At 44.9% G+C, this 141,722-nt stretch overlaps 1 protein-coding gene across 2 annotated transcripts; it reads left to right on the top strand.

Moving 5' to 3' along the window:
- The first annotated feature begins 55,108 nt into the window (after positions 1–55,108).
- On the top strand, positions 55,109–135,561 carry LOC124031675 (poly(rC)-binding protein 4-like). 2 transcript variants are annotated; one of them, XM_046343216.1, is made up of 14 exons: positions 55,109–55,443; positions 81,356–81,551; positions 81,899–81,922; positions 83,508–83,540; positions 93,702–93,818; positions 105,296–105,427; positions 106,129–106,257; positions 107,713–107,787; positions 108,863–108,934; positions 128,121–128,162; positions 128,591–128,672; positions 129,707–129,756; positions 134,057–134,226; positions 134,467–135,561. In XM_046343216.1, the coding sequence occupies exons 2-14, from the start codon at positions 81,444–81,446 to the stop codon at positions 134,822–134,824; spliced, it is 1,392 nt and encodes a 463-aa protein (XP_046199172.1). In that variant the 5' UTR covers positions 55,109–55,443; positions 81,356–81,443; the 3' UTR covers positions 134,825–135,561. The 2 variants fall into 2 exon arrangements, with proteins under 2 accessions (XP_046199172.1, XP_046199171.1); XM_046343215.1 differs by having other exon boundaries at positions 128,106–128,162.
- Positions 135,562–141,722: the final 6,161 nt, after the last annotated feature.

Here is a 141,722-nt window from a genome sequence, read left to right as displayed (position 1 = left end):
GGTCCATTCTTGGTCGGATCCTTCTGTTATGCAGGTGAATGAGGACCCAAAAGCGACTTGGCGAAAACAGAGTCTTTATTCCAGTAAAGGAAATAGGCAATACTCCTGGACAATCAGAGCAGAAAACAAAACATAAAAAACTAAATTCCACTCGTAGTGACGAGGACAGACTGGAGACTGTAGGTTGCCTCGGGAAGGCACCGACCGTAGCAGACTCAGACACCTGCTCACACGCAGCATCTGAGGGAAACAAGACATGACAGGGCGAGACAAAGACACAGCACGGCGAACAATATACAAGGATCCGACAGGACAGAAACGGAAAACAAGGGGAGAAATAGGGACTCTAATCAGAGGGCAAGATAAGGAACAGGTGTGAAAAGACTAGATGATTGAGTAGGGGAATAGGAACAGCTGGGAGCAGGAACGGAACGATAGAGAGAAGAGAGAGAGGGAGGGAGAGAGAAAAAAGGGAACGAACCTAATAAGACCAGCAGGGGGAAAACGAACAGAAGGGAAAGCAAAATGACAAGACAATATAAGACAAAACATGACAAAGCGAGCCAAGTTCATAATTTTATTTTGCATACAGAATACACATAGCCTAGCCTACAGTCTGTGGATGTTTTGTAAGATCATTCAATGATGGCATTTTAACCATAGTCTTTATCATCATATAACATAACAAATGCTGTTTTTATTTGTATGTTATATTCAAATGTGATTGGGAATGATTGCACAAGAACTTTGTACTTCCACCTAATAAGAGGTGCACTTCTACTTAAATTAAACCTGAACAGTCCTTGAGTGGAACACATTCCCTACTAAATAATTGAGGAACATGAGTCAAAAATGAAAGCTATTGTTGGACCCCTGCACTCCATTCACACTTTTCATTTAATAATGAAGATTGAAAATGTAAAGGTATCCCTTTCCATGTGCCTTTTTACCTTACATAAAAATTTAATCTCTCTGGTGAATTGCCAGAGAAAAATGAATTATCTAATGTTATATTCAAAGTTTAAGGGTATTGGTTACTTAAAAATATTAATATATATCATGAATCCATAAACAAATGCACTCAAGAAGCCATCTATTTATGGTTGGTGATTCTTTGGTTGAAATGTACTGCTTGTCATCAAACAGCCGGTCAGTCATGGTCATCCATTCCTCTGGGAAAAAAACTATAGAAAGAGAAACAAGTTGACTATTACATCTGAAGGTTTATGTCTGTCTTGCTGTTATTGGCAACTAAGATTAGGAAATATTTACAAGTGGAGTGGTACAGATTTTTCGTTTGTGCAAAATGCATAGGCTACTTCTTTTAAGTTCATTTTTGGGAAGTGCCTATGGCCAGTGTCTTGTCTTTTCATTTATTATGCAAACATTCCATTGTGGCTTCCCAATAGGTTTTTCCTATAAACCTCACCACAAAACACACTTGTTAATTGGTCTGCAGGGTCCTCATGGGGTAGTGGAAGAAAAGGTCCCAGATGTCCAGATGAAGTCATATTCATGATCATGACATTGATTTATCTGTATCTGCTCTGAGAGATGATAACAAGCGTGTAATGATATCCAAACCAACAGGCCTACACACATGATCCATTTGTACAATAACATACAAGGCAGTTATTGGCTGAGAGAACACCTAGCTGGAAGATCAGAAGGTTCAAATACAATGTGGATGTTGAAAATGTAAAGGGCCAAGGCAAACCATACATGCGGTGCACATTGACTTTCCAAGTCAACAGAAAAGTATGCTCATAGTAGTGCACTAAACACCATGGTACAACAATATCTCAATATGCTTCCTGAATATTTGAGCAATTGCACAATTGTCTGTGAAGAGACTTCTCTGATTTAACAAGCCATTCTGGAAAAAGGGAAAGGTGCCTATTCTGGCTGTGTAGTTGGTCAGGGCTTGTCAGACAGACATGGGAAACGTTGTCTTATTAGCCAGGAATAATGCTATTGCTGTGTCAAGTGGGACACCACTTGCTAGTAAGACACTCATGCATTGATCAGTGCAGCAATTCCTCGGGAGCAAGGTTCAGTTAGTCCGTTTTGTCAGATGGCAGCTGTTTTCACGCTGGTTGATTCTTGCCCTTAGTTTGCCGGTTTGGTTTTACTGTCAAATCAACATCCAGTAACACTTGTCATGTGTTAATAGTACATACTGTACAGTACCTTACTTATAAACAGGTTATGAATTACTTATATATACAATTATTGCCCATTAAATGTGACCATATCTTTATTTAATAGAATTCATTCTTAAGAACAATAACATCTTTATTTGTAAATCAGTGCTTCTGGTCAAAAGGCCAGCTATGGATCCGGAAGCAAGTTTTTGGTTTTCTCCTTATGGATACTCACTGACCCTTACTGATCCTCACCAGCCTCTCACAGATCCTGTCTGACATCACTTCTCTCATCTCCTTCATTCTTTCCTCCATCCTCCTACAACACCTGCACGACCGCTTCCTCTCCATCAGCAGGGTCTCAGGGACAGGTTGGCCCTCCTGGCCTCCAGGTCTGCTCAAGGCAGGATACACAGAAGCTGTAGCTACAATAGAGGATATGGTCCCTGAAGATGTCACAGCGGGTTAGATCCTCCAGGGGAGAGAAACATTCTGGGGCCGCTGGCGACATCCTCTCTGCTGGACAACTCAATGGGGGAGGGGTTCAGTTAGCTGTTTGGACTTCCCAACACACAACACTCTCTGTCTCCAAACACCTGGACCAAACTCTCTGAGTAGACTTTCTGACCGCGCCAAACATGTCTTCAACCAGACTGCTAAAAATGGTCGACCTCAAGACACATCCTTCAGAAACACTATAATTATATATTTGTCTGCGTCCTTTTTTATATGGGGTGGTTCCAGGTAAAGATAATTAAAGTTATTGGTTCAGAGGGGCCCTTTTGAGTTGATGTGAGTGGCTGGTTATATTATCCAACACAATATGTTGTTAAATAGGACATAGGTTCCTTTGGGATTGCCACATGAAAGAGGGAGGGAAAGTTTGGAGGCATAATGACAGCTCACAGACACATCCTCAAGCTATGACAGCAATAACCAATTTTCATCACACACTGCCTAGAAAAAAGACCTTGAAAATAGGCAAATGCCATAATGACAATATTCTAGGCTGTAAACAATAATGATCTGTTTTTCAAGAATGGCTTGTTAAAACAGAGAAGTCTCTACACAGACCATTGTGCAATTGCTCAAATATTCAGGAAGCATATTGTAATTCCAGTCGGAATCCACGCTTCAAGATCGTTTTGATCACGTGAACTGGGAAATGTTCCAGGCAGCCTCAGAGAATAACATTGATTTATACGCTGACTCTGTGAGTGAGTTTTTAAGGAAGTGCATTGGAAATGTTGTACCCACTGCGACTAGTAAAACCTACCCTAACCTGAAACCGAGGATAGATGGCGGCATTCTCGGAAAACTGAAAGAACGAACCACCGCGTTTAACCATGGAAAGTTAACTGGGACCATGGCCGAATATAAACAGTGTAGTTATTCCCTCAACAAGGCAATCAAACAAGCAACATTTCGGTAAAGGGGACAAAGTGGAGTCGCAATTCAACGGCTCAGACACGAGACATACACTACAGTTCAAAAGTTTAGAGTCACTTAGAAATGTCCTTGTTTTTGAAAGAAAAGTACACACGTCCTCAACTGGCAGCTTCATGAAATAGTACCCACAAAACACCAGTCTCAAGAGGCGACTCCGGGATACTGGCCTTCTAGGCAGAGTTGCAAAGAGAAAGCCATATCTCAGACTGCCCAATACAAGATTAAGATGGGTAAAATAACATTGGAAAGAGGAACTCTGCCTAGAAGGCCAGCATCCCGGGGTCGCCTCTTCACTGTTGACGTTGAGACTAGTGTTTTGCGGGTAGTATTTAACGAAGCCACTTGAGGACATGTGAGGCTTCTGTTTCTCAAATTAGACACTAATGTACTTGTCCTCTTGCTCAATTGTGCACCGAGGCATCCCACTCCTCTTTCTATTCTGGTTAGAGCCCGTTTGCGCTGTTATGTGAAGGGAGTAGTACACAGCGTTGTACGAGATCTTCAGTTTCTTGCTAATTTCTCTCATGGAATAGCCTTCATTTTTCAGAACAAGAATAGACTGATGAGTTTCAGAAGAAAGTTTTTTGTTTCTGGCCATTTTGAGGCCGTAATCGAACCCACAACAGCTGATGCTACAGATACCCAACTAGTCTGAAGAAGGCCAGTTTTATTGCTTCTTTAATCAGAACAACAGAATTCAGCTGTGCTAACATAATTGCAAAAGGGTTTTCTAATAATCAATTATAATTTTAAATTTATAAACTTGGGTTAGCTAACACAACACATTTCTAAGTGAATCTAAACTTTTTAATGGTAGTTTATGTGGCAGAGTCTACAGGCAATTACGGACTACAAAAAGAACCAACCACGTCAGAGACACCGATGTCTTGATTCCAGACAAACGAAACCCCTTCTTTTCCCGCTTTGAGGATAATACGGTGCCACCGACGCGGCCCGCTTCCAAGGACTGTGGCCCCCCCCCCTCCTTCTCTGTGGCAGACGTGAGTAAGAAATTTTAACGTGTTAAACCTCACAAGGCTGCTTGCCCAGATGGCATTCCTAACTGCGTCTTCAGAGCATGCGCAGACCAGCTCGCTGGTGTGTTTACGGATATATTAAATCGTTCCCTATCCCAGTCTGCTGTCCCCACATGCTTCATGATGGCCACCATTGTTCCTGTACCCAAGAAGGCAAAGGTAACTGAACTAAATGACTCATATCTGTCATCATGAAGTGCTTTGAGAGACTAGTCAAGGATCATATCACCTCAATCTTACCTGCCACCCTAGACCCACTTCAGTTTGCATTTGCCCCAACAGGTCCACAGACAACGCAATCGCCATCACACTGCACACTGCCCTATCCCATAACGGACAAACTGAAATGGTCCACCGACACAGACAGTGTGGTGAAGAAGGCACAACAGTGCCTCTTCAACCTCAGTAGTCTGAAGAAATATGGCTTGTCACCTACAACCTTGACAAACTTTTACAATTGAGAGCATACTGTCAGGCTGTATCACCGCCTGGTACGGCAACTACACCACCCTCCCCAGAGGGTCGTGCGGTCTCTGCACAACGCATCATCGCATCACCGTGGGCAAACTATCTGCCCTCCAGGACACCAACAGCACACGGTGTCACAGGAAGGCCATAAAGATCATCAAGGACAACAACCACCCGAACCAATGCCTGTTCACCCCACTACCATCCAGAAGGTGAGGTCAGTACAGGTGCATCAAAGCTGGGACCAAGAGACAGATTCTTTCTCGAGGCCATCAGACTGTTAAACAGCCATCACTAACAACAGTGAGGCTGCTGCCTACTTACAGACTCAAATCATTGGAAACTTTAATATATGGATCACTAGTCACTTTAAATAATGCCACTTTAATAATGTTTACATATCTCATATGTGTACAGTCGTGGCCAAAGGTTTTGAGAATGACACAAATATACTTTTTCACAAAGTCTGCTGCTTCAGTGTCTTTAGATATTTTTGTCAATTACATGAAGTTGATGCAAAGAGTCAGTATTTGCAGTGTTGACACTTCTTTTTCATGACCTCTGCAATCCACCCTGGCATGCTGTCAATTAACTTCTGGGCCACATCCTGACTGATGGCAGCCCATTCTTGCATAATCAATGCTTGGAGTTTGTCAGAATTTGTAGTTTTTTGTTTGTCCCCCCGCCTCTGGAAGACTGACCACAAGTTCTCAATGAGATTAAGGTCTGTGTAACAGCGTTCGTCTGTTGAAGAAAGAGAGTCGGACCGAAATGCAGCGTGTTGGTTACTCATGAATTTAATGAAAGAAATGATGGTACATGAAATAACTGAAAGACGAAAACAACAAACGGAACGTGAAACTAATTACAGCCTATCTGGTGAATACTACACAAAGACAGGAACAATCACCCACGAAATACAAAGCGAAACTCAGGCTGCCTAAATACGGTTCCCAATCAGAGACAACGATAAGCACCTGACTCTAATTGAGAATCGCCTCAGGCAGCCAAGCCTAACAACACCCCTAATCAGCCGCGATCCCAAATAATACAAACCCCAATACGAAACACAACATATAAACCCATGTCACACCCTGGCCTACCCAAACATATAACAAAAACACAAAATACAATGACCAAGGCGTGACAGTCTGGGGAGTTTCTTGGCCATGGACCCAAAATATTGATGTTTTGTTCCCCGAGTCACTTAGTTATCACTTTTTTTCCTTATGGCAAGGTGCTCCATCAAGCTGGAAAAGGCATTGTTCGTCACCAAACTGTTCCTGGATGTTTGGGAGAAGTTGCTCTGAATGTTGGTACCATTCTTTATTCATGGCTGTGTTCTTAGGCAAAATTGTGAGTGAGCCCACTCCCTTGGCTGAGAAGCAACCCCACATATGAATGGTCTCAGGATGCTTTGCTGTTGGCATGACACAGGACTGATGGTAGCGCTCACCTTGTCATCTCCAGACAAGCTTTTTTCCGGATGCTCCAGACAATCGGAAAGGGGATTCATCAGAGAAAATGACTTTACCCCAGTCCTCAGCAGTCCAATCCCTGTACCTTTTGCAGATGATCAGTTTGTCCCTGATAATTTTCCTGCAGAGAAGTGGCTTCTTTGCTGCCTTTCTTGACGCCAGGCCATCCTCCAAAAGTCTTTGCCTCACTGTGCGTGCAGATGCACTCACACCTGCCTGCTGCCATTCCTGAGCAAGCTCTGTCCTGGTGGTGCCCTGATCCCGCAGCTGAATCAACTTTAGGAGACGGTCCTGCGGCTTGCTGGACTTTCTTGGAGCCGCCTTCACAACAATTGAACCGCTCTCCGTTAAGTTATTGATAATCCGATAAATGGTTGATATAGGTGCAATCTTACTGGCAGCAATATCTTTGCCTCTGAAGCCCTTTTTGTGCAAAGCAATGATGATGGCACGTGTTTCCTTGCTGGTAAGCATGGTTGACAGAGGAAGAACAATGATTCCAAGCACCACCCTCCTTTTGAAGCTTCCTGTCTGTTATTCGAACTCAATCAGCATGACAGAGTGATCTCCAGCCATTTCCTCGTCAACACTCACACCTGTGATCCTTTTGTGGCAGGTTTGTGGCAGGGCTGAAATGCAGTGGAAATGTTTTTGAGAATTCAGTTAATTTGCATGGCAAAGAGGGACTTCATCTGATCACTCTTCATGACATTCTGGACTATATGCAAATTGGCATCATACAAACTGAGGCAGCAGACTTTGTGAAAATTAATAACGACTGTACATTGTAGCCGGTTAAAGGGTGTGGGGTTTCCACGTCACCAAGTTCAATAACAAACAGGCAATAGTAGCACAAATAGAATGCTAAGGGGAAGTTTATTAGGAATTTTTGTACATGGGGAAATTCACAAATCGCCCCACAGTCCACAAGCTGTTCTCTTTGTCTGTCCCTTTTCCCTGGGGTAATCCTCACACTCAGGTTTCAGCCAATCCAGTCCAGTACACAAGGGGGTAAACCCGACAGTTCAGGTCACAATGTGTAATCTCACAGATAGTATGTTCTCTTCTCCCACTCTTCATATCATGCTTGGTTCTCTCCTACTCTCCCCTGTTTTGCAGGCTGCTTCCCCCTTTTATCTCCAAACCCTCCCTGTTACAGTCTTGCCTCGTTGGGAAAAAGAAGTCCATATAAGGCCTGGGGGTGGAGCCAACGGACTGCCTGATATCTCCCCTCAATCACCACTCCCTGCCACAATATGTATATACTGTATCGTATACCATCTATTGCATCTTGCCTATGCCTCTCGGTCATCGCCCATCCATATATTTATATGTACATATCAGGTAGTTGTGGAATTGTTAGATTACTTGTTAGATATTGCTGCACTGTCGGAACTAGATGCACAAGTATTTCGCTACTCTCGCATTAACGTCTGCCAACCATGTGTATGTGACCATTACAATTTGATTTGATTTATGATCCCAGTACTGACAAGAATCACAGTTACCCTCAGCCTTGAAAAAGAGATATGATACAATAGAAAAAAAGGGAGAGAGAGAGAGAGCACAGTATCTGCTTAAATGGGAGCTAGAGAGTGTGTCTGTAAGAGAGAGAATATCTAACATTATAAAGCATTACATAACTATACTGTACTGTGCACAAATTATAAAACTTACATCATCCTTCTTTGAATGTGCATACAGATTGGTGGTCTGTGGGTCCTTGTCCTTAATATAACAGTACCACATATTACATAAGGTTACTATTTTTGTGTTTGATCTCATTGTGGGTTTTCTTAAACTAATCAAAGTAAGGCATGTCACTGAAATCATCTTGTCAGAAAATGTTTGTTTTCCAGCCAACCTCCCTCGATACAGTGGACCAGTAAGTCACGAGTAAATTACTTCACCTGATTGCAATAAACGGATCTCCACACACACACACACAAAACACACACACACTCATTGCGCAGATCTAACATAGCATGATTGCCCCACAGTCAAGGGACTTCCATGTGATTGCACAGATCAATCTGACGCTTAATGTGTGAGCACAGAGCGAAAAGGGGAGCAGATTAGGAATCAGCTGACACCCCATGTCCTTCCAAGAGACTTCGTGGGAGGGCAAGAGAGAGTAGACTATTTGGCTAGGGGGAGTAGAGGCGGTGCTTGACTTGGACTGAAATAGGTGCCGGTACTCTTTTCGGGTGCCTGCACTGTTCAAATTTAGGTGCAGGAACACTGCAATAATGTTTAACTAGTATTCTATAAGAGGAACAGGTGCTCAAGCAGTGGAACATTTGAAGAACCAGTACTCAGCTCCGGTGAGTTCCTGCCCAAGTCAAGCACTGAGTACGGGGTTGTTGTTGGGGTTATCTTTAACCATTCTCTCTCTCGTTACATACACCAAAGAAACTACAAATATGTATTCAATGTTCTTTTTTATTTAAGCAATACTATAATTATATATTGCATAAGATCTTTCAGGTTTGCATTTATTACACTATCTGCAAAGTTGGTTACTAGCAGTGACTATACATTGTTGTAGATACTGTGATGGAATCTGCCTCCAGTTATTCATCTTAATTTGCTTTGATGTTTACTTTTCGTATAAAGACTGGACTTGGATGAGCTGTTATTTGTTACAGGGGTGGCAGTACGGGGTAGTGGGTAGAGCGTTGGGCCAGTAACCTAAAGGTTGCTAGATTGAATCAATTAACTGACAAGGTGAAAATCTGCCATTGTTCCTAGGCCGCCATTGTAAATAAGAATTTGTTCTTAACTGACTTGCCTAGTTAAATGAAGGTAAAAAATACAGTATGTGATGCTGTAAAGGGAACAGGGGGATTTGTATTTATTATGGATCTCCTGGCTGCAGCTCCTCTTCCTGGGGTCCAGCAAAAGTAAGGCAGTTAAGACAATTCTAAAAAATTACAATACATTCACAGATTTCACAACACACTGTGTGCCCTCAGGCACCTACTCCATCTCTACCACGTATCTACAGTACTAAATCCATGCGTATGTGTGTGTGTGTGTGTGTGTGTGTGTGTGTGTGTGTGTGTGTGTGTGTGTGTGTGTGTGTGTGTGTGTGTGTGTGTGTGTGTGTGTGTGTGTGTGTGTGTGTGTGTGTGTGTGTGTGTGTGTGTGTGTGTGTGTGTGTGTGTGTGTGTGTGTGCGCGCGCGTGTCAATGTTTGTGTTGCTTCACAGTCCCCGCTGTTCCATAAGATGTTTTTTACTGCTTGCTTCAGTTACTTGATGTGGAATAGAGTTCCATGTAGTCATGGCTCTATGTAGTACTTTGTGCCTCCCATAGTCTGTTCTGGACTTGGGGACTGTGAAGAGACCTCTTGATGAATGTCTTGTGGGGTATGCATGGTGTCCGAGCTGTGTGCCAGTAGTAAATAAAAGCAGTGATGAAGTCAGATTGACATGCATATTATTAATACTGGTGCCCTGTGTACGTCCAAGGGCCAGCTGTGCTGCCCTGTTCTGAGCCAATTGCAGTCTCCATAAGTGTCAAGCCCTGAACTTAGTTATCTTTGTTTTCTTTATTATTTTTGGTTAGGTCAGGGTGTGACGAGGGTGGTATGTGTGTTTTCCTCTTGTCTGTGGTTTTTGTACATCTATGGGGTTTTGGTATGTCTAGGTAAATGTAGGTCTATGGTGGCCTGAATTGGTTCCCAATCAGAGGCAGCTGTTTATCGTTGCCTCTGATTGGGGATCCTATTTAGGTTGCCATTTCCCATTTTGGTTTTGTGGGTTATTGTCTATGTGTAGTTGCATGTCAGCACTCATGTTTATAGCTTCACGTTTAACATTTTTTGTTTGTTATTTTGTTAGTTTATTTAGTGTTCTTCGTTTAAATAAAGAAGAATGTATTTTTATCACACTGCGCATTGGTCTCCTCATTATGACGAACGTGACAATAAGTCCTCTTTTGTGGCACCTGACCCCACGACTGAACAGTAGTCAAGGTGCGACAAAACTAGAGCCTGGAGGACCTGCCTTGTTGATATTGTTGTTAAGAAGGCAGAGCATTGCTTTATTATAGACAGACTTCTCCCCATCTTAGCTACTACTGCATTAATATGTTTTGACCATGACAGTTTACAATCTAGTGTTACTCCAAGCAGTTTAGTCATCTCAACTTGCTCAATTTCCACATTATTTATTACAAGATTTCGTTGAGATTTTGGGTTTAGTGAGTGTTTTGTTCCAAATAAAATGCTTTTAGTTTTAGAAATATTTAGGGCTAATTTATTCCTTTCCACCCACTCTGAAACTAACTGCAGCACTTTGTTGAGTGTTGCATTAATTTCAGTCGCTGTAGTAGCTGACATGTATAGTGTTGAGTCATCCGCATACATAGAAACTCTGGTTTTACTCAGTCAGTGGCATGTCGTTCATAAAAATTGTAAAAAGCAAGGGGCCTAAACAGCTACCCTGTGGAATTCCTTATTGGATTGGATTATATTATTGGATTGGACTGGATTATATTTGATAGGCTTCCATTAAAGAACACACTCTGTGTTCTGGTAGATAAGTAACTCTTAATTCTTCATCCACATTTTAGCAGGCGGTGTAAAGCCATAACACATACGTTTTTCCAGCAGCAGACTATGATCAATAATGTCAAAAGCTGCACTGAAGTCTAAAAAGGATTAGGGGGATTTCCTAGTCTCAGAAGGTACAGAGAGTGCTGTGCCTGTTTGTACCTGCCCCAAGTTATTCTCTGCCTAAGTGTCTGCACGAAAATACAATTTCCCAAGAGGCGCTATCATCGGTTCTCTGTGGACTTTAAAAACCGTGTGCTATTCAAACAAACCCTGAATCTGGTAAATAGCAGCAATGACATTTCCCCCAGATCCTTGGTGTGTTTGAATAGCGTTCTAGGATACAATTTCCTTTCCTCCTATTAGCATATATTCCAGTGTAATTTAAACTCTAAGTCCAAGTGCTGCTGACACAAGTTAGTGTTGCTGATTATTCGCAAATTACCATCAGAGACCCCAGAAGGCAATTACAAGAAATTGGTCATTAACAATCCTGTGCAATGGACCAGAGGTAGAGGGGAAGGCCTCTCCATTACAGCGTAAACAACTTTCTCTCCAGGAGTCCTGTGCAATGCACATTTCCAATAACGTTAAATGGAGGTCAGTAGAAACCCCTCTAATGGGTTTTTGTGACTGAGGCAATAGTTTGTGTTATCAAAGACAAATGGACCTTATGCTTCTCGAATCAAAAGGACATCAGCAAATGTACAGATCAGCTAAGGGGATGGCCACTGGGTGTCCCCCATGATAAACAGAGAAAACGAAGCCTTGACTAAAGCGGCAACTAAATGGGAGCTCTATATAACCCCGGAATCAGCACTGTAACTCTCTCATGGTTATATGGGAAAGACCCGTAAATGCACATAACATATCTCAAGACAGAGGATGATAAAGTGGATATTAAATGTGGGTATTCAACAGAGCTGAATACAGCCAACACTTCCCACAGAATGACAACTGTACTGCACCTCTCAGCCTAGCTTCGGTGAAGACTTGATGAATGATTTATAAAGCATTTATACGTTGTGGGTCATTTTAGTTGGACCATAATGTCTACTATTTTATAATAATTTCTCTTGAGATCAACAGAAACAACAAATTAAGTAAATTACCTTTGCACCATTTCAAATGATTGCTCAGGTAGAAAACATTACATTATTATTCCCTTTAGTCTACTCTATTGTACAATCCTAGTATTAGGTTTGGATGTAAAGCTCGTCTCAATAGGCATACATACCTAAATTCTGACACCGTGTGATATACCTGTCAGGGGCAACATGAACCACTGTCCTCTCCTGTTACCTCCCAGATAGAGAGAGAAGCGGTGATCCAACCTCATCTCTCTGTCTCTCTGTCTCTCCCTCTCTCTCTGAATAGGGCAGGAGATTTATTAACCCCAGAGCCTGCGTAAGGTCTCAGGAATTTGCTCCAGTTTCAGCCATTGGAGTTGACTGTGAGTGGCACACACGCCTAACTTGGCATGCAGCCCTGTCTCATTCTGTCTGTGTGTGCTGATGTGTGTCCTACGATATGAATGTCTGTACACTGCCTGGGCTAGGGGATAGAGGATGGGAGCCCAGAGAGTGCACTGCCGGGTCCCTGGTGTGCATTTACCACTACCTATCAATTTCAGGCCGGGGTGAGAGAGGCTACAGCCAGATCAAATCATGAGTCAGAGCTTCAGGATGCATTTCTGCCAGGCTGATTGCCTGCGCATTCACATAGATCAAGGACAGAGTGAGATGGAATGAGTCACAGGCGAGCAGCACCCACCGCAACAAATTCATCCAGGTGATGTGTAGGAGGGAGGGAGTGTGGAAGAGGATCGAGAAGTTAGGGCATATCCCTCATTATCCCAGGTGACAATCATATTTATTGATAAAAGCTGAATAGAAAGACAGTAAAAACAACCTTCAAGGAGAATGATTGAGTCTGAAGTTCCTTCTTGGTCCAAGGCTGTCTGTCTGTGTTGCCTGGCTCCACTAGCTATATGCTCTCAAACTGTGGTCTACACTGTAGGAGAGCAACAAGCTCAATACATTACAGACAGAATCCATGCATTCCTGCCAAAGTCCGGGAGAGAGACCTTTGGAGACAAGTCCTCTCTTGTCGTTCTCTCACCATTCTCAACATTCCTGGAATGTATACAAACATATGCAGAAAAAGAAAGCCTTGAGGATATCTTCTCATCTTCTCTCATGGCTTTATACCTCTAACCTCAAAAAGATTTTGATTCTAGTTTACTAATATGTAATGTGGTTATTTCATTATTTATCATTTGTATTAGAAAGAGGCACAAGGGAATAGACCGTGAAAGAATAATCTTGTTTTCTTAGGGATTATTGAGTTGACTGTTTGCATCTGAGAATTTACAGGGAACGCTCAGTGTTCTTCTACAATGTACATAGCTGAAAAACTCCAGACTCCAATCACCATTAGAGTCTGGAGTTTTTCCTGAGCAAGAACAAATGGCCCTCTACTAATAGCCTGTAACAGCCCTATAATTTTCCTGGTAACAAAGTCAGGAAAAGGTCATCATATCACCTATGTGTTATGCAGGTGAATGAGGACCCAAAAGCGACTTTACAGAAACAGAATTTATTCCAAGTCAAAACAGGAATACTGAAACCCTTTAGTCAGTAGAGGGGAACAACTGAAGATGCGACCACAGACTGCAGGTCGCTTCGGGAAGGCGCAGGCCGTAGCTGATCTAGACACCTGCTCACACGCAGCATCTGAAGAAGGCAAAAGACATGACAGGACGGAACGAGGACATAGAACAGCAAACATCAAACAAGGATCCGACAAGGACAGAAGCGGAAAACAGAGGGAGAAATAGGGACTCTAATCAGAGGGCAAAATAGGGGACAGGTGTGAAAGAGTAAATGAGGTAGTTAGGAGAATGAGGAACAGCTGGGAGCAGGAACGGTACGATAGAGAGAGAGAGCGAGAGAGGGAGAGAGGGAGGGGGAGAGAGAGGGATAGAAAGAGGGAAAGAACCTAATAAGACCAGCAGAGGGAAACGAATAGAAGGGGAAGCACAGGGACAAGACATGATAATCAATGACAAAACATGACAGTACCCCCCCACTCACCGAGCGCCTCCTGGCGCACTCGAGGAGGAACCCTGGCGGCAACGGAGGAAATCATCAATCAACGAACGGTCCAGCACGTCCCGAGATGGAACCCAACTCCTCTCCTCAGGACCGTAACCCTCCCAATCCACTAAGTACTGGTGACCACGTCCCCGAGAACGCATGTCCATGATCTTCCGTACCTTGTAAATAGGTGCGCCCTCGACAAGGACGGGGGAGGGAAGACGAACGGGGCGCGAAGAAAAGGCTTGACACAGGAGACATGGAAGACAGGGTGGACGTGACGAAGATGTCGCGGAAGAAGCAGTCGCACAGCGACAGGATTGACGACCTGAGAGACACGGAACGGACCAATGAACCGCGGAGTCAACTTGCGAGAAGCTGTCGTAAGGGGAAGGTTACGAGTGGAAAGCCACACTCTCTGACCGCGACAATACCTAGGACTCTTAATCCTACGTTTATTGGCGGCTCTCACAGTCTGCGCCCTGTAACGGCAAAGTGCAGACCTGACCCTCCTCCAGGTGCGCTCACAACGTTGGACAAAAGCCTGAGCGGAGGGAACGCTGGACTCGGCGAGCTGGGACGAGAACAGAGGAGGCTGGTACCCAAGACTACTCTGAAACGGAGATAGCCCGGTAGCAGACGAAGGAAGCGAGTTGTGAGCGTATTCTGCCCAGGGGAGCTGTTCTGCCCAAGACGCAGGGTTTCGAAAAGAAAGGCTGCGTAATATGCGACCAATCGTCTGATTGGCCCTTTCTGCTTGACCGTTAGACTGGGGATGAAAACCGGAAGAGAAACTGACGGAAGCACCAATCAAACGACAGAACTCCCTCCAAAACTGTGACGTGAATTGCGGGCCTCTGTCTGAAACGGCGTCTAACGGGAGGCCATGAATTCTGAACACATTCTCAATGATGATTTGTGCCGTCTCCTTAGCGGAAGGAAGCTCAGCGAGGGGAATGAAATGTGCCGCCTTAGAGAACCTATCGACAACCGTAAGAATCACAGTCTTCCCCGCAGACGAAGGCAGACCGGTAATAAAGTCTAAGGCGATGTGAGACCATGGTCGAGAAGGAATGGGAAGCGGTCTGAGACGACCGGCAGGAGGAGAGTTACCTGACTTAGTCTGCGCGCAGTCCGAACAAGCAGCCACGAAACGGCGCGTGTCACGCTCCTGAGTAGGCCACCAAAACCGCTGGCGAATAGAAGCAAGCGTACCCCGAACGCCGGGGTGGCCAGCTAACTTGGCAGAGTGAGCCCACTGAAGAACAGCCAGACGAGTAGAGACAGGAACGAAAAGAAGGTTACTAGGACAAGCGCGCGGCGACGCAGTGTGAGTGAGTGCTTGCTTTACCTGTCTCTCAATTCCCCAGACAGTCAACCCGACAACACGCCCTTCAGGGAGAATCCCCTCGGGGTCGGTAGAAGCCACAGAAGAACTAAAGAGACGGGATAAGGCATCAGGCTTGGTGTTCTTATTTCCCGGGCGATAAGAAATCACGAACTCGAAACGAGCGAAAAACAACGCCCAACGAGCTTGACGTACATTGAGTCGTTTGGCAGAACGGATGTACTCAAGGTTCTTATGGGCAGTCCAAACGACAAAAGGGACGGTCGCCCCCTCCAACCACTGTCGCCATTCGCCTAGGGCTAAGCGGATGGCGAGCAGTTCGCGGTTACCCACATCATAGTTGCGTTCCGATGGCGACAGGCGATGAGAAAGATAAGCGCAAGGATGGACCTTATCGTCAGAATGGAAGTGCTGGGACAGAATGGCTCCCACACCCACCTCTGAAGCGTCAACCTCGACAATGAATTGTTTAGTGACGTCAGGAGTAACAAGGATAGGAGCGGATGTAAAACGCTTCTTGAGGAGATCAAAAGCTCCCTGGGCGGAACCGGACCACTTAAAGCACGTCTTGACAGAAGTAAGAGCTGTGAGAGGGACAGCCATTTGACCGAAATTACGAATGAAACGCCGATAGAAATTAGCGAAACCGAGAAAGCGCTGCAACTCGACACGTGACTTAGGAACGGGCCAATCGCTGACAGCCTGGACCTTAGCGGGATCCATCTGAATGCCTTCAGCGGAAATAACAGAACCGAGAAATGTGACAGAGGAGACATGAAAGGCGCACTTCTCGGCCTTCACGTAGAGACAATTCTCTAAAAGGCGCTGGAGTACACGTCGAACGTGCTGAACATGAATCTCGAGTGACGGTGAAAAAATCAGGATATCGTTAAGGTAAACGAAAACAAAGATGTTCAGCATGTCTCTCAGTACATCATTAACTAATGCCTGAAAGACAGCTGGAGCATTAGCGAGACCGAACGGCAGAACCCGGTATTCAAAATGCCCTAACGGAGTGTTAAACGCCGTTTTCCACTCGTCCCCCTCTCTGATGCGCACGAGATGGTAAGCGTTACGAAGGTCCAACTTAGTAAAGAACCTGGCTCCCTGCAGAATCTCGAAGGCTGACGACATAAGGGGAAGCGGATAACGATTCTTAACCGTTATGTCATTCAGCCCTCGATAATCCACGCAGGGGCGCAGGGTACCGTCCTTCTTCTTAACAAAAAAAAACCCCGCTCCGGCGGGAGAGGAAGAAGGCACCACGGTACCGGCGTCGAGAGAAACAGACAGATAATCCTCGAGAGCCTTACGTTCGGGAGCCGACAGAGAGTATAGTCTACCCCGAGGGGGAGTGGTCCCCGGAAGGAGATCAATACAACAATCATACGACCGGTGAGGAGGAAGTGAGTTGGCTCTGGACCGACTGAAGACCGTGCGCAGATCATGATATTCCTCCGGCACTCCTGTCAAATCACCAGGTTCCTCCTGAGAAGAGGGGACAGAAGAAACAGGAGGGATAGTAGACATTAAACACTTCACATGACCAGAAACGTTCCAGGATAGGATAGAATTACTAGACCAATTAATAGAAGGATTATGACATACTAGCCAGGGATGACCCAAAACAACAGGTGTAAAAGGTGAACGAAAAATCAAAAAGGAAATGGTCTCACTGTGGTTACCAGATACTGTGAGGGTTAAAGGTAGTGTCTCACATCTGATACTGGGGAGAAAACTACCATCTAAGGCGAACATGGGCGTGGGCTCCCCTAACTGTCTGAGAGGAATGTCATGTTTCCGAGCCCATGCTTTGTCCATAAAACAACCCTCAGCCCCAGAGTCTATCAAGGCACTGCAGGAAGCTGCCGAACCGGTCCAGCGTAGATGGACCGACAAGGTAGTACAGGATCTTGATGGAGAGACCTGAGTAGTAGCGCTCACCAGTAGCCCTCTGCTTACTGATGAGCTCTGGCCTTTTACTGGACATGAAATGACAAAATGTCCAGCAGAACCGCAATAGAGGCAAAGGCGGTTGGTGATTCTCCGTTCCCTCTCCTTAGTCGAGATGCGAATACCTCCCAGCTGCATGGGCTCAGTCTCTGAGCCGGTGGGAGGAGATGGTTGAGATGCGGAGAGGGGGAACACCGTTAACGCGAGCTCTCTTCCACGAGCTCGGTGACGAAGATCTACCCGTCGTTCTATGCGGATGGCGAGTGCTGGAAGGAACCTCCCGGGAGAGAATCTCATCTTTAACCTCAGCGTGGAGTCCCTCCAGAAAACGAGCGAGCAACGCCGGCCCGTTCCAGTCACTGGAGGCAGCAAGAGTGCGAAACTCTATAGAGTAATCCGTTATGGATCGATCACCTTGACATAGGGAAGCCAGGGCCCTGGAAGCCTCCTTCCCAAAAACTGAACGATCAAAAACCCGTATCATCTCCTCTTTAAAGTTCTGATAATCGTTAGTACATTCAGCCCTTGCCTCCCAGATAGCTGTGCCCCACTCGCGAGCCCGACCAGTAAGGAGTGATATGACGTAGGCGATCCGAGCTCTCTCTCTAGAGTATGTGTTGGGCTGGAGAGAGAACACAATATCACATTGGGTGAGAAAGGAGCGGCACTCAGTGGGCTGCCCAGAGTAACATGGTGGGTTATTAACCCTAGGTTCCGGAGACTCGGAAGACCAGGAAGTAGCTGGTGGCACGAGACGAAGACTCTGAAACTGTCCTGAGAGGTCGGAGACCTGAGCGGCCAGGGTCTCAACGGCATGACGAGCAGCAGACAATTCCTGCTCGTGTCTGCCGAGCATAGCTCCCTGGATCTCGACGGCAGTGTTGCGAGAATCCGTAGTCGCTGGGTCCATTCTTGGTCGGATCCTTCTGTTATGCAGGTGAATGAGGACCCAAAAGCGACTTTACAGAAACAGAATTTATTCCAAGTCAAAACAGGAATACTGAAACCCTCTAGTCAGTAGAGGGGAACAACTGAAGATGCGACCACAGACTGCAGGTCGCTTCGGGAAGGCGCAGGCCGTAGCTGATCTAGACACCTGCTCACACGCAGCATCTGAAGAAGGGAAAAGACATGACAGGACGGAACGAGGACATAGAACAGCAAACATCAAACAAGGATCCGACAAGGACAGAAGCGGAAAACAGAGGGAGAAATAGGGACTCTAATCAGAGGGCAAAATAGGGGACAGGTGTGAAAGAGTAAATGAGGTAGTTAGGAGAATGAGGAACAGCTGGGAGCAGGAACGGAACGATAGAGAGAGAGAACGAGAGATGGAGAGAGGGAGGGGGAGAGAGAGGGATAGAAAGAGGGAAAGAACCTAATAAAACCAGCAGAGGGAAACGAATAGAAGGGGAAGCATAGGGACAAGACATGATAATCAATGACAAAACATGACACTATGTCCACCATATGAAAAGCTACAATGGTCACACACTTCATTCTCTTCCATTGGATGGCTTTTGTATAGGGTTTGACCCAACCATTTCTATTTGGTACCGAATGGTTTGTCTAAGATGAGCCATTGTGAAATGACTGGTTTCAGTGAACAAGGACTTTTGAAATGTTGAAATTTGACCAATTTAGAAAATGTTATAATTACATATAATCTTCTCAAATCTCTGCAGATTCAACTCAACTTTAATCCTGCTTCCTGATTGTCTTTTATTCTCCACAAAGGCATATCTCTGTCATGAATACACAGGTTAGAACGACTGCCCCCTCTAATTGAAGCCACAGAGGTTCATGGCCAATCGTGGTACTGCAGGCATTATTCGCAGAAAACAGGATCCCCATTTATCGTGAATAGAAGAAATGGCAATCTTTGTGTAAATAAAAATGTTGCGTAGACAATCATAGTACCAATAATACATTTTAATACACCCAATGTATTTCCTTGAACCAATTATTTCTTCAGACACTGAAGAAGTTATACAGGTAATTTAGTTGCTAATGAGTACCCCTGTCGGCCTTCAACCTGAGTTACTTAATTACAGGGGGAGGACTGAGCTAGCCAGCAACGTCACTTCCTGGATGGAGGAATGAATGGTGTCACGTGATTGATGGCTTTGTTCATTCCTATATAGGCTACAGTCATTGTGAATGCACCCCCTTTCCACACTATCCCCCTTTTATCTAATCTCATTCCTGCCTGCAGGGTATATCCAACCACAACATAGCAACCCCCAGTCATAATGCTGCCCTGAATTGAATATGTGAGCGCCTGTGGATGATAAAGCGTCCGCTGGTCTGCACTAGACAGTCTGAAACACATAGCCTGCGGGAACACTTCCTCCCCCATCTGCCATGACCTCATCCTCTCTTATCAAAAACCGGATAAGCTATGAAGGCCTCTGGCGTCGGACTGTGGTTTGAACCCTGTCTCAGTGCCGTGGATTTGGGATTTCTGAAGAGGGACTCAAATGTCACTTTAACCATTTAGGGATGTATTTTGATACAAGTTGGTGTGATCTGTGTTGTTTGGGATACGATTGTTTAAGTGTCGGCCTATGTACTTTATCTAACCCTTAAACTAACCGTTAGTCTCTAAACTTAAGTCTGAATAAGACTCCAGCCCTAAGTCTGACTAAACTCCAGCTGTAGCTACATAGCCATGTAATACATCTAACCCAAGAACATGTCTTAGCTGACTTAGAAAGACCGCCTAAACAAATTCATGCCTTAGCCCAAACTTTATCTAAAATTCCAGGCCTAATCCTAGCTAAACACACAGCTGGTGCCTTTTCTTTGCTGTCTGAGTTCTCTGCCAGTGACTCACACATCCATACTTAAAAACTGTGGATTTCCTTTGAATAAAACGTGTATTATCTAAGTCTCAGAGGAGCTCAATATCATGGAATGAAAGAGAACCCCAATAAAGGGCTGCATCTCTTATAACGGTAGTAGAATATACCGTAGCATTACAGAACTGGGAAGCAGCCTCCAGACAGAGGAGAAATCTTCATTTCCATCTCACTGTTTAAATCAAGGGGTCCTTGAGTGTTATGTGGTGTTTGGTGTCATATTGTAAATAATGGACAATATGAATGTGATTTATATGCTTATGTCCCTGTACAGCAGATATCACAGACTTTCAATTTCTGCCTTCACCATTCTACACCATCTACTTCTCACAGAACATTGGAAATCACAAAGCATTGTGGTCGATGAACACTTTTGTAACCAACTTTCAAATGTTTCTCTGTCAATGTACATAATGAACAAACTTTGGGATGTTGTGTATTAAAGTAAACAGTTGCTGCTCAGGTTAGAGTTGTGAGTGTATTTAAGATAAACATGTTGTAGAAGTAAGACTCAATAGGGTCCAATATAACAACTGTTACAAATCGAAAAGGGGAGGAAATGTATCATTTAGTCAAATTATTTGAAAGGGTATTGTTGATTTTTTTTTTTATGAGTCACAGGAATTTTACTCATGTAATAAATTAATTAAACAAGATGACAAAGCAGTTCAATTTTCTCTCTATCTCTGTACTAATTAGTATAATTTAACTACAGGGTCTATATGTGATTTTTCACACACTGCCCAAGCTCTTGCAATATACAGTACAGTAAATCATGATTCATTAAAAATATGATGTGAATATGATGCTTCCCGCACCGGGGCCACCACCGAAGTAGATGCCCACTCGGGCCCTCCCCTTGAGGTTCAGGTTTGCGGCCGGGAGTCCGCACCTTTGGGGGGGGGGGGTACTGTCACACCCTGAACTTAGAGCCGTTTTATTTCTCTATTTGGTTCACCATGCTGCACCTTGGTCCGGTCATTTCCACCCTGACGACGATCGTGACACGATTAGTATTCCGTCAACAATGTATTCTGTTGTTACACTGTCTTGATCACTTCAATCATTCTCTTTCAAAAGCCAGCTTCAAAGCAGTCACATAATCCATATTTAAAATCCCTGTCCTCACTGCAATTATGCGGAGTTGTTGCATGTAAATAATGGCTACTAGTGCATAGTGCATTGTAACTATCAAGGGGACCAGAAGCAGGACGTGTGTGTGTGTGTGTGTGTGTGTGTGTGTGTGTGTGTGTGTGTGTGTGTGTGTGTGTGTGTGTGTGTGTGTGTGTGTGTGTGTGTGTGTGTGTGTGTGTGTGTGTGTGTGTGTGTGTGTGTGTGTGTGTGTGTGTGTGTGTGTGTGTGTGTGTGTGTGTACTGTGTGCTCTTGCATGCGTGTGCGGTGTAAGCTGGCAAATAAGCATATGAGCCGACTGTGGGTCACACAAAACTCCAAAGTATATATATACTGTATATATATTTTTTACTCTTTCTGATGCCACTGAAATGCTCAGTCTGACTGTGTGGGCATGGGGATACACATTTGAACATATTTACATATACAGCTCTGATTGGCTGATAGAATCGAATTTAGAGCCCATCCCCTTTAACCACTTAAATACAACAACAACGGCACATGGTATTCAACCTGTCAATTGGAGCTAGACCCTGAAAGCGATAAACTTCCACGGGTGTGGAGGCATCACGCATCTTAATTTGCAATATCGTTGTTTTACTGTTTTCAAATCAAATCAAAGTTTATTTGTCACGTGCGCCAAATACAACCGTGAAATGGTTACTTAAAGGCCCTAAATAACAGTGCAATTTTTCAGGTATTAGGTGAACAATAGATAAGTAAGGAAATTAAAGGTAAAATGTAAAAAGACAGTGAATAATAACAGTACCGAGGCTATATACAGTAAGGAGGCTATAAAAGTAGCGAGGCTATATATAGGCACCGGTTAGTCAGGCTAATTGAGGTAGTATGTACATGTAGGTATGGTTAAAGTGACAATGCATGTATGATAAACAGAGAGTAGCAGCAGCGTTAAAGAGGGGTTGGGACACACACACACACACACACAATGGAAATAGTCCGGGTAGCCATTTGATTACCTGTTCAGGAGTCTTATGGCTTGGGGGTAAAAACTGTTGAGAAGCCTTTAGGTCCTAGACTTGGCGCTCCGGTACCACTTGCCATGCAGTAGTAGAGAAAACAGTCTATGACTGGGGTGGGTGGGGTCTTTGACAATATTCAGGTCCTTCCTCTGACACCGCCTGGTGTAGAGGTCCTGGGTGGCAGGCAGCTTAGCCCCAGTGATGTACTGGGCTGTACGCATTAACATCTGTAGTGCCTTGCGGTCGGAGGCCAAGCAGTTGCCATACCAGGCAGTGATGCAACCATGCTCTTGATGTTGCAGCAGTTGAACCTTTTGAGGATCTGAGGACCCATGCCAAATCTTTTTAGTTTCCTGGGGGGAATCGGCTTTGTGTTGCCCTCTTCATGACTGTCTTGGTGTGTTTGGACCATTCTAGTTTGTAGGTGATGTGGACACAAAGGAACTTGAAGCTCTCAACCTGCTCCACTACAGCCCCGTCGATGAGAATGGGGGCATGCTCGGTGCTGCTTTCCTGTAGTCCACAATAATCTCCACAGTCTTGGTTACATTGAGGGACAGGTTGTTATTCTGGCACCACCTGGCCAGGTCTCTGTCCTCCTCCCTATAGGCTGTCTCTTCATTGTCGGTGATTCGGCCTGCCACTTTTGCATCGTCTGCAAACTTAATGATGCTGTTGGAGCCGTACCTGGCCATGCAGTCGTGGGTGAACAAGGAGTACAGGAGGGGACTGAACATGCACCCCTGAGGGATCAGCGTGGCAGATGTGTTGCTACCTACCCTCCCCACCCGAGGGCGGCCCGTCAGGAAGTCCAGGATCCAGTTGCAGAGGGAGGTGTTAAGTCTAAGGATCCTTAGCTTAGTGATGAGCTTTGAGTGCACTATGGTGTTCAACACTGAGCTGTAGTCAATGAATAGCATTTCCACATGAGTGTTCCTTTTGTCCAGGTGGGAACGGGCAGTGTGGAGTACAATAGAGATTGCATCATCTGTGGATCTGTTTTGGCGGTACGCAAATTGGAGTGAGTCTAGGGTTTCTGGGATAATGTTGTTGATGTGAGCCATTACCAGCCTTTCAAAGCACTTCATGGCTACGGACCTGAGTGCTACGGGTGTGTAGTCATTTAGACAGGTTGCCTGTGTGTTCTTGGGCACAGGGACTATGGTGGTCTGCTTGAAACATGTTGGTATTACAGACTCAAGCAGGGTCATGTTGAAAATGTCAGTGAAGACTCCTGCCAGTTGGTCAGCACATGCCTGGAGCTCACATCCTGGTAATCTGTCTGGCCCTGCAGCCTTGTGTATGTTGACCTGTTTAAAGGTCTTACTCACGTTGGCTATGGAGAGTGTGATCACACAGTTGTCCGGAATAGTTGATGCTCTCATGCATGCCTCAGTGTTGCTTGCTTCGAAGCGAGCATAGAAGTGATTTAGCTCATCTGGTAGGCTTGTGTCACTGACCAGCTCATGTCTGTGCTTCCCTTTGTAGTCTGTAATAGTTTGCAAGCCCTGCCACGTAAGACGAGTGTCGGAGCCGGTGTAGTATGATTCAATCTTAGCCATGTATTGGCGCTTTGCCTGTTTGATGGTTTGTCGGACAGCATAGCAGGATTTCTTAAAGGCTTCCTGCACCTTGAAAGCGGCAGCTCTATCCTTTAGCTCAGTGCAAATGTTGCCTGTAATCCATGGCTTCTGGTTGGGGTATGTACGTACAGTCACTGTGGAGACGAAGTCCTCGCTGCACTTATTGATAAAGCCAGTGACTAATGTGGTGTACTCATCAATGCAATCGGAAGAATCCCGGAACATATTCCCGTCTGTGATAGCAAAACAGTCGTGCAGATTAGCATCTGCTTCATCAGACCACTTTTTTATAGACCAAGTCACTGGTGCTTCCTGCTTTAATTTTTGCTTGTAAGCAGGAATCAGGAGGATAGAATTGTCGCCAGATTTACCAAATTGAGGGCGAAGGAAAGTTTTCTACCAGTCTCTGTGTGTGGAGTACAGGTGATCTAGAATGTTTTTCCCTCTGGTAGCGTTTTCCACTCTGGTAGTTAAATACATGTTGATAGAAATTAGGTAAAACTGATTTAAGCTTTCCTGCATTAAAGTCTCCGGACAGTTGGAGCGCCGCCTCTAGGTGAGCGATTTCCTGTTTTCTTATTTCCTTATACAGCAGACTGAGTGCGGTCTTTGTGCCAGCGTTCGTCTGTGGTGGTAAATAAACAGCCACAAAAAATATAGATGTATCTCTTGGCAAATAGTGTGGTCTGCAGTTTATCATTAGATACTCTACTTCAGGCGAGCAAAATTTAGTGACGTCCTTATATTTCGTGCACCAGCTGTTTACACAGACTGCCTCCCCTCATCTTACCGGAGTGTGCTGTTCTATCTAGCCGGTGCAGCGTATATCCTGCTAGCTGAATATCCATGTCTTCATTCAGCCACGATTCTGTAAAACATAGGATGTTACAGTTTTTGATGTCCCGTTGGCAGGATATTCGTGATCGTACCTCGTCTAATTTATTGTCCAATGATTGTACATTGGCAAGAATTATTGACCGTAACGGCAACTTTCCCACTCGCCTTCTCCGAATTCTTACGAGGCACCCTGTTCTGTGCCCTTTGTACTTGTATCTCTTTCTCTTGCCAATAACCAGGATGTCTGCCTTGTTGGGCATTTGCAGTATATCCTGTGCTTCCTGCTTGTTGAAGAAAAAATATTTGTCTAATCTGAGGTGAGTGATCGCTGTTGTGATATCCAGAAGCTCTTTTTTGCCTTAAGATACGGTGGCAGTAACATTATGTACAAAATATGTTACAAATAACGCAAAAGAAAACACATAATAGCACAGGACGATGGTCACCAGAATATGCACCAGACCAGATCAGCCCGTTTTCATGGTGGACCATCCTGGCCTATACCCTGTCTACTGTCTGTTGATTGCAGGACATGGTTATCTACAGGGCGGACTATAGGCCTCTGTCTCTCAAGAGGCCAAACACAGTGAGTGATACTTATAATCTTCGGTATCATCACAAAGTCTATTTCATCATTTCATAACTTATTTTAATTTTTGTAATGAGTAAACACTCTTGAATTCTACATTTTTGACTGTTTTCTGTTGTTGAAAGTAAATAAAGAAACCAGACTGAAAGGAAAGGTTGTCATTCTTCACAAATTATCTTGCCAGTTATTTACATAACATAATAAACAGATCTGTCATGTTTGTCATTTATTATCATGTCTTGTCCCTGTGCTCCCCATTCTATTCGTTTCCCTCTGCTGGTCTTATTAGGTTCTTTCCCTCTTTCTATCCCTCTCTCTCCCCCTCCCTCTCTCACTCTCTCGCTCTCTCTCTTCTCTATTCGTTCCGTTCCTGCTCCCAGCTGTTCCTATTCCCCTAATCATCATTTAGTCTTCCCACACCTGTTCCCGATCCTTTCCCCTGATTAGAGTCCCTATTTCTTCCTTTGTGTTCCGTTCCTGTCCTGTCGGTTCCTTGTTTAGAATTCACCGTGCTGTGATTGTGTATCGCCCTGTCCTGTCGTGTTTTTGCCTTCATCAGATGCTGCGTGTGAGCAGGTGTCTCTGAGCTCGGGAGCGACCTGCAGTCTGTGGCCGTCCTGTTATTCCCTCTACAGACTAGAGGATTTCTGTTATTCCCTGTTTGGACATTTCCTGTTAAGGATTCAGGATTTGTCGTTTTCTGTTTGGACTTGAATAAACTCTGTTTCTGTTAAGTCGCTTTTGGGTCCTCTTTCACCTGCATGACAAGATCTTAAACAAGGTTATAATTCATGTCAAAATCACAGCATGTAAGTATCTTTTTAAGTTATTGTTTTACAACTTGAGCTCTGGAAGGTATAACTCGTTCACAGTAAAAGGTACTGTATTTCTATTTGGTCACAAAATAAGGAACACCTGTTTTAGTGACTGATGGTACTTTTCAAAAATGTTATGGATTTTTACGCGATCAGACACTTTCTTATGTGGATATTAAATGAAACATCTTCACCAAAGCAAATTACAAAAAGCATTGAGTCTTACGTTTATTGAAAGAATAAGGTTAGGGGAATGCATTGTCTCATTCAAACCTGAAAACCAAGTGCAAGTTGCATCCCTATCGTAACCATAACATCATGCACAACGACATTCCATCTTTCCTGATACAAAGCCAACAATTTCTAGAGTAGGCCTCAAGTACATTGAAGTCTCCCTCTTTCTGTTCTGGCATTCAGCCAAATGCTAGTAGGGGCTTCGATCTTTTTGTGCTATGCAGCCAACTCCTATGGTAACATGGCATGACAGCTATCATACATTAGGAGTTAGCAAGACATCATGAACAGATATGGGACCAGGCTACAGCATTTCTATGACCTGCATCATCAGCTTGGTATGTATAGCAGCCTCTTCCTCTAGCATCAACCTAGGAGGGTTAGGGGAACCAGTTCAGCTGCTTCGATGCCTGTCCTGTGTGTGTGTCTCACTCTCTTCGTCCTTGTGTTCACCAAGTAGCTCCTCATCAAAATAATCTTCCTCCAAGAAGTTCATGACATCATGGTGTTCCTCATCCTGCAGGCCTTCCTCAGTGATGCCCCTTTAGCACATAAGTGTTGGGTTCGACATTTTGAACATTGAGATATTAAATAAATGATAGAGAAGAAGCATACACTCACAGGAGAAGGTTATGGGTTCTCTGTAAAAAGCCAGAAGGCTTTGGAATGTGTTTGATGGAGGAGAGGAGAGCGACGTGTTGATATAGGGAAGACAGATGAATATCTGTGGATTAGATGAAGGAGGGGTCGAGGGCAGGATGTGAGGACAGATTCTCTGAAGAGAGTAATAAATGTTTGGTATCCTGTTACCCTCTTTATTAGCTTCCTGTAGAGCCATAACATGTAAGGATTGGAGAGAAGGAGGAGTGTCTTAAGTGGGATATAAATATCTGGATGGGACAAATGTTGGGTTGTCTGATTACAGCTGTACAGAAACTTTGGGCAGAATTAAACTTGGTTAAAACTTCTCTAGTGTCCGTGAGTTACTTACTCTGAAAAATAAGAACCTAACAGATGGCAAGCTTGCCAGGAGTTCACCACGATTTGTAGTCAAACCAAGTAGTCCAGATCAGTGGAGCAGAGCTGGCGACAAACAAGGTAAGCTAGGTCCTACATTGGTTTCCACTCATTTTGACATCTTGGGGAGATGAGAATAGTTGGCTGAACTAATTATGGGATACGGACCTGGAGAGCCTGAGTTTAATTATATAAGCCTGTATGACCTGTCGTAGCTTTATAGCAAATGGTAAGGCCCGGAAGGTAAACTCATACAGGCTGGTACCTGTAGGGTAAGTCCTAGGGGGTAACGTCCTAGTAGGTTGGTTCCTGTTAGTACTATAAAGTCAATAGTAAATCCCAGTGGATTAATACCTGTGATTACTATTAATTTATAGTCCCGGAAGGTAAGCCCGCACAGGCTGGAACCTGCAAAGGAACCTGCAAAGGGTGAGGGGGTAAATACCAGCGGGGTTGGTTCCCTGCATAGCTATAACGGGGTGAGAGCCTAGTTGTATTGGCCATAAAAGTCTGAAAGGAAGGTTAGTTGTGTACCCTGTTGGGGTGGTGAACCATGGCAGAGTATGTGGAAATAGGAAGACAAGTGTGAATCATTTTGATGATGTGTGTTATCATTAATAGTGATATTTGAGGAAGTACTGGAATAGGACATGAAGTCCTGTACGTATTCTCCAGTAATAGGTTCACAGACATTTATGGTATATGTTATAATACAAGGTATTTAGTGCCAAGTCCAATTAATTATTATCCGGGGAAGTGTGTAGTGCTGTCTTAGAAAATAGTTAAAAGAAGGTGTGTATAATAGAAGGGAGTTAAGGAATCTAAGATACACTGCCCGGAGTGTTTAGGGAATAATATCTATTGATATAGCGACAATCGGACCCGTTTCTCCCTGTAAAATGGGAAAAAGAAGCGCACAAGCCTTCTGCCAATGTGGCTGGAATATGGGATAAATTGAGCAAATGAGATAAAATTGGACAACATTTTCCTGCTGACGGAGAACTCAAATTAAATAAAGAATTCTAGGAGGCATTTATGACTTGGCGCAAGGACATAAACCCAGAATCAAAACTTCAATATACCTTCGTTTTGATGTCAGAATTCAATCAACAGAAAATGCATAACAATAAACCCAGAAAGTGTAACACTAGTACTTTACTACAGAAGGCCTGGGAACGGGAGCGCATTGATAAAATTTGCGCTTCTGCTTTAACTTCTTGAAACGAGCAATCCCGTATCCGGGATCGTAATTATAGCCTCAAGCTCATTACCATAACGCAACGTTAACTATTCATGAAAATCGCAAATGAAATGAAATAAATATATTGGCTCTCAAGCTTAGCCTTTTGTTAACCTCATAGTCCGCCCCATCCCGCATGCGGTCGCATTACTACAGCCTCAAGCTCATTACCATAACACAACGTTAGCGATTTCTAAAAATCGCAAATGAAATGAAATAAATATGCCTGCTCTCAAGCTTATCCTTTTCTTAACAATCCTGTCATCTCAGATTTTCAAAATATGCTTTAGAACCAGAGAAAATCAATAATTTGTGTAAGAGTGGTGATAGCTAGCTTAGCATTTAGCGTTAGCATTTAGCACACAACATATTCACAAAAACCAGCAAAGGGATCAAATAAAATAATTTACCTTTGAAGAACTTCAGATGTTTCAATGAGGAGACTCTCAGTTACATAGCAGATGTCCAGTTTTTCCTGAAAGATTCTTGTGTAGGACACATCGTTCCGTTTTGTTACTATGCATTTGGCTACCGAAACTAACCGAAAATTCAGTCACCTACACGTCGAACTTTTTTCCGAATTAACTCCATAATATCGACTGAAACATGGAAAACGTTGTTTGAATCAATCCTCAAGGTGTTTTGTCATATATCTCTTCATTAAAATGGCAGTCCTAGAAGCCTTCTTTGTTCTCTGATTCGGATGGAAAAATACTGGTAGCTGACTTTTGCGCACCAATTTCCACGCAGACACCGTGCGGGACACTTGGCAATTGTAGTCTCTTATGGTCAATCTTCCAATGATATGCCTACAAATACGTCACAATGCTGCAGACACCTTGGGGAAACGCTAGAAAGTGTCCGTTCATTCCTGTCGCATTCACAGCCATATAAGGCGATCATGGAAAACGTACCTTCAGAAATCCTGTTCATTTCCTGGTCGCTCAAACATCTTGGTTTTGCCTGAAGCTTTTGTTATAAGGCACTCACAGTGAAAATCTTTGCAGTTCTGGAAACGTAAGAGTGTCTTCTTTCCAAAACTATCAATTCCAAGCATAGTCGAGCATCTTTTCGTGACAAAATATTGCGCTTAAAAATGCCCCTAGTGGACTAACAGGTTAACAACACTGTCATCTCAGATTTTCAAAATATGCTTTTCAACCATAGCAAAACAAGCATTTGTGTAAGAGTATTGATAGTTAGCATAGCATTAAGCCTAGCATTCAGCAGGCAACATTTTCACAAAAACAAGAAAAGCATTCAAATAAAATAATTTACCTTTGAAGAACTTTGGATGTTTTCAATGAGGAGACTCTCAGTTAGATAGCAAATGTTCAGTTTTTCCAAAAATATTATTTGTGTAGGAGAAATCGCTCCGTTTTGTTCATCACGCTAAGAGAAAACCCTGAAAATTCAGTCATCAAAACGCCAAACTTTTTTCCAAATTAACTCCATAATATTGACAGAAACATGGCAAACGTTGTTTAGAATCAATCCTCAAGGTGTTTTTCACATATCTATTCAATGATATATCATTCGTGGAAGTTTGGTTTCTCCTCTGAATCACATGGAAAAATACATGCAGCTGGAGTTTACGCACCAATTTCGACGGAGGACACCAGGCAGACACCTGGTAAATGTAGTCTCTTATGGTCAATCTTCCAATGATATGCCTACAAATACGTCACAATGCTGCAGACACCTTGGGGAAACGACAGAAAGTGTAGGCTCGTTCCTGGCGCATTCACAGCCATATAAGGAGACATTGGAACACAGCGCCTCAAAAATCTGTCTCACTTCCTGTTTGAAGTTTCATCTTGGTTTCACCTGTAGCATTAGTTCTGTAGCACGCACAGACAATATCTTTGCAGTTTTGGAAACGTGAGAGTGTTGTCTTTCCAAAGCTGTCAATTATATGCATAGTCGAGCATCTTTTCGTGACAAAATATCTTGTTTAAAATGGGAACGTTTTTCATCCAAAAATGAAATACTGCCCCCAGAGGTTCAAGAGGTTAATGAACCCTGTGATCAAAACGATAATTGCTGGGGTAGTAGATTTAATTTGGTTCCAGTATCACCTTACACTCATACTTCCAATGCCCGATAGTCCCACATCTAAAACAGGGTGAGCCATAGAGGAAATCACTAACTATAGTTTCAATGGCCAGGCTAAAACTAATAAACTTAGCAAAAAAAACATCAAAGAGTAAGGAGATAGCTCCCTGTTTTAGATGTGGGACTATCGGGCATTGGAAGAATGAGTGTAAGGTGATACTGGAACCTAGTGCATTAGCAGGAAATGCAGCTATACAATAGTTTGCTGCTTTTTCAAAAGAGCAACAGCTACTCGTTTTGAGGTTAGCAAGAATGGAACTTTCACATAGCGGTGTATAGTTCTGTTCGATCGATAAGTGGTTCATAGAGATTACGGTTTCTATGTAATGGGAGACGTATTAGATCACGTTTTACCTAACTTTTAGTATGGGATTTACAAATAGTCCCACGTTGTTTCATTTTACATTGAAACAATTGTTAAAAGGGTGTTAATTATAGGTTCTGTGTTGGTACATTATGTGGATGATTTGTTATTAGCGAAGAAACTCACATGCGAGACTGCACCACATTGGTAGACAATTTGGCCGAACAGGGTCATAAAGCATGTATGACAAAGCACAACTAGCAAAGCAAAAGGTAACCAATTTTGGGGTTTTGATTTCTAAGGGCAAGATACACATTACCCGAAGATCAGGTAGAAACAATGCATTCTTTGACACGGCCAAACACTCCTCACACGCTCAGGAAAACTTTAGGAGTTTTGAATTTTGTTAGACATTTTATTTTGTTATTCTCTGAAATTGCTGAGCCACTTACAGAGTTAACGAAAGGGGGAAGGGTCCTCATGAGAGGATAGACTAGAATCAAGAGTGTGAGGAAGTGTTTGTCAGGTTAAAGAAGCAATTGTGTCAAGCGCCAGCATTGGGATTGCCAAACCTAAAATGACCTTTTAAAATGTTTGTTCAAGAACAAGAAGGACATTGTAGTGCGGTGGTTACGCAAAATCATGGGGGTAGAGAGAGACCAGTAATGTACTGGAGTAAATCGCTAGACTCCTTAGGGCAGTAAAGGTGAGAGAAATGGTTTTGCATAACACGGCTTCCATTACATTACAATGGGTAGAAAACTAAATAGATTTGTATGTTCCACACGCAATAGTAACCATAGTGGACAGCGCGAAAGCACAACATGTTACTAGTACAAGATGGACAAACTGGGAGTTAAGGTTAAATGGGGAAAATCTACAGTTTCATAAGATTGGTGCTTTGAATCCTGCTTTGGCGTTACATGGGGAGGGTGAATCGCATACATGTGACCCAGATCAGATTACTCCAAAACCTAGGCCTGATTTGCAAGAGACAGCATTGGAATCAGGAAAAGTATTGTATCCAGATGGATCTTGTTACATGAACACAGAAGGGAATAGAATAAAGGAGTGCGCTGTGTGTGGGATGCATTTGGAGTAATTCATAATTTGGGTACATTGTGGTCACCACCGGGCATTTTAGCAGCGACAGGAACACCAATAAAAATGGTCTGGAGGTAGATGTATTATTAGAGTAATGTCAGTTAACCAGTAAATTAGCAGTGGTGAAATGTGAAGCTCATACCCGTCAAATCAAATCAAATTGTATTTGTCACCTACACATTAGCAGATGTTAATGCGAGTGTAGCGAAATGCTTGTGCTTCTAGTTCCGACAATGCAGTAATAACCAACAAGTAATCTAACTAACAATTCCAAAACTACTGTCTTATACACACAAGTGTAAGGGGATAAAGAATATGTACATAAAGATATATGAATGAGTGAGTGATGGTACAGAGTGGCATAGGCAAGATACAGTAGATGGTATCGAGTACAGTATATACATATAAGATGAGTATGTAAACAAAGTGGCATAGTTAAAGTGGCTAGTGATACATGCATTACATAAAGATGCAGTAGATGATATAGAGTACAGTATATACGTATACATATGAGATGAATAATGTAGGGTATGTAAACATTATATTAGGTAGCATTGTTTAAAGTGGCTAGTGATATATTTTACATAATTTCCCATCAATTCCCATTATTAAAGTGGCTGGAGTTGAGTCAGTGTGTTGGCAGCAGCCACTCAATGTTAGTGGTGGCTGTTTAACAGTCTGATGGCCTTGAGATAGAAGCTGTTTTTCAGTCTCTCGGTCCCAGCTTTGATGCACCTGTACTGACCTCGCCTTCTGGTTGATAGCGGGGTGAACAGGCAGTGGCTCGGGTGGTTGTTGTCCTTGATGATCTTTATGGCCTTCCTGTAACATCGGGTGGTGTAGGTGTCCTGGAGGGCAGGTAGTTTGCCCCCGGTGATGCGTTGTGCAGACCTCACTACCCTCTGGAGAGCCTTACGGTTGTGGGCGGAGCAGTTGCCGTACCAGGTGGTGATACAGCCCGCCAGGATGCTCTCGATTGTGCATCTGTAGAAGTTTGTGAGCGCTTTTGGTGACAAGCCAAATTTCTTCAGCCTCCTGAGGTTGAAGAGGCGCTGCTGCGCCTTCTTCACGATGCTGTCTGTGTGGGTGGGCCAATTCAGTTTGTCTGTGATGTGTATGCCGAGGAACTTAAAACTTGCTACACTCTCCACTACTGTTCCATCGATGTGGATAGGGGGGTGTTCCCTTTGCTGTTTCCTGAAGTCCACAATCATCTCCTTCGTTTTGTTGACGTTGAGTGTGAGGTTATTTTCCTGACACCACACTCCGAGGGCCCTCACCTCCTCCCTGTAGGCCGTCTTGTCGTTGTTGGTAATCAAGCCTACCACTGTTGTGTCGTCCGCAAACTTGATGATTGAGTTGGAGGCGTGCGTGGCCACGCAGTCGTGGGTGAATAGGGAGAACAGGAGACCCCAGTGTTGAGGATCAGCGGGGTGGAGATGTTGTTGCCTACCCTCACCACCTGGGGGCGGCCCGTCAGGAAGTCCAGTACCCAGTTGCACAGGGCGGGGTCGAGACCCAGGGTTGGAGGGTACTATGGTGTTAAATGGCGAGCTGTGGTCGATGAACAGCATTCTCACATAGGTATTCCTCTTGTCAAGATGGGTTAGGGCAGTGTGCAGTGTGGTTGAGATTGCATCGTCTGTGGACCTATTTGGGCGGAAAGCAAATTGGAGTGGGTCTAGGGTGTCAGGTAGGGTGGAGGTGATATGGTCCTTGACTAGTCTCTCAAAGCACTTCATGATGACGGAAGTGAGTGCTACGGGGCAGTAGTCGTTTAGCTCAGTTACCTTAGCTTTCTTGGGAACAGGAACAATGGTGGCCCTCTTGAAGCATGTGGGAACAGCAGACTGGGATAGGGATTGATTGAATATGTCCATAAACACACCAGCCAGCTGGTCTGCGCATGCTCTGAGGGCGCGGTCTACAGTCTACAGATAGGTAATCGTAAAGCAGACGAAATGGCTGCCTTGGTGAGAGAATGTGTGATAGATCCACATATTGTGGATATTGCGGATTCCTTGTGATGAGACATTGGCTAAATTGAGACATTGGCTAAAGTATTTTGGGTTGAAGATTCTAGGCGAAAAGCTAGGGAAATGGATTCTAAAGGTAACACATTTGAATTATATGACCAAACACTTATTGCAAATGCAGAAGGCCTTAGGGTTTGTATATATATTTAGACATTTTATGTGGTTTTATTTTTTAAATACATTTACATTTGATGTCGTCTTATTCTGGAATGGGATTCTAGAATGGACGAAAGGGTGCAGGGGTCACGAGGAATTAGCATTGGGGTTACCAAAACTAAAATGAACCTTTATTTTGTTATGTGGTATGATGGTTACAAAGAAGAGGATGAAATACTTTGAAGATTTAAATGGTTTCCGTAGGACAGAGAAAGAAAGGGAAAGGAAACATTTTAATGGTGTCGAAAGCCCGGAATATAAAAAATTCCTAATGGGGAATGATCAACTTCATTGGGAATTAAATAGACGGGGGTGGGGGGGGGGTTCATTATAAAATTCATGAGAAACATCATTCTCTATCCAAATTGTACAATTACTTTAGGAGATTATTATTATTTCCATAAGGAGTTATAAGGAGTTGTAATTCTAAATTGATTAGCGAATTGGTTTTGTTTTTTAATTATTTGTTTGAAAGGGGTAAATGACCAGTTCCCTGAGGCCCTGGTTTTCAGGGTACTTATACAGTGGTACTGTGTTCAGGCTGTATATAGAAAGGAAAATATATGTTAATAAGGGATGACAGTAACTTCAAATGGACTGTGATATATGTATTGCTAATTTCATGTTGTGTTTTTGTTCTGATATAAATTTCACCAGATTGGGATCGTAGTGTGGGAATTCTGTGAGTGGTTAGGGTGTTCTCTTCATGATCTGGTAACTCTTCCTAGAGTAGAATAAGGGAGTATGGACTCATTTAGAAAATGTTTTTTTAGCAGTAACATTGTTATGTTTTTTTTACATTTGTCTTAGAGATGTTATTAAGAAAAGGTTAATGTCATAATTCGTCATATAGTCAATGTTTGTCTGGTTTCCTGAAACAGAAATGTAATGAACTTAACTGTTGTTATGCTCTGTGCTTTTTTTTAGGTTATCACGGAAGGTGACGTCAGATCGTGTTTTAATGCATGGTAGAAATAATTTGACCATAGACAGGGTGTGTCAACCTCAAAACCCTCCCTAGCTGGCTGAAGAAAGAGCGACAAAGGCGTGCAATGAGAGACAATGACTTTTACCACTCCTATCTGAGTCTGAACCATAAACCAGGGCCGGAGTACTGAGAGCATGTATGGAGAGAGAGAACAAGCTCAGGTGAGAGACTCGTGCATGTGGGAGGAACGGAAGTATCTACTTGGATATTAGAATTGTGACAGGCAAAAGTTACATGTGCCGTTGGGAAAATGAACTGTAAACGATATCTGAAGAAGACACGCTAGAATGATAAGTGCCGGCTGAAGGAAAGAGGGGGGTGGTGACTTACTGATGCCATTTCCGGTCACAACTTGCAGACTTGTTTACGTGTTGTTCTGCGTTTTGTTGCCAACCTTACTTTGCTACCTGACAACTTTACGGTTTTAACTTTTTACATTTTTTAATTACCGTTTATATTTTTGTTTTTTCCCTCAATCAACTTTTTTCCATTCAACATTTTCACTCCGCTTTATCTGGACATGGTTCGTCAGGACCTCCAACAGCCGAAGCTAAGTAGTAACATTAACATGATGCCTTCTAATTGCAGTCGCTGTACTTATAATAAACAGGAGAACGATCGCCTTATGGCGAAGATAGCTGTGCTGCAAGCCCAGCTTCAGATGCAATTGTTAGGCAAGGGTAATTTCAGCGAAGGAAAGGATGAAACAGCGTCTGTGCCACCAGTAAATACAGATAGTAACATTAGTATAAATCCACTCGCACGGTCCCCGCAGCAGGACAACTTTCTCACGGTTTCTGGAGGGAAATGCTGTAGGAATGCTCAACTGGTGTCACAAATTCAGCCAACAGAAACTTTCAACCGGTTTTCCCCATTAAACAGCTAGTCGGAGTCTGAGGCCGAGCCTTCTCTTGTCTCTACTCCTCCCGTTACGGGGTCTGAGATGCCAAAGCTTCATACCATTAGCTCTGACAAATTGAAAACCCTGGTCATTGGCGACTCCATTACCCGCAGTATTAGACTTAAAACGAATCATCCAGTGATCATACACTGTTTACCAGGGGGCAGGGCTACCGACGTTAAGGCTAATCTGAAGATGGTGCTGGCTAAAGGTAAAACTGGTGAGGTGAGAGAGTATAGAGATATTGTCATCCACGTCGGCACCAACAATGTTAGGAGGAAATAGTCAGAGGTCACCAAGCGCAACAATGCTTCAGCGTGTAAATCAGCTAGAAAGATGTGTCGGTATCGAGTAATTGTCTCTGGCCCCCTCCCAGTTAGGGGGAGTGATGAGCTCTACAGCAGAGTCTCACAACTCAATCGCTGGTTGAAAACTGTTTTCTGCCCCTCCCAAAAGATAGAATTTGTAGATAATTGGCCCTCTTTCTTGGACTCACCCACAAACAGGACCAAGCCTGGTCTGCTCAGGAGTGACGGACTCCATCCTAGCTGGATGGGTGCTCTCATCTTATCTAACAACATAGACAGGGCTCTAACTCCTCTAGCTCCACAATGAAATAGGGTGCAAGCCAGGCAGCAGGCTGTTAGCCAGCCTGCCAGCTTAGTGGAGTCTGCCACTAGCACAGTCATTGTCGTCTGCTCAGCTTTCCCCATTGAGACTGTGTCTGTGCCTCGACCTGGGATGCGCAAAACTGAACATGCCGTTGTTCGCCTTAGCAATCTCATTAGGATAAAGACCTCCTCCATTCCTGCCATTATTGAAAGAGATTGTGATACCTCACATCTCAAAATAGGGCTACTTAATGTTAGATCCCTTACTTCAAAGGCAATTATAGTGAATGAACTAATCACTGATCATAATCTTGATGTGATTGGCCTGACTGAAACATGGCTTAAGCCTGATGAATTTACTGTGTTAAATGAGGCCTCACCTCCTGGCTCCACTAGTGACCATATCCCCCGTGCATCCCACAAAGGCGGAGGTGTTGCTAACATTTACGATAGCAAATTTAAATTCACCAAAAAATAAATACTTTTCATCTTTTGAGCTTCTAGTCATGAAATCTATGCAGCCTACTCAATCACTTTTTATAGCTACTGTTTACAGGCCTCCTGGGACATATACAGCGTTCCTCATTGAGTTCCCTGAATTCCTATCGGTCCTTGTAGTCATAGCAGATAATATTCTAATTTTTGGTGACTTTAATATTCACATGGAAAAGTCCACAGACCCACTCCAAAAGGCTTTCGGAGCCATCAGCGACTCAGTGGGTTTTGTCCAACATGTCTCTGGACCTACTCACTGTCACAGTCATACTCTGGACCTAGTTTTGTCCAATGGATTAAATGTTGTGGATCTTAATGTTTTTCCTCATCATCCTGGACTATTGGACCACCATTTTATTACGTTTGCAATTGCAACAAATAATCTGCTCAGACCCCAACCAAGGAGCATCAAAAGTCGTGCTATAAATTCAGAGACAAGACAAAGATTCATTGATGCCCTTCCAGACTCCCTCTGCCTACCCAAGGACGTCAGAGGACAAAAATCAGTTAACCATCTAACTGAGGAACTCAATTTAACCTTGCGCAATACCCTCGATGCAGTTGCACACCCAAAAAACTAAAAGCATTTCTCATAAGAAAATAGCTCCCTGGTATACAGAAAATACCCGAGCTCTGAAGCAAGCTTCCAGAAAATTGGAACGGAAATGGCGACTAGCTTGGAAAGACAGTACCATACAGTATCGAAGAGCCCTTACTGCTGCTCGATCATTCTATTTTTCCAATTTAATTGAGGAAAATAAGAACAATCCAAAATGTATTTTTGATTCTGTCGCAAAGCTATCTAAAAAGGAGCATTCCCCAAGTGAGGATGGCTTTCACTTCAGCAGTAATAAATTAATGAACTTCTTTGAGGAAAATATCATGATTATTAGAAAGCAAATTTCAGACTCCTCTTTAAATCTGCGTATTCCTGAGTCTACACAACTCTGCCAGGACCTAGGATCAAGGGAGACACTCAAGTGTTTTAGTACTATATCTCTTGACACAATGATGAAAATAATCATGGCCTCTAAAACTTCAAGCTGCATTCTGGACCCTATTCAAACAAAACTTTCTGAAAGAGCTGCTTCCTGTGCTTGGCCCTCCTATGTTGAACATAATAAATGTCTCTGTATCCACCGGATGTGTACCAAACTCACTAAAAGTGGCAGTAATAAAGCCTGTCTTGAAAAAGCCGAAAAGCAGAAAATATAAAAAACTATCGGCCTATATCGAATCTTCCATTCCTCCCAAAATGTTTAGAAAAGGCTATTGCGCAGCAACTCACTGCCTTCCTTAATACAAATAGGATAGGAAATATATAGGAAATGCTTCAGTGTGGTTTTAGACCCCATCATAGCACTGAGACTGAACTTGTGAAAGTGGTAAATGACCTTTTAATGACATCAGACCGAGGCTCTCGCATCTGTCCTTGTGCTCCTAGACCTTAGTGCTGCTTTTGATACCATCGATCACCACATTCTTTTGGAAAGATTGGAAACCCAAATTGGTCTACACGGACAAGTTCTGGCCTGGTTTAGATCTTATCTGTCGGAAAGATATCAGTTTGTCTCTGCGGATGGTTTGCCCTCTGACGAATCAACTGTAAATTGAACCTCAAGGTTCCGTTTTAGGAACACTATTGTTTTCACTATATATTTTACCTCTTGGGGATATCATTCGAAAACATAATGTTAACTTTCACTGCTATGCGGATGACACACAGCTGTACATTTCAATGAAACATGGTGAAGCCCCAAAATTGCCCTCGCTAGAAGCATGTGTTTCAGACATAAGGAAGTGGATGGCTGCAAACTTTCTACTTTTAAACTCGGACAAAACAGAGATGCTTGTTCTAGGTCCCAAGAAACAAAGAGATCTTCTGTTGGATCTGACAATTACTCTTAATGGTTGTACAGTAGTCTAAAATAAAACTGTGAAGGACCTCAGCGTTACTCTGGACCCTGATCTCTCTTTTGACGAGCATATCAAGACTGTTTCAAGGACAGCTTTTTTCCATCTACGTAACATTGCAAAAATCAGAAACTTTCTGTTAAAAAAATATGTAGAAAAATTAATCCATGCTTTTGTTACTTCTAGGTTAGACTACTGCAATGCTCTACTTTCCGGCTACCCGGATAAAGCTCTAAATAAACTTGCGTTACTGATAAATACGTCTCCTAGAATCCTGACTAGAACCCCAAAATTTGATCATATTACTCCAGTGCTTGCCTCCCTACACTGGTTTCCTGTCAAGGCAAGGGCTGATTTCAAGGTTTTACTGCTAACCTACAAAGCATTACATGGGCTTGCTCCTACCTATCACTCTGATTTGGTCCTGCTGTACATACTTACACGTACACAACGGTCACAAGACGCAGGCCTCCTAATTGTCCCTAGAATTTCTAAGCAAACAGCTGGAGGCAGGGCTTTCTCTATAGAGTTCCATTTTTATGGAATGGTCTGCCTACCCATGTGAGAGATGCAAACTCGGTCTCAACCTTTAAGTCTTTACTGAAGACTCATCTCTTCAGTGGGTCATATGATTGAATGTAGTCTGGCCCAGGAGTGTGAAGGTGAACGGAAAGGCTCTGGAGCAATGAACCGCCCTTGCTGTCTCTGCCTGGCCGGTTCCCCTCTTTCCACTGGGATTCTCTGCCTCTAACCCTATTACAGGGGCTGAGTCACTGGCTTACTGGTGCTCATTCATGCCGTCCCTAGGAGGGGTACGTCACTTGAGTGGGTTGAGTCACTGATGTGATCTTCTTGTCTGGGTTGGCGCCCCCCCTTGGGTTGTAACTTGGCGGAGATCATTGTGGGCTATACTCGGCCTTGTCTCAAGATGGTAAGTTGGTGGTTGAAGATATCCCTCTAGTGGTGTGGGGGCTGTGCTTTGACAAACTGGGTGTTTTTTTTCCTGTTTGGCCCAGTCCGGGGGTATCATTGGATGGGGTCACAGTGTCTCCTGACCCCTCCTGTCTCAGCCACCAGTATTTATGCTGCAATAGTTTATGTGTCAGGGGGCTAGGGTCAGTTTGTTATATCTGGAGTACTTCTCCTGTCTTATCCGGTGTCCTGTGTGAATTTAAGTATGCTCTCTCTAATTCTCTCTTTCTCTCTTTCTTTCTCTCTCTCGGAGGAGAGGACTACCTGGCATGATGACTCCTTGCTGTCCCCAGTCCACCTGGCCGTGCTGCTGCTCCAGTTTCAACTGTTCTGCCTGCGGCTATGGAATCCTGACCTGTTCACCGGACGTGCTACCTGTCCCAGACCTATTATTTGGCCATGCTGGTCATTTATGAACATTTGAACATCTTGGCCATGTTATGTTATAATCTCCACCCGCCACCCCTCATAGCCTGGTTCCTCTCTAGGTTTCATCCTAGGTTTTGGCCTTTCTAGGGAGTTTTTCCTAGCCAACGTGCTTCAACACCTGCATTGCTTGCTGTTTGTGGTTTTATGCTGGGTTTCTGTACAGCACTTTGAAATATCAGCTGATGTACGAAGGGCTATATAAATACATTTGATTTGATTTGATGGTGGTATACACCCTGTTAACTATTTAGACTAAGAATGCATTGACGCACAAAAACCATGGGGAAAACAGAGAGTTAAATAATGAACATGTAATTGGGGAATTGAAACCAGGTGTGTCAAACAGAGACAAAACAAATGGAAAAATGAAAAGTGGAACGGCGATGGCTAGAAGGCCGGTGACGTCGACCACCGAACGACGCCCAAACAAGGAGAGGGACCAACTTTGATGGAAGGGACGACCCGGAGGACGAGGCGCAGGGCGATCGGGATGGAGACGGTGGAACTCCCGCAGCAACGAAGGGTCCAAAACATCCTCCACCGGCACCCAGCATCTCTCCTCCAGACCGTACCCTTCCCACTCCACGCGGTACTGAAGGCCCCTTGTCCGATGCCTCGAGTCCAGTATGGCTCGAACATCATACGCCGGGGCCCCCTCGATGCCCAGAGGGGGCGGAGGAACCTCCCGCACCTCAGACTCCTGGAATGGACACATGGAATGAGGGGTTAATGGGGTAATCTTTGGGATCTGTAACCTGCAGCACACCTTGTTCAGTCTCCTCATTGAATGGCCCCACAAACCGCGGGCCCACAAACCACGGGCCCAGCTTCCTGCAGAGTAGGCGGAGGGGCAGGTTTCGGGTCGAGAGTCAGGTTTCGGGTCGAGGCCCTGGTGCGAACACCGGGGCCTCACTGCGGTGGCGGTCGGTGCTCGCCTTCTGACGCCTCAAGGCCCGTTGCAGGTGCACATGAGCGGCGTCCCAGGTCTCCTCTGAGCGCTTAAACCATTCGTCCACCGCAGGAGCCTCGATCTGGCTCTGATGCCAAGGTGCCAGAACCGGCTGATACCCCAGTACGCACTGGAAGGGGAGAGGTTAGTGGAGGAGTGGCGGAGCGAGTTTTGGGCCATCTCTGCCCAGGGGATGAACGCTGCCCACTCCCTCGGCCAGTCCTGGCAACAAAACTGCAGAAACCTACCCACATCCTGGTTAACTCTCTCCACCTGCCTGTTACTCTCGGGGTAAAACCCCAAGGTAAGGCTGACCGAGACCACCAGACGCTCTATGAACGCCCTCCAGACCCTTGACGTGAACTGGGGACCTCGATCAGACACTATATCCTCAGGCACCCCATAGTGCCGGAAGACGTGTGTAAACAGGGCCCCCGCAGTCTGTAGGGCTGTAGGGAGACCGGGCAAAGGAAGGAGACGGCAGGACTTAGAGAACCGATCCACAGCGTCCAGGATCGTGGTGTTACCCTGTGAGGGAGGAAGATCCGTGAGGAAGACCAACGATAGGTGCGACCACGGCCGGGCTGTAACTTCCCTCTGGGCAGGTGCCTAGGGGCCTTGCACTAGGTGCACACTGAGCAGGAGGAAACATAAACCCTCACATCCTTGGCCAAGGTGGACCACCGGTACTTCCCACTAAGACAGCGCACCGTCCGACTGATGCCAGGATGACCCAGAGGAGGGTGACGTGTGGGCCCAATAGATCAAATGGTCGCGGACAGCAGACAGAACGTAGCCGGATATTGGAGGGTAGTGGTACACAACATCCGCTCGATGTCCGCGTCCAGCTCCCACACCACCGGTGCCAGCAGGCAAGAGGCCGGAAATATGGGACTGTGATCTATGGACTGTTCCTCTGTGTCATACATCCGGGACAATGCATCTGCCTTAGCATTCTGGGAACCTTGTCTGTAGGACAGGGTGAAAACAAAACGGGTAAATAACATGGCCCACCTTGCCTGGCGAGGATTCAGTCTCCTCGCCGCCCGGATGTACTCCAGATTGCGGTGGTCAGTCCAGATGAGAAAAGGGTGTTTAGCCCCATCAAGCCAATATTGCCATGCCTTCAGAGCCTTGACAACAGCCAACAGCTCCCGGTCCCCCACATCATAGTTTTGCTCCGCCGGGCTGAGCTTCCTCGAAAAGAAAGCACAGGGGCGTACCTGAGTGCGGCTCCTATCCCAGCCTAGGACGCGGCCACCTCCACTATGAACGCCAAAGAGGGATCTGGATGAGCCAGCATGGGAGCCGAGGTAAACAGAGGCCTCAGGTGACCAAAAGCCCTGTCCACCTCAGCCAACCACTGCAGTCGCACCGGTCCCCCCTTCAGCATTTGTATGGATGGGACAAATGTTAGGTTGTCTGATTACAGCTGTACAGAACCTTTAGGCAGAATTAAACTTGGTTAAAACTTCTCTAGTGTCCGTGAGTTATTTACTCTGAAAAATAAGAACCTAACATAAGAAAGGGGATCATTAATGGAAGGAAATTGTGTTTTCACATGTTATAATCCTAAGGTTTTCACTATAAATTTTGAGATGACATGTAACAACTTCATATCTGATAGTCCATAACTGATCATATTTGCCTGTAAGAAGCAAAGTCACTCACAAACCAGCTAGACCAGGCAGGATGATTTAGTTATCAATCTGACCACAAAGCCTGATCTTTCAAATGATCTATTATAATAAGGGTTAGGCAATACAAAGACAAAATATCTGAAGTACTGCTTGTTCACCCTCATGATTTCACTGGTGGAGGAGAAGCAGATGATTTTATGCTGAAGACAAATTCCATAAAAATAGGTTAGAATTAAACAATTTATTCATTCTTCTCCTTTAACTTGTTATTGCCTGTTTACTGCTACAGCTGTACTAACATTCACCAGTTAAAAAAACAATTCTCAAAGGTTGCCTGCCCTGTACACAACCTGCATCCAGCCATACCAAGCAGACACAACAAGATAACTAGCTACAGTATATTTAACCTCTACGGGATGGGTGTCCCTATACCGGGACGGTTGTTGCTAAAGTGCGCTAATGTGACTTATAGTGGCATATTTTCTCTATTCCATCCAATAAATATGACCACTGCCCTGGCTAGACAGGGGCTATTTTGGACACACGTCACTGCAGGCTTTACTGCACGTCCGTAGAGATGATGGCAGTGTGTGCAAGTATGACCCCTTTTGTGTTTTACACCTCCAGCAGAGGAATGACATTTCCGAGTGCAGGTAATTCAGTTTCACTGGCATATGGTACATTCTATGCATGGCTTTAAAATGCAGTAATTTATGTCTGAGATGATATGAACATGACTGGGCATTCAAACATATCTTTATCCATTCAATAGCTTCTACCAGGTCTTCCTCACATTGTTGTTTTAAATGTTTTGTGTCATAGGGAAAAGCCTATATCAACACTTAATGCAGTTTGGAAGTCAACTTTAGCGGTTTGTCAGACATCCTGGTGGCTGGGTAGGGTAGGGGGCTCACACCTCCGCTTCCCTCTCTATCATCGCTTGGGTTTGGGCTCCAAACTGACCTACTGCCGTCCTATAAAACTAAAACATGACCTAAACTGGGCCTTAGCTCCGACTAAAACCAACGTTTAAAAAAAAGAATACTTGGGTTACCAAGTACACACTATATGGGTCAGAGGCCAGTCTGTGAGAGGGAAGCAGAAGTGTAGAGGAGGAGACGCGGGGTGAAAGGTCCACCAGCACCTGGTGGACGGGCCTGTTTCAGGTCACCAGGGGCCAGAGTGAGAGGGCAGGCAGGTGAGTAAAGGGTGAGACGCAAGTTGAAGGTTCCACCAGCACCTGGCAACCCATATGTGTGGACTTTCTGAGTGGAAAAGCACAGAGACAGTTTTGGGTAACCAGGTGCACAAAGCCTATTTCATGTTACCAGGTGCACGTTATTCGGTGAAAGCAGGTTTATAGACATCTTAGTGTCCGGGGAGGGATGCTTAAGTGTGGGTTCCCCGGTTCGCCTGGTGGGCGAGGTTATGGAGGTGAGTAAGCCCCGGCAGGGACGCATGCCCAGAGAGAGGGGTATTGACATGGGTAGGGAGAATAGGTGTGGAGGCCTGGAGGTCAGGAAGGTCATGAGAAGTGTGACTGTTGTTTTTCCTCCACTCTCAGGCCCAGAGAGAGGGCAAGCAGGCGGGCTGGGAGTGTAGGCCTATAGGTCTGGAGGTCAGGATGGTCAAGGCAGGAAGCTAAACACTCTCAGGCCCAGGGAGATGGCAGGCAGGCAGACTGGGAGTGTAGGCCTGGAGGCCTATAGGCCTGGAGGTCTGTAGTTCCAGGGAGTATGGTCATACCTGGTAACCCATTCAGTCACCCTGTGCACAGCTGGACTGCGATGAGAGAGAAGTGGGACTCGTATCGTTTTTCAGCCAAGCTCTCTCATTGATTTACATTGGGTTCCCAGGTGCCACCCTTTGGCCGGTCCTGGAATAGCACCTGAGAACTAATGATTTACAAAGGTTCCCTGGTGCTGACTTGTGGCTGGTCCTGGAATTGCGCTTGGGAACCCAATGCAAATCAATGAGTCCCACTTCTCACTCATCGATCCACAGGCTACCTGAAACTTCAGACCCTCAGGTCTCCATAACTACTCAAATGTGACCAAATGACACACACATACACAGATGAATTTTAAAGTAATTACACTTCATTTATTTAACAGTGGATCATGGATTAATTTGTCCCTCATTTAGTAACTGGGCCTGGCTGGTATTACGAGGCAAATTATGGTAGAGTGAGAGATATGGTCGGCCACGACTCGGCAATCTGTAACCGACTCTTGATTAAAGTTCATTGTAGCAACACTTCGTAGAAGTGTAACGAATGTCACTTTACTTCCAATGCCGAACTCAGAAAATATCTGAGCCACATACTCCCTGAGATGATCGTATGTTTTGCCGTAGGAAGTGAAAAAGAACTGCTCCGTGTCTGTGCTGAAGCCACTCAGATGATGCCTGATTTGATGGAAGCGTTTAAGCCAAGTGTTCTCCTCCGACATCACAAATCTGTCAAAGTTTAACCTTATCAGTTGAGAACCCAATTAATTGATCTGAGTTTCATTCATTTGCATGTCTAGCACTTATATTTAGCCTAACAATTACGCATTTTACTATTATTTTCAGGACAACCAATACAAAACAATTTGCATTCATGAGTTTTATTGACAAATGTCAATAAAAAAGATAAGGTCCACCAAAGCATAAACCTGATAAAACAAAATGTATTTACATGAATGGTATAAGTACAGAAATGGTATGCTCAACGGGATATTAATATCAAACTAATCAGTGACAACGGAGTGAAGTTTGGAATTTGGGACTGAATGCATTCAACCGAAATGTGTCTTCCGCATGTAACCCAACCCCTCTGAATCAGAGAGGTACTGGGGGCTGCCTTAGTCGACTATGGGAGCTCATTACAGTATTATAGACACCATGTCCTTGGATGTCCTATGATTTTCTATGTAGAAGAACCCCTTTCCTTCTAACAACATTCGTGCAGCTTGTGAGAGCAAAATGTGAGATAGTTTGTTGCTCAAACCACTTGGATTCTACAGACGTTTCTGTAAAAATAACATTCAGGATCCACCCGAGTCTCACTAACACCATTCGAACCTCGGCTGTGGTTATTTATTGGTACCGACGAATGCAGAAGAAATAGACAAATCCAATGATACAACTCAGAAGCCTGTAGCTCAAACACAGACAGATAAACATAACAGTTAAACCACTTACACATCATTTACCTGTAATCCTGCAGTACCTCAAGTATTCTCTCGACAACAGACTGACATTTTAGGCTTAGATTCATTTCCTCCCAGACCTAAAGAAAAAGGGTCATAATATGTGATTTAAGCATTGACATGGTCTCAGAACATACCATTTTGTTGTTTCTCTATAAACAATAGTAGTTTTGAGAGTGAAAATCATATACATTTGGGGGAAAGAATCACTTTTATAGGGATCCCATTAGAATTGTTTAAATAACGTTATTTTACAAGGTATATTGACAGAAAACATATTACACTACTTTCTCTTGTACACTAAGGACCTGGTGAAGAGTTGCAGTGGAGAGGAGACGATAATAATGTTCCTATTTGAAAGCTAGAAAAATAATAGCTCGCATGTAGCTTCTTATATAGCTCTCATTCTAGAAAAGGTTGGAGACCCCTGGTCTACGTGCTCATGGTAATAAAACAAACCAACAATTGCATTTCAAATAATTAATCTTAGATGCACAGTGAATTCGGAAGGTATTCAGACCCCTTGGATTTTTCAACATTTTGTAACATTACAGCCATATTTTTTAATTGATTAAATTGCTTTTTCCCCCTCATAAATCTACACAATAGCCCATAATGGCAAAGCAAAAACAGACTTTTTGAAATGTTAGCAAATGTATATATAATTGTTTATTTATATATGTATATATATATCACCATCATACTATATAGCTGATAACAACCTGTTGTTTTGAAAGTGCTGGAAAACCAATTCATTCACATCCTCTAAGATTTCAATCCCAAAAAGTATTTCATCTGTGATGGTGAAGTTGTTCTCTTTAGTGTTAGGAAGGAAATCAGCCCTGTTACAATGGCAACCCTAACTTACTTTGTAAGCAATGTATGTGACCCATTTTTGTCTAGAGTCGTTCAGGCCTAACAAATGCCTCTCACACTAAATGGCACTGAAACAATGAGATGACACTAGGGCAGCAACTACAATTACTCAGCCATGGAATATCTACATTTTCTTTCCAATACTCTCACATACAAACAAGCACAAACATGGTTTAACACCAGCATATAATTGGTTGGAGTTTCTCAACATGGTCCTGATAAACATTTGTGCCTCAGAACCAACATGATGGGGGGGGCTAAGATTGTATTCCAGTATTTTTTGGTCTTCCCTTGCCTGAATCCTTGTGGTTTCTCTGTTTTTCTCAATTGTTATTTATTTCATAGGTTTGCCTTGAATCTCATCTTTTTAGGAATAGGAGTCAGAAGGCAGGGATAATATGTTAGAATGCTACTCTGATGTTCACAGCTCAACCATGTGATGAACATGAAAGGGAGATTGTTTTGCCTCCTGTACACATTTACATAACTTATCATCATTAAGCTATGTCCTACCCATATCTCATTTTCAGAATATTTATCACCTGATTTACTTAACAAAATTAACATCTCAACAGGTGGTACAGTTATCCTCATGAACATCCTCACGAACATGGCATGACATGGCATCCCTATCAGACCAACAACTCCTTGAATGCCCTACTCCTTGCAGTTTGTAGTTCTGTCTAAAAAGACATACTTTTTCTTTTACCCTTTAGTGTGTGTACTTTAGTGTATTTCTGCTTATTCCTTTTTTAAAAAGTTTGCTGGAGGAAGTCTTTAAATGGTCACTGCAGTTGAAAACTGGATATTTCCACTACATGAGGTCAAAATAACACTGATATTGTGAAAATGATAATACCCTTTTTGTGTAAGAGCTGTTTGAAAAAGGCTGTGGCTACGAATACAGAGTTTTCGCCCAGCTGTCAGTTGGTATATGTTTTTATTTATCACACTTTTCTTTAACCATTTATGTTCTTTAATACAGGGCCGACATACAAGTTCCTTACTTTTTCCCCCTTCTACTTGCCTCTTCTATTTTTGTGGTAATGCAGCAAATAATTGGTTGTAATTTTGGGTAGAGCAGACATTTCCATATGTCTGTGTTAGCTGCATGTGTGACATAACTCCACCAGTCCTATTTATGATATCATTCACTAAATGTATACCTTTTTTTTAAATTTCTTCGATAAATACAGTTTTTTTAATCAATTAGTATATTTGAATTTAACCACAATATTTGTTGTACTATTTTTTCCGTCCTTTCAGGTGGATTAAACTGAAATTTCAACCAACTTTCTAAGGCTTGTTTAAAAAACAAAGATATTTTGGAGATTATTTCCTTTTCAAACAACCGAAAGTGAGCAGGTGTAATCTGAATAAAGGGGAAAAGGCCCTTCCTGAATATAGAATGAGACATTCGTACCAATTGACTAGAGAACCAGTTTGGATTTAAGTATAACTTTTGAATGACTGATGCCTTTAGTGAGAGGTCTAATGCTTTAATATTTAATCATTTCTGCCCAGCGAATTCATATTCGTTATATAAATATGCCTTTTTATTTGATCTGGTTTGCCGTTCCAAATAAAATTGAATATTTTTTGTTCATATAATTTAAAAAGCAGGTCACTAGGTGTAGGCAAAACTATAAGCAAATAGGTAAACTGTGATATAACTAAGGAGTTAATCAGGGTGATTTTCCACAAATAGACAGGTATTTTCCTTTCCATGGTAGCAAGATCTTATCTATTTTTGCTAACTTTCTATAAAAATTTATTGGAGTGAGATCATTTCTTTCCTTTGGGATTTGTATACCGAGTATGTCTACATCTCCGTCAGACCATTTAATTGGTAAACTACATAGCAATGTAAAATGTGCATTTTTTTAGTGATCCAATACGTAATATGGTACATTTATCATAATTTGGTTTTAATCCAGAGAGGATAGCAAAAGTATCTAGATCCTCTAAGAGGCCGTGGAGAGACTCCAATTGTGGTTTAAAAAAAAAACATGAATCATCAGCGTACAATGACATCTTAGTTTTTAGGCCATGGATTTCTAATCCCTTAATATTATTGTTTGATCTAATCTTTGCATCTAACATTTCGATGGCAATAATAAACAGATATGCCGATAGTGGACAACCTTGTTTTACTCCTCTAGATAGTTCAAAACTTTCTGAGATGTAGCCATTATTTATTATTACTATACCTAACCTTAACCCATTTTATAAGAGATTCCCCAAAATTGAAATATTCTAGGCATTTATATATAAACTCCAGTCATACTTTATCAAAAGCCTTTTCAAAATCATCTATGAAAACCAGGACTGGTGTCCCCGATATTTCATAGTGTTCTATTGTTTCCAGTACTTGTCTTATATTATCTCCAATGTATCGTCCATGTAAAACACCTGTCTGATTAGGATGAATAATATTTGACAGTACTTTTTAAATTCTGTGTGCCAAGCATTTTGCTAGGATTTTTGCATCACAACACTGAAGTGTAAGAGGTCTCCATTTTTTTTAATGGACTGGATCTTTATATATACCACTTGGGTTTTATATTATTATTAGGAAAAAAATCCATACAATTAGTTTCAGTTAGTGGAGATAGAGGAGTCTGAAATGAAAACGTATTCCCAAAGTACTTTACTTCCTCCTTCAAAATATCATCCGGTGAATCATGCGTGACTCCATCATTTGTAACAAGTTTTTATAAAAACAATTGGTAGCATTTCTATATTGAAGATTGAAAAATAATTTGGTGCATTTTTCCCCATATTCCATCCAGTTCGCTTTACTTTTATAATATATTACACTAGATCTTTCTTGAATAAGTTCCTCCATTTATTTTTGTTTTTCCTCTAACTTATTCTGTGCCTCTATAGTACCATTTTTATTGCTATCTAACTCTACTGTTAGTCCTTCAATTTCCTTTTTTAATATGGACTCTTTTGATCTAAATTGCTTTTGTTTTATAGATGAGTACTGTATTGCATTGCCTCTAAAGGCACATTTAAAAGTGTCCCATACAGTAAGGGGATCTGCTGTACCTATGTTATGTCTGAAAAAGTCAGTTATAAATTGTTCTGTCCTAGTTCTAAACAATTTATCATCTAGTAGGCTTTGATTAAATTTCCAATATCCTCGCCCACATGGAAATTATGTATGAGTAGTATATATGCCAATTATGTGATGATCCGACCTCATTCTGTCCCCTATCAACACTTTTGAACTTTTGGTGCCAGAGTGAATGGTATAAGAAAGTAGTCAAGGTGACTAGCTTGATTAAGCCTCCGCCATGTATATCTCACTAGGTCAGGGTATCTAAGTCTCCATATATCCACTAATTCCAATGTATCCATGACATTCATGACTTCCTTAAGTGCCTGAGGGTGATAGTTTGTAGTGTGATTTCCTTTCCGGTCCATAGAGGTATTTAAGACCGTATCTCCCACCATAATAATAGAGTCTAGTGTTGCTTATAGAGTTGATAGATTCTTATATATATTTTCAAAGAGGCTTGGATCATCATTATTTGGACCGTATAGGTTAATATCTGTTTATTGTCCAATAACATATTTGAAATAATCCATCTACCTTTAGGATCTGTTTGGACAATTTGCACTTTTGGATCATAATTATTGTTAATTAAAACCATCACCCCTTTTGAATTTCTTTGCCCATGGGAGAAGTATATTTCGCCCCCCCCCCCCCCCCCCCCCAGTTCTTTTTCCACAAAACTTCATCTAAAACTGTTGAATGGGTTTCCTGTAAACAATAAATATTATATTCCTTCTCTTTTAGTCAGGTAAATACTGATTGTCTTTTCTTATTATCTGCTAGGCCATTGCAATTGTAACTGGCTATACTTATTTCACCACTTACCATAATGAGACACAACTTTCAATTCTATTTATCAACATATATGTTTGTAAACGTACCATTAAAAAGTAACATGATGATGGAGTGTCTATATAGCTGTACCATGATCTTTGCCTTTCTACTAAGTAAACCTCCAATTGGTCCCTACTATTCCACCCGCTAAAAGCCCTCCTCATCCTGAGTTGGTTTGTCATCCCAATGCCCGGCAGACCACCCTCGACCCCCTGTTATCCCATAACCCATAACCGACTGGGATCCATCCTTTGGAAAGAGCACACAGTGCCATTTACCGAATTGAAGTAGATTAACTGCCAAATGCATTTCCATCACTCTCACCTCGATTTAAATCATATATAGCTGTGGATCATCCTCTATTGTCCCTAACATCTTTTACTTCTTGCAACAGTTGTGATACACACATACACCCACACACACTCAACCCATACCCCTAGACAACCATAAGCTCACTTACTCAACAATTGCACCACCCCAGAGCCCAACTCAAGACAGGTCTTGAATTACAAATGTACTCGCAGTTGCAGCTGCACGAGGAGGCCTGCAAGACTTCACAGAAAAATTTGGCAAAAATTAAGAGATTTCACTTACCATTGTCACATCCTAGATTTTTTATTTATTTTAACTTTATTTAACTAGGCAAATCAGTTAAGAACAAATTCTTATTTTCAATGACAGCCTAGGAACAGTGGGTTAACTGCCTGATCAGGGACAAAATGACAGATTTGTAGCTTGTCAGCTTGGGGGTTTGAACTTGCAACCTTCCGGTTACTAGTCCAAAGCTCTAACCACTAGGCTACCCTGCCGCCACAATGATGATGATGGAGGTCAAATGTACACCTCTACCCTGAAACCCCCACAATACAGTCACCCGGGTTGGGTTATAAATGACATCCTATCCCTTTGTTCTGTGGAGAATTACTGAGGACAGGGAAGAAGGAACAGCTGTTATCTACTTCCCAGCATAACAACTATGATTTGTTCTCTTTGAATAAACCTATTTTTCTCCCCCTGATTTGCTTTGGGGTCTTTGTTATTGAAGAATAATATCAACTGCTAACAAAAGATAGGCTATATCCTATAGGACTATGCAAGACATAGCAAGTCTCACTCTTATTATTCTTGCTGCCTCCAGTTCAGTAGCCATACTTGCTAGATTAGGTGCACGTGTGGTCTCAATTAAATAGAGTAGGCTATAACCTATGCATGGGCGGAGAAACACAGGGAAGTTATCTTTCCAAGGAAATGTCCTCCTAAATAGGCCTATGATTAGGCTTTAGTTTACTACATTGCCTAGAAATAGGCCTAAATATTGATCACCCATATTTCTCTGTCTGAAAATCTTCCTACTCCTAAAAGTTAGGCTATAAGAAATAGCTTAAGAGAAAGTGCAAGTCTCTCCAACTCTGCTCTCTTCAAAGTACATCTAGCATAGTGGCTGATATAGCCCCGTTATACAATATAAGGGCCATGTGAGAATCTCAGGTAATTTAACGTATTTCTTAAGTTATTTTTGAGCACTTGATATTGCCTATTTGTCACGACTTCCGCCGAAGTCGGCTCCTATCCTTGTTCGGGCGGCGTTCGGTGGTCGATGTCACCGGCTTTCTAGTCATCGCCGCTCCATTTTTCCATTGTTCCATTTGTTTTGTCTTGTTCCCTGCACACCTGGTTTACATTCTCTAATCACACTGCATGTATTTATTCCTCTGTTCTCCCCCATGTCTTTGTGTGGAATTGTTTTTGTTACTTGTTTCATGTTACGCGCCAGGCTGTTTTTTTCCCCGTATTCCGTGGATTTCATGAAGGATGTTTAATTGTTAAAAATTTGCTTATTTTTGTGAATGTTTGCACTTTTTACCTTTGGCTGGTGGTTTTGACACAGTGACGTCTGTCTGTTTTATTGCCTCTGCCTTAATAAAGTGTGCACCTGTTCACAACTCTCTGCTCTCCTGACTTCTCCACCAATAGCGCACAACCTTGACACTATTGTGTAGCAAAATTGCTAGGACCATGGCTGGCAAGTGAGCTGTGTCACATACGCTAAAAATAACATTGCGGGACTGTCCTACAGCCAGAAACCTTGGTGTCTTCTTAGACCCTGACCTAAACCTCAAGTTATATTTACAGAAGGTTGTCACTGTATCTGTTTATATAGGCCTACAGAAATCACTCCCATCTTCTACAGTTAGTTCAAAATGTTGCAGCTCGACTTTTAACAGGAACCAGAAACATTTATCCACATCACACCTATTTTAGCTTCTCTACACTGGCTACCAGTCACTTTTAGAATATATTTTAAAATTGTATTAACCACTTTTAAGGCAAGGATTGGTTTAGCCCCATCCTATACCTCTGATCTTTTATCTCCCTATGAACCAGGACGCAGCCTGAGATCCTCTGTCAAGGCACTGTTGAACATCGCAAAGTCTATATGTTGAAAACGAAAGGCGATTGGGAATTTGCCATTAGACTTTGTAGACTTTTGAATGATATGCCACAGGAGATCAATATTGCTAAGTTGTTACAATAGTATTACCAGTTTTGATAACACTTATTTTGTCTATTCAAAATGTCACTAACTGTAGGCATTCAATTATATACTCAATCATTTTTCAGTCAGTCAGTAAGCACAGATGTCAATGAAGCTGTTATCTTCCAATTACCCCAATAGTCCCCTGTCTGACGAGGACCAAAGGACAGAGAGGCTGTTATCTGATGTCATGCTTCACAGTCAGGATTAGGCTTGCACAATTCTGGGAACTTTGAATACATTTCCTGTTATTCCAGAAATCCTAGTTGGAGGTTTTCAGATGTCCTACTTATTCCCTCCTGATTCCATGAATCCTACAACCGGGATAACCAGGGAATTTATTGAAAGTTAGGTAGGCCGTCATTGTAAATAAGAGTTTGTTCTTAACTGACGTGCCTAGCTCAATAAAAAATTTAATTAAATACATTCAAAAAAATACATGTGGAATTTTGCAACCCTAGTCAGGATATTACTAAACCATTACAGACTGGACTGAGAATGTACGACTGCCTCAGTGCATGTTGGGGAAATGGAAACTATTGAGATTTTTTTTTAAATAGGTGGCTATAGACCTGTCTATAAATAACCTCACAGAGTTAAATAGCATTAACCATAATGGAAGTCAACAAAATACAGTATCGCCTAACTCTCATGATGAAAAATGAAATTGTGGCAGCAATAGAAAAAGTTACAGTTCAATATGACAAGCTGAAGTCTTCACTAGATGGCAGTATGAGAGCAAGTAGTAGGAGAGCATGTTTCTGGACCGCCCACAGCAGACCTCCACGGGTGGGCATTAGACAACCCTTTGACACTTTTCACTTCGCCAACGCTCTGATATATTGACAGGATAAAAGCCATCAAGTATTGTGCGAATTGATGCGCACTGGTCCCAATTCCCAAGACTTGAACATATTCATTATTAGGCTATTAATTATTTCCAAGGAGCTAACCTACATTAAGCTATTCAAATGCGACAATTATTGTAATTTATGACCAAGCACATTTTCCGTAATTGTAATCTTCTTCAACATGAGAGATAGACAAATAGGGCTCCCATCAATCGAACTAACCGATTGGTCAAGCGACGCGCAGCGGGGAGCGTGAGACGTGTCCAAATTCATTCAGGGATCCCGTGGGATAACCATCACACTCGCCCGAGAGACAGAGCACCAGCGGAAACAGGGGTGGTTGGATAGTTGGGCAGACTGTTTTACCCAGAGTGCACTGTAGGCTACACACTGACAACTTCACCTTCGTTCGCAATCCGAAAGGGTAGTCTGTCACATTCGTTTCGAGCCGCATGCATCTCGCTCCATCGAGACGCCCGGTCTCCACGCACAGGCGGCTTGCACTCAGTCCTGTTCTGTCCTTTCAGCGTGATACAGGGAGGAGAATCCGTACAAGCTCACAGTGGACTTTAATGTGTACAAAACCTGCTTTATAACGTTTCATGGGGATACTTTAGAGGAAATCATATTGACGACCCTGCATATTAACAGGTAAGATACGAGTTTTGAGTTATCAATTCAAACGGCCACTTCTTATTATCTGGTGATTTCTCCAACTTCAAAAACCTCTCCTGTATCTTGCTGTGTCTTCTTATTCTCAAATGCCGAACTATTTCAAATAATGATAGAAAACTCCCTTGAGGTGTACATGTATGGCTATTCAAAAATAATATATGAAATCAATTATATGGGCAATATTTGGTCTCACTTTGGCAGCTCACCTAAATTGCTCATTCTTGTATTTTCTCATGTGGTCTTTGAATTAAAAAATAAATAAATGAGGCTACACATCCATGTCATTTTTCTGCATAGACACAGTAGGCCTATTCAAAGAAACCTGAAATGGATGCCATATAAAGACACTTATTTTTAGCTGAACTCCACGAAAAATAGTACAATCCCGACATATGTGCTCAAAGAACAACAGCAGTAGTTTATTGGGATTGAGGACAGACGTCCTCAAAAAGACTCTTTATGATAACGAAAGATGACCCCACTGACTATAGGCCAGTTCAAGACGCACAAAGATCGATCACGCTCAACAAGAATGGCAGTGCTGAGGGGCGCGTGTGTGTTTGTGTGTGCGCGCGCGACAGGCGCATCACTCACTGGCATGCCGGCTGAAGGGAAAGACTAATGAATTGACCAAAATGTACGTGCGCCAACGAAAATTCTACTTGCAGATTGCACTATAATAATTTCATGTTGTCTTATACTGTATGTATTTATGTATTTCTTTCAACACTCTAATGCTGCCAATGGTCAAACAGCTTGGTGATAATATTTTTTTAAACACTAACTTTGCTTAAGTTAGTTTTTCTTTTTAAATATCCTTACTAGATACAACTCTAGTAACAAACAATGTTATTAAAGAACAAGTTAATAAAATACCTACCATTTTCCATTTTTTTTAATACCAAGTATTTATTTTAATCAACAAATCTTATATAGTGGATTCCCCCCAAATGCACAGGATTGTATTGTTATGTGTGTGTGTGTCAGCCATCATTTGTTTGATTGGCACTGCAGGTTTACTGTTTCCCAACCTCCTTCAACCTCTTGCCATTTAGGACAATTTTAATTCAGCAAAAGCTTTACTGTGAACAAAGGGTACACAGACAGTCAGGTATGTAAATAAAATCACTAATCAGATAGGAATATATTATAGTGAAAATTGATCATTCACCAAAACTTATGATCTTCCTCAAAATACTGCAATGCTGCTACCAATATCAAAAATCAGCTTGATGTTGGCATTAAAGCTTTGAATCTCCAGTTTACTGAAGCTGCGCACAAACAGGATATGGTCAAAGTCCTTTTCAAAGTCCTCTAAAAGGTTTATGGTTTATATTTATTTGAAATTCTGTGTTTACCACTTATCAAGGCATGATGAGTTAGACCAATTATAACACAAAAGGCACCATTGAATTTTAGTGGGTTGATCATCATGGACTTTCCATAACAATAAGGTCAATTAAATAGCATCCACATGTGGATGGTCTGATTGATTAGAGAAAGCATTGTACCAACTGCAATTAAAGATGGAGAGCTTCCTATATTCTGTTTTAGTGTCTATTTTAAGCCTGGTCAATCCTATTACACTGCTGGAAACCGGTATGACGAGAGACATAAGTCATGCATATCAATGATCCTGTACGAGTCATCTTTTCTTATGTCATCTTTCTGTAAACAGAGTTTTTGATATTATTTTATTCTACGAGGAGATCTCGAGGTTAAGAACCTAATTTCCGAGAGAGACCTGGCATTAGTGCATGCTTACATACAGTGTTCCTATTTAAAATAATTCTCTCTCTGGGATGATTGTTTGTTCATTGAGGAAATATAAGGATGGGATAGAGTACCCCCATAGAAAGGTGATCTCTCCCTGGCAGATAGTGAGGATCAATATCAAATCAAATCAGGACAGAATGGTGTGTGTGTGTGTGTATGTGCATATGCGTTTGTTTGTTTGTGAGTGGAAGAGAGAGACAGAGAGAGGGATAATGTTTTCCATGTCTGTCCATCTATACGTTTATTTCTGAAAGAGAGAGATAGAGAGTCACTACTCACTCAGAGACAGGGAGAGAGGGAGAGAGGCCATCTGAGAGGCATGGCTGATGCTGACTCTCAACCTAAATGTAATTCCTTAATGCACTCCAAGAATCAAAGATCTAATAAGGAGTGGAAGGGCCTCTTCAATAATAAAAGTGAATCAGCATCTCCGCAGCAGCAGCAAGGGCTGAGGGCTCAGAGGACTCATAAATAACAGACTCTAGCACTGACACATGCTGCTCCAATGGCTGGAAACTGCCAATACCCTTCCTAATTTACAACCAGGCCTGCCTGCTCAGTCAGAGGTAAATAAGCAATGTTCTAGTCAACGAGGAGGGTCTTGGTAAGGCTGTGGAGTATAGACAGTAGCTCTGCCGAATTGGTGTAAGCTGCAAACCATGACTATCTGTATGGTGACTCTGGGTAATAGTGTTTCAGAAGAGGGGGTAAAGAGAGGTGGGGATCTTGAGGGGATTTGTTAAAGGATGCAGGCTTATGAGTTGACAGTCATAAGAGCTGAACTGAGTGATACAGATTCAATTCAAAGATTCAATTCAACCAATTATATTGCGTTATACCTTATTATGTCCTGACTGTTGATTTGTGTTCAAATGTAAAGGCTCGTCAATAATATAAAAGCAGAACAATAATATTCAGTCAGCTATGTTCTTAGTAATGCCTTGCATTTGTTGTCACAGTGGTTTTCATATTACACATATACATTTTTTCTTTGTGTATTTTAGATAAATCTCTCCTTTATTTGAGTCCATAACCTGTGTTTGTCAGTGTGTAATGAATATAGACCCTGTAGGGAACAACCAATGCCTCCCACTTCATCGATTGAAATAGATGTTGTGTTGCAAGTACTGCTTTCTTAATAATGATGTTTTGACAAGATGTTGTTGAACAGCTCCACTATGAATACTACCAATTTACAATGCATTGATCTGTGAACAGTTCTTCCCCACAGACCTTCATAAGGCTTGAAGAGTGCACAATACATGTAACTCAATTGTTTTACCATCTTGAAGAGTTTCTCTTGATGAAATGCAACATGATAGTCTTGCTCTCTTTCCGATCTCAGGTTTGAACCCAAATAATTGACAGCCGACGGGAGATTCCCCTTAAATAAAATACTTTACTGTATTTATTGTGGCTCTCTAACCCGCTCTGCAGTATTTACTTTTGTCAAATACTCTGGAGTAGTTCTTTAGTCAAGTAATCAGATTGTTTTACTACTGATACTACTGCTACTACTGCTGCTGCTACTACTACTACTACTACTACTACTACTACTACTACTACTACTACAGCTACTACTACTACTACTACTACTACTACTACTACTACTGCTGCTGCTGCTACTACTGTTGCTGCTGCTACTACTTCTACTACTACTACTACTACTACTGCTACTACTGCTACTACTGCTGCTGCTGCTACTACTACTACTACTACTACTACTGCTACTACTACTACTACTACTACTACTACTGCTACTACTACTACTGCTACTACTGCTACTACTACTGCTACTACTACTACTACTACTACTACTACTACTACTAATACTACTACTGCTACTACTACTACTACTACTACTGCTACTACTACTACTGCTACTGCTACTACTACTACTACTACTACTACTACTACTACTACTACTACTGCTACTTCTTCTTCTACTTCTTCGTCTACTGCTACTTCTTCTACTAATACTACTAGTAATAATACTACTACTGCTACCACTAACAGGTGGAATCCTGGTAGTGAATTTCAGTCTCATGAGGATGGCTTACACAGACCAGTATTTTACACTTTAATCAGTCAGCAGACATTATAATGCAGTGACTTACAAGCTGTGCATAGACCCACAATGAAGAGGCTGAACTGCTGCAGTATACATCACAGCACTTCAAAAGTAAGTGGTGTGAAGTAGTGTATATATATGAAGAAAATGAGCTAAGGGGCTGTCTTAGTGACAGTAATCCGCTTTGCTTTGTGGAGCCAATCTATAAGGCAGTGCATTAAATGAAGGTTTCTCTTTCAACCGGCCCTCTGCATCAGTGTGTTTTCGCAACCACACACCGCGTCTGGAGGGAGAAGTCCCCCCCCATCCTCAGCTGCTGAGTGCCTGAAATATTTAACAAGGACTGCACTATTTTTGGATCTGTACTCCGTTTGTTTTGGAGCTTATGTAATAACCTGTTGTGTTTCAACCGTCCACACATGGTAGTGTTTGGCGTAAGTATGCCATTCTCAGACAAAGGCTCTGTTGGTTAACTGAAGTAAAGTGTGTTTTACCAATCAGGTGTGTGCTGCCGTTTTCAATATGATGCAAGGTTACTTTGAATGACAGCAGGGGTTGGGAATATACGGGATGTGGAGCCAAATGCCATTCCATTATATTTAACATTAAGGTATTTCAGTATTGTTTGTTCTTTTATGCAGTAATTTGGTTTCGCGTAGTCTGTTTTGGGCCTCTCCGGGCAAATTTCTGTGTTAGATTTAAAACAACATACACAGTGAAAGCACTGAAAGCTACAAGCTTCTCATATCCTTAGCTTACTTTGTTCTAGAAGCTAGTGATCTCCCTCTTTGTCTGTCTCTGTCTCTGTCTCTGTCTCTCTCTCTCTCTCTCTCTCTCTCTCTCTCTCTCTCTCGCTCTCTCTCACTCTCACTCTCTCCCTCTTTGTCTCTCTTTTCTATCTTTCTCTCACCCCCCCATCTCTCTCAAATCTCTCTCTCTCCTCTCCTGACTGCTCTCCAATGAGGTGTCAGATTCTCTGACTCATGCTCTGGGTTGGAGTATGGAAGCAGGGGCGTCATGCACCCCAAAAATCTGAGGAGGCACAAAGTACGTCAGGATGGCTGGGGTTGGTCGGGAGGTGGTCTCTGCCCCCCACTCGCATGCAGTCCTGCAATTCTAGAGCCATAGTTCTTATGCTTAATTCTATGTAAAAAATATATGTCTAAAGCCAACTTCATAAAACGGCTAGTAGTATTTCTGAGAAAACAAAACAAAAATACTTATTTTAAACAGGACAAATCTGAGGGGAAAGCTCCCCTATTGGGCATGACTCTGGACAGGAGGAAAGTGTGAGGAAGTAATGAAAGAGCAGATGAAGAGGGGGAAAGTAATTCTGCAGAGAGAAAGATTGACCTTCACCCTGGACTGGGATAAAAGCTTGAGTTAATACCAATGCCAAAGTGTATTCAGTTTGATGCCAAAAAGTATTTTGAATTATGTATGGTGCAACTGCAAGCTCTCTAAAAATAGAAGATGTGCAATTGAAAGTGAAAACAAGGTAAATTAACAAAATTAATTCTAGCTTTGTTTTTGGGTCCTGTTTTTCAAAAAATATAATCCAACTGCTATAGTCAGTGATTTTTTAAAACCAGTTAAGGACTACTCTATTTTTTTAACATTCTCCCAAAATGAGTTTGCATTATAGCAGTACCCAAAGCATGCTAGATAATCATCTAACATAGTACATTTAAATCTGGGACACTCAAATTAGTATATGTTACGTTTGGCATGGTTACATAAGACAGAATGTTACTTGAGGCAAAAACAAAAGGAGGTTGGGTGGGAACGGTGGCGTATAACAGAAATGTCTGGCAATCCAAAGTTTCCGGGTTCGAATCTCATCATGGACAAGTACTTATTGATTTTTATCTACTCTGCAACTACTTAACATGTTAGCTAACTCTTCCCCTAACCCTAACCATAAACCTTTAAGCTAACTCTTCCCCTAAACCTAACCTTAAACCTTTAACCTAACTCCTAACCTTAACCCTAACCCCTCGCCTAGCTAACGTTAGCTATCTAGCTAAATTTAGCATTAGCATTAGCCCTTCTAGTCAAAACAAATTGTAATTTGTAACATGTCATAGAAATTGTCATTTGTAACATATCATACAGAATTGATGATGTACATTTACAAATTAATACATACCATACGAAACGTAAGATATCATACTAAATGTAGTGTGCCAGATGTAAGTACCGAAGAAAACAAACTGCTCTGAGACCAGATTGGGAACTAGCAGCCACTTGGAGCTAAGGGCTGACATCACAGAAACATGGCCTCTGTAATGATCATTAGCTATCTGAATGTTTGCCTTGTACTGTTCTATTCTCTCATGCTCTACTGAGAGGAATTATAGTTTCGTTAATGATGACTTCACACATGCTATGAAAGCAAATAAAATACCTTACGAGTGGCAACATCAACTGATCAAATCAAATCAAATCAAATTGTATTAGTCACATGTGCCAAATACAACACCGAAATGCTTACTTACAAGAAACAAGTAATTAAAAAGCAGCAGTAAAATAACAATAGTGAAACTATATTCAGGGGGGCACCGGTACAGAGTCAATGTTAGTTGAGGTAATATGTACATGTAGGTAGAGTTATTAAGTGACTATGCACAGATGATAACAACAGAGAGTAGCAGTGGTGTAATAGTCTGGGTAGACATTTGATTAGGTGTTCAGGAGTCTTATGGCTCCGGTGTAGAAGCTGTTCAGAAGCCTCTTGGACCTAGACTTGGCACTATTGTACCGCTACTGCTACCACTTGTCGTGCGGTAGCAGAGAGAACAGTCTATGCCTAGGGTGGCTGGAGTCTTTGACAATGCTTAGGGCCTTCCTCTGACACCGCCTGGTGTAGAGGTCCTGGATGGCTGGAAGCTTGGCCCCAGTGATGTACTGGGCCGTTCTCACTACCCTCTGTAGTGCCTTGTGGTCGGAGGCTGAGCAGTTGCCATACCAGTGCAGTTGTAGAACCTTTTGAGGTTCTGAGGACCCATGACAAATCCTTCCAGTCTCCTGAGGGGGAATAGGTTTTGTCGTGCCCTCTTCATGACGGTCTTGATGTGCTTGGACCATGTTAGTTTGTTGGTGATGTGGAACTTAAAGCTCTCAACCTGCTCCACTGCAGCCCCAGGGAATACAGGCGGGGATTGAGCATGCACCCCTGAGGGGCCCCTGTGTTGAGGATCGGCGTGGCGCGTGTGGTTACCTGCCCTTAGTACCTGGGGGCAGGCCCGTCAGGAAGTCCAGGATCCAGTTGCAGAGGGAGGGATTTAGTCCCAGGATCCTTAGCTTATTGATGATATTTGAGGGCACTATGGTGTTGAACGCTGAACTGAAGTCAATTAATATTATTCTCACATAGGTGTTCCTTTTGTCCAGGTGGGAAAGGGCAGTGTGGAGTGCAATAGAGATTGCATCATCTGTGGATCTGTTGGGACAGTATGCAAATGGGAGTGGGTCTTGGGTTTCCGGGATAATGATGTTGATGTGACCCATGACCAGCCTTTCGAAGCACTTCATGACCACAGACATAAGCTTCCGGGTTAGAGTCCCACTCCTTGAAAGCGGTAGCTCTAGCCTTTACCTCAGTGTGGATGTTGCCTGTAATCCATGGCTTATGGTTGGAGTATGTACGTACAGTTACTGTGGGGACGACGTCATCGATGCACTTACTGATGAAGCCAATTAGTGATGTACTCCTCAAAGCTATCGGAGGATTCCCGGAACTGTCAGGCATATGTGTATAGGTGGCAGGGAAGTCAGGCACAGGAGAGTCAAACGGAGTGTAAAATGGAGTCTTTTAATAATGTCCTAGTAACATGCTCCATAACACTAAACAGGAAAAGAACATAAACAAAATATGGGTACGAAGACCTGTCGCGCACCTATACAACAAACAACACTACAACACTAAGAAGTCGTGACAGTACCCCCCCCTCCCTGACGCGCGGCACCAGCAGCGCGTCGACACAGGCCTCGGGGACGACCCGGAGGGCGAGGTGCAGGGCGATCCGGATGGAGACGGTGGAATTCTGATAACATGGAAGGATCTAACACGTCCTCCACCGGAACCCAGCATCTCTCCTCCGGCCCGTACCCCTCCCAGTCCACGAGGTACTGAAGGCCCCTCGCCCGATGTCTCGAATCCAAAATGGATCGAACAGAGTACGCCGGAACCCCCTCGATATCTAGAGGAGGCGGAGGAACATCACGCACTTCAGCCTCCTGGAGCGGGCCAGCCACCATCGGCCTGAGGAGAGACACATGAAACGAGGGGTTAATACGGTAATTAGTGGACAGTTGTAACCTATAACATACCTCGTTCACTCTCCTCAGGACTTTAAACGGCCCCACAAACCGCGGACCCAGCTTCCGGCAGAGCAGGCGGAGGGGCAGGTTTTGGGTCGAGAGCCAGACCCTGTCCCCTGGTGCGAACACTGGGGCCTCACTGCGGCGACGGTCTGCGCCAATTTTCTGGCGCCTTACGTGGACGGTGCTGAAGGTGGACGTGGGCCGCCTCCCAGGTTTCCTCAGCGTGCCAAAACCAATTGTCCACCGCAGGGGCCTCGGTCTGGCTCTGATGCCAAGAAGCCAGAACCGGCTGATACCCTAATACACATTGAAAAGGAGTAAGGTTAGTGGAGGAGTGACATAGCGAGTTCTGAGCCATCTCTGCCCAGGGCACGAACTTCGCCCACTCCCCCGGCCGATCCTGGCAATAAGACCGCAGAAACCTACGCACATCCTGGTTAACTCTCTCCACCTGCCCATTACTCTCGGGGTGAAAACCTGAGGTAAGACTAACCGAGATCCCCAGACGCTCCATGAACGCCTTCCAGACCTTTAATGTGAACTGGGGACCCCGATCAGACACTATATCCTCAGGCACCCCATAGTTCCGTAAAACGTGTGTAAATAGGGCCTCTGCAGTTTGTAGATGACAGGACTTTGAAAACCGATCCACAACGACCAGGATCGTGGTGTAACCCTGTGAAGGTGGAAGATCAGTCAAAAAATCCACCGACAGGTGCGACCACGGCCGTTGAGGAACGGGTAGAGGTTGTAGCTTACCTCTGGGCAGGTGTCTAGGAGCCTTGCACTGGGCGCACACCGAGCAGGAAGAAACATAAATCCTCACGTCCTTAGCTAAAGTGGGCCACCAGTACCTCCCTTCAAGACAGCGCATCGTCCGACCTATCCCAGGATGACCAGAGGAGGGTGACGTGTGAGCCCAATAGATCAATCGGTCGCGGACAGCAGACGGAACATACAGACGACCAGCTGGACACTCAGGGGGAGAGGGCTCTGCACGTGATGCCCTCTCAATGTCCGCGTCCAGCTCCCACACTACAGGCGCCACCAGACACGAAGCTGGGAGTATGGGAGTGGGTTCCATGGATCGCTCCTCTGTGTCATACAGCCGAGACAATGAGTCTGCCTTAACGTTCTGGGAGCCTGGTCTGTAAGAAACAGTAAACACAAAACGTGTGAAAAACATGGCCCCCTTGCCTGGCGAGGATTCAATCTCTTCGCCTGCCGGATGTACTCCAGATTGAGGTGGTCAGTCCAGATGAGAAAAGGGTGTTTAGCCCCCTCAAGCCAATGCCTCCACACCTTCGAGGCTTCTACGACAGCTAACAGCTCTCGGTTCCCCACATCATAGTTTCGCTCCGCCGGGCTGAGCTTCTTCGAAAAGAAAGCACAGGGGCGAAGCTTCAGTGGCGTACCCGAACGCCGAGTGAGCACTGCTCCTATCCCAGCTTCGGATGCGTCCACCTCAACTATGAATGGCAAAGAGGGATCCGGATGAGCCAGCACAGGCACCGAGGTAAACAGAGTCTTCAGGTGCTCAAAAGCCCTGTTCGCCTCAGCCGACCACTGCAAGCGCACCGGGCCCCCCTTTAGCAGTGAGGCAATGGGAGCTGCCACCTGACCAAAACCCCAGATAAACCTCCGGTAGTAATTGGCAAACCCCAAAAAACGCTGCAACTCCTTTACCGTGGTTGGAGTCGGCCAATTACGCACGGCTGTAATGCGGTCGCTCTCCATCTCCACTCCTGAAGTGGAAATCCGATGCTCTAGGAAGGAGATGGATTGTTGGAAGAACAAGCATTTCTCAGCCTTGACATATAGATCATGCTCCAACAGGCAACCACGCACCCTCCGCACCAGGGACACATGCTCGGCGCGTGTAGCAGAGTATATCAGAATATCATCGATATACACAACTACACCCTGCCCGTGCAGGTCCCTGAAGATCTCATCTACAAATGATTGGAAAACTGATGGAGCATTCATCAACCCATATGGCATGACAAGGTACTCATAATGACCTGAGGTGGTGCTAAATGCCGTCTTCCACTCATCATCCTTCCGAATATGCACCAGATTGTACGCACTCCTGAGATCCAATTTTGTGAAAAAACGTGCCCCGTGCATTAACTCAATAACCGTATTGATCAGAGGTAGCGGGTAACTATATTTCACTGTGATTTTATTAAGACCTCGATAATCAATGCACGGGCGTAAACCGCCATCCTTTTTTTCACAAAAAAGAAACTCGAAGAGACGGGTGAAATGGATGGCCGAATGAACCCCTGATGCAGGGATTCAGAGACATATGTCTCCATAGCCTCAGTCTCCGCTTGCGACAGGGGATACACGTTACTCTTGGGTTATGCAGCGTCTACCAGGAGATCTATCGCACAATCCCCCCGTCGATGAGGTGGTAATTGAGTCGCCTTCTTTTTACAGAAGGCAAGAGCCAAATCGGCATATTCGGGGGGAATGCGCACGGTGGAGACCTGGTCTGGACTTTCCACCATGGTAGCACACACGGAAACCCCTAAACACCGACCTGAGCATTCTTGCGACCACCCCGTGAGAGCCCTCTGTGGCCAAGAAACAGTGGGGTTATGGCAAGCTAACCAGGGTAGGCCTAGCACCACAGAATACGCAGGAGAATCAATAAGGAAAAGACTAATCTTCTCCTTGTGACCCTCCTGCGTTATCATACACAAAGGTGCAGTTACCTCCCTGATAAACCCTGACCCTAATGGTCGACTATCTAAGGCATGAATAGGGAAAGGCATATCCACAGGAACAATAGGGATCCCTAAACTATGAGCTAGACTTTTATTAATGAAATTCCCAGCCGCACCTGAATCTACTAGCGCCTTATACTGGGAATGCATTGAAAAATCAGGAAAAGAGACCGAGACAAACATTAGTGCAGCAGAGGGCTCTGGATGAGAATGGTGCCTACTCACCTGGGGTGATGCCAGAATGCCCTGCCTGCCTTCTCTATTCCCAGAGGAACCAACCCGGCACCGACCAGCAGTGTGCCCTCTGCGACCATGAATGGTGCTCGAGCGAGAACCCCCTCCGGTCTCCCTGTGCACGATCCCTCCCAATTCCATAGGTTCGGGAGAGAGGGTGCGGGAGGATAGAACAACCAGACCCCGATCTAGACGTCCACGAGTAGCCAGCATGTTGTCCAGTTTGATGGACATGTCCACCAGCTGGTCGAAGGTGAGGGTGGTGTCTCTACAGGCCGGCTCCCGACGGACGTCCTCGCGTAGACTACAACGGTAATGGTCGATCAGGGCCCTGTCGCTCCATCCAGCGCCGGCAGCCAAGGTCCTAAACTCCAAAGCAAACTCCTGTGCACTCCTCGTCTCCTGCCTCAGATGATAGAGGAGCTCCCCCGCTGCTTTGCCTTCAGGTGGATGATCGAATACTATCCGGAATTGGCGGGTGAACTCCTCAAAATGGTCCAACGCCGCATCCTCCCTTCTACACACAGCGCTGGCCCATTCCAGCGCTTTCCCGGTGAGGCATGAGACGAGGGCGTAACTCTTCTCACGGTCAGATGGTACTGGGGAGGCCGTGGCTAGATATAAGTTCAGCTTAAGGAGGAAACCCTGGCAGCCGGCAGTATCTCCGTTGTATCCCGTGGGTAGGAATAAATGGATCTTCGATTCCGAAGAGGACAAAACGTTCAAGGGAGATTCCGGTTGTGGTGGTGGTGGCGCTGGAGAAACTCCCTGTCTCTCCCAGCGATCCATATTCTGGACTATGCGATCCATGACGGAGCTTATACAGTCAAGCTCCGTCGCTTGTTCCTGAACGCGTTCCTCCAGCTCCATGAGCATAGTGTCCTCTCCTGCTGACTTCATATTGTATGGTCAGAGATTCTGTCAGGCATATGTGTATAGGGGGCAGGGAAGTCAGGCGCAAGAGAGTCAAACGGAGTGTAAAATGGAGTCTTTTAATAATGTCCTAGTAACATGCTCCATAACACTAAACAGGAAAAGAACATAAACAAAATATGGGTACGAAGACCCGTCACGCACCTATACAACAAACAACACTACACTGACAATAAACAATCTCTGACAAAGACATGAGGGGATACAGAGGGTTAAATACACAACAGGTAATGAATGGGATTGAAAACAGGTGTGTGGGAAGACAAGACAAAACCAATGAAAAATGAAAAATGGATCAATGATGGCTAGAAGACTGGTGACGTCGAACGCCGAGCACCGCCCGAACAAGGAGAGGCAACGACTTCGGCAGAAGTCATGACAGGAACATATTCCAGTCTGTGCTAGCAAACAGTCCTGTAGCTTAGCATCTGCTTCATCTGACCACTTTTTATAGACCGAGTCACGGGTGCTTCCTGCTTTAATTTTTGCTTGTAAGCAGGAATCAGGAGGATAGAATTATGGTCAGATTTGCCCGATGGAGGTAGATGGAGAGCTTTGTATGCGTCTCTATGTGTGTAGTAAAGGTGGTCCAGAGTTTTTCCCCCTCTGGTTGCATATTTAACATGCTGATAGAAATTTGGTAAAACGGATTTAAGTTTCCCTGCTACTAGGAACGCCGCCTCTGGGTGAGCGTTTTCTTGTTTGCTTATGGGCGGAATACAGCCCATTCAATGCTGTCAGTTCCAGCCTCTGAATTTTTTGGATAGTAAACAGCTACGAAAAATACAGATGAAAACTCTCTTGGTAGGTAGTGTGGTTTACAAATTACCATGAGCTGCTCTACTTCAGGCAAGCAATAGCTCAGGACTTCCTTAGATATCGTACACCAGCTGTTATTTACAAAAATACATAGTCCGCCGCCCCTTGTCTTACTAGATGCTGCTGTTCTCTCCTGCCGGTGCAGCATATAACCAGCCAGCTGTATGTTGATAGTGTCGTCATTCAGCCATGTCTCCGTGAAGCATAAGATGTTACTGTTTTGAATGTCCTGTTGGTAGTTTAATCTTCCACATAGGTCTTCTATTTTATTGTCCAAAGATTGCACGTTTGCTAGCAGAATGGAAGGAAGTGAGTTTTTTTGTTGATCGCCTACGAATTCTCAGAATGCGGCCTGTCCTCTGGCCCCTTTTTCTCTGCCTCCTCTTCACGCAAATCACAGGGATCTGGGCCTGTTCCCGAGAAAGCAGTATATTGATCGCGTCGGCCTCGTCAGACTCATTAAAGGAAAAAAAGGATTCTGTCAGTCCATGGTGAGTAATCGCAGTCCTGATGTCCAAAAGTTATTTTTGGTCATAAGAGAAGGTAGTGGCAATACTATGTACAAAATTTGTTTAAAAAATAAGTTACAAACAACGCAAATAAACAATAAAAAAATACAATCGTTTGGGTGCACGTAAAACGTCTGTCTTCTTCTCCATCACCATCTTACATGGAGACTTTTGATATTGTGAATGTCAACCAAAAAGAATGATCAGTTTTCTCCCCTGTTTTGCTTGTTTCCACTCAACTTGGTCTCAGAGCATTATGTATTATTATGTGCATAAATCTGAGACACCCTATTTAGTATGATGTATGCTATACATGTTGTTTTGGAAATTTGTAACATATTGTATGTTTTTAAACTTCATAACACATCATACCAATTGTAATTTGTAAAATATCATACACAAATGAACATACAGTACCTTGCAAAATTATTCAGCCCCCTTGGCATTTTTCCTATTTTGTTACCTTACAACCTGTAATTAAAATGATCTTTGGGGGGGATTTGTATCATTTCATTTACACAACATGCCTACCACTTTGAAGATGCAAAATATTTTTTACTGTGAAACAAATTTCCAAAACAAAATGATTTGATATGAATTACAATTTGTTGTGGTTAACGTTAGCTTGCTGACTAACGTTAGCTCTAGCGGTTAGGGGTTAAGGTTAGGATTAAGGTTAGGATTTAGCTTAAAAGGTTAAGGTTAGGGTAAAGGTAAGCTAACATTCTAAGTAGACACAAATTAGCTAGAAGGTAGTAAATAGTTGCAAAGTTCCTAATTAGCTAAAATGCTAAAGTTGTGTGTGATGAATTTCGACCACTCAACCCTTGCGTTGTTCACATTTAATGCCCACCCATTCACCCTCCCATCGTGTTTACCTTAAGTAACCTTCTATCTTAGGTAACCATACGAAACGTAATATATCATACTAATTTGAGTGTTCTGGAGTTACGTTTACTGTGTTGCGTCTATGAGACCAGTCTGTTTCACTTGGGTCTTGTTGTGTATTGCTTGCAAATTATGAGTCCCTTTCACAGTGCGTGAGCTAGTATGGATTGAGGGCTGACAGGACAACCAGAGACAACGGGCATTTTATGTAGTAACAGAGTGGCATACTGACTTTATGGTATCAGTTGTCACCCCCACCCACTAATAATACAAATCAAGCTCACAAACACAAGTCTCGTGATAGTGTCAGAGAGGGCTGTCACTTTCTTCTTCCCATCATGATATGTTTCTACAAGTTGCCATGACACAATGCATCCCATAATATTGATTCCTTGTATAATTCTGTGAGATTTGGGTGCTGTTCAATTCCATATCCCATATGCTATGTTTGCCCCGCAACATGAACACTTGTGCTCTGACTGTATTTGCCTGAGAATGAACTCAGATTACATGTGAAATATATTTTCCTTAGAAAACCACATCAGTGGGAGCACAAAGTGAGCTAAGTCTCAGATGACCAGCCAGCAGAGTACCAGTGAAGGACAAGGCTGTTTGACTCCTTTTTGAGGCAGTAAACTGGCGTACGTTCCAGATTAATACTGGATCTGAAGCAAAGGGAAGGATAGAAGAGGGAAGCCCCACCCTGTGCAGAGGTTTGACCACTCCCATTAGAAGTAACAGAGAAGGACACTGAGAGATAAATTATTGTTATTTGTTATTGTTATGTGATTGTTATTGTTGAATGTATGGTTATTTTGACACTTGGTTATTGTTGTTAATGTTGTCCCGTTGACAATTTTGATTCTCATTTTTATATTGTAAATATCCAAAATGAGTTTTGGCAATATGTACATTGTTACGTTTGAATTGAATTGGTAAAACACTGGTCCTTCATTTCAAGCCTTCTCTCTCTCTCTCTCTCTCTCTCTCTCTCTCTCTCTCTCTCTCTCTCTCTCTCTCTCTCTCTCTCTCTCTATCCCTGTCTCTCTCTCTCTCTCTCTCTCTCTCTGTCTGTCTGTCTGTCTGTCTGTCTGTCTGTCTGTCTGTCTCTCTCTCTCTCTCTCTCTCTCTCTCTCTCTCTCTCTCTCTCTCTCTCTCTCTCTCTCTCTCTCTCTCTCTCTCTCTCTCTCTATCCCTGTCTCTCTCTCTCTCTCCCTCTCTCTCTCTCTCTGTCTCTCTCTCTGTCTCTCTCTCTCTTTATCCCTGGCTCTCTCCCTCTCTCTCTCTTTCTCTCTCTCTCTCGCTCGCTCTTTCTCTCTTCTCTCTCTCTCTCTGAGGGAAAGGGAGAAGCAGCCATAATCACGTCTTTAAGTTTAGAACTCGCCAAATTCTTTATTTCTACAGTATAGACGTATTTTTCATTTCACTTAGAGCAAAAGAATGTGTTGTGTCTTTATTGAATTCTGCCAAAGGCAACATCAAATCATCACCATCCTCACTCTGTTCCAGTCATCCCTGTCGAAATGAACCCTTCCCCTTTATCTTTGGGATTTTGATTATCCTATTTTTCCTTCAGAATTATGTTTGGAGCCTACTGCAACACAAAGACAGGCCGGGTCTCCCACATTAGGGTGTGGAGTGGATGAGTGGTCTCCCTCTAAAACAGGGAGGCGTACACTTTTCTGCTAGTTAATGTGGTGGCGAGATCTCTCTGACTCTCGAAAATAGCGGTGCCTGTAGTACATAGTTCAATACATTAATTATGAATACCTTTGTTGCTATAACAATGCTTTTTTATTTTTTATTTTTTATTAACTCACTGGTTGCGATTTTATTCAGTTTTTTTTAACACAGATATAGAGGGGCAATCAACCAAGTGAAGGAGTTCAGGTGAGTCCAATGAGCGCAGATGCACGTAATGATGGTGACAGGTGGGCGTAATGATGGGCAGCCTGGCGCCCTCGAGTGCCATGGATGGGAAACAGGAGCAGGCGTGACAGTATCCCCCCTCTTGGGGCTGCACCCGGTGTCCCACCTGGGCGAGCCTGACGGGCTGGCCGAGACATGGCTGTCAGACGAGCCGTCTGAGGCATGGAAGCCCGACGTGCCGGCGGATGCGTGGGAGCCCAACGAGCCAGAGGACACGTGGGAGCCTGCGAACCGGCTGAGGCATGACATGGGGTGGGAGCTTGCCAAGCCAACCAGCTAAGGCGTGGAAGCCTGACGAGCCAGCTGAGGCACCCCCGGTTCCTTCACCAGCAGCACCCTTACCCGACGTCACCAACAAAAACAAAAAACAAAAACTCCCTGATGCTTCAAGTTGTGGTTGTAAACGGCTTTCTTCTATCTCCTCCTCTGACGAAGAGGTGGAACAAGGATCGGACCAAAATGCAGCGTGATGATGATTCATGATATATTTTAATGAAGGAAAAACTATACATGCAGTAAGTCGCTCTGGATAAGAGCGTCTGCTAAATGACTTAAATGTAAATGTAAATGTAACTACAAAAATAATGAAATGAAATTAATGAAACCGAAACAGCCCTATCTGGTGCAAACACAAAGACAGGAACAATCACCCACGAAACACTCAAAGAATATGGCTGCCTAAATATTGTTCCCAATCAGAGACAACGAAATCACCTGCCTCTGATTAACCTCTTCAACCTATGGGGGCGCTATGTCATTATTGGATAAAAAACGTGCCCGTTTTAAGCGCAATATTTTGTCACGAAAAGATGCTCGACTATGCATATAATTGGCAGCTTTGGAAAGAAAACACTCTGACGTTTTCAAAACTGCAAAGATATTATCAGTGAGTGCCCCGGAACTGATGCTACAGGCGAAACCAAGATGAAACCTCAAACAGGAAATGAGCTGAATTTTTGAAGCTCTATTTTAATATCGTCTTCTTATATGGCTGTGAATGTGCCGTGAACGAGCTTATGCTCTCTGCCGTTCGTCCAGATGTCTGCAGCATTGTGACGTATTTGTAGGCATATCATTGGAAGATTGGCCATAAGAGACTACATTTGCCAGGTGTCCGCCCGGTGTCCTTTGTCTAAATTGGTGCGCAATTGTCAGTGGCACTCATTTTACCATGCGATACAGAGGGAGAAGCACACTTCCAGGAACGTTACATCATTGAAGAGATATGTAGAAAAACACCTTGAGGATTGATTCTAAACAACGTTTGCCATGTTTCAGTCGATATTATGGAGTTATTTTGGAAAAAGTTTGGCGTTTTTACAACTGAATTTTCTTTTTTTTGGTAGCCAAACATGACGCAGAAAACGGACCGATTTCTCCTGCACAAATAATCTTTCAGGAAAACTGAACATTTGCTATCTAACTGAGAGTCTCCTCATTTAAAACATCCGAAGTTCTTCAAAGGTAAATGATTTATTGAATATTTTTGCTGGTTTTTGTGAAAATGTTGCCTGGTGATGCTAACGCGGACTCCCGGCAGCACACCTAAACCCATAGGGGAGGGTCCGGGTGGGCGTCTGTCCACGGTGGCGGCTCCGGCTCGGGACGTGGACCCCACTCCAACCAAGTATTAGTCCCCTTGTAACGCGTCCTATGATTGGCGACCCTCGCCGCCGACCATGGCCTAGTAGTCCTCACCCAGAACCCCACTGGACTGAAGGGCAGCTCGGGACTGAGGGGCAGCTCGGGACTGAGGGGCAGCTCGGGACTGAGGGGCAGCTCGGGACTGAGGGGTAGCTCGGGACTGAGGGGTAGCTCGGCACTGAGGGGAAGCTCGGCACTGAGGGGAAGCTCGGCACTGAGGGGAAGCTCGGCACTGAGGGGAAGCTCAGCACTGAGGGGAAGCTCTACACTGAGGGGAAGCTCAGCACTGAGGGGAAGCTCAGCACTGAGGGGAAGCTCAGTACTGAGGGGAAGCTCAGCACTGAGGAGAAGCTCAGCACTGAGAGGAAGCCCAGCACTGAGAGAAAGCTCAGCACTGAAAGGAAGCTCAGGCAGGTAGTTGGCTCCGGCAGATCCTGGCTGGCTGGCGGATCTGGAAGAGTCTGGTTGACTGGCGGATCTGGAAGTGTCTGGTTGACTGGCAGATCTGGAAGAGTCTGGCTGACTGGCAGATCTGGAAGAGTCTGGCTGACTGGGAGATCTGGAAGAGTCTGACTGACTGGCAGATCTGGAACATCATGGCTGACTGGCAGATCCTGGCTGACTGGCGGATCTAGCTGCTCTGGCTGCTCCATGCAGACTGGCAGCACTGGCTGCTCCATGCAGACTGGCAGCTCTGGCTGCTCCATGCAGACTGGCAGCTCTGGCTGCTCCATGCAGACTGGCCGCTCTGGCTGCTCCATGCAGACTGGCAGCTCTGGCTGCTCCATGCAGACTGGCAGCTCTGGCTGCTCCATGCAGACTGACAGCTCTGGCTGCTCCATGCAGGCTGGCAGCTCTGGCTGCACTAAACAGGCAGGAGACTCCAGCAGCGCTGTAGAGGAGGAAGGCTCTGGCAGCGCTGAACAGGTGGGAGGCTCCGGCAGCGCAGGAGAGGAGAAAGGCTCCGACAGCGCTGAACAGGCGGGAGGCTCCGGCAGCGCAGGAGAGGAGAAAGGCTCTGGCTGCGCTGAACAGGCGGGAGACTCCGGCAGCGCTGGAGAGGAGGAAGGCTCTGATAGCGCTAGACAGGTGAGGTACACTGAAGGCCTGGTGCGTGGTGCAGGCACTGGTAGTACTGGACCGAGGACATCCTCCCATGTCCAGTCCTTCTCTCGCTGCACCTTAATGCGGCTACACTCCCCTGGTTTAGCCCAGGGTCCTCTTCCGTCGAGGATTTCCTCCCAAGTCCAGAAATTCTTGTCGAGCTGCTCCTGCTGCTGCTGTTGCCTGTTACCACACCACTTGGTCCTGTTGTGGTGGGTGATTCTGTAACGGCTTTCTTCTATCTCCTCCTCTGACGAAGAGGTGGAACAAGGATCGGACCAAAATGCAGCGTGATGATGATTCATGATATATTTTAATGAAGGAAAAACTATACATGCAGAAACTACAAAAATAATGAAATTAAATTAATGAAAACTGAAACAGCCCTATCTGGTGCAAACACAAAGACAGGAATAATCACCCACGAAACACTCAAAGAATATGGCTGCCTAAATATGGTTCCCAATCAGAGACGAAATCACCTGCCTCTGATTAAGAACCGCCTCAAGGCAACCATAGACTTTCCTAGACAACCCTACTCAACCACAATCCCAATACAAAAACACACCACAAAATAAACCCATGTCACACCCTGGCCTGACCAAATAAAGAAAGAAAACACAAAATACTAAGACCACGGCGTGACAGTGGTGTCAGCATTCTGTAAGGACCGATGCATGGAGACAAGAAGCAAGTATGGGGAGTGAACATTTAATGGATAACAGACAGGAAACAAACAATGACAGCATCTGAACAGGGGAAAACATAATGACATCAATGCTGACACGGGGAACAAACTGAGGAACAGACAGATATAGAGGGGCAATCAATCAAGTGAAGGAGTCCAGGTGAGTCCAATGAGCGCTGATGCACGTAATGATGGTGACAGGTGTGCATAATGATTGGCAGCCTGGTGCCCTCGAGTGTCAGGGAGGAGGAGCAGGCACAGGAGCAGGAGTGACGAAAACTTGAAACATAACATAATAAATAACATTAATAGACAGGAACAGCTCAAGGATAGAACCAGTGGTGTAAAGTACTTAAGCAAAAATACTTAAGTCGTTTTTGGGGGTATCTGTACTAGAGGTTGAATGATTATGATTTTTCAACGCCGATACCGATACAGATTATTGGAGGATCAGAGAAAGCAGATACTGATTAATCTGCACATTTTTATATATATATATATTTGTAATAATGACAATTACAACAATATTGAATGAACAATGAACACTTTTATTTTTACTTAATATAAACCATAAAAAATATTATATTTCGTCTCAAATAAATAATGAAACGTTCAATTTGGTTTAAATCATGCAAAAACACAGTGTTGGTAAAGAATGTAAAAGTGTAATATGTGCCATGTAAAAAAAGCTAACATTTAAGTTCCTTGCTCAGAACATGAGAACATATGAAAGCTGGTGGTTCCTTTTAACATGAGTCTTCAATATTCCCAGTTAAGAAGTTTTAGGTTGTAGCTAATTATAGAAATTATGACGCATCGACTATTTCTCTCTATACCATTTGTGTTTCATATACATTGTTCTTATAGACACTTTAGGTTTGCCAGCCTAATCTCGGGAGTTGATAGGCTTGAAGTCATAAACAGCGCTGTGCTTCAAGCATTGCTAAATTATGTCTGAGTGTTGGAGTGTGACCCTAAAATTTGAAATGGTTTATACTTTTACTTTTGATACTTAAGTACATTTGAAAATTATGCTTACTTTTTATACTTAAGTATATTTAAAACCAAATATTTTAGACTTTTACTCAAGTAGTATTTTACTGGGTAGACTTTCACTTTTATTTGAGTCAGTTTCCATTAAGGTATCTTTACTTATACTCAATTTTGACAATTGAATACTTTTTCCACCAATTCAAAAAAGGCACACGTAGCCTACATATCAATACATACACACAACCAAATAGGTCAAACAGGGGAGAAGCGTTATGCTGTGAGGTGTTGCTTTATCTTTTTTTAAAACCAGTTGTGCTGTTTATTTGATCAATATGAGATGAAACGGAGTTCAATGCAATAATGGCTCTATATAATACTGTAAGCTTTCTTGGATTTATTTTTTAATTGGGGACTGTGAAAAACTGCTGGTGACATGTCTGGTGGGGTACAGTAAGTGTGTGTGTCAGAGCTGTGTGTAAATTGACTATGCAAACAATTTGGGATTTTCAACACACTTATAAAAAGAAGAAGTGATGCTGTCAGACTCTCCGCAACTCTCAGCAAAGGGAGACTGGCATGCATAGTATTTATTTTAGCCCTCTGATTACAATGAAAAGCATAACTAGGCTTAACTAGGTCTTTCTTTGCAGCACTCGACCACATGACTGGACAATGATCAAGATAAGACTAAACTAGAGCCGGCAGGACTTGCAGTGTGGAGTGTGGTGTCAAAAATACAGAACAACTCTTTATTACAGACAGACCTCTCCCCATCTTTACAACCATTGAATCTACATGTTTTGACCATGTCAGTTTACAATCTAAGTTAACACCAAGTAATTTAGTCTTCTCAACTTGTTCAACAGCCACACCATTCATTACCACATTCAGCTGAGATCTATAACTTTGCAAATTATTTGTACCAAACACAATGCTCTTAGTTTTAGAGATGTTCAGGACCAGTTTATTACTGGCCACCCATTTCAAAACAGTGCATCTCTTTATTAAGGGTTTCAGTGACTTCATTAGCTTTGATTGCTGATGGTGGAATCATCAGCATACATGGACACACATGCTTTGTTTAATGCCAGTGGCAGGTCATTGGTAAAAATAGAAAAGAGTAGAGGGCCTAGAGAGCTGCCCTGTGATACACCACACTTGTTTGACATTAGAAAAGCTTCCATTAAAGAAAACACTCTGAGTTATGTTAGATAGCTCTTAGCCTGTTGAGTGTAGGGGGCTTGGTGACCTTCCTAAGCCAGGATTCAGACATGGCTAGGACATCAGGGTTGGTGGAGTGTGCTAAAGCAGTGAATAAAGCAAACTTAGGGAGAAGGCTTCTGATGTTAACATGCATGAACCCAAGGTTTTTACGGTTGCAGAAGTCAACAAATGAGAGCGCCTGGGGAATGGGACTGATGCTGGGGGTTGCAGGGCCTGGGTTAACCTCTACATCACCAGAGGAACAGAGGAGGAGAAGTATGAGGGTACTGCTAAAGGCTATAAGAACTGGTCATCTAGTGCTTTGGGACCAGAGAATAAAAGGAACAGATTTCTGGGGGTGGTAAGATAGGCATAGTGTACAGACAAGGATATGGTAGGGTGTGAGTATAGTGGGGGTAAACCTAGGCATTGAGTGACGATGAGCGAGGTTGCATCTCTGGAGGCACCAAATAAGCTAGGTGCGGAACTCCGTGCGTGGGGGATGGGACAAGGGGGCTATCTGAGATATATTGAGCAGGACTAGGGGCTCTGCAGTAAAATTGTGTGTCATTTAGTGATTTAGTTAGTGTAATAACCAAGTGGAAAGTAAAATGTATTTTGGGGGGAGAATGTTAGAATGTTTTTCGCGTAATGACTTTGAAACTTTTTTGTGAATATTAAGATGTACCCAGGTAATTAACCTTTCTAGGGTAGGTGGGATGGTAGCGTCCCACCTGGCCAACATCCAGTGAAATTGCAGAGCACGAAATTCAAAAATACTAAATTCAGATATTTAAAATTCTGGAAAATATATATCTGTTATACATCAAAATAAAGCTTAACTTCTTGTTAATCCAGCCACCGTGTCAGATTTCAAAAGGGCTTTATGGCAAAAGCAAACCCTGCGATTATCTGAGGACAGCGTCCCGCATACAAACACATTAAAAACATATTTCAAACAAGCAGGTGCAACACAAAAGTCAGAAATAGCGATATAAAAAATGCCTTACCTTTGATGTTCTTCTTCTGTTGGCACTCCAAACAGGACTTGTGTATCTGCCTTAGCTGCTCTCCACCCTGCCTCCGCCCTGTCCTCACCCTACAGTGCAGTCTGGTTCCTCGCTATTTCCCCTGCCCTTAGTTCTGAGTAGATTTGAGTTCTAATTTAGAACAGAGGGGCTCTGTTCATTCTGGAACGCTGGTGCTTGGGATTTTGGGAATGGGTTAGTTCAGAGGCTCACCACTGTCCCCTCACCTTGCAGACACAGAGCACATGCCCTGTTACCAGTCCAGAGAGCAGCACATAATGATCCTTCCACCCATTAACTCCTAATGCAATAAAGTGCTAACATTTCCACCGTGCCCTACAGCGTAATAGCGTGCCGTTAGTTAGCGTGCCGTTACGTAAATGTATGCGCTATGATAATTACATGTATTTCGGAGCATGATCCCGAATGCATGCAAAGGTAAACTGCGTCTCTTCTCTTTCAAAGATTAGAGAGTGAATGATTGTTTTTCTGTTTATCTGTAGAAAGCATCCTCTGGCCACAATTTTGTGTAACAACAGATAGTTGTAAAGGACGTCACAATGCTTGCTTAGCGAGTACCACTTCCTCCCGTTTCGGCCCATACCTGGCACAAACTCGGAACCTGTGCCTTGCTAGCACGTGAACACCCTGCTGAAGCGTCTTCCCAGTCGGCGCAGGGCAAAAAGCTAGCTATTCACTGGCGCAATTGGGGACACCTCAAGCTGAGGAATAAGTTTCACACATCCCTCATGAGGCATGACTATATAGTAGTAAATTAGCTGTGGTATCCCAGGAGGTCTACCCCGGGGGATGGTAATAGATGAGAGGTACGTGAGGCGATGTTGGCTCCCTCTGCTGGGAATACGGGAGCTGGACACCCAGACACGGACAGGAAAGTGCCAACCAGCCGTGGAGGCTAAATAAAAGGAGCACGGTGGCACACCGCGAGGGAGATTGGGGAGAGACCAACATCAAGCCACAGTAGAGAAGAAGGACCGAGCCAAACCTAAGTGATTTTGTTTGTTATGTTTATTTTCTGTCTTAGTAAAGTTGTTTTTGCGGACTTAAACCTCCCTGTCTCTGTGTTATCTTGGGACGCTCAATCCCAACACCCGACAGTATAATTGTATCAAGTAAAGCCTGTATAATTTTATCAAGTCAATCAATCAAATGTATTTATAAAGCCCTTTTCACATCAGCAGTTATCACAAAGTGCTTATACAGAAACTGTAACAGTTGTTGTTGGTGGAAGAAGTAGACCAAAATACAGCGTAGTAAGAGTTCATGTTGTAAATTTAATCAAAACTGAACACAAAACAAAATAGCAACGAGGAATAACGAGAACGAAACAGTTCTGTCAGGTGATACACACAAAACAGAAAACAACTACCCACAGCTCAAGGGCGAGACCAGACTACCTAAGTATGGTTCTCAATCAGAGACAACGATTGACAGCTGTCTCTGATTGGGAACCATACCAGGCCAAACACATAGAAATACAAACATATAACAAAACATAGAATGCCCACCCCAACTCACGCCCTGACCAACCTAAACTAGAGACATAAAAAAAGGAACTAAGGTTAGGGCATGACAGAAACCCAGCCTAAACCCCCAAAGTCAATCTGTCTCTTTAAAGCAGAAGTTGTTTCTAGATCTTATCACCGCCACTCTACTTTGCTCTCTGGCCGATTCTGACAGACAAGCATTGCTATGCTGTGGTCATGAACAGGACACCACAGGCTTAGGCAAGCAGTAGCCAAGCTACCATATGATAGTCAGAGAGGGATGGCATGTTAGGTTTAAGCCTCTGCATGCATAGAGTACATAAATAAACAGATAGCTAGTTGAGTGAAGACAATAAACCTGCCTAGAATGGATGTCTCAGGAATAGCACCTCATCAAAAAGCAGATGCCATTTCATTTAACATGACCTTCACACATATGACATACCCCAATGTGCCTGCACAAAAACAACATGAACACATTTACATCCACATGCCGCCCTAACACAGTTCGACCTATTTATAAAGGGATATGAAGAGGCTGGCTGATAAATAAGGAGGCACCTGCTGGAAGTCGGAGGAAGCGATCATGTTTCTCAGTGATGGCTCCAACACTAGGACAGCAGCATACTGGGGTATTGTAGGCTAGGTGGAATGCACTTGGCAGACAGTCAGCTGCGGTCCTATTAAAACAAGTGGCCTTGACCAGACAGGGAGGATGGGATACGTGAGTCACTCTAGAGGGGACAAGTGCAGAACATAATCCACATGTAGGATTAAGACTCCATTGTCGGCTGGACTGCTCTGAGTATCTCAGAGAGCATCGTGCAAATTAGACGTATCATTATTAGTGTTAGTGTAGAGGGCTGGGACTAATGTGTGTGTCTGTGAGTTATTATGTGGACTGCAGTGCATATAATGTGACAGTTGGGGTCGATTCCAATTCATTTCAGGAAATGAATGCAATTTAATACATCACTTGAAAATACCCATGGTAAAAACATTGGCAATTTTCCATTTACAGTTGTATTTTTTTACTACTTCCTGACTTGGCTGGGGCTGGAATGGCATTGAGTGAATGACTCTGGAGAATAACTCGATAAAAAGTGATTTATCAAAATCACCAGCATGTGATTTCACAGTTCTTCATTTGTTCTTTGGGACTTTACACTTAGTTTGCTACTGGTGTGGCAGCCAGCTATGTATATTATAACCAACCCTGTACTTCCCTAACCCTGTACTTGAATTTAGATTATTTTTCAAGCATCCTGTATTATGAGATTGAGATGTGACGGTGGCTCTGCCTTGGGAAGGCCTTGCCATGCAAACCGGATATTTTCTCCATTGACTTCCTAATGGAAAGTGACATTCTAATTCATATCACATCATTACAATGTTGAGGTAAAACAACACAACAAATCAGTAAGGGTGTTTGTATTGATATCTAGTTGTATTGATACCAAACAGGTATCAAATCTGACATATTGCATTTTCTTTACTTTGTAGGACTGGGGAGGGACAGAGAAGAGAGAGAAAGAGGAAGAGGGAGCAGCAGCCTTCGTCTGACAGCGTGACCATTGGATGAGCCTCGTTCATGCGTCTCCCTGTGTGCAACTCCCACATTACTATGAACTGTGAGCAGGACTTTGGAGACGGGGGCCTGGGTGTGACCCTCACACTCCGACTGCTCATGCACGGCAAGGTACGTATGAGGTGACGGTTTAAGTGAATGGAACTATCTGAGAATATATAAGAATAGTTGTTGGAAGAACTGTAGCCATACAGGAATTATCTGTAAGAGATTAGTTAAAGTTTTAGGATGTAATTACAGTATGTAATATGATTTTCCTATTGACTCGTGTCCCTGCTCTGCTTAGTCTGTAGAATTTAAATAATACAAATGAGAGATTTGTTTAAGATATTTATGTTGATTTAGCACATAAAGAGGTCGATATGGTATGTTTAAAGGAGTCTGTGTTTAAATATTTCAATAAATCTTGTATATCTTTAATTTATGAATTTTGTATTTTTTTCTTCTGGGCTTTTCAGGAGGTTGGCAGTATCATTGGCAAGGTGAGAAGGCTTATCTTTTTCTTCAATCGTTTATGTTATTTATAACTATTTTCTGAAGAGATACAGTATTCAGAAGGGCTTTTTGATCCTTGAGATATGCTGTTATCACAAAGGGATTACTATTTTCAGATCAATGAAGACTATTTCTAGAGTTGTATTAATATTATACTATAAATTGCACTATGGGAATTATCCTGTATTAAAAATAGACACTTGAAACCATGCCATTTTGTAAGTATTCATAAGCCAATCTATGTGGATTGATTTTCCCAATCAGTCAATATCTTTCCATTCTATTGTAGAAGCAAAACAAACATAAGGCCTCCTGACACACTTTGCTAACTGTATTTCCCAGTTGCAAATGTAATTGCTTTAAACCAACCCACTTAAAACCTTCTCCATTCCCTAATGCAGTATGGTAATCCATCAAACAGAAACATTAGTGCATTGACTGCAAACCTCCGGTTGAAACGGAGCTCCAAAAGGCATATTACTGTCAGACCCTTGTGATCAGTTCAGTGTCTTCTAGGAGGGCGTGTAGGGTGCTCTCTACCCCTTCGCTGGCTCCCACTAGCCCTGCAGCCTTGAAATAGAGCACAGGCTAAGAGAAAGAGAAAGCCGGAGGAGAGGGGTAAAGAAATATGGGGGAAGAGAGAGTGAAGGAACGAGGGGGAAACCGACACAGAGGGGATGAGAGATTGAGAAAAAGAGGGGTTGAGAAAGAGAGAGGGAGAGAGAAAAGAGAGAGAAAAAAAGGGGATAAATAGATATGGAGAAGAAGTGGGAAGGTGAGAAATGCTGTGTGTGGCGGTAACCAGGCTCTCCATCCACGTGTGTTAATAACTCCATTCTCCCTCCTCATCTCTATCTCTCGGCTAGGCTTCAGCCCAACATCCTCTACAGTATCCCAAATGACACACCAGCATTCTATTTAGTATGAAATAACAGTGTGGCTGAGTACACAAAATAGTATGGGTGCGTTTGTATTAGAAAACATCCGGTTGTCAATGTCATGGGTGTAGTTGGTAGAATCGTTTAGAAGCAGGAAGAGAGAATGATGGGCTGAGGCCAATATAAAAGTGACAGATGGAGTGGCAATCTAAAGCTGGCAGAGGTGGCATGACAGAGGTGTGACTTCATTTTACTCCTGAGCCTGGGTGGAGTGACTGACTGGCTGGCTGGCTAGCTGACCGCTGGCCACACAGAAAGGATCTCACAAGGACAGGACAGACGTTAGTCGATAATAGAAGAGTAGATATAGATGTGAACAAAAAGGGGCAGTTTTTACTGTATTTACTATATTTTTATACATTTAGGATGTGATGAGAATACTGTATGTCAGTGGCTTTGTGCTAAACGTCTCAGACTGAAAAAGGACTCTACTTTTCTTTTCCATGACAGCTTAGGTTACTTTTCAATGGAGGGGAAATAGAGTCAACATGAAGAAAGGTATCAGTTTAATAGGGATTGGAAGTGCAGGCAGATTTCCAGCTGCAAATTGAGGACACACTGAGAGGCCAGTACTTTTTAATAAACAAACCACACACCTCACTTCAACGCTGTCTTTCATCTTCCTCTTTCCCAGAAAGGAGAGACGGTGAAAAGAATACGGGAGGAGGTATGTTACCAGCTTCCTATCTATCAACACTGTCCATCATATGTGTACGAGTGCTCGACATTACCATAATGCATCCAGTGTAAAGCCTGTCATTGATTGATTAAATAAATGTATATCATCTAGCTCCAAAGCTATCAATATCACATCTGGTATCTGCGTCAATATCCTTTATTTATCTGAAATCTTTATGTTCCAGTTATTGTGTAGTACAGACGTTTACCATCACAAAAAAAAGGTTATCGTTCAAGGCAAAACATAATCAAACGGGAGATAGTGTCTAATATTGTTTGCGATGCGTGGTGTAGAGTTCCATTAATATTAAACCCAAAAACCCTCTGTGGATGTTTGAGAAGGTTGACTGGCGATACAGAACAGCTTCATAGACTGACCTGCCCATTGGCCACTCTTCTCTTTCAATAAATCTCTCCCTTTGTCACACTCTCTCCTTCCATATCTTCTTCCCCATTTTTGTGGTGGCAGGTGGCCGAATGGTTAGAGCGTTGGGCCAGTAACCGAAAGGTTGCCCGATCATATCCCAGAGCTGCCAAGGAACAAATCTGTCATTCTGCCCCTGAACAAGGCACTTAACCCACTGTTCCCCAGTAGGCTGTCATTGTAAATAATAATTTGTTCTTAACTGACTTGCCTAGTTAAAAAAAAAATCAAAAATCTGCCTCAATGTCAAGCTTTCTTTCTCCCTGTCTCTTTTTTATTCTAAGTCTCTCTTTCCCTCTCTCCAGTTTAAAAAAAATCTCTGCCTACCCCTCTCTCTCCCTTTATGTCTCTCTCTTATTTCTCCCTCATAAACCTCAAGGGTGCAGTTGATCCGATGGCACTTGATTAATTCTGTACAAAAAGTAATTAGATTGCCATTGTGTTGGTTCAAATTACTCTGACTCCTGATGCAAAGCTATTATATTTTACTTTATGAAGCAGAGTGATAAACATAGGCAGTTAGACTGAGGGAGCATGTAGCCCTATACAGCCACTGGATTTGTCTGCCAGTGAATCAGTCATCCATGCTAGTCATCCGTCCACCCAGTCCGTCAGTCAGACAAACAGGCCTTTAATTAGTTCCCCCTATGTGAGGCTCTTTGGCTTCCTCCCCAGGCCCTCTCTGTCTCCACATTGTCAGAATGACTCAGTGGGATAACTGTAATAAACATCATAGAGGTTAAAGTACCGTCATACCTCTACTACACGCGTGTCCACTCTCCATTCCCCAGGGCTCTGGAGATAAATTAACTGACATTGGATGGAGGGATCAGAGTACCAGCCTGGGGTTAAATTACAGTGAGTTCAATTCCCTGTATGATGATCCTGCTATTTATTGTTAGTTATCTGTAGGACAGGGTGTATTTACTGGTCTGGAGTTTGCTAAATTTGACCTTTTATTTTTGTCCTTCATCCATATGACTCTTTTCCCCTTACCCATATCTGTCACGGTTCATGAATCCACTGCCTCCCTCTCTCTTTCTCTTTCTCTCTCTCTCTCTCTCTCTCTCTCTCTCTCTCTCTCTCTCTCTCTCTCTCTCTCTCTCTCTCTCTCTCTCTCTCTCTCTCTCTCTCTCTCCCGTGTTTGTGTGGGCGTGGTTCCCAATCTCGGCCTGATTGTCTGCGCCAGCTGGAACCACTTATCTTCCCTTTATATGTTCTGTAACCAGTGTTTCTTGTTGTCAGATCGTTGTTACTTACCTGAGGTTGTGTTGTTACTTCCCTGAGGTTGTGTCGTTACTTCCCTGAGGTTGTGTCGTGTGTCCGTGCTCATCTCTCGCCGCCCTTGTGTGGATTATCTGCTGTGCTCCTTCCTACCCATCCGGACACACTCCCCTGGATTTCTCAGCACGCTATCACCGGAAGATGCGCCCTAGTCCCTGGGTCGGATTCCGTCTGAGTACAGTCTGTCTGTCCTGTTGCTGCTGTAAATTGTATTCATTAAACCATCGTTGCTTGCATCTTGCATCCGCCTCTGTATTGTCACAGAACGATCTGACCAGACCATGGATGCAGCGAGTTCAACGAGTCTGACTGAATTCATTTCCCGCAGTATCACGAGAATGGATCAACAAGAGGAGAACATCTCCAGCACAGGTCGGGCAGTACAAGCCATTGCGACGCAGGTATCCCAGCTGACCCAACAATTACAACATCTGAGGGGTTCCGCTGCGCCACCTACACCGGCAGTTCAACCCGCCCCGCCAGAGCCGGATTCCCAGCTAGAGCCACGGCTACCGACACCAGAGGGTTATTCAGGTGATCCTGACTATTGCAGAGCTTTTCTTACGAGATGTTCCATGCATTTCTCGTTGCAGCCACGGACCTTCAATCGTGAACAGTCTAAGGTAGCATTCGTACTCACACTGCTATCAGGCAAAGCGGCTCTTTGGGGAACGGCGGTGTGGGCGAAAGAGGACCCATACTGCACCTCTTTCCAGACACTCTCCGAGGAGATGAGAAGGGTCTTCGATCGGGCCGTGGCGGGTAGGGAGGCGGCCAGACTACTCGCTGACCTTCGCCAAGGAGACCGTTCCGTATCGGAATACTCCATCCAATTCCGCACTCTGGCCGCAGAGTGTCAGTGGAACGAGGAGGCGCAGTGGGACATGTTCCTGCATGGGCTGGAGGACCGTATCCAGAAGGAGATTTATGTTCTGGACCTTCCCAGGAGTTTAAATGAACTAGTGGAACTAGCCTTGAGGGTCGACGCTCGTCTGAGTCGTATTGGCCGCCGAGCATGCCCTAACAGACCGTATAACGACACGGAGGGCTGGCATGCAAGCGGCGGGAACACGGCCAGTTCAGCCTCCGCTCACGAACCAATGCAGCTGGGGAGAGCTCGCCTCTCCTGGGAAGAGAGGGAGAGGCGGAGATCCCAAGGACTCTGTCTCTACTGTGGTAGATCGGGCCACTTTATCCACTCCTGCCCGGTAAAAGATCAGGCCCGGTAGTAAGCATGAGGCTACTATCGGGTGGTGTCACCACAGAGAAGACCTCATCATCTACTCTCCTCCCGGTAAGACTAAGATGGGCCACCCACACGCACGACACCCAAGCCTTACTCAGGAGCAGAGGGTAATTTCATGGACATCATGCTCGCTCACAAACTCCAGATTCCTATCAACTCACTCACGCACAAGATATCCGTCAACGCTCTCAATGGTCAAGAACTCCCCAACATTTCTCACACCACTGAACCTATCACACTCATCACTTCTGGCAATCACACTGAGACACTATCATTTCTACTCATGGACTCACCCCTTGCACCATTAGTTCTCGGCCACCCTTGGCTCACCCAACACAACCCCAGAGTTGACTGGGTTCATAACTCTATATCCATGTGGAGTAACAAGTGTCTTGAGTCCTGTTTAGTGTCTGCTTGTTCGTCTGTGTCTGATTCTGTGTTTCTAGAGGAGGCAGTGGATTTGTCTAACGTGCCCGTTGAATACCTTGACCTGAAGGAGGTGTTCAGTAAGTCCCATGCTGCTTCTCTTCCTCCGCATCGTCCCTATGACTGTGCAATAGAATTATTGCCAGGTGAGTCTCCGCCTAAAGTTAAGTTATATTCACTCTCAGTTCCGGAGAGGGAGGCTATGGAGAGATACATCTCTGATTCTCTGGCATCTGGATTCATTCGTCCTTCCTCTTCTCCAGCGGGGGCGGGGTTCTTCTTTGTGGGGAAGAAGGACGGATCTCTGCGTCCTTGCGTTGATTACCGTGGGTTGAATAACATCACAGTGAAGAATACCTATCCCTTACCGTTGATGTCCTCAGCCTTTGAAAGGTTACAGGGAGCATCCGTGTTCACTAAGTTGGATTTACGTAATGCATATCATTTGGTTCGCATAAGGGGGGGGGGACGAATGGAAGACCGCGTTTAACACCCCCAGAGGGCACTTCGAATAGTTGGTCATGCCTTTTGGGCTATCCAACTCCCCAGCGGTTTTCCAGGCACTCGTCAATGAAGTGCTAAGAGATATGATTGATCAGTTCATATATGTTTACCTGGATGACATACTGATTTTTTCTTCTTCTCTCCAGGAACACGTTCAGCACGTCAGACGAGTGCTTCAGAGGTTGTTGGAGAATGGACTTTTTGTCAAGGCGGAGAAATGCATTTTTCATGCACAATCCGTTCCATTCCTAGGTTACATCGTCTCGACTGAAAGTATTCGCATGGATCCTGACAAGGTTAAGGCTGTGGTGGATTGGCCAAGCCCAGATTCCCGTAAGGCCCTACAGAGGTTTCTGGGATTCGCCAATTTCTACCGGCGTTTCGTTCGCAACTTTAGTCAGATAGTCGCTCCTCTTACCGCCTTAACCTCCCCCAGAGTGACGTTCAGGTGGTCCGATAGAGCCGAGGCTGCATTCGCCAAACTCAAGAGCCGCTTTGTTTCGGCTCCCATCCTCATAGCTCCCGATCCCTCGCGTCAGTTCGTGGTGGAGGTGGACGCTTCAGAGGTGGGGGTAGGTGCGGTACTTTCCCAACGTTCCTCTTCTGACGACAAGATGCACCCTTGCACGTTCCTTTCCCATCGGTTATCACCTGCGGAATGCAACTACGTGATTGGCAACAGAGAGTTGTTGGCAGTGAAGTTAGCACTGGAGGAGTGGCGCCATTGGTTAGAGGGGTTGGGGGTACCTTTTATAGTTTGGACCAATCACAAAAATTTGGAATATATCAGAACCGCCAAGCGACTCAACTCCAGGCAGGCGCGGTGGGCACTCTTTTTCGGACGTTTTGACTTCTCTCTCTCGTATCGCCCGGGTTCCAAGAATGTCAAACCCGACTCCCTTTCTCACATTTTTGACCATTCCGAACACCCATCCACTCCCGAGTGCATCCTACCCGGGACCCTAGTGGTCTCCACACTCACATGGGAGGTTGAATCGAGGGTCAAAACGGCCTTAGAAATGGTAACGCCTCCGCCCGGTTGCCCGCCTAATCGGTTGTTTGTGCCGGAGGGGTGTCGGTCCGATGTTATTCGGTGGGGGCATTGCTCCAACGTAGCGTGTCATCCAGGAGTCAGCCGCACTAGCTTTTTGGTAAGCAACGCTTTTGGTGGCCACTGATGGCTCGTGACATTCACAGTTTCGTCTTGGCTTGCTCGGTTTGTGCCACTGAGAAGACTTCTAATCGACCCCCACATGGGTTACTCCAACCGCTGTCGGTCCCTTCGAGACCCTGGTCCCACATCGCACTAGATTTTGTTACCGGCCTTCCACCCTGCCAGGGCAAGACGGTTGTTTTGACCGTGGTGGACCAGTTCTTGAAGGCGGCTCATTTTATTCCCTTGCCTAAATTACCATCTGCCAAGGAGACAGCGGTAACTGTCGTGGATCATGTCTTTCGCTTACATGGCCTGCCGATGGACGTAGTTTCTGACAGGGGGCCCCAATTTGTGTCCAAGTTTTGGCAAGAGTTTTGTATGTTACTGGGAGCGAGTGTCAGCCTGTCTTCAGGGTTTCATCCCCAGAGCAACGGTCAAACGGAGAGGGCCAACCAAGATTTGGAGAGAGTGTTGCGATGTTTGGTTTCTAAGAATCCCTCTTCCTGGAGTCAACAACTCTCTATGGTTGAGTACGCTCACAATTCGTTGCCAGTGGCAGCCACGGGTCTCTCTCCGTTTGAGTGTAGTTTAGGTTACCAGCCACCTATCTTTCCCAGTACGGAGTCTGAGGTCACTGTTCCCTCCGCTCACGCTTTCATCCAGAGGTGCCGTCACGCATGGAGCAGAGCCCGTGAGACTCTTCTCTGGGTGGGGACGCGCACCAAGGCTAAGGCCGATCGCCACCGGTCGAAGCCTCCGGTATACGTCGTTGGCCAAAGTGTGGCTTTCTACTAAGAACATTCCACTCCGATCCGTTTCGAACAAGCTTGCCCCCAAATTTATCGGCCCGTTCAAAGTCACCAGGATCATTAGTCCGGTGGCGGTCCGGCTCAAGCTTCCTCCGGCATATAGGAGAATTCATCCTACCTTTCATGTGTCTAAAATAAAACCTGTGTTTCAGGCACGCATTAACCCGCCGGTCCCGGTTCCCCCGCCGCCACGACTTGTTGATGGGGAACCCACCTTTTCTGTCAATCGTATTTTGGACTCTAGAAGGAGGGGACGCGGATTCCAGTACCTGGTGGACTGGGAGGGTTACGGCCCGGAGGAGAGAAGTTGGGTACCTGCTAGGGACATTCTGGATCACTCCCTTATCGATAATTTCAATCAACAGGTAAATTCGCCTGGGAACGCCAAGAGGCGTTCCTAGGGGGGTATTGTCACGGTTCATGAATCCACTGCCTCCCTCTCTCTTTCTCTTTCTCTCTCTCTCTCTCTCTCTCTCCCGTGTTTGTGTGGGCGTGGTTCCCAATCTCGGCCTGATTGTCTGCGCCAGCTGGAACCACTTATCTTCCCTTTATATGTTCTGTAACCAGTGTTTCTTGTTGTCAGATCGTTGTTACTTCCCTGAGGTTGTGTTGTTACTTCCCTGAGGTTGTGTCGTTACTTCCCTGAGGTTGTGTCGTGTGTCCGTGCTCATCTCTCGCCGCCCTTGTGTGGATTATCTGCTGTGCTCCTTCCTACCCATCCGGACACCATCCGGATTGCCATTGTGTTGGTTCAAATTACTCTGACTCCTGATGCAAAGCTATTATATTTTACTTTATGAAGCAGAGTGATAAACATAGGCAGTTAGACTGAAGGAGCATGTAGCCCTATACAGCCACTGGATTTGTCTGCCAGTGAATCAGTCATCCATGCTAGTCATCCGTCCACCCAGTCCGTCAGTCAGACAAACAGGCCTTTAATTAGTTCCCCCTATGTGAGGCTCTTTGGCTTCCTCCCCAGGCCCTCTCTGTCTCCACATTGTCAGAATTACTCAGTGGGATAACTGTAATAAACATCATAGAGGTTAAAGTACCGTCATACCTCTACTACACGCGTGTCCACTCTCCATTCCCCAGGGCTCTGGAGATAAATTAACTGACATTGGATGGAGGGATCAGAGTACCAGCCTGGGGTTAAATTACAGTGAGTTCAATTCCCTGTATGATGATCCTGCTATTTATTGTTAGTTATCTGTAGGACAGGGTGTATTTACTGGTCTGGAGTTTGCTAAATTTGACCTTTTATTTTTGTCCTTCATCCATATGACTCTTTTCCCCTTACCCATATCTGTCACGGTTCATGAATCCACTGCCTCCCTCTCTCTTTCTCTTTCTCTCTCTCTCTCTCTCTCTCTCTCCCGTGTTTGTGTGGGCGTGGTTCCCAATCTCGGCCTGATTGTCTGCGCCAGCTGGAACCACTTATCTTCCCTTTATATGTTCTGTAACCAGTGTTTCTTGTTGTCAGATCGTTGTTACTTCCCTGAGGTTGTGTTGTTACTTCCCTGAGGTTGTGTTGTTACTTCCCTGAGGTTGTGTCGTTACTTCCCTGAGGTTGTGTCGTGTGTCCGTGCTCATCTCTCGCCGCCCTTGTGTGGATTATCTGCTGTGCTCCTTCCTACCCATCCGGACACCATCCGGATTGCCATTGTGTTGGTTCAAATTACTCTGACTCCTGATGCAAAGCTATTATATTTTACTTTATGAAGCAGAGTGATAAACATAGGCAGTTAGACTGAGGGAGCATGTAGCCCTATACAGCCACTGGATTTGTCTGCCAGTGAATCAGTCATCCATGCTAGTCATCCGTCCACCCAGTCCGTCAGTCAGACAAACAGGCCTTTAATTAGTTCCCCCTATGTGAGGCTCTTTGGCTTCCTCCCCAGGCCCTCTCTGTCTCCACATTGTCAGAATGACTCAGTGGGATAACTGTAATAAACATCATAGAGGTTAAAGTACCGTCATACCTCTACTACACGCGTGTCCACTCTCCATTCCCCAGGGCTCTGGAGATAAATTAACGGACATTGGATGGAGGGATCAGAGTACCAGTCTGGGGTTAAATTACAGTGAGTTCAATTCCCTGTATGATGATCCTGCTATTTATTGTTAGTTATCTGTAGGACAGGGTGTATTTACTGGTCTGGAGTTTGCTAAATTTGACCTTTTATTTTTGTCCTTCATCCATATGACTCTTTTCCCCTTACCCATATCTGTCACGGTTCATGAATCCACTGCCTCCCTCTCTCTTTCTCTTTTTCTCTCTCTCTCTCTCTCTCTCTCTCTCCCGTGTTTGTGTGGGCGTGGTTCCCAATCTCGGCCTGATTGTCTGCGCCAGCTGGAACCACTTATCTTCCCTTTATATGTTCTGTAACCAGTGTTTCTTGTTGTCAGATCGTTGTTACTTCCCTGAGGTTGTGTTGTTACTTCCCTGAGGTTGTGTTGTTACTTCCCTGAGGTTGTGTCGTTACTTCCCTGAGGTTGTGTCGTGTGTCCGTGCTCATCTCTCGCCGCCCTTGTGTGGATTATCTGCTGTGCTCCTTCCTACCCATCCGGACACACTCCCCTGGATTTCTCAGCACGCTATCACCGGAAGATGCGCCCTAGTCCCTGGGTCGGATTCCGTCTGAGTACAGTCTGTCTGTCCTGTTGCTGCTGTAAATTGTATTCCTGTTAGAGACACCCGTTCCCATTTGGGAACGCCCCCCAGCTGGAATGTGGTGCAGGGAACGCAAGAAATATTCCTAAAAATATTTAACCTCCACACATTAACAAGTAAAATAGCTCAAATGAAAGATAAACAAGTTGTTTATCTAACCAGCAAGTCAGATTTCTAAAATGATTTACGGCGAAAACATAGCACATATTTATGTCAAACCACCACCGCAGACATATCTCATTAGCATAGCCAAGTAGGAAAAAATATGCAATCAACAAACGCAGGATTAAAAAAAAATCATTTCACTAACCTTTTGAAATCTTCATCAGATGACAGTAATATAACATGTTACACAGTACATTCATTTTTTCTTTTCAATAATATGCTATATATATCCATAAATCTCTGTTTACAATTACGCATCGTTCAAAAAATGCTACTCAAATGTCCTGAGAAATGAAATAGCTCCGGCAGATAACGTCAGCTAACAAGGAATACACATCATAAACTTTGACTAAATATGCATGTTTTACATATGTATAGGAAGATACACTTATTCTAAATGCAATCGCTGTGTTACATTGAATTTTAACGTTACAGTTTGCATTTACTAGGCTATACTAGGAGTCGGCGCTCCAAACGTACCATTCTGGCTCCTCTACCTTGGAGTCGACAGAAACCCAAAATTAACACAAATATTCCCTTACCTTTGCTGTTCTTCCATCAAAAGACCTGGAAGGGGTTATACTTACCAAACCAGCGTTTAGTTTTCAAGTCTGCGTCTTTCGGTTCTCAAAATACCCACATTTCGGTCGAAATGTAGGCAAAATTGAAGTGGATGAAGTGAAATTATATATTATATGTCGAGTTAACTTGTCAAACTAACTTCATAATCAAGCTTTAACATGTTATAAAGGTGTACAGCAATTTTGAGAACAAACAGAAACACAAGCACCGTTCAATCGATCTTGGAAAAAAGAGAGGACTTGACCACTGCGCACATAAAAGTGACAGGTTTTTTTGAGTGACTGGGAGCTTACCGCGTGCTCAAACTCTCGCAAGCGGGCGATTCTCACAATGAGAAGCCCCATTGAAAGCTGAGATCACGCTGAACACGTGGAGACTGTTCCTGGCGCTGTAACTGTTTGGGGAGGGTGTTTGCGATGACGTCAAAGGTGGGCCAACTTTTCAGATGAGAAGAGATAGTTTGGGAGAATGCATATTTTGAGAGTTCTGCTTTACATAGAGACAAAATTTAAACGGGTTTAAAAGCTTTAGAGTTTTCTATTCAATAATATTTTTTATTTGCATATATTAGCAACTTTTGACAAAAAATAATTATGTTTACTATGGGCACGCAATTACTCCAGCGGGGGCAGTAGACAGCCCTATCCCCAACAGACCATCGTTGCTTGCATCTTGCATCCGCCTCTGTATTGTCACAATATCACTTCCATTTACTTTACTTCCTTACTCATGCTAATCCCATTCTGTCCTCCTTACCTTGCATGTGGCCCTCACCCTATTCTCTCCATCCACCCAACATGTGCTCTGCTCTCATCCTTTTCCCTCTTCTAATATAATGTTAATAGAGTGGGACCCTAGTTCTTGGTCTGTCTCCCTATAGAGCAGTGCACGAGTCAACATTTCAGAGGGATCATGTCCAGAGAGGATCATCACCATCACCGGCTCTACAGACTGTGTCTTCAGGGCATTCACCATGATCACATACAAACTGGAAGAGGTAAGACAGCACAATCACTGTTTCCCTAAGAGATGTTCTTAAGCGGGGCAAAGCTGCCCCTTGGCTTCAATTGATTTGATGTACAGTACCAGTCAAAAGTTTGGACACACCTACTCAACTCAAGGGTTTTTCTTTATTTTGAATATTTTCTACATTGAAGAATAACAGTGAAGACATCAAAACTATGAAACAGTACATATGGAATAATGTAGTAACCAAATAAGTGTTAAACAAATAAAAATATATTTGAGATTCTTCAAAGTAGCCACCCTTTGCCTTGATGACAGCTTCGCACACTCTTCTCTTAACCAGTTTCATGAGATGAATGTATTTCAATTAACAGGTGTGCCCTGTTAAAAGTTAATTTGTAGAATGTATATCAAGGTAGAGGTGGTATATAGAAGATAGCCCTATTTGATAAAAGACCAAGTCCATATTATGGCAAGAACAGCTCAAATAAGCAAAGAGAAATGACAGTCCATCATTACTTTAAGATATGAAGGTCAGTCAATCCGGAATTTTTAAAAAGTTTCTTCAAGTGCAGTCGCAAAAAACATCAATCTTAATGAGAACTGGCTCTCATGAGGACTGCCACAGGACAGGAAGACCCAGAGTTACCTCTGCTGCAGAGTATAAGTTCATTAGATTTAACTGCTCCTCAGGTAGCAGCCCAAATAAATGCTTCACTGAGTTCAAGTAAAAAAGACACGTCTCAAAATCAACTGTTCAGAGCAGACTGCCTGAATCAGGTGTTCATGGTCGAATTGCTGCAAAGAAAACATTTTTAACGGACACCAATAAGAAGAAGAGACTTGCTTGGGCCAAGAAAGACGAGCAATGGACATTAGACCGGTGGAAATCTGACCTTTGGTCTGATGAGTCCAAATTTGAGATTTTTGGTTCCAACCGCCGTGTCTTTGTGAGACGCAGATAAGGTGAATGGATGATCTCCTTATGTGAGGTTCCCACCGTGAAAGATGGAGAAGGAGGTATGATGTTGTGGGAGTGCTTTGCTGGTGACACTGTCAGTGATTTATTTTAAATGCAAGGCACACTTAAACCTCTTACAGCTTACCCCCCTACTTTTTTCAATTTCCGCCTGAAGACATACCCAAATCTAACTGCCCTGTAGCTCAGGCCCAGAACCAAGGATATGCATTTTCTTGGTTTCATTTGAAAGAAAACACTCTGAAGTTTGTGAAAATGTGAATTAAATGTAGGAGAATATAACACAATAGATCTGGTTTAGATAATACAATGAAAAAAACATGTTTTTTATTTTTATTGTTGTATCATCATCTTTAAAATGAACAAGACAAAACAAACATTCAGATCGGATGATGGGGACAATTTCAGTGAAAAACAGGAGGGCAACAGAGTACTTGTGCAAAGTTGCAGAATGATAACTTCCAAAATGAGTGTTCCTACATGACATTTATCATGAAGTCACCTAGGTGTCCCACACAAGTAGCCCAAATGTACCCAAGTGGCCAAATTGGTGAAGTTGTACATTTTGAATGGAATAACTATATACAAAATACCAAAATGGTATTATAACACAACCCCCCAGAAAATGGAGAAAAAAATATACATTTACAAAATAACACTTTCAATATTTGGAAGACCCTCAGTCCTCTACGCAATATTGTGCTGCTGATGCCAGGTGCCATAGCAGTCTCTTTCTGCTGTAAAACAGAGGGTCACCAAACATGTGGTGCAGGTGATGGGGAACTTCATTTAGCAAAGAACACAGCGACGCCTCCATGCTGTGCCCTTTTGGCCCTGAGGCACATTCATGCCTGCAGAAATAAATTAGGGCAGATGAACACCACTTGTGGCAGAGGAAGAGGGGCCAGAACGTGGTGCAGTGGTGCTGGGGTGCTGTAGCCAGCAAGCTCCTTGATGAGCAACTCTCTGAAGGTTAGCTGTGAGATGGGGGCTTTCCACAGCTCTTAGCCATTTCCTTGTGTAGGATGAATGCATTCACCACAGCAATGTCGATGAAATGATAGAAGAAGGTTTTGTACCATTTCATCGTCTTATGGAGAACATTGTAATAGCCTATCAGCGCATCTGACAGGTCCACATCTCCCATGCCCTTATTGTAGTCCTTTATTGCAATTGGAATGGGGACATTTTTTGCGGTCCATGCCCCAGTAGCGCTGAGACAACAGGTGTCCGGCTGGATGAACCAGCTTCAGTGGGAGATGGACACCTTGGCACTGGGGGCTCCCATTCGGAGTCAGTGTCACTGTGAAAGAAAATGTTCAGTTAGAGTAGTTTCACATATCAGCCCTGTATCAACAGGTATAATAAACAGATGTATATAGAGTACAGGGAACATAAGGTTGAATATATTATTATAGACTTGCTAGATCTACTGTCTCATTTATATTATGACAGACCAGCTAGATCTACTGTCTATTTTATATTATGACATTTAAGCTAGATCTACTGTCTCTATTATATTATGACAGACCAGCTGTATCTACTGTCTCCATTTCACTTTGGCCATTGTTATGGGCCTGCCCCTCCCCTCAACAGCCTCAAATAGGCTATTTCATGTGGGGGTGGGGTGGGGTGGAGCGGCAGACACACGCATCTCAGCCATGCTCCCTCTAATCCACAATATGTATATATACACACACACACATAGGCTATGGGTCATACACATACATACAAACATAGGCTATGGGTCATACACATACATACAAACATACCCCCACCCACAATGTATAGCCAACGTGTACTTTACACATTTCATTACATTTTTATACATTGCTACTAAAAATAAATAAAAATCACAAATAATATTTTATATTGTTAATTTCAAACAACGGCATTAGCATGAGAAGAATTTACCAATCCAAAACTATGTCCTCTCCATTCAAAAAATATTCCTCCATTTGGGAATCAAAGCTATGCTAGCTAAATTAATCGTCCTCCAACAATCTCTGTCTCACTTTCCCGATCAATTTCTTCTAAAATTGTGTGTACATCTGTATATCTAGACTTAGATTTAGCTTTCCCTGACTTATTTGCCATACTGATTAATATATAAACAGCTGAAGATGCGCTTTACCAAAATATTGCTGTGCGTAACATGCCTGGCTCCTTCCAGTATGAATCTTCAATGGCGAATGACCCTCTTTACGCCGGAGTTCACTACATGGGTTGGTCTTCCAACACATAAACATTACATATTGCCGTTTACCTCAGCTCATTGGCTATCTACCCAGCTAGATTTCAAGACGATCAGTGGTCATTGGGCTGAAATACAGTCAATCAACGAAACAGAGGTTATATCATTGGTGCACAATGATGTCATTACTTGTTGTCTTTAAATCGGTTTCTTTCAGTCAATACGTCCCGCGAAATGACCCATCAAGTTTGGTTGTGTTACAAACAAACCAGTTGATTGCAATGAAACCAAACATGACTGGATAAAGTCACGTTTAGTGTGTGTATTTACATCGAATGTGTTGTCGAATATGGAATGAGACGGAATTTATCAATCAAAATTGTGCAACAATGAGCATTGGGATTGGAAACAGAGGAAGATCGTCAAAGGTAAACTATTTATTTTATTGCAATATGTGATTTTGTTACGCCTGTGCTGGTTGAAATAGTTATTTTTTATGGGGCTCTGTCCTCAGATAATCGCATCGTATTCTTTCGCAGTAAATCCTTTTTAAAAATCTGACAACGCAGTTGGATTAGCAAGATTCTAGGCTTTTGACCCATGTGAGACACTTGTATTTTCATTAATGTTTAATATGACTATTTATGTAGTGATCACCGTATGTTGTCACATTTAATCACGCTAACGGGTTCGGTGCGCAGAGAGGTTAACCAGCATGGCTATCACAGCATTCTGCAGTGATACTCCATCCAATCTGGTTTGTGCTTAGTGGGACTATCATTTGTTTTTCAACAGGACAATGACCCAACATACCTCCAGGCTGTGTAAGGGCTATTTGACCAAGAAGGGAAGTGATGGAGTTCTGCATCAGATGACCTGGCCTCCACAATCACCTGACCTCAGCCCAATTGAGATGGTTTGGGATGAGTTGCACTGCAGAGTGAAGGAAACGCAGCCAACAAGTGCTCAGCATATGTGGGAACTCCTTCAAGACTGTTGGAAAAGGATTCCAGGTGAAGCTGGTTGAGAGAATGCCAAGAGTATGCAAAGATGTCATCAAGGAAAAGAGTGGCTACTTTGAAGAATCTAAAATCTAAAATATATTTTGATTTATTTAACACTTCTTTGGTTACTGCATGATTCCATATGTGTTATTACATAGCTTTGATGTCTTCACTGTTATTCTACAATGTAGAAAATATTCAAAATAAAGAAAAACCCTTGAATGAGTAGGTGTGTCCACACTTTTGACTGGTACTGTATAATTTCCTGGTTTCCAATTCGGTAAAATGTTTTTATTTATACTGTACAGTTCATCATACAAATTGAAGATATCGTGGAAAATCATTAGTCACATTTAATAGCAAGGTTTCCTCCGAGGTTGGCTTCTACTGCTGATTATTTTGACACTGGATACCAGTTAGACATTTGCTGCTCTTAGTGCAAGAGCCTTTTAGTTTCTCATTATAATACTGCAGTGTGAAGTGTAACTAGCACTGGGCCTTTTATGCAGCATAGAAACTTATTAAAAAGAGCTTCACCTTGGAACAGCTCAGACAACAGGAGAGGAACAGACAAGTGTCTCCATTACTTTTATAGACAGTATATTGCATTGAGGGAGAACATGCATCAGTGCTCCAGGTCCATTGATGAAAGATCAGATGATAATGTGTTTACATGCTAATTAATTAAACAGATGAGGTTTGTGTTTATATTTATCCATCAGCAAACTAATTAACATGGTAGATTCAGGAACATTTCGGTTGGTCTACCTGCAGTTACTCCCCGCATAGTCGGGCCAACGGTGTCTTAACAAATGCTGGCTGGGAGAGCGCGGAACTGCATTCATTAAAAATGTTAAGCTCTCACCTCTTTCCAACCCTACTGTCAGCCGAAACTCCTGAGTTGTCGTGGCAACCTGTTGGCTGACCTACAGCGGCATGTCTCTCACCATGCCTGAGTGTTGTGTCTGTATGCACACATGACTGTAAGTCGCTTTGGATAAAAGCGTCTGCTAAATGGCATATATTATTATTATTATTATCTTTAATTAAAAGATCAAAAGAAGAAGAAAAAAAATCTCAACTCTTTTTGGCCAATGGGTAAAGAAGTTACATTGTTCTCTACTATCTACTCTCATCGTTGACTTGATCATGATGATATAATCATTAAGGCGGTCAATTAAATACATTTTATCGAGTCATTATATGAGCACAAGGAAAGAGATAGGCCGAACTTGAGTCTGGGCAGAACGGCTCTCTAATCACAAAGGACCACAGTTCAGCTCCTAAGAAAGGAAATAGAGCATTTATTTGCTGCAGGTTAGTCATTCTCCATTGTCTTATTGTCCTAACCACAGCATACACGGGGGATTAAGCTCAGTGTCTCTCTGTGTGACTGCAGCTTCTTGTAACCCCCGGACTTATTTCCACCAATTTCCTTTTGAAATGTCGCTCACTGAGTATGGAAGGATCGGGCCATTCACAGTTGTTATACTATGATGCATATTTTTAGATCAAATATGGGAGATGCTGCCCAGAGCTCTAATGAGACAACGACACACCAGCATTGCGGCCTTATCCATCCGCCTCACTTAATATAGACACAGAGAGAACCAAGTGTCATAGCCGCATTAGATAGATACATGGGTTTTAAATTGAAAAGTAGGCCTACAAGAACTGTTGGAGAAATAAATGTATTTTTTCTCAAATCCCCGTGAGGGCACCTCTGTAAAGTACGTGAAGTTAATATTATTATTGCACACCGACTTGCTAATGCATTCTGTTTGAAATACATGTGGCGTGTTTGCCATTCTGCCAGGGGAGGGAGGGAGGGAGTGTAACGGTTTTCTAGGTGTGAAGGAGAGTCGGACCAAAATGCAGCGTGTAGATTGCGATCCCATGTTTAATGAACAAACGTAATACGAATCTAAATACAAAACCTACAAAACAATAAACGTAATGAAAACCGAAACAGCCTAATACTGGTGCACATACACACAGAACAAGGAACAAAGACACTAAGGACAATCACCCACGACAAACTCAAAGAATATGGCTGCCTAAATATGGTTCCCAATCAGAGACAACGATAAACACCTGCCTCTGATTGAGAACCACTTCAGACAGCCATAGACTTAAACAGAACACCCCACTAGCTACAATCCCAATACATACACACCACATACGCAAACCCATGCCACACCCTGGCCTGACCAAATAAATAAAGATAAACACAAAATACTTCGACCAGGGCATGGCAGAAACCCCCCCTCCCCCCCTAAGGTGCGGACTCCCAAACGCACCTCAAAATAATAGGGAGGGTCCGGGTGGGCGTCTGTCCATGGTGGCGGCTCCGGCGCGGGACGTGGACCCCACTCAATCAATGTCTTAGTCCCCTCTCCTCGCGTCCTTGGATAGTCCACCCTCGCCGCCGACCATGGCCTAGTAGTCCTCACCCAGAACCCCACTGGACTGAGGAGCAGATCGGGACTGAAGGGCAGCTCGGGACCAAGGCAGCTCAGGACTGAGGGGAAGCTCGGGAGTGAGAGGAAGCTCGGGTGTGAGAGGAAGCTCAGGAGTGAGAGGAAGCTCGGGAGTGAGAGGAAGCTCGGGAGTGAGAGGAAGCTCGGGAGTGAGAGGAAGCTCAGGCAGGTTGATGGATCTACCAGATCCTGGCTGGCTGGTGGTTTCGTCAGATCCTGGCTGACTGGCAGATCCTGGCTGACTGGCGGATCTGGCAGATCCTGGCTGACTGGCGGATCCTGACCGACTGGCAGATCCTGGCCGACTGGCAGTTCTGGCAGATCCCGGCTGACTGGCGGATCTGGAAGAGTCTGGTTGACTGGCAGATCTGGAAGAGTCTGGTTGACTGGCAGATCTGAAAGAGTCTGGCTGACTGGCGGATCTGGAAGAGTCTGGTTGACTGGCGGATCTGGAAGAGTCTGGCTGACTGGCGGATCTGGAAGAGTCTGGCTGACTTGCGATCCCATGTTTAATGAACAAACGTAATACGAATCTAAATACAAAACCTACAAAACAATAAACGTAATGAAAACCGAAACAGCCTAATACTGGTGCACATACACACAGAACAAGGAACAAAGACACTAAGGACAATCACCCACGACAAACTCAAAGAATATGGCTGCCTAAATATGGTTCCCAATCAGAGACAACGATAAACACCTGCCTCTGATTGAGAACCACTTCAGACAGCCATAGACTTAACCAGAACACCCCACTAGCTACAATCCCAATACATACACACCACATACACAAACCCATGCCACACCCTGGCCTGACCAAATAAATAAAGATAAACACAAAATACTTCGACCAGGGCATGGCAGAACCCCCCCCCCCATCCCCCCCTAAGGTGCGGACTCCCGAACGCACCTCAAAATAATAGGGAGGGTCCGGGTGGGCGTCTGTCCATGGTGGCGGCTCCGGCGCGGGACGTGGACCCCACTCAATCAATGTCTTAGTCCCCTCTCCTCGCGTCCTTGGATAGTCCACCCTCGCCGCCGACCATGGCCTAGTAGTCCTCACCCAGAACCCCACTGGACTGAGGAGCAGATCGGGACTGAAGGGCAGCTCGGGACCAAGGCAGCTCAGGACTGAGGGGAAGCTCGGGAGTGAGAGGAAGCTCGGGTGTGAGAGGAAGCTCGGGAGTGAGAGGAAGCTCGGGAATGAGAGGAAGCTCGGGAGTGAGAGGAAGCTCGGGAGTGAGAGGAAGCTCAGGCAGGTTGATGGATCTACCAGATCCTGGCTGGCTGGTGGTTTCGGCAGATCCTGGCTGACTGGCAGATCCTGGCTGACTGGCAGATCCTGGCTGACTGGCGGATCTGGCAGATCCTGGCTGACTGGCGGATCCTGACCGACTGGCAGATCCTGGCCGACTGGCAGTTCTGGCAGATCCCGGCTGACTGGCGGATCTGGAAGAGTCTGGTTGACTGGCAGATCTGGAAGAGTCTGGTTGACTGGCAGATCTGAAAGAGTCTGGCTGACTGGCGGATCTGGAAGAGTCTGGTTGACTGGCGGATCTGGAAGAGTCTGGCTGACTGGTGGATCTGGAAGAGTCTGGCTGACTGGCGGATCTGGAAGAGTCTGACTGACTGGCAGATCTGGATGAGTCTGGCTGACTGGCGGATCTGGAAGAGTCTGGTTGACTGGCGGATCTGGAAGAGTCTGGCTGACTGGCGGATCTGGAAGAGTCTGGCTGACTGGCAGATCTGGAAGAGTCTGGTTGACTGGCGGCTCTGGTGGCTCCATGTAGGCTGACAGCTCTGGCGGCTTCTTACAGACTGACAGCTCTGGCGGCTCCGTGCAGACTGACAGCTCTGGCGGCTCCATGCAGACTGGCGGCTCCTTGCAAACGGACAGCTCCTTACAGACTGACAGCTCCTTGCAGACTGGCAGCTCCTTGCAGACTGACAGCTCCTTGCAGACTGACAGCTCCTTGCAGACTGGCAGCTCCTTGCAGACTGGCAGCTCCCTGCAGACTGGCAGCTCCGTGCAGACTGGCAGCTCCTTGCAGACTGGCAGCTCCTTGCAGACTGGCAGCTCCTTGCAGACTGACAGCTCCTTGCAGACTGGCAGCTCCTTGCAGACTGGCAGCTCCTTGCAGACTGGCAGCTCCGTGCAGACTGGCAGCTCCTTGCAGTCTGACAGCTCCTTGCAGACTGGCAGCTCATTGCAGACTGGCAGCTCCTTACAGACTGACAACTCCTTGCAGACTGACAGCTCCTTGAAGACTGACAGCACTGGCTGCTTCATGCAGACTGACAGCTCTGGCTGCTCCATGCAGGCTGGAAGCTCTGGCTGCTCCATGCAGGCTGGCAGCTCTGGCTGCGCTGAACAGGCAGGAGACTCTGGCAGCGCAGGAGAGGAGGAAGGCTCTGGCTGCGCTGAACAGGCGGGAGATTCCGGCAGCGCTGTAGAGGAGGAAGGCTCTGGCTGCGCTGAACAGGCGGGAGACTCCGGCAGCGCAGGAGAGGAGAAATGCTCCGACAGCGCTGGAGAGGCAAGGCGCACTGTAGGCCTGATGCGTGGTGCTGGTACTGGTGGTACTGGACCGAGGATACGCACAGGAAGCCTGGTCCGGGGAGCTACCACCGGAGGACTGGGGTGTGGAGGTGGTACTGAATAGACCGGACCGTGCAGGCGCACTGGAGCTCTTGAGCACCGAGCCTGCCCAACCTTACCTGGCTCGATGCCCACTCTAGCCCGGCCGATACGAGGAGCTGGAATATACCGCACCGGGCTATGCACCCGCACTGGGGACACTGTGCACACCACTGCATAACACGGTGCCTGCCCGGTCTCTCTGGCCCCCCGATAAGCACAGGGAGTTTGCGCAGGTCTCCTACCTGGCGTAGCCCTACTCCCTGCGAGCCCCCCCCCCAATACATTTTTGGGGCTGACTCTCGGGCTTCCGTCCGCGCCGCCGTGCTTGCTTCGCCAACCTCATTCTCCTGTAACCTTCCGCGCACTGCTCCATCAAATCCCAGGCGGGCTCCGGCACTCTCCCTGGGTCGACCGCCCACCTGTCTATCTCCTCCCAAGAAGTATAGTCCATACTGTACTACTCTTTGGGCTGCTCCTGTTGCCTCTTCTCCTGCTGCACCTTTGGGCGGCTACACTCCCCTGGATTAGCCCAGGGTCCTCTCCCGTCGAGGATTTCCTCCCATGTCCAGAAAACCTTATTACGCATCTCCTCTTTGGGCTGCTCCTGCCTGTTGACACGCTGCTTGGTCCGTTTGTGGTGGGTGATTCTGTAACGGTTTTCTAGGTGTGAAGGAGAGTCGGACCAAAATGCAGCGTGTTGATTGCGATCCATGTTTAATGAACAAACGTAACACGAATCTAAATACAAAACCTACAAAACAATAAACATAATGAAAACCGAAACAGCCTAATACTGGTGCACATACACACAGAACAAGGAACAAAGACACTAAGGACAATCACCCACGACAAACTCAAAGAATATGGCTGCCTAAATATGGTTCCCAATCAGAGACAACGATAAACACCTGCCTCTGATTGAGAACCACTTCAGACAGCCATAGACTTAACCAGAACACCCCACTAGCTACAATCCCAATACATACACACCACATACACAAACCCATGCCACACCCTGGCCTGACCAAATAAATAAAGATAAACACAAAATACTTCGACCAGGGCGTGACAGAGAGAGGTTAAAAAGCTCATTCAAATTGAAATACCTTTTACAATTTGGCTAAAACTAATTGAATATGTCATTGAACCAATTGCACTTTATGGCAGCGAGGTGTGGGGTCCACTTGCAAAACAAGATTTCATCAAATGGGACAAACACCCCATTGAAACCCTGCATGCAGAGTTCTGTAAGATTATCCTACATGTCCAGGAAAACGACAAACAATGCATGCAGGGCAGAATTAGGCCAATATCCACTAATAATAAATACTCAAAAAAAGAACAATTAAGTTTTGGAAACATCTAAAATACAGTGACCCCCCTCATATCATTACCAAGCCCTCCAAGTTCTGAAGCCTCAGGACCAGAACATCCAATCAATCAGGATAAACCAAATCACAACACAGTCAAAACAAAACTATATTGCTTATTGGGAAACACAAGCACAAACACAAAGCAAAATGCAGTGCTATCTGGCCCTAAATCGACAGTACACTGTGGCTAAATATTTGACCATGGTTACTGATAAAAACCTTAGAAAAATCTTGACAAAGTACAGGCTCAGTGAGCACAGCCTTGCCAATGAGAAGGGTAGACACAGGAAAACCTGGCTCCCTGTAGACGAAAGGCTGTGCAACCACTGCACAACAGCAGAACCTGAGACGGAGCTGCATTTCCTGACAAAATGTCAAAATATAAAACAATTAGAGAGTGTCATTTCCCAAAATTTGAAACCCTTTTTCAGGGTGTCTAACAGACCAATCAACCTGCACATGTACTCTACCATATGCTTATTGTTGAATGTATGGTTAATGTTGTTACTGTTGTCCCGAGAGAGAGAGAGAGAGAGAGAGAGAGAGAGAGAGAGAGAGAGAGAGAGAGAGAGAGAGAGAGAGAGAGAGAGAGAGAGAGAGAGAGAGAGAGAGAGAGAGAGAGAGAGAGAGAGAGAGAGAGAGAGATAATTACCAATTACCACACTTGAAGGAGAGGCTATTTACTACCTGGTCAGATGAGGGAAAATAGGAAATGGCGTTGACTGAGGCCACGGCTACCTTTACAGGGCCACTTAAGGGCCCAATTCAATCAAAGTCGTAAGTGGGGTTTATCATTTCCCTATAATTTCCCCCTCTTTCTCTCCCTCTCCCCAGGACCTCACCACACTGGTGGCCAACGGCACCATCAGCAACAAGCCCCCAGTGACCCTACGACTGGTCATCCCAGCCAGCCAGTGTGGCTCCCTCATTGGCAAGGGAGGGGCAAAGATCAAGGAGATCAGAGAGGTGATAGACTAATACAGAACAGCTGTAGGATCTTCATTTGAGCCAGTTTGCTGCAGCAGGAAAATAATCCTGCAACAACAGGAAATGTGAATTATTATGTGGATTATAATTAATGGACATTTTTGTGGGGGCTTATATAAGGGAAAATTAAGTCTGAAATGTCAGTGGAAATGTCAAACTTCAGAAGCCTTTTTAAACTTCAAATACACTTCAAGTAAAACATTTCCTGCATTGCAACAGGGCGATCAAGGCAAGAAACAAGACCCTTAACAGTTAGAAAAAGGCAGCCATTTCACTTGACTGTAGATTGGGGAGTTAGCTAGTTCCTTCCCTGATCAGCCCTCAAGACCACTATAGGCCAGTCTGTTTCATGTCTGGTTTGTGTTTATTTCAAGGGCACCAAGCTTCTATAGCAATCTTACACGATATCCTGTGGTCAGGATGCATTATGTCCTCTGATTGTTCTCATAGAGTTGCCCTGTTATTTGATTTTACTGCAAGCTGACTTTATTTGCATATCACTACAATTTGTATGCAGGTCTTTGCATCCATCCATCCATGACCACCCACTGTTTAGTACTTAGCTTTCATATTTATTAAGTCAATCAACCACAGAGGTGGACCCATGCCAGTGTGATTATTAGAATGCCATGTCTTTCTGAATCTGTGTAATCCTTTCTTTAAACTGCTATCATTGACAGAGCACGCGAGCGCAGATACAGGTGGCAGGAGATTTGCTGCCCAACTCTACTGAGCGAGGGGTGACGATATTGGGGAGTCAGGACTCGGTAATCCAGTGTGTCAAGCTCATCTGCACTGTAATCCTGGAGGTAGGGTGACATTTATCTCCTTCTCCCTTTCCTATCCCCCTCACACACATCCATAAACAAGAGTGGAATTCAATCAAACCCACACTCCACTGCCACCAGAGTAACAATAACAATGTTTCTGTATTTTCGTAGCACAAGAGCAATGTTATATTTCTCCTGCCTTGGTATTATCCATAGTGTTGATTTGATTGAATTACTGCCCTACCAAGAATACAATTAGAAGGGGATAATAGAATTGTATTTGCTGTTATACTAACCTGAGCCTTAGAGAAATGTGGTATCCTTCCTGAAGAGCCAGCTATAGTTGACTTCTCCTAGGCATAGTAGACATTAGTCAGGTTCCTCTGGTTTTGACCTTGTTGGATCCTGAGACAAGAGGAAAGAACCCTGGCCCAAAAAAACAAACTGACCTGCAGCAAAGTGTGTTTTCCTTCAAACAACCGCTCTCTTAAGAAACAGGAGTGGTGGAAAGGGAAGAAACAACCCAAAGGATTATTTCCCTCCATTGCGTTCATGCCATCCTTTTTGTTTTTGCATTGCAGTTGGAGCGGACTGCCTAATTGCTAGTTTGATCCAGTTTTCCAGGGCTTTCTTCAAAGGCTTGCAACTTTCATTTGGATTCTCTTCCAGGGGGCCTTCAGGATTTAAATTATGCAAAGTTATACAAAGAATCGGCTTTGACTGCTCCCACAGAAAAGATGCTCCACATTTCCGGAAAACCCTGCATCCTTATGATGAATTATATAACTTCCGGTCTGATGTTTTAACAATGTTTTTGTTTCCTTTTGTAATTGGCGAGTTCATGAGTTCTCTCTGAAGGGGAGTTTTGTCTGTCTGTCTGTCTGTCTGTCTGTCTGTCTGTCTGTCTGTCTGTCTGTCTGTCTGTCTGTCTGTCTGTCTGTCTGTCTGTCTGTCTGTCTGTCTGTCTGTCTGTCTGTCTGTCTGTCTGTCTGTCTGTCTGTCTGTCTGTCTGTCTGTCTGTCTGTCTGTCTGTCTGTCTGTCTGTCTGTCTGTCTGTCTGTCTGTCTGTCTGTCCAGTGCATGCACCCGTTTGAAATATCCAAAGGAATGTTGAACAACTTGAGCCAAACGCTGAGATTACAAACTCAAGAACAATCCAATCAACCCTAAAGAGCTGCCGTTTCAATGGTTGAACTGTTACAGTAAATGAATGACTAATGTCACCAGAAGAAAAACAAAGGAACAAATATCATGTAACTGTCATTAGCAGTTTAATACACTATTAATTGTCCTCGTGTTTTATGCGCTTAATAGTTCAATGCCATTTGTTCAATTTCTTTCCCTCCTACACAACATAAGTGACACAATAGCCAGACTTAAAATGAAACATCCTTCATACATGTTTTGACTTGCATCTGTCATATTTATTTTGGTGATAAATGTGTTTCGATATCTCACAACACCAGACCCCTTGACCTATGTTTGACTCCCCAGTCTCCCCCGAAGGGTGCTACCATTCCCTACCGGCCCAGCCCCTCCCCAGGAGCCCTCCTCATCTCTGGCAACCAAGTGAGAAAGCCACAAACCCATTTACACCCTTTATAGACGTATCATGTGAAATATAGTCCAGTGTACTTATTGAGGGACTTTAGAGCGCTATTCTATGTAAGATATGGTACATGATGCACCTCAATGCCACCCCATGACTCAACCCATGAAGATATGTGGTAGTTTTGCTACTTGGGGGTTGTACTGTGTGTGTGTGTGTGAGTGTGTGTGTGTGTGTGTGTGTGTGTGTGTGTGTGTGTGTGTGTGTGTGTGTGTGTGTGTGTGTGTGTGTGTGTGTGTGTGTGTGTGTGTGTGTGTGTGTGTGTGTGTGTGTGTGTGTGTGTGTGTGTGGTGTGGGTGGGTGGGTGGGTGGGTGGGTGGGTGGGGGTGATGCTAGGATGCATGGAGTGAAACATTTTAGCCACTCAGTCTAGAGACCTTTAGCATTCGGCTCGACTGCGATGGATCCTGGCTTCTATGCCTGCCTGCGCTGGTGATCCAAAACCTGTTGCAGCATATGAGCTGTCTGAGCATTTCTCTCAAATGTTTAATGTGGTGTTGTGTTGAGATAGTGCTCATAATAACATATCAAATTAAAGTGCTGGGTGAATCTATGGTCAGAGGAAGATGAAGCACTTTAATGAATCCAGAGCAGTGATAAGGAGTGTTTGTTTGTGATAAACAGGAATGGGAAAACACATGGCTGGATGGTGACTCATACCATAAGCCAGTTAGTAGGTGAGAGAGTTTGACATGTAGCTCCAAGGACCACTCGGGACCTATTTGATCTAAGGAAGGAAGAAAACATTAATATATGTTAATTTACATTTCAGTGGAACCAAAGGGGTTGTCAGTGATACATTTCAGTTGGAAATTGAATGTAGTCAGTGGGAATTTCCCATATTTGTATGGTATATAATGTTGAAAGTGCTCTAGGAGGACACATTAAAAGGCTAGTTCTTGTTGATTAATTACATGATTTTAGCTTATCCTAGATAAACTGAGTTTACAGTATGTAATTAATGAGCTAACTAACATTATCTGGTCAAATAAAGGTAAAGAATAGTAATAACGTGTGTTCCCTGTGTGTGTTTAGGTGTTTGAGGCATCAGACTTTTCCCCCCACCCTCTGTACTCTCTCTCCCAGGGTGGTCTTGACCTGCATCAGGTGAGTGTCAGATGATCTGATGTCACCAACACCTTTAATGGTGAATAGTTTTCATTTTCATACCTCAAAAGTGGTCTTAAAGGGCAATTTCATTATCTCAAGCACAATAGCAGTGTATATGTGGAAATGGTGCATTTCTACGTTTTGTAGATAAAAATATAAAGTTAAAAAGTTCTATCCGAAAACATCATCAACAGTTAAAACATTTTAAAAACAGTGATTTTCACTATAAGATTCGCGGGTACATGGGAAGAAAGAAAATACATTGCAGTTTTTGAAAATTACAGTTTTTCTTACTTTTAGTCCTGTTCTGGGATGTCACAGAAGGATCTTTCTTTATAACTATAGAAGATACATACAGTGTCTTCAGAAAGTATTCATACCCCTTAACTTATTCCACAGCCTGAATTCAAAATGGATTAAATATTTATTTTTTTCTTGCCCATCTACACACAATACCCCATAAGGACAAAGTGAAAACATGTTTTTAGAATTTTTTGCAAATGTATTGAAAATGTAATACAGAAATAGTTCATTTACATGAATATTCAGACCTCTGAGTCAATGCTTTGTATAAGCACATTTGTGACTCGTCTCATGAAACTAGGCATATGTTGCAGGTCACTACATCACAGGAGAGGCATTTGAACGTAAACTTTTTTATGTAAAAAATGTTGTTTATTGGCATTCTGGAAATTGTCAACTTTCATGTGCCTTAATGTGCCTTAGTAACAGACTTGTATGCCATCTGTAAATACGAATAAAATTGTTAAAATTACAAGCCTAGTTGGTTTAGCCACAGAAAAAGTTGGCAACCTTCCCGCTAGCCATGATTGGCTGAGATAATGAGTGGGCTGGGTATGCCGAGAGATGAATTCAGATTGGTCTGCCATATAGCAATCTTCTGTCTATTTGGGCTGGTCTGTATGTGTAGGTAATCCCTGTCTAAAGCGGCTTTAAAAAAACATGTATCACGTAGTAGAACTGCGTAAGGGTTGCTCTCCACTTTCTGGAGGACCAAGTTTTGAAATCAACGGAATTAGAGTATGATAGCTAAGGACACAGAGAAAACAACTGTGCGCGGATTGCATCTTCAAACTAAGGGCAACCATGGCATCCGCGACATGGAGAAGAATCCGCCCATGATTTACACGGGTAAATTACATTTTTTTGGCTGCTTTGTGTGATGTATTGTTGTTTCTACCTTCTTGCACTTTGTGCTGTTGTCTGTGGCCAATAATGTTTGTACCAGGTTTTGTGCTTCTACCATGTTGTGTTGCTACCATGTTGTTGTTATGTTGTGTTTCTACCATGTTGTGTTGCTACCATGTGTTGCTGCCTTGCACTATTGTTGTCTATTGTTGTCTCTCCTCTCTGTTGTCTCTCTTTATGTAGTGTTGTCTCTCTTGTCGTGAAGTGTGATTTGTCCTATATTTATATATATATGTCATGCAGGTGAAAGAGGACCCAAAAGCGATTTGGCGAAAACAGAGTCTTTAATCCAGTAAAGTAATTACAAACAAAAAAACACAACTTTCACTCGAAATGACGAGGACAAACTGGAGACTCGATCTTGAACAGCAGGTGAACAGCAGGTTGCCTCGGGAAGGCACTTGAACCAGACAGACTCAGACACCTGCTCACCACGCAGCATCTGAGGAAAACACGACATGACAGGGCGATACACAAACACAGCACGGTGAATTCTAGACAAGGAACCGACAGGACAGGAACGGAACACAAAGGAAGAAATAGGGACTCTAATCAGGGAAAGGATCGGGAACAGGTGTGGGAAGACTAAATGATTGATTAGGGGAATAGGAACAGCTGGGAGCAGGAACGGAACGATAGAGAGAAGAGAGAGCGAGAGAGTGAGAGAGGGAGGGGGAGAGAGAGGGATAGAAAGAGGGAAAGAACCTAATAAGACCAGCAGAGGGAAACGAATAGAATGGGAAGCACAGGGACAAGACAAGATAATAAATGACAAAACATGACAGTACCCCCCACTCACCGAGCGCCTCCTGGCGCACTCGAGGAGGAATCCTGGCGGCAACGGAGGAAATCATCAATGAGTGAACGGTCCAGCACGTCCCGAGACGGAACCCAACTCCTCTCCTCAGGACCGTAACCCTCCCAATCCACTAAGTATTGGTGACCCCGTCCCCGAGAACGCATGTCCATGATCTTATGTACCTTGTAAATAGGTGCGCTCTCGACAAGGACGGGAGGGGGAGGGAAGACGAACGGGGGTGCGAAGAAAGGGCTTGACACAGGAGACATGGAAGACAGGATGGACGCGACGAAGATGTCGCGGAAGAAGCAGTCGCACAGCGACAGGATTGACGACCTGGGAGACACGGAACGGACCAATGAACCGCGGAGTCAACTTACGAGAAGCTGTCGTAAGAGGAAGGTTGCGAGTGGAAAGCCACACTCTCTGGCCGCAACAATACCTTGGACTCTTAATCCTGCGTTTATTGGCGGCTCTCACAGTCTGTGCCCTGTAACGGCAAAGTGCAGACCTCACCCTCCTCCAGGTGCGCTCACAACGTTGGACAAACGCTTGAGCGGAGGGAACGCTGGACTCGGCAAGCTGGGATGAGAACAGAGGAGGCTGGTAACCCAGACTACTCTGAAACGGAGATAACCCGGTAGCAGACGAAGGAAGCGAATTGTGAGCGTATTCTGCCCAGGGGAGCTGTTCTGCCCAAGACGCAGGGTTTCTGAAAGAAAGGCTGCGTAGTATGCGACCAATTGTCTGATTGGCCCTCTCTGCTTGACCGTTAGACTGGGGATGAAACCCGGAAGAGAGACTGACGGACGCACCAATCAAACGACAGAACTCCCTCCAAAACTGTGACGTGAATTGCGGGCCTCTGTCTGAAACGGCGTCTAACGGGAGGCCATGAATTCTGAATACATTCTCGATAATGATTTGTGCCGTCTCCTTAGCGGAAGGAAGTTTAGCGAGGGGAATGAAATGTGCCGCCTTAGAGAACCTATCGACAACCGTAAGAATCACAGTCTTCCCCGCAGACAAAGGCAGACCGGTAATGAAGTCTAGGGCGATGTGAGACCATGGTCGAGAAGGAATGGGGAGCGGTCTGAGACGACCGGCAGGAGGAGAGTTACCCGACTTAGTCTGCGCGCAGTCCGAACAAGCAGCCACGAAACGGCGCGTGTCACGCTCCTGAGTCGGCCACCAAAGCGCTGGCGAATAGACGCAAGAGTGCCTCGAACACCGGGATGACCAGCTAACTTGGCAGAGTGAGCCCACTGAAGAACAGCCAGACGAGTGGAAACAGGAACGAAAAGGAGGTTACTAGGACAAGCGCGCGGCGACGCAGTGTGCGTGAGTGCTTGCTTAACCTGTCTTTCATTTCCCCAGACTGTTAACCCGACAACACGCCCATAAGGAAGAATCCCCTCGGGATCAGTAGAAGCCACAGAAGAACTAAACAGACGGGATAAGGCATCAGGCTTGGTGTTCTTGCTACCCGGACGGTAAGAAATCACAAACTCGAAACGAGCGAAAAACAACGCCCAACGAGCTTGACGGGCATTAAGTCGTTTGGCAGAACGGATGTACTCAAGGTTCTTATGGTCTGTCCAAACGACAAAAGGAACGGTCGCCCCCTCCAACCACTGTCGCCATTCGCCTAGGGCTAAGCGGATGGCGAGCAGTTCACGGTTACCCACATCATAGTTGCGCTCAGATGGCGACAGGCGATGAGAAAAATAAGCGCAAGGATGAACCTTATCGTCAGACTGGAAGCGCTGGGATAGAATGGCTCCCACGCCTACCTCTGAAGCGTCAACCTCGACAATGAATTGTCTAGTGACGTCAGGAGTAACGAGGATAGGAGCGGACGTAAAACGTTCTTTTAGAAGATCAAAAGCTCCCTGGGCAAAACCGGACCACTTAAAACACGTCTTGACAGAAGTAAGAGCTGTGAGAGGGGCAGCAACTTGACCGAAATTACGAATGAAACGCCGATAGAAATTAGCGAAACCTAAAAAGCGCTGCAACTCGACACGTGACCTTGGAACGGGCCAATCACTGACAGCTTGGACCTTAGCGGAATCCATCTGAATGCCTTCAGCGGAAATAACGGAACCGAGAAAAGTAACGGAGGAGACATGAAAAGAGCACTTCTCAGACTTTACGTAGAGACAATTCTCTAAAAGGCGCTGTAGAACACGTCGAACGTGCTGAACATGAATCTCGAGTGACGGAGAAAAAATCAGGATATCGTCAAGATAGACAAAAACAAAGATGTTCAGCATGTCTCTCAGAACATCATTAACTAATGCCTGAAAAACAGCTGGCGCATTGGCGAGACCAAACGGCAGAACCCGGTACTCAAAATGCCCTAACGGAGTGTTAAACGCCGTTTTCCACTCGTCCCCCTCTCTGATGCGCACGAGATGGTAAGCGTTACGAAGGTCCAACTTAGTAAAGCACCTGGCTCCCTGCAGAATCTCGAAGGCTGATGACATAAGGGGAAGCGGATAACGATTCTTAACCGTTATGTCATTCAGCCCTCGATAATCCACGCAGGGGCGCAGAGTACCGTCCTTCTTCTTAACAAAAAGAACCCCGCCCCGGCCGGAGAGGAAGAAGGCACTATGGTACCGGCGTCAAGAGACACAGACAAATAATCCTCGAGAGCCTTACGTTCGGGAGCCGACAGAGAGTATAGTCTACCCCGAGGAGGAGTGGTCCCCGGAAGGAGATCAATACTACAATCATACGACCGGTGAGGAGGAAGGGAGTTGGCTCGGGACCGACTGAAGACCGTGCGCAGATCATGATATTCCTCCGGCACTCCTGTCAAATCGCCAGGTTCCTCCTGAGAAGTAGGGACAGAAGAAACGGGAGGGATGGCAGACATTAAACACTTCACATGACAAGAAACGTTCCAGGATAGGATAGAATTACTAGACCAATTAATAGAAGGATTATGACATACTAGCCAGGGATGACCCAAAACAACAGGTGTAAACGGAGAACGAAAAATCAAAAAAGAAATAGTCTCACTGTGGTTACCAGATACTGTGAGGGTTAAAGGTAGTGTCTCAAATCTGATACTGGGAAGATGACTACCATCTAAGGCGAACATGGGCGTAGGCTTCTCTAACTCTCTGGAAGGAATGTCATGTTTCCGAACCCATGCTTCGTCCATGAAACAACCCTCAGCCCCAGAGTCTATCAAGGCACTACATGTAGCACCCGAACCGGTCCAGCGTAGATGGACCGACAAAGTAGTACAGGATTTTGATGGAGAGACTTGAGTAGTTGCGCTCACCTGTAGCCCTCCGCTTACAGATGAGCTCTGGCTTTTACTGGACATGAATTAACAAAATGTCCAGCAACTCCGCAATAGAGGCACAGGCGGTTGGTGATCCTCCGTTCCCTCTCCTTAGTCGAGATGCGAATCCCTCCCAGCTGCATGGGCTCAGACTCTGAGCCAGAGGAGGGAGATGGTTGCGATGCGGAGCAGGGAAACACAGTTGATGCGAGCTCTCTTCCACGAGCCCGGTGACGAAGATCTACCCGTCGTTCTATGCGGATGGCGAGAGCAATCAAAGAGTCCACATCTGAAGGAACCTCCCGGGAGAGAATCTCATCCTTAACCACTGCGTGGAGTCCCTCCAGAAAACGAGCGAGCAGCGCCGGCTCGTTCCACTCACTAGAGGCAGCAAGAGTGCGAAACTCAATAGAATAATCCGTTATGGACCGTTCACCTTGGCATAAGGAAGCCAGGGCCCTAGAAGCCTCCCTACCAAAAACTGAACGGTCAAAAACCCGAATCATCTCCTCTTTAAAGTTCTGGAACTTGTTAGAGCAATCAGCCCTTGCCTCCCAGATAGCTGTGCCCCATTCTCGAGCCCGGCCAGTAAGGAGTGAAATGACGTAAGCAACCCGAGCTCTCTCTCTAGAGTATGTGTTGGGTTGGAGAGAGAACACAATCTCACACTGCGTGAGAAAGGAGCGGCACTCAGTGGGCTGCCCGGAGTAGCAAGGTGGGTTATTAACCCTAGGTTCTGGAGGCTCGGCAGGCCAGGAAGTAACAGGTGGCACGAGACGTAGACTCTGGAACTGTCCAGAGAGGTCGGAAACCTGAGCGGCCAGGTTCTCCACGGCATGGCGAGCAGCAGACAATTCCTGCTCGTGTCTGCCGAGCATGGCTCCTTGGATCTCGACGGCAGTGTAACGAGCGTCTGAAGTCGCTGGGTCCATTCCTTGGTCGGTTCCTTCTGTCATGCAGGTGAAAGAGGACCCAAAAGCGATTTGGCGAAAACAGAGTCTTTAATCCAGTAAAGTAATTACAAACAAAAAAACACAACTTTCACTCGAAATGACGAGGACAAACTGGAGACTCGATCTTGAACAGCAGGTGAACAGCAGGTTGCCTCGGGAAGGCACTTGAACCAGACAGACTCAGACACCTGCTCACCACGCAGCATCTGAGGAAAACACGACACGACAGGGCGATACACAAACACAGCACGGTGAATTCTAGACAAGGAACCGACAGGACAGGAACGGAACACAAAGGAAGAAATAGGGACTCTAATCAGGGGAAAGGATCGGGAACAGGTGTGGGAAGACTAAATGATTGATTAGGGGAATAGGAACAGCTGGGAGCAGGAACGGAACGATAGAGAGAAGAGAGAGCGAGAGAGTGAGAGAGGGAGGGGGAGAGAGAGGGATAGAAAGAGGGAAAGAACCTAATAAGACCAGCAGAGGGAAACGAATAGAATGGGAAGCACAGGGACAAGACAAGATAATAAATGACAAAACATGACAATATATATATACAGTGCCTTGCGAAAGTATTCGGCCCCCTTGAACTTTGCGACCTTTTGCCACATTTCAGGCTTCAAACTTAAAGATATAAAACTGTATTTTTTGTGAAGAATCAACAACAAGTGGGACACAATCATGAAGTGGAACAACATTTATTGGATATTTCCAATTTTTTTAACGAATCAAAAACTGAAAAATTGGGCGTGCAAAATTATTCAGCCCCTTTACTTTCAGTGCAGCAAACTCTCTCCAGAAGTTCAGTGAGGATCTCTGAATGATCCAATGTTGACCTAACTGACTAATGATGATAAATACAATCCACCTGTGTGTAATCAAGTCTCCGTATAAATGCACCTACACTGTGATAGTCTCCGAGGTCCGTTAAAAGCGCAGAGAGCATCATGAAGAACAAGGAAAAACACCAGGCAGGTCCGAGATACTGTTATGAAGAAGTTTAAAGCCGGATTTGGATACAAAAATATTTCCCAAGCTTTAAACATCCCAAGGAGCACTGTGCAAGCGATAATATTGAAATGGAAGGAGTATCAGACCAAATCTACCAAGACCTGGCCGTCCCTCTAAACTTTCAGCTCATACAAGGAGAAGACTGATCAGAGATGCAGCCAAGAGGCCCATGATCACTCTGGATGAACTGCAGAGATCTACAGCTGAGGTGGGACACTCTGTCCATAGGACAACAATCAGTCGTATATTGCACAAATCTGGCCTTTATGGAAGAGTGGCAAGAAGAAAGCCATTTCTTAAAGATATCCATAAAAAGTGTCGTTTAAAGTTTGCCACAAGCCACCTGGGAGACACACCAAACATGTGGAAGAAGGTGCTCTGGTCAGATGAAACCAAAATTGAACTTTTTGGCAACAATGCAAAACGTTATGTTTGGCGTAAAAGCAACACAGCTCTTCACCCTGAACACACCATCCCCACTGTCAAACATGGTGGTGGCAGCATCATGGTTTGGGCCTGCTTTTCTTCAGCAGGGACAGGGAAGATGGTTAAAATTGATGGGAAGATGGATATAGCCAAATACAGGACCATTCTGGAAGAAAACCTGATGGAGTCAGAGACTGGGACGGAGATTTGTCTTCCAACAAGACAATGATCCAAAACATAAAGCAAAATCTACTATTGTATGAATGGTTCAAAAATAAACATATCCAGGTGTTAGAATGGCCAAGTCAAAGTCCAGACCTGAATCCAATCGAGAATATGTGGAAAGAACTGAAAACTGCTGTTCACAAATGCTCTCCATCCAACCTCACTGAGCTCGAGCGGTTTTGCAAGGAGGAATGGGAAAAAATTTCAGTCTCTCGATGTGCAAAACTGATAGAGACATACCCCAAGCGACTTAAAGCTGTAATCGCAGCAAAAGGTGGCGCTACAAAGTATTAACTTAAGGGGGCTGAATAATTTTGCACGCCCAGTTTTTGATTTGTTAAAAAAGTTTGAAATATCCAATAAATGTCATTCCACTTCATGACTGTGTCCCACTTGTTGATTCTTCCCAAAAAAATACAGTTTTATATCTTTATGTTTGAAGCCTGAAATGTGGCAAAAGGTCGCAAAGTTCAAGGGGGCCGTGTCACACCTTGGTCATTGTATTTTGTGTTTTTGTTATATGTTTGGGTAGGCCAGGGTGTGACATGGGTTTATATGTTGTGTTTCGAATTGGGGTTTTATTAGCATTGGGATTGTGTATGATTAGGGGTGTGTCTAGTTAGGCTTGGCTGCCTGAGGCGGTTCTCAATTGGAGTCAGGTGATTCTCGTTGTCTCGGATTGGGAACCGTATTTAGGTAGCCTGAGTTCGCTTTGTATTTTGTGGGTGTTTGTTTCTGTCTCTGTGTTGTAGTCACCAGATAGGCTGTAATTAGTTTCACGTTTCGTTTGTTGTTTTCGTATTTCTTTTATTTCATGTACCGTCATATCTTTCATTAAAGTCATGAGTAACCTACACGTTGCATTTCGGTCTGACTCTCTTTCTCCAACAGAGGAACGCCGTTACAGAAACACCCACCTCTCACGGACCGAGCAGCGTGTAACTGGCAAAGACGTAGATAACTGGCAGGAGCTAAAGGAGGACGTTATGGAAGGTAAAGGCATGGAGTATACGACGTGGGAAGAAATCGACAGGTGGGCAGCCGACCCAGAGCGAGTGCAGGAGCCCACCTGGGATTCCCTGCAGCAATGCGAAGAGGGCTATAGACGAATGGAGTCTAAAAGGAAAACACGGCGACGCAGAGCGAAAAACGAAAGTAACCCCCAAATATTTATTGGGGGAGAGCGCAGAGAGAGAGTGGCTGAGTCAGGAGTCAGACCTGAGCCTACTCTCCCTGTTAATTGTGAGGAGCAGCAATATAAGGACTGCTGGTCTTGGGAGATGATATTAGACGGAAAAGGACCCTGGGCGCAGCCGGGAGAATATCGCCGTCCCAAGGAAGAAATAGATGCGGCTAAAGCGGAGAGGCGCTGGTATGAGGAGGCAGCACGGCGACGCGGTTGGAAGCCGGAAAAGCAGCCCAAAAAAATTATTGGGCGGAGGCTAGAAGGGAGAATAGTTATGCCAGGTAGGAGACCTGCGCAAACTCCCTGTGCTCACCGTTGGGCTAGAGAGACCGGGCAGGCACCGTGTTATGCTATGGAGCGCATGGTGTTACCAGTGCGGGTGCAGAGCCAGGTGCGGCACATACCAGCCCTTCCTATTGGCCGGGCTAGAGTGGGCATCGAGCCAGGTAAGCTTGGGCAGGCTCGGTGCTCAAGAGCTCCAGTGCGCCTGCACGGTCCGGTCTATCCAGAGCCACCTCTACACACCAGTCCTCCGGTAGCAGCTCCCCGCACCAGGCTTCCTGTGCGTGTTGTCGATCCAGTACCACCAGTTCCAGCACCACGCACCAGGCCTCCAGTGCGCCTCGCCTGTTCAGCGCAGCCAGCGCTTTTCTCCTGTCCTGCGCTGTCGGAGTCTCCCGTCTGCCCAGCGCCGCCAGTGCTCCCAGTCTGCCCAGCGCCGCCAGTGCTCCCAGTCTGCCCAGCGCCGCCAGTGCTCCCAGTCTGCCCAGCGCCGCCAGTCTGCCCAGCGCTGCCAGTGCCGCCAGTCTGCCCAGCGCCGCCAGTACTGCCAGTCTGCCCAGCGCCGCCAGTGCCGCCAGTCTGCCCAGCTCCGCCAGTGCCGCCAGTCTGCCCAGCGCCGCCAGTGCCGCCAGTCAGCCCAGCGCCGCCAGACAACCAGTTTCTTCCAGTTCCGCCAGCCGGCCAGGATTTATCGGAGCCTACTACCTGCCTGAGCTTCCTCTCAGTACTGGACTTCCTCTCAGTACTGGGCTTCCTCTCAGTACTGGGCTTCCTCTCAGTACTGGGCTTCCTCTCAGTACTGGGCTTCCTCTCAGTACCGGGCTGCCCCTCTGTCCCGAGCTGCCCCTCTGTCCTGAGATGCCCCTCTGTCCTGAGATGCCCCTCTGTCCTGAGATGCCCCTCTGTCCCGAGCTGCCCCTCTGTCCCGAGCTGCCCCTCTGTCCCGAGTTGCCCCTCTGTCCCGAGCTGCCCCTCTGTCTCGAGCTGCTCCTCAGTTATGTGGGGATCTGGGTGAGGACTATTAGGCCATGGTCGGCGGCGAGGGTGGATTACCCCAGGACGCAAAGGGGAGGAACTATTACATTAATGGAGTGGGGTCCATGACCCGAGCCAGAACCGCCACCATGGACAGACGCCCACCCGGACCCTCCCTATGCTCTTGAGGTGCGTCCGGGAGTCCGCAACTTAGGGGGGGGGGGTTCTGTCACGCGTTGGTCATTGTATTTTGTGTTTTTGTTATATGTTTGGGTAGGCCAGGGTGTGACATGGGTTTATATGTTGTGTTTCGTATTGGGGTTTTATTAGCATTGGGATTGTGTATGATTAGGGGTGTGTCTAGTTAGGCTTGGCTGCCTGAGGCGGTTCTCAATTGGAGTCAGGTGATTCTCGTTGTCTCGGATTGGGAACCGTATTTAGGTAGCCTGAGTTCGCTTTGTATTTTGTGGGTGTTTGTTCCTATCTCTGTGTTGTAGTCACCAGATAGGCTGTAATTAGTTTCACGTTTCGTTTGTTGTTTTCGTATTTCTTTTATTTCATGTACCGTCATATCTTTCATTATAGTCATGAGTAACCTACACGCTGCATTTCGGTCCGACTCTCTTTCTCCAACAGACGAACGCCGTTACAGGCCGAATACTTTCGCAAGGCACTGTATATATATATATTTATCCCAGCCTGTCATGCCCTAACCATAGAGAGCCATTTATTCTCTATGTTGGTTTGGTCGGGGTGTGACTAGGGTGGGTAATCTAGGTTATTTTATTTCTATGTTGGCCTGGTATGGTTCCCAATCAGAGGCAATTGTTTGTCGTTGTCTCTGATTGGGGATCATATTTAGGCAGCCATTTCCCCACTGTGAGTTGTGGGATCTTGGTTATGTGTAGTTGCCTGTGAGCACTCCATAGCTTCACGTATCGTTGGCCTTTTATTGTTTTGTGCGTTTCACATCAATAAATAAACCAATATCACGCTGTGCTTTGGTCTGAAATCTCTTATGACGATCGTGACATAGCCCCCATCCCCGCAGGAGGCCTTTTTCCTTTTGGTAGGCTGTTATTGTAAATAAGAATGTGTTCTTACCTGACTTGCCTAGTTAAAAAAAAAAAATAATAATTATCAGATATTGCATGTTTCTAGTTTTGACAGAAAGTCATTTTTATTTTAAGGTCAATTGTACTGTTAGCTAACTAGCTACGCTAGCTGTATGATCATATTATTCCTTTCTCAGAGCCATTTGCTTTGCTTGTTATAGCCTAAATGTAGCTAGCTAACATTGATCCTGGTTGGTTAGCTACCTGCAGATTCATGCAGGGTAGTAAGTCATGAGCTGGTATTATGGTTCATTGTTTACCTAGCTGGCTTAGCTACATGTCTTAACAAAATACTCCACTATGCCAGTAACCATTTCAATAGAATGTCATTGCGACAGCTGTTGATATTCATAGCTGGTAAATTCACTCTGGCTATCTACTCAGATTCCAGAGCACTCTTGTCTGCATGTGCCAGAGCACAGAATAAATTACGAATTTACGAACGCTCAACACTCATTGAATATGGCCGGTGTCAGCGTAAAATTGTTTCCGGCAGCGCAGTTGTGGTCACCAGCGCTCTGGATAACATAACAGCCTAACCAGCTCTGCTAGGGCGAGTAAAATGGTCAGTGAGCTGTTCTCTCATTTGTGTCTGGAAGAAGCTAGCCAACGTTAGCCAGTTAGCTTGGGTGCTTGCCTGTTGTTGTTAGGACAGAATGCTCGGATTAACCCATAAAGAGATGGGTGGGGCTAAAGCTTAAGAGCGTGTGAACGAGGAGGTTACAAGTTTATCAACTTTCAAAGTAGAATTACTTTCCCATTGTTCCTCAAATCCTGTGTATGATATACCATGTTGTATCTCTGTCTCTGCTTTTATCCAATGTAAAAAAAACACAATTTTTAATTTTGCTACATAAGACCAAATCAAGGCGGTCAGTCACATTTGGCAGCAATCACAGCTGTGTCTTTCAGGGTAAGTCTCTAAGAGTTTTCCACACCTGGATTGTGCAACATTTTCACATAATTATAATTATTTTTGAATTCTTAGGCTCTTTCAAATTGATTGTTGATCCTTGCTAGACAATCATTTTCAGGTCTTGCCATAGATTTTCAAGTAGATTTAAATCAAAACTGTGACTCTGCCACTCAGGAACATTCACTGTCTTCTTGGCAAGCAACTCCAGTGTAGAATTGGTCTTGTGGTTTGGGTTATTGTCCTGATGGAAGGTGAATTCCTCTCCTGGTGTCTGGTGGAAAGCAGACTGAATCAGGTTTTCCCCCAGGATTTTGTCTGTGCTCAACTCCAGTCTGTTTCTTTTTTACGTACCTTCGCCCGCTGGACACTGAGGAGGCGCGGGTTCCGCCCGTAACGCCCGCTCGATGTCCGAGTCCACCTCCCATACCACTGGTGCTACCAGCTTTGAGGTGGGAAGGATGGGAGTAGGTTCGGTGGACCCATCCTCCGTGTCGTAAAGGCGGGACAGTGCGTCAGCCTTTACGTTCTGGGAGCCCGGTCTATAAGACAAAGTAAACCGGAACCGGGTGAAGAATATGGCCCACCTTGCCTGACGTGGGTTAAGTCTCCTAGCTGCCCGAATATACTCCAGGTTCTGGTGGTCGGTCCAGATGAGAAAGAGGTGCTTAGCCCCCTCAAGCCAGTGTCTCCACACCTTCAGAGCTCTAACCACCGCTAGCAACTCCCGGTCCCCCACATCATAGTTACGCTCCGCTGGGCTGAGCTTCCTTGAGAAGAAAGCGCAGGGGCGGAGTTTTGGTGGCGTACCCAAGCGCTGTGATAGCACGGCACCCACCCCAGCCTCGGACGCGTCCACCTCCACTATGAATGCTAGAGAGGTGTCCGGATGCGCCAACACGGGTGCATCAGAGAACAGCGCCTTCAACTTGTTGAATGCTCCGTCTGCCTCTGCTGACCACTGCAACCGCACCGGGCCCCCCTTCAGCAGTGAGGTAATGGGAGCCGCTATCTGGCCAAAACCCCGGATAAACCTCCGGTAGTAGTTGGCAAAACCGCTGCACCTCCTTTACCGTGGTCGGAGTCGGCCAATTACGCGCAGCTCTAACGCGGTCGCCCTCCATCACTACCCACGAGGTGGAAATGCGATAACCCAGAAAAGAGACGGCTCGTTTAGAGAACACGCATTTCTCAGCCTTGACGTATAGGTCATGCTCCAGCAGTCTACCAAGCACTTTGCGCACCAGAGACACATGCGCGGTGTGAGTGGCCGAGTAGATCAGAATGTCATCAATATAAACAACCACTCCCTGCCCGCACATGTCCCTGAGAATCTCGTCTACAAAGGATTGAAAAACGGCTGGAGCATTCTTTAATACGGCATGACGAGGTACTCATAGTGGCCTGATGTGGTACTAAATGCGGTTTTCCACTCGTCTCCCTTCCGAATACGCACCAGACTATACGCGCTCCTGAGATCCAGTTTTGTGAAGAACTGCGCTCCATGGAATGATTCCACCGCCGTAGCGATGAGACGTAGAGGGTAACTATACCCCACTGTGATGGCGTTTAGATCCCTATAAACAATAAACGGACGCAAACCTCCCTCCTTTTCCCTCACAAAAAAGAAACTTGAGGAGATGGGTGAGATGGAGGGCCGAATGTACCCCTGCCCCAGCAACTCCGTGACATATGTCTCCATTGCCAACGTCTCCTCCTGGGACAGCGGGTACATGTGACTCTTGGGAAGCGCAGCGTCTACCTGGAGATATATCGCACAATCCCTTCCCGGTCGATAAGGTGGTAATTTAGTCACTTTCAATTTACTGAAAGCGATTGCAAAATCGGCATACTCGGGGGGAATGCACACCGTGGAACCCTGGTCTGGACTCTCCACCGACATGGCACCGATGGAAACTCCCAAACACCTTCCAGAACACTCCTCTGACCACCCCTGGAGAACCCCCTGTCTCCACGAAATTTTAGGACTGTGCCGGGCCAGCCAGGGAATCCCCAGCACCACTGGAAACGCAGGCAAATCAATAATAAAAAGATTGATGCGCTCCCTATGATTCCCCTGCTTCACCATATCCAGTGGGACCGTGGTCTCCCTGCCCATCCCTGACCCTAATGGCCGGCTATCTAGGGCATGCAAGGGAAAGGAGAATCTATCGGCACCAGCGGAACCCCTAACTTAAGGGCGAGTCCGCGATCCATAAAGTTCCCAGCTGCGCCTGAATCGACTAGCGCCCTATGCTGGGAAGAGGGAGAAAATTGAAGGAAAAAAGTTAAGACAAACATGTGACCAACAGGGGGTTCTGGGTGAGTTTGATGCTGACTCACCTGGGGTGACCGAGAAGCGTTCCGCCTGCCATCTCTACTCCCAGACGGACCCCCCAGCACCGATCAGACATGTGTCCTCTCCGACCACAGTTGGTGCAGGGAAGGCCTCCTCCTCCGGTACCCCTCGGCGCAGCCCCTCCCAACTCCATCGGAATGGGACCGGAGGGGCTGGGTGTTGGAACGCACAGGACCATCTGAACGCCCGCGGGCAGCCAGCAGATTGTCCAGTCGAATGGACATGTCAATCAGCTCATCCAGTGACAGAGCGGTGTCCTCTCGGAGACTACACCTGTAGTGGTCCATAAGGGCCCTGTCGTTCCACCCAGATCCTGCTGCCAAGGTCCGGAACTCCATCGCTCCTCCTCTCCTGCCTGAGATGAAATAGTCGTTCTCCCACCGCTCGGCCGTCTAGAGGGTGATCAAACACTGCACGGAAGCGTCGGGAAAACTCTGGGTAGTGCTCCCGCGCTGAGTCTGGGCCATTCCAGACTGCGTTCGCCCACTCCAGAGCACGACCTGTGAGGCAGGAGATGAGGACACTCACCCTCTCCGCTCCTGAAGGAGTGGGTCTGACGGTGGCCAGGTATAGCTCCAGCTGAAGCAAAAACCCCTGGCAACCCGCCGCCGCTCCATCATAAGCCCTCGGTAGCGTCAGACAGAGGGTGCTGGAGTCGGGAGATGGGGAGTCCGGAGCCGGGGGTGCCGAAGGTGGAGAGAGGAGACCACTCCTCTCCCATCGGTCCATTCTCTCCATCACTTGATCCATCGCGGATCCGATCCGAAGGAGGACGGTGGTGTGGTGGAGAACCCGTTCCTCCATCGTTTGGAGAGGGTTGGCTGCTGCTTCTGCTGACTCCATTCAATTTGTGGTGCGGGATTCTGTAATGCCCCGGGTGTCGTGTGTGTGGAGTCAAACGCAGGAGACAGAGAGTGCAATGCTGTGCTTCTTTAATAGCACCAACGCACCACAGGGTGCTCACAATAGTAACGGCCCCAAACACAGGGAATGAAAATGTACAACGGAAAAATGCACGGCCAGGCACTAACACGTACCTCTACAACAGAGCCGAAGGTTACACTGAATAATCCCGCACAACAACCAGGCGGGCCGGCTGTCTAATAAAGACAAACTAATCATTCATAAACAGGTGCTACCAATAAACATACAAGGACGGGGAGGAAAGACAATCAGTGGCAGCTAATAGGCCGGTGACGACGACCGCCGAGCGCCACCCGCCCGGGAAGGGAAACCACCCTCGGTCGGACTCGTGACACATGCCCATAACATGACGCAGTCACTAATATGCTTGAAAATATGGAGAGTGGTACTCAGTAATGTGTTGTCACACCCTGATCTGTTTCACCTGTCTTTGTGATTGTCTCGAACCCACCTCCAGGTGTCGCCCATCTTCCCCATTGTCCCCTGTGTTCTCTGTGTTCTCTGTTTGTCTGTTGCCAGTTCATCAAGCCTACCAGTGTTTTTTCCTCTGCTCTTGTCTCTCGGTTGTTCCTGTTTTCTTGTTTTCCCGGTGTTGACCTCACTGTCTGCCCTGATCTTGAGCTTGCCTGCCATCCTATACCTTTGCCCCACCTATCTGGATTACTGACCTCTGCCTACCCCTACCCTGAGCCTGCCTGCCATCCAGCACCTTTGCTCAACCTCTGGATTACTGACCCCTGCCTACCCCTACCCTGAGCCTGCCTGCCATCCTGTACCTTTTCCCCACCTATCTGGATTACTGACCCCTGACTGCCCTTGACGTGTCTTTTGCCTGCCCCTGTTGGATTAATAAACTGTTGTTACTTCAACTTTGTCTACATCTGGGTCTTACCTGCAACGTAATAGTTGTATTGGATTTGCCCCAAATATAACATTTTTTTCAGGACAAAAAGTTAATTCCTTGCCACATTTTTTGCAGAATTACTTTAGTGACTTGTTGCAAACATTGTATGTACAGGCTTCCTTCTTTCACTCTGTTCATTAGGTTAGTATTGTGAAGTAACTGCAATGTTGTAGATCCATCCTCAGTTTTCTCCTATCACAGCCATTAAACTGTATAATTGTTTTAACTTCTTGCGTCGAGCCAACCCGGATCCGGGATCATGACTACAGCCTCAAGCCCATTACCATAACGCAACGTTAACTATTCATGAAAATCGCAAATGAAATGACATCAATATGCTAGCTCTCATGCTTAGCCTTTTGTTAACAACACTGTCATCTCAGATTTTCGAAAATATGCTTCTCTACCATAGCAAAACTAGCATTTAGCATTTAGCGTTAGCATTAGCATTTAGCGTTAGCATCACCAGGCAACATTTTCACAAAAACCAGCAAAAACATTCAATAAATCATTTACCTTTGAAGAACTTTGGATGTTTTCAATGAGGAGACTCTCAGTTAGATAGCAAATGTTGTTTTCCTGAAAGATTATTTGTGCAGGAGAAATCGGTCCGTTTTCTGCGTCATGTTTGGTTACCAAAAAAAAACGAAAATTCAGTTATAAAAACGCTGAACTTTTTCCAAAATAACTCCATAATATCGACTGAAACATGGCAAACGTTGTTTAGAATCAATCCTCAAGGTGTTTTTCTACATATCTCTTCAATGATGTATCGTTCCTGGAAGTGTGCTTCTCCCTCTGTATCGCATGGTAAAATGAGTGCCACTGAGAATTGCGCACCAATTTAGACAAAGGACACCGGGCGGACACCTGGCAAATGTAGTCTCTTATGGCCAATCTTCCAATGATATGCCTACAAATACGTCACAATGCTGCAGACATCTTGGACGAACGGCAGAGAGCATAAGCTCGTTCACGGCACATTCACAGCCATATAAGGAGACGATAGTAAAACAGAGCTTCAAAAATTCAGCTCATTTCCTGTCTGAGGTTTCATCGTGGTTTCGCCAGTAGCATCAGTTCTGGGGCACTCACAGATCATATCTTTGCAGTTTTGAAAACGTCAGAGTGTTTTCTTTCCAAAGCTGCCAATTATATGCATAGTCGAGCATCTTTTCGTGACAAAATATTGCGCTTAAAACGGGCACATTTTTTTATCCAATAATGACATAGTGCCCTAATAGGTTGAAGAGGTTAAAGTCTTCATGGGCCTCAACGTGAAATCCCAAGCGGTTTCCTTCCTCTCTGGCAACTGATTTAGGAAGGACACCTATGTCTTTTTAGTGACTGGGTGCAATTAATAACTTCACCATGCTCAAAGGGATATTCAATGTCAGCTTATTTTTTTACCCATCTACCAATAGGTGCTCTTCTTTGCGGGGCATTGGAAAACCTCCCTGGTCTTTGTAATTGAATCTGTGTTTGAAATTCATTATTTGAGGGACCTTACAGATAATTACAGATAATTGTATGTGTGGGATACAGAAATGAGGTAGTCATTCAAAAATCATGTTAAACACTATTATTGCACACAGAGTGAGTCCATGCAACTTATTATGTGTCTTCTAAAGCTCGTTTTTACTCATCAACTTATTTAGGCTTGCTATTAGAAAGGGGTAGAATACTTATTGACTTTTCAGCTTTTAATTTTCCCTTAAGTCGATCATGGTTATTGATCCTGCTGTATCTCTTCTAGTGATAAAAATATGACAGTATTACCAATGATTTGACATTGTTTCCTGTGCTTAGAGTTGATTGTGTCATGTTGGTGCATAATAGGGAATTGCGTCTAACGTCTCCATGGAGTGGTAATACTGGCCTGACAATGGGGATACATGGACACCACCCTGACTTATGAGGGATGAGGAGCAGCGAAAAAGAGAGGATGGGTGGGAGGAGAGGAGAGGAGAGACAGGAAGGGGATGAGGAGAGAGAAAAGGAAGGGGGAGAGAGAGAGAGAGAGAGAGAGAGAGAGAGAGAAGAGAGAGAGAGAGAGAGAGAGAGAGAGAGAGAGAGAGAGAGAGAGAGAGAGAGAGAGAGAGAGAGAGAGAGAGAGAGAGAGAGAGAGAGAGAGAGAGAGAGAGAGAGAGAGAGAGAGAGAGAAATTACAGGAGGCACGTTACAGAGTATGAAGGTTGGTTAAACGGCACTCTGCTGTGAAGATTGCAGACCCCTGATGATGTCCAATCTGGACTGAAGTGCAATCACATTAAAGATGCTGGAAACACTTTCTATGTGCAACACTTTCTATGTTGTGTAATACATTATGGATGCATTTTATGGCATTATATAGCCTGTTATAGAGCCACAAGCTATACATTCCTATACCAAGTGTATATTACTCAATAACCACTTTGCAATACACAACAAATGCATTTTTGTATTTGCTTCCACACACTTAGCCATTGTTGATGGAGTATACTGTATAAATATTACATATGTCAGTGATGCACTTATGTACACTGTCTTCTAAGTGGTTATTGGCATAACATTGTGTTTTTTACTGTCATTTGCCTAATGCAGAGTGATCTCTTCCAGGCCTACTCTGTACCAAACCAATATGGCATTCCACATACAGAGGTAAGTGGGGTTATAGTAACCTACCTATCCCACTGTCATTTTTTTATGTAGCCCTTTCATGCAGTCAAATGACCACGTGGCCTTATGGGTGGAATATTATTCATATTTTTCATCATTTCATAATGAATAAACGTGTTTTTTTTAACAGTTGAAAATCCGGTGTTTGATTATATTTCAGTTTTCTGTAATATACAGTATATTCAGTGTAATATTGGGATGAGAATTCAAAATGGAATACATTTCAACTCTATAACTGACATGGTACATGTGTTTAATTTGGTTGTAACCCCATAACTATGTGTGTGAGGTGTATACATTTGTTTCAAAGTAGATTTGTTTAAGACTACCAAGAAACACTCTGTGTGACCCTGCCCACTGCAGTAAAAGTTGAACATATATTTTGGATACTCTTTCTTCCTGTATCTCAGTTGGCCAAGCTACATCAGCTATCCATGCAGCAGAACATGCAGCAGAGTCCCATGTGCCAGCCGACTACAACCGTTCTCCCTGGTATGAGCTTACTTTATTTAGCCCAAATGGCAGTCAAATACATTTAACAGTGAGTAACAATAGTCATAAAAGCTGTAGGAGAGGTAGGGATCAGAAAGCATGCAGCAAAACTGAACCTGATGTCCTCTCTTGATGGCTGATGTTAGTCCACAGCGAACATGTTCCACTAACTACACTACAGCTAGATTTTGGCTTGGCACTTACTGGTACTGTAACACTTACTGCAGCGGCAGGTAGCCTAGTGGTTAGAGCCAGTCACCGAAAGGTTGCTGGATCAAATCCCCCAGCTGACAAGCTAAAAATCTGTTGTTCTGCCCCTGAACAAGGCAGTGTTCCCTGGGAAGGCTGTCATTGTAAATAGTTGCCTAGTTAAATAAAGTTACAATTAAATACCCCCCCAAAATGGTCTTATATTCTTTTAGTCATATTTTAATATCATCTGCCAAATATCAGTACCATCAACAGTTTGTCGGGGAAGGATGAGCTGCAGGGACAGAACATATCCTGTTACAACAATGCTAAGTGAAGGGATCCATGTCATCAACCCAACTGATTATGTGCTTGTGGCGGTGAAGATGAGAGGAAGCTCCTTACAGCTCTTCATATTTGGCAGTGAAAAGGGAACGTATTATAAGAAATGATGTGTTCCGCCACAGTTTCAGAGAGCCTGGAGAAAGGTGGCGTGTTAAACATAAGTCTATACAAATGGAAATTAGCTGCTTAGCTAAATCTAGCAGTTATACCACCAAATATATATATCATTATGCTGGTTTCAGTGGAGGCTCTGCTTTGGGGAGGACGGCTCATAACACATGCTGGAACGGTGTGAATGGCGTGGCATCAAACACAAGGAAACCCTGTGTTTGATGTTGTTGATATCTTTCCACTTATTCCTCTTCAGCAATTACCACGTGCCCATCCTCTCCAATTAAGGTGCCACCAACCTCATGTGGCTGGTTTGCTTGACCTGCAAACCACTTTCAATGTATGAATGTATGAAAGGGATTGTTAAGTTATATATTTTCTCTCACTAGGGATGGACTCAAACTCCCAGACATCGCAGGAGCTCCTTATTCCAAATGACGTGAGCAGTTAATTGAACACAATATTACATTCTACATTTAAATTATTTTTTTCAGATATCCTCTGGGTTAAGTCTATTCAGAAGGTGAATTGAACTTCCAATTAAATTCTAGGAAATTTGAAATATACTAATTGAAATTGACTAATTGAAAATAATTGCCGCTTTTCAATCATTGAATGTGAATTTAAATTAATCTCCTAAATTGACTGAATGGCATTTACCCGCAACCCAAAATGCTGTTATTCAGAACAATCTACTCTAGGCTTCATTCCAAACAACACATCAAACAGCAGCATAAGCAGAAATATCACATTGCACGTAAACAACTCATAGAAGCAGGTGACACCAGCTAGACAGATGCTCAAGAGTTGAAAGCGGGCGAGAGACTGTAGTCTTGGGTAACTTCAAAGGAGAGATGGGGATACATCTTGGCAACATACTAATTATCCAAGTCATTATAACCCCAGACGAACCCAAGGTCGTTGGGATTTTGAGCCGATATGGATCCCCTGGTGTTATTGTCTGGGTTCCAGTTGCAGTGTCTCGGAGGGACTCCCATGAATACCCAGTAAATCCTCTCATGTTCCCTGACCTACTTAGACACTCTCTCTCTCTGCTGTCAAAACAGCCAATAAAAAACAGCCAGCAATTCTCTCCCTCTCACTCAGACACCGCATGTGATGCCTCTCCAATCAGAGCAAAAGACAGAAATGCTGGAATACATTCGGAAAGGAAGACTACTCGGATTGTCCTCTGTGATGATCTAGCACTGGCTGTCTGACTATTTGAATGGATCAGAGACTTCATGTACTCCACAGTCTTGAAATTAATCACACCATGACAGAATGCAATAAGCTCTCCTATTCAAGATGACATGCCAACCAGACATAACTGTTGGACAACGTTTTTCACCCCAGCAAACCCTTAAATACCAAACCTTCCAATCCATCAGTGGAATGGCTGGTGCTGTAGAGTGGGGTACATGACTGGGACAGCTGAGTCTAAGCTCTCTCTCTCTCTCTCTCTCTCTCTCTCTCTCTCTCTCTCTCTCTCTCTCTCTCTCTCTCTCTCTCTCTCTCTCTCTCTCTCTCTCTCTCTCTCTCAGAATCAGAGCAAAAAAAATTAGGATTGAAGATCCATTCTTAGAGGTGCAGTGGGAGTTTTAGGCTGGGCCAACTCAATAGTCTGAAACAGCTTCCTCTCCTCATCAGCTTATCTTGATCTGCACTGATCTGAATACATAGCAGAGGTAAAAGCAATCTGTGGACATACGAGGCATTTGCTTTCCCCTGTCCTACCCTCCCATGGGACTGCAGCTGAAGAAAAGGAGATGAGGTAAATAGGTCACATATACTATTGAGATGTAGCCTTAGGGTACAGAGACAGAGGCATTGAGGAAGAGCTTAGACATGGTCAGCAATATACTGTACTTCTGCCTAGGGAAGATTTAGGATGGATAAAAATGGTGACTCTCCCACCACATCCTTCTTCCTGTGTCATTTTCCAAATGACTACTTCAGCAGGAATTCTAAGATAATATAGGCCAGTTACACAGTAGCAGCTGAGGTGAAACAGTTGAGGTGAGGCATGCAGTGTTACTGTACTGTGTATGCCCTGCTTAGGACTGGTAATCACCAGCGTATACAATGTTCTATTTGCTGCATGGTATTTCCCTTTCTCTACACTAAATCAGGAAGCCCCTAGAGCTCCTACACATGCCTCTGAAATTGGCCCTTCAGACATTCAAAATGAGCCTTCTACTCCACATTGCTTTTGGATTACAATGGTCTAAACATAACTTTGTTTTTAACAATCAATTTAAGATAAGCATCAGGATGAATTGGTTCAGTTTGCTGAGAATTCATGGATTGTTCTGAGGTACTCTCCCAGCAGGGGAGAATACTGGTCAAATCCCTGATCCCAGGTCTGTGTTAGTGGTGCTCATTGTCTCCCAGGGCTGCTCTTTAGCCTGGCTGGGCTGTGCCAGTGCCTAGCTAGCTGCTCCCAGAATAATCTGCTGTGCCAAGAATAGCCAGAGACCAACCAGGATGCTGTGTGACCAATCAGATGCTGCGAAACAGGACTGTGACTTCTCAGGAAAGGAATGTGAAATACAGAGAGAAGGACAGAAGCAGGAGAACTGTGTGTGTGTGTGTGTGTGCGTGTGTGTGTGTGCGTATGTGTGTGTGTCGCAGCGGCCACTATCAGTCATCCATCATTAAACTGCCAACACACACATACTGGGGATACTCCATCACTGTCAAGGCCTCTCACCGTATATCTGACAGCATTTTTTATTTACTTTTTTATTTCACCTTTATTTAACCAGGTAGGCTAGTTGAGAACAAGTTCTCATTTGCAACTGCGACCTGGCCAAGATAAAGCATAGCAGTGTGAACAGGCAACAACACAGAGTTACACATGGAGTAAACAATAAACAATAAACGTCAGTAGTAACATAGTAGAAAGAAAGAAAAAAAATCTATATACATTGTGTGCAAAAGGCATGAGGAGGTAGGCAATAAATAGACCATAGGAGTGAATAATTACAATTTAGCAGATTAACACTGGCGTGATAAATGATCAGATGAACATGTGCAGGTAAAGATACTGGTGTGCAAAAGAGCAGAAAATTAAATCAAATAAAAACAGTATGGGGATGAGGTAGTTAAATTGGGTGGGCTATATACCGATGGACTATGTACAGCTGCAGCGATCGGTTAGCTGCTCAGATAGCAGATGTTTATTAAAGTTGGTGAGGGAGATAAAAGTCTCCAACTTCAGAGATTTTTGCAATTCGTTCCAGTCGCAGGCAGCAGAGAACTGGAAGGAAAGGCGGCCAAATGAGGTTTTGGCTTAGGGATGGTCAGTGAGATACACCTGCTGGAGCGCGTGCTTCGGGTGGGTGTTGCCATCGTGACCAGTGAACTGAGATAAGGCGGAGCTTTACCTAGCATAGACTTGTAGATGACCTGGAGCCAGTGGGTCTGGCGACGAATATGTAGTGAGGGCCAGCCAACTAGAGCATACAGGTCGCAGTGGTGGGTGGTATAAGGTGCTTTAGTAAAAAAATGGATGGCACTGTGATAAACTGCATCCAGTTTGCTGAGTAAAGTATTGGAAGCTATATTGAGTCGAGGATCGGTAGGATAGTCAGTTTTACAAGGGTAAGTTTTGCGGCATTGTTGCGAAATAGAAAGCCGACTCTAGATTTGATTTTGGATTGGAGATGTTTGATATGAGTCTGGAAGGAGAGTTTGCAGTCTAGCCAGACACCTAGGTACTTATAGATGTCCACATATTCTAGGTCGGAACCATCCAGGGTGGTGATGCTAGTCGGGCATGCGGGTGCAGGCAGCGAACGGTTGAAAAGCATGCATTTGGTTTTACTAGCGTTTAAGAGCAGTTGGAGGCCACGGAAGGAGTGTTGCATGACAGCATAACTGACAGCATAACCCTGCCATTGTGGCCTGACACCCTGCACTCACCCTTCGACCCTTGGAATAGACTCTGATCTTTAGGCCTAGCATGATCCTCCGGCCTTGGCCATTGTTCTCTAGAAACAGAAACTGATAGAAAGAGGATAACATCTTCTAAGACCCAATATAAACACATGTCAGTATCTTGTGAATTAATGTCAGCAAAAAGACACTACACAAACCGTCCGGATTATACTGTAGATCATGTTTGGAATTATTTTACTATTCCGTTTTCCATTAGCCAAGAGATGCTTCTCTTCTGGGTCGTGTTTGGGAAGTGATTTGTTTGGAAAGTTGCCACGGTGATGGAAATCAATAACCTTTTAGCTACTCAGATTATTAAGAGGAAAATTTGCAGACTCTCGCTACCCTGTATCTTTTACCGGGGCACGGCGCACTGCAATTAAGGAAGAGGTTGGAAAAACAGTGTATTTCACATGCGTGATAGATGACAGGGCCATAACATACAAACAATGTGATCATTATGTTTAGAGAGGAGTGCATTTCATACACAGACCATAGAAGACCAACAATAGCATGTAAGTACATTCTCAACACAAGCTTTTGCAATTATTGTTAGCATTTTTAATCATTATTAATAGTTAGCATCATCATCATCAACACCACTTTCATATAGCCTACAATAGCTTTGTTTGATGTATTGCAATATTGAGACTTGAAACAACTGTCAATGTAATAAATAACTCTTAGGCAAATCTCTGCTTAAATAGATATCCACTGGATATAGTTGTCCATCCATCCATCCATCCATCCATCCATCCATCCATCCATCCATCCACCTATTGTTCTATGTCTTGCAGCTGATAGGCTCGATCATCGGCCGACAGGGCACTAAGATCAATGAGATCAGGCAGGTGTCGGGGGCTCAGATAAAGATTGGCAGCCAGCTGGACGGAACCAATGACCGACACGTCACCATCACTGGCACACCAGTCAGCATCAACCTGGCTCAGTACCTCATCACCTCCTGGTAAGGCCATTGGCCAATGCGATCCAGGCTAACCAATCAGCAGGAGAGGGGATTTGGCAGGTAGAGGGAATTCTGTTTCCATAACAGGCCAGGTTAAAGGTTAAATAACTTGGGGATAGGCAGTGATCAGGTCATTGTGCTCTTGTTCTGGTAATAACCCCTTAGATAATTCATACACCTGTATTGCATTGTACTGTATTCTAATATATGGTATTGTAAGCCACTCTTCTCTCTCCATAGTTTAGAGACAGCTAAATCCACGGCCCAGGCAGCCTCCATGGCCACCACCAACATGGCTGACCTTAATATGGTCTTCACACATCCCGCTTCCCCGGCCTCCTCCCCCCACACCGCCTCCACTCTGGCAGCCATGGGTACCCTCTCCCCCACCCCCGTCATGGGCCACCCCTATGGCGCCCTACCCTTCTCCAGTCTGTTAGGGGTCAAGTCTGTCCCCTTCCTGACTCTCTCCAGCCCCGCCCCCCAGGTCGCTGTCACCGCCTCCCCTTCCCAAGCCTCCCTGGCAGCCTACACTACCAAAATCTCCTCGGCCAACTGCATCAAGAAACCCGACAGGCAGAAGTTTGCACCCTACTGATGCTACATACTACACGTCGCTAGCCTTCTTCTGAAGGCTGAAATTAAGGACAACTGTCTCTTACGGCTACATCTCAAATGACACCCTATTTCCTACATAGTGCACTCTATGGTGAATAGGGTTTCATGTGAGACTTGCCCTATGTTCTTCCAATCACGCCCTGATGTAGCCATATCTGCTGCCAGAGTTTATCTTGGCTGTACTTTATAATTCACCACAAGGAAGAGACCAACAGAGATTTGGAAGAAAGCTATCATAAGGTATACTATACATTACATATATAGATGATTTGTGAGTTCCCCATGAATTAATGGACCGCTTTCACCCCCACCTCATTCTACTGTTATTTATCACTCGTATAGAGCACAGTCCTAACTTGGGAAATGCACTTGGAATTTCATGTAAATCATGCACTGATGTAATGGTAAGTGTGTATCTCTCGAGTTAGGAATAGGCCCAAAAGTATTTATCCTTCAGTGAATTTGTAAATTATAATCTGATACGGATGGCTGCTCAACTGTATGATGCTTTTATACAATGTATGTGATTGCTTCTTGAAGTTTTTAAGAAAATCTGTTTGGGAAGAAAAATATTGTGTTTTTATGCCTTTGTGCTATAGCTAGTACTGTACTGTTTAGTGTTATGTTGTTTTGTTGGGTTTTTTGAAATGTGCAACTAGTTTTTATCTTGTTTCTTTGTGTTGTTTTGTTTATTAAAAGTATTTGTTTCTTGAGGTAGCTGCAGGTATGAGTCTCCCTTTAAATTCTACCTTTGTCCATTAAAGGTGGAGTCTGCAACTTCTTTGTTGCCTGTGGTAACCAGAAGAAATGTGCAAACAGTCAATGTGCAAACAAAAACACACTCAAAAACAAAAGCCAGTCAGTGTGCTCCAAACATACTGCAAAATACATGAAACACCCAAGTAGTGGTCCTGCTTTTCTTTTTTCTTTTACAGTTAATCAATATTTTTGAAACGACAGTGAAGGTGCTTGTCAAACCACTTTACACACCGTATAAAAATGACATAACACCAATTCTCCTCCAGCCAGGTTATTTTTATTTCCCCCCTAACTGTCACGAGCCAGTGGGTGGCACGTCATTCCAAATGCCAGGTTTTTGGAGGGATGCTCTTCGCATCATTGTGCTCTTGTCCTAGAACAATAACTGCAGTGAGACAGACAGGCTCCTCAACCCCACTGGAGCAGAGGGCTCCGCCTGCATTCACAAATACCCGGCACACAGACAGGGTTACTGTCACGGTTTTCAAATGGTGAAGAAGAGTCGGACCAAACTGCAGCGTGTCGATTGCGATCCATGTTTATTTAAACAAACGTAAAACACGACTAAACACAAACACTACAAAACAATAAACGAAACGAAAACCAAAACAGCCTATACATGTGTCAACTAACAAGGACATCAAGACACCCAGGACAATCACCCACAATACAACCAAAGAATATGGCTGCCTAAATATGGTTCCCAATCAGAGACAACGATAAACACCTGCCTCTGATTGAGAACCACTTCAGACAGCCATAGACTTTCCTAGAACACCCCACTAAGCTACAACCCCACTAAGCTACACACCACATACAAAAACCCATGTCACACCCTGGCCTGACCAAATACATGAAGAAAAACACAAAATAATTTGAGGGCGTGACAGAACCCCCCCCTAAGGTGCGGACTCCCGAATGCACCTCAAATCAATAGGGAGGGTCCGGGTGGGCGTCTGTCCATGGTGGCGGCTCCGGCGCGGGACGTGGACCCCACTCAGTTAATGTCTTAGTCCCCTCTCCTTGCGTCCCTGGATAGTCCAACCTCTCAGCCAACCATGGCCTAGTAGTCCTCACCCAGAACCCCACTAGACTGAGGAGCAGATCGGGACTGAGGTGAAGCTCGGGACTGAGGTGAAGCTCGGGACTGAGGGGAAGCTCGGGAGTGAAAGGAAGCTCAGGAGTGAAAGGAAGCTCAGGAGTGAAAGGAAGCTCAGGAGTGAAAAGGAAGCTCAGGAGTGAAAAGAAGCTCAGGAGTGAAAAGAAGCTCAGGAGTGAAAAGAAGCTCAGGAGTAAGAGGAAGCTCAGGAGTAAGAGGAAGCTCAGGAGTAAGAGGAAGCTCATGCAGGTTGATGGATCTACCAGATCCTGGCTGACTGGCAGATCCTGGCGGATCCTGGCCGGCTGACAGATCCTGGCTGACTGGCAGTTCTGGCAGATCCCGGCTGACTGGCAGATCTGGAAGAGTCTGGCTGACTGGCAGCTCTGGAAGAGCCTGGTTGACTGGCAGATCTGGAAGATTCTGGCTGACTGGCAGATCTGGAAGAGCCTGGTTGACTGACAGTTCTGGCAGATCCCGGCTGACTGGCAGATCTGGAAGAGCCTGGCAGACTGGCAGATCTGGAAGAGTCTGGCAGACTGGCGAATTCTGGCAGACTGGCAGATCCTGGCCGACTGGCAGTTCTGTCGGATCCTGGCTGACTGGCGGATCCTGGCAGACTGGCGGATCCTGGCAGACTGGCGGATCCTGGCAGACTGGCGGATCCTGGCAGACTGGCGGATCCTGGCCGACTGGCGGATCCTGGCAGACTGGCGGATCCTGGCAGACTGGCGGATCCTGGCTGACTGGCGGATCCTGGCAGACTGGCGGATCCTGGCTGACTGGCAGTTCTGGCGGCGCTGGGCAGACTGGCGGCGCTGGGCAGACTGGCGGCACTGGCGGCACTGGGCAGACTGGCGGCACTGGCGGCGCTGGGCATACTGGCGGCGCTGGGCAGACTGGCGGCGCTGGGCAGACTGGTGGCGCTGGGCAGACTGAAAGATCTGGCTGCTCCATGCTGACTGTCGGCTCTGGCTGCTCCACGCTGACTGGCGGCTCTGGCTGCTCCACGCTGACTGGCGGCTCTGGCTGCTCCATGTGGGCTGACAGCTCTGGCGGCTTCTTACAGACTGGCAGCTCCTTGCAGAATGACAGCTCCTTACAGACTGACAGCTCTGGCTGCTCTATGCAGGCTGACAGCTCTGGCTGCTCCATGTAGACTGGCAGCTCTGGCTGCTCTATGCAGGCTGACAGCTCCTTGCAGACTGACAGCTCCTTGCAGACTGACAGCTCTTTGCAGACTGGCAGCTCTTTGCAGACTGGCAGCTCCTTGCAGACTGGCAGCTCCTTGCAGACTGGCAGCTCCTTGCAGACTGGCAGCTCTGGCTGCTTCATGCAGACTGACAGCTCCTTGCAGACTGACAGCTCCTTACAGACTGGCAGCTCCTTGCAGACTGACAGCCCCTTGCAGACTGACAGCCCCTTGCAGACTGACAGCTCCTTGCAGACTGGCTCCGGCAGCAGCGCCAGACCGGCGGGAGACTCCGGCAGCAGCGCCGGACCGGCGGGAGACTCCGGCAGCAGCGCCGGACAGGCGGGAGACTCCGGCAGCAGCGCCGGACAGGCGGGAGACTCCGGCAGCAGCGCCGGACAGGCGGGAGACTCCGGCAGCGCAGGAGAGGCGAGGCGCACTGTAGGCCTGATGCGTGGTGCTGGCACTGGTGGTACTGGGCCGAGGACACGCACAGGAAGCCTGGTGCGGGGAGCTGCTACCGGAGGGCTGGGGTGTGGAGGTGGTACTGGATAGACCGGACCGTGCAGGCGCACTGGAGCTCTTGAGCACCGAGCCTGCCTAACCTTACCTGGCTCGATGCCCACTCTAGCCCGGCCGATACGAGGAGTAGGAATAAACCGCACCGGGCTATGCACCCGCACTGGGGACACCGTGCGCACCACTGCATAACACGGTGCCTGCCCGGTCTCTCTAGCCCCCCGGTAACCACAGGAAGTTGGCTCAGGTCTCCTACCTGGCGTAGCCATACTCCCTGTGAGCCACCCCCCCAATAAAGTTTTGGGTCTGACTCTCAGGCTTCCATCCGCTCTGCCGTACTTGCTCCTCATAATGCCGCCTCTCTGCTTTTGCTGTCTCGAGCTCGGCTTTGGGGCGACAATAATCTCCAGGCTATTCCCAGGGTACTTTCCCGTCTAGAATCTCCTCCCAAGTCCATTTCTCCAGGTAGTGCAGCCTCTCCCACTGCAGTTGCTGCTGCTCCTGCTGCTGCTGCCTCTGTTGCCTCTCCTGTGGCTCCTGCCTGTTGACACACTGCTTGGTCCGTTTGTGGTGGGTGATTCTGTCACAGTTTTCAAATGGTGAAGAAGAGTCGGACCAAACTGCAGCGTGTCGATTGCGATCCATTTATTTAAACAAACGTAAAACATGACTAAACACTACAAAACAATAAACTAAACGAAAACCGAAACAGTCTATACATGTGTCAACTAACATCTAACAAGGACATCAAGACACTCAGGACAATCACCCACAATACCACCAAAGAATATGGCTGCCTAAATATGGTTCCCAATCAGAGACAACGATAAACACCTGCCACTGATTGAGAACCACTTCAGACAGCCATAGACTTTCCTAGAACACCCCACTAAGCTACAACCCCACTAAGCTACACACCACATACAAAAACCCATGTCACACCCTGGCCTGACCAAATACATGAAGAAAAACACAAAATACTTCGACCAGGGCGTGACAGTTACTATGTAAACACACACTGCACACACACTTGAACGGTGAACTCACACGCATGCTTGCACGTACACATATTTACGTTTTTAGCAGAAGCTCTTATCCATCCATACAGTTTGTGCATATAGTAAGCCAGCTTGGTCAGACAACCACATATCACAGTCATAGTAAGTCAAATGTTTCCTCAATGAAGTAGCTATCAGCTAATTCAGTGCGAGTAAGAAAAGACAAGGGCTAGTGTCAGCTCAAGAAAAGTGGTGCTCATTCCACCATTTGAGTGCTAGGGCAGAGAAGAGCTTTGACTGGGCTGCCCTGTATTGAAATGGCGCCGGAGGAGATGGCCGCCGTTTTACGGTCTCCTAACCAATTGTGCTATTATGTATTTTTTTTGCAATATTTGTAAATTATTTTGCACGTAATGTTTCTGCAACCATATCTTACGGAAGAAAAGAGCTTCTGGATATCAGGACAGCGATCACTCACCTCGGATTAGACAAAGATGTTTTCAACAACAAGCAAGACTAACACGATATTCTCCAAACACCCCGCAGGGCAGACATCCCAATTATTCGCATAAGGAAGCGACGCAGAGGAAATAGAGCCGGATGCCTTGTCTGGATCCGCAGAAGGCGAGTAGGAAAGCTGCCGTTACAGTCAATATTACTCGCCAACGTGCAATCATTGGACAATAAACTAGACGAAGTACGATCACGAATATCCTACCAACGGGACATCAAAAACTGTAATATCCTATGTTTCACGGATTCGCGGCTGAATGTCGACATGGATATTCAGCTAGCGGGATACACGCTCCACCGGTAGGATAGAACAGCACACTCCGGTAAGACGAGGGGGGGCGGTCTATGCATATTTGTAAACAACAGCTGGTGCACGAAATCTAAGTGCACGAAACCTAAGGAAGATCTAAGGAAGATTTTGCTCGCCTGAATTAGAGTATATTGTGATACATTGCAGGCCACACTATTTTCCTAGAGAGTTCTCAGCTATACTTTTTGTGGCTGTCTATTTACCACCACAATCAGATGCTGGCACTAAGACCACACTCAGCTGTATAAGGAAATAAGCAAACAGGAAACCACTCACCCAGAGACGGCGCTCCTAGTGGCAGGATTCTATAATGCAGGGAAACTTAAATCACTACCAAATCTCTATCAACATGTTAAATGTGCAACCAGAGGGAAAAACAATTCTAGATCACCTGTACGCCACACACAGAGATGCGTACAAAGCTCTCTCTCGCCCCCCAGTTGGTAAATCCGACCACAACTCTGTCCTCCTGATTCCTGCTTAAAAGCTCAAATTAAAGCAGGAAGCACCAGTGACTCGGTCTGTAAAAAAATGGTCAGATGAAGCAGATGCTAAACTACAGGACTGTTTTGCTATCACAGACTGGAACATGTTTCTGGGATTCTTCCCATGACATTGAGGAATACACCACATCAGTCACTGGCTTTATCAATAAGTGCATTGAGGACGTCGTCCCCACAGTGACCAGACGTACAGTGGGGCAAAAACGTATTTAGTCAGCCACCAATTGTGCAAGTCATCACACTTAAAAAGATAAGAGAGGCCTGTAATTATCATCATAGGTACACTTCAACTATGACAGACAAAATGAGGAAAAAATATCCAGAAAATCACATTGTAGGATTTTTTATGAATTTATTTGCAAATTACGGTGGAAAATAAGTATTTGGTCATCTACAAACAAGCAAGATTTCTGGCTCTCACAGACCTGTAACTTCTTCTTTAAGAGGCTCCTCTGTCCTCTACTCGTTACCTGTATTAATGGCACCTGTTTGAACTTGTTATCTGTATAAAAGTCACCTGTCCGCAACCTCAAACAGTCACACTCCAAACTCCACTATGGCCAAGACCAAAGAGCTGTCAGACGACATCAGAAACAAAATTGTAGACCTGCACCAGGCTGGGAAGACTGAATCTGCAATAGGTAAGCAGCTTGGTTTGAAGAAATCAACTGTGGGAGCAATTATTAGAAATGGAAGACATACAAGACCACTGATAATCTCCCTAGATCTGGGGCTCCACGCAAGATCTCACCCCATGGGGTCAAAATTATCACAAGAACGGTGAGCAAAAATCCCAGAACCATGCGGGGGGACCTAGTGAATGACCTGCAGAGAGCTGGGACCAAAGTAACAAACCCTGCCATCAGCAGCACACTACGCCGCCAGGGACTCATATCCTGCAGTGCCAGACGTGTCCCCCTGCTTAAGCCAGTACATGTCCAGGCCCGTCTGAAGTTTGCTAGAGAGCATTTGGATGATCCAGAAG

Source organism: Oncorhynchus gorbuscha, linkage group LG03 (assembly GCF_021184085.1).
Source record: "Oncorhynchus gorbuscha isolate QuinsamMale2020 ecotype Even-year linkage group LG03, OgorEven_v1.0, whole genome shotgun sequence".
NCBI lineage: Eukaryota > Metazoa > Chordata > Actinopteri > Salmoniformes > Salmonidae > Oncorhynchus > Oncorhynchus gorbuscha.
This window is presented reverse-complemented; position numbering and strand designations above follow the sequence as displayed.

Coding starts and splice junctions, on each gene's coding strand:
- LOC124031675 (XM_046343215.1), top strand. CDS start 81,444: ATGCGTCTCCCTGTGTGCAACTCCCACATTACTATGAACTGTGAGCAG. Junction 81,923..83,507: donor TTGGCAGTATCATTGGCAAG/GTGAGAAGGCTT, acceptor CCTCTTTCCCAG/AAAGGAGAGACGGTGAAAAG. Junction 128,163..128,590: donor ATGGCATTCCACATACAGAG/GTAAGTGGGGTT, acceptor CCTGTATCTCAG/TTGGCCAAGCTACATCAGCT.